General features: G+C 36.6%; 3 protein-coding genes and 1 non-coding gene across 8 annotated transcripts; 2 read left to right on the forward strand and 2 right to left on the reverse strand.

Annotated features, from left to right (window-relative positions):
- Positions 1–26,934: 26,934 nt before the first annotated feature.
- Positions 26,935–27,204, reverse strand: LOC124108407 (non-histone chromosomal protein HMG-17-like). Its single transcript, XM_046466884.1, has one exon. It carries the CDS (start codon positions 27,202–27,204, stop codon positions 26,935–26,937), a length of 270 nt encoding a protein of 89 aa, XP_046322840.1.
- A 6,415-nt stretch (positions 27,205–33,619) lies between these two features.
- On the forward strand, positions 33,620–33,726 carry LOC124108426 (U6 spliceosomal RNA). The gene has a single exon (XR_006856682.1). It is a non-coding gene; the product is annotated as a U6 spliceosomal RNA (small nuclear RNA).
- A 2,398-nt stretch (positions 33,727–36,124) lies between these two features.
- Positions 36,125–105,257, forward strand: Fxr1 (FMR1 autosomal homolog 1). 5 transcript variants are annotated; one of them, XM_046466829.2, is made up of 18 exons: positions 36,126–36,224; positions 60,253–60,305; positions 62,108–62,201; positions 76,028–76,099; positions 76,658–76,806; positions 77,029–77,122; positions 77,572–77,688; positions 79,203–79,373; positions 81,958–82,036; positions 85,793–85,902; positions 90,283–90,369; positions 91,430–91,487; positions 91,575–91,637; positions 96,470–96,673; positions 98,791–98,991; positions 99,852–99,932; positions 103,339–103,430; positions 104,212–105,257. In XM_046466829.2, exons 1-18 carry the CDS (start codon positions 36,174–36,176, stop codon positions 104,380–104,382), a joined length of 1,947 nt encoding a protein of 648 aa, XP_046322785.1. In that variant the 5' UTR covers positions 36,126–36,173; the 3' UTR covers positions 104,383–105,257. The 5 variants fall into 5 exon arrangements, with proteins under 5 accessions (XP_046322782.1, XP_046322785.1, XP_046322783.1 ...); XM_046466826.2 differs by having other exon boundaries at positions 36,125–36,224; positions 91,430–91,637; XM_046466830.2 differs by lacking the exon at positions 99,852–99,932 and having other exon boundaries at positions 36,127–36,224.
- Positions 105,258–113,026: 7,769 nt separating this feature from the next.
- Positions 113,027–117,156, reverse strand: Dnajc19 (DnaJ heat shock protein family (Hsp40) member C19). Its single transcript, XM_046466832.2, has 6 exons — positions 117,000–117,156; positions 115,975–116,026; positions 115,822–115,895; positions 114,833–114,912; positions 114,304–114,374; positions 113,027–113,186 (listed from the first exon to the last, which is right to left on the reverse strand). The coding sequence occupies exons 1-6, from the start codon at positions 117,000–117,002 to the stop codon at positions 113,116–113,118; spliced, it is 351 nt and encodes a 116-aa protein (XP_046322788.1). The 5' UTR covers positions 117,003–117,156; the 3' UTR covers positions 113,027–113,115.
- Positions 117,157–144,179: the final 27,023 nt, after the last annotated feature.

The raw sequence follows: 144,179 nt of genomic DNA on the forward strand, positions 1-144,179 counted from the left end.
AGCTCATTTTAACAACTGTATAACATTCAGTAGTAAAGTGCATAAAATGTATTAGATCCTATCTATTAATGGACATTTAGATTCCTTCCAGTTTTTAGCTTTTAATAAAAATACTGGATGAATAATAAACATTCCTTTAGTCACATCTTTCTATAAAATTTTTAAAAGTAAGTCAAAAGAGTATATGCTTAGCACAACAAAAGTTTTCTCAGCTAGTCTCTGTATATGATTGCTTACTTTAATTACATATAGAGAATTGTCTAACAATTCCCCAATAATAAGATACCAATTGAACAGATAGATCACTGCCTACATAGATATTATCTTAAAAATGCCCTTCATAAATGTCTCATGTCTCAAAATGGAACTGCAAAAGACAAATATACAGGATGACCAATCTAATTGAGAATGCAAGATGGTTTCAGGTGAAGTTTATTTTTCCTTCCCGCCTTTTTAAAAATTTGTTTCTCTATCCACATTTTTTTGGATCCATTATAATTATCTGCAATGATGGAATCTGTGATTCCACACTCGTACATGCATACAATATAACAATATAATTTGGTCAATATCCACTCCCCAGCATCCCCCACTTCCTTCTCTTCTTCTACCCCCCTGGTCCCTTCCTTCTACTGCTCTCCCTTTGATTTTCATGAGATTTCCTTCTCCCTACCTTTCTTTTCCTTTTTCCTCTCTACCTTCCACATATGAGAAAAAAACATATGACCCTTGACCTTCTGAGTTTAACTTATTTCACTTAACATAATGATCTCAAGTTCCATCCATTTTCCTGCAGATGCCATAATTTCAATTTTTCCTTATGGCTCTTCCTTTCTTTTTTCCTTGATTCCTTTTTCTCTCTGTCTCTCTCCCTCTCTTTCCTTTATGCCCTCCCTTCCTCCCTCCTTCCATCCTTCCTTTCTTCCATCTGCTCACACATGTGGCTATCAGTAACCATTTATTCAATGTTAGAATCCACCTTTCCAGTCTTGTGCTTCCATTACTCAGGGAAACACATCTGTGTGATAATTGTGAGGAATAACAACCACTAAGGTGTTGCTCATTTTCCCAACCCAGTAGAAGACTAAAAGATCTGTTTTCATAAGTGATCCTGTTTTAAACAGTTACAGAATCACTTGTCAAGCCATTTGTTTTTCTTTACAAGGGAAGGCTTGCATTACATTTTTATTGCCTGAAAGAAAACTCTGCCATGCCTTTCATGTTATGTAGTCTATAAATAGGTTTTCTCATTCAGCAGAAAGGAAGCAGAAATATGATAAGTTTTACATAAGATATTAAATATTCCTTGTGGTTCATGGGTCAACAAACGGAACGACGACACCAAATCTCCCTCACACATTAGTCTGCATTAGCAATAATTCTTAATTTGGCAACCTAAGAAGAATATTGTAATAGAATCAAGGTCCAAAGGCATCAGAGAGTATTTTTAGACTTCTATGGAGTCCTGATCTGCTCTTTTTAGGTGTGGATTTCATGCATTAAAGTTCAGTTACTAGTTTTCCAAACTTCATAAAGTTCTTAGGTCAACAAACATCATGAAAACCCACTCTAGGTGGGTTTAAATGCAAAGGATGCATTTAAATTTTAATTCCAAATTGTTTTCAAGTAATTTGTCAATGTGTTTGCTGTTGTGCCCTTGCTCTTCCTAGGCAGCTAGTTGTAAATGGCCTCCGTGCTTTGGCAGCGCAAGAGCCTGCAAAGGAATGGACACTGTTATTTGTTGCCAATTAGCACAATGCCAGGCTAGATATCAGTCAAGTGCAGCAATAAATAACATTCAGTGTACGTGTCTAAGGAACTTTTGTTAAACAATATTTCCTACCAGGTTGAGTTTAATTGAACCACACTAACAAAAAGAAAACAGAAAAAACCTTCAGGGACTTTGTAAACAGTAAATACATTTCTTTCTTTTTTTTTTATTTCATAAATAGATTTCTTAGAAGGTCATAAACTTGGCTTGAGTATCTCAGTGTCTTTTTGAAACCTTAAATAAATTATACTCTTTCAGCATTTTTATACTAATATACAACACAACCTCTTCATACTTTGCAGATTATTTTGAAATGTAATAAGGGTTTAGGGGTGTAGCTCAGTGGTAGAGGACACACAGCATGCACAAGGCCTTGGGTTCAATCCCTAGTGCCAAAACAAATAAATGACTTTTTTTCTTAATGTAATGAGTTTGATTTAAGTTTGAATTTATACTTGCAAAAGCATTTGCAAAATTAGGGAGTTTTTTTGTTTTGTTTTGTTTTTTGCTTTGATTTCAAAACTGGGGAGTGAATCCAGTGGCAATTGAACTACATCCCCAGTCCTTTTTATTTTGAGACAGGGTTTCCGCTAAATTGCTGAGGTCTTGCTAAATTGCTGATGTTGTCCTTGAACTTTTGATCCACCTGCTTCCACCTCTTGAGACTGGAATTAGAAATACTGCTACTGTGCCCAGTAAATTTAGGGGGAAAATTTTATTTATTTGTTTATTTATTGGTACTGAGGATTGAACCCATGGGTATTTTACCACTTGACCTACATCCCCAGCACTTTATATTTTTTATTTTGAAACAGAGGGTCTCATTAAATTGCTAAGATTGGTCTTAAACTTGTGATCCTCCTGCCTCAGCCTCCCAAATCACTGAGATTACTTCCATGTGTCATGGGGCCAGATAGGAAACACTTCTAAAATGCATTAGTAGACTGGATATGGTTTAAAAAACCTGTAATCCCAGGGATTTGCGAGGCCAAAACAAAAGTTCAAGCAGGCTGAGGTTGTGGCTCAATGGTAGAGCATTTGCTGAGCATATATTATGCACTGGGTTCAATTTTCAGCACTGTGTGTAAAGAAATAAAAAATAAAGGTCCATTGACAACTAAAAAATATTTTTAAAAAATAAAGTTTAAGGACAGCCTCAGCAATTTAGTAAAGCCTAAACAATTTAGCCAGACCCTGTCTCAAAATAAAAAGGGGTAAGGATGTGACTCAGTGGTTAAGTGCCCCTGAGTTCAGTCCCCAGAATCAAAAAAAGAAAGAAAGAAAGAATGAATGAATGAAATGCATTAGCAAATCTAGAAGAGATTTTCACACTAATCTGATTCATTCTAACCAATGTAGGTAGGTCTAGGGACGTGACTCAGTGGTAGAGCATTGGCTTGGCATGTGTGAGGCCCTGGGTTTGATTCTGACACTAAAAAATAAAAGAATCTTATTGGTGCCAAAGAACGGAAGTGTATAATGTACATTTGTTACAGCTAAAAAGTATTACATTGAAAAAATGCTTTCAGAACTGCGTAGCTGAGGCCCTGGGTTCCATTGCCTGCACCTTAAAAAAAAAAAAAAAAGATGCTTATTGAACTTTCACAGTGTGCCAGCAATATACTTGGAAGATATCAGTGAATAAAACAAAAATTCCCATTGCCATGAAACTTACATTTAGCTTCTGTTATCACAGGTTTCAAAAAATTGCTGAAACATCCTTAATTCAAGTTTAAATCAAACAACTGTAGCAGAAAAAATTAGCAAAGGAAACTTCTTTCTCAATTGAGGAAAGTGACAATGAGATGTTTTTGTTTGCTCAAAACAAAAACAGAATCTGATTCAAATGTATAATATGTCAAGATCATTGTTCTGTCATGTGTAACTAATTAAAACAAATTTTAAAAAAACAGAATTAGTGATAGATAACACCAGAATAAACAGACTACTATGCACATTTTATGATACCACAAAATTTTCTGAAGAATAAATCACAAAACTTAAACCAGAAATATGGATTTGGCAGAAAATGGTTTCTGTTACACATTTGAGAGAGCTTTTATCTTTTGTAATGTGGCTATCAGATAACAGAAGAAGAAACCTGTGAAGGAAATTCGAATATAACAAATTACAAACTGAATTGAGTCTTTGGATGTTAGCCCAACTGGCTTAGCTAATTTGCTGAACAAAGTACTGAAAATATTCCAAAGCAGGGGCATTTACTGCATTGAAACTGAATAAACCAAGGGGTCAAATGATTGCTTCAAAATCTCTCTTTAATTAAAAAATTGTTTCCCTTTTTACAAGAGTGGCTCACTTTAATGATTTGATATTTTTCATCATCAAAAAGGCAGCTTATATGGTTCACAATTAGAAGACAGATTTTTTAAATTTATGAGTACAAACAGTATTTTTGAAATGTCTTTAAGAAATGTATATGAATACCATTCCATTCACGGAGAAGATTCATCACGTTTAATTGTTCCTAAATTTATACTGGAAGATTTTCTCTACTACGTGATGCACTGTATATTTGATTTGATTTGATTTGATTTTAAATGCTACAACAAAGTTTTCAAAATGCTGTATATGCTGCCAGATATAGTGAACATGCCTGTGTACAGCAACTCAGGAGGCTGAGGCAGGAGGATCACAAATTCAAGGTCAGCCTCAGCAACTTAAGGAGGCCTTATGCAACTTAGTGAGACCCTGTCTCAAAGTGGGAGAAAAAAAAAAGGTTGGGGATGTGGTTCAGTGGTTAAGCACCCCTGGGTTCAATCCCTGGTAGAGAGAGAGAAAGAGAGAGAAGGAAGAAGGGAAAGAGAGGGAGGGGGAGGAAGGAAAATTAAAAAAGGAAGGAAGGAAGAGAGGGAGGGAGGGAAGAAGGGAGGAATGAAAGAAAGAAAAGGAAAATGCTGTATATATCTTGCACATAAGCAGTCATACTGAAGGAAGTACTCACACATAACATAATGGAATAACATAAATGATGTAATAGAGAGCTATTGCACATATGAAGATAAATTCTGTATCATGCCTTCATTCACCTGTCACTCTGTAAATGCTGGATTCTGAAATATATATATTTACATATAAGCTTATATGTATCTTTGTATATTGTATACAGATGCAAAGATCCTTGACTCATGATGCGGTTACATTTTGATGAACTCCTTACAAACTGAAAATATTTAAGTTGACGGAGGGATGTACTTCAGCTGTAGAGCATGTGCCTAGCACATGTGAGTCCCTGGATTTTATCTCCAGCAACACACACACACACACACACACACACACAATTGTAAGTTGAACATGCATTTAATATACCTTACCTACTGACCTATCCTCGCTTAGCAACATGACCTACCCTTGCTTAGCAACATTGCGCACCACAGAGTATCAGTTTTTTACCTTCATTATCTCATGGCTTTCTGGGAGCTGCGCTCATTGTTACTGCTCAGCATCAGAAAACTGTATCATACTGCTATATTGCTAGGCTGGGAAAAGAGCCAAATTTAAAATTTGAAATATAGTTTCTACTAATGTGTACTGCTTTCACATCATCAAGGAGTTGAAAAAGCATGAGTCAAAACATCATAAACATATACCCTCTGCATATGTTGTTTTCTTCTTTTCCTTTTTTTTTTTTTTTTTTTTGCACTGGAGATTGAAGCCAGGAGTGCTTTATCATTGAACTACATCCCTGGCCCTTTTCTTTGTTTTTTTGTCTAATTTTGAGACAGGGTCTACCTACTAAATTTCTTAAGGCCTTGCTAAACTGCCGAGGCTGGCCTTGAATTTGTGATGCTCTGCTTTAGCCTCCAGAATTTCTTAGATAATAGGTATATAGCACCACACCTGGATGGTTTTTCTTTATTTATTCAACTAATGAATGAAGAAACAAACCAAAATAACATTACTGAAGAAAAATGTCTTTCTTTCTTTCTTTCTTTTTCTTTTTTTTTTTTTTTTTGGTACCAGTAATTGAACCCAGGGGTGCTATACCACTGAGCAACATCCCCAGCCCTTTTTATGTTTATTTTGAGACAGGGCCCAGCTAAGTTGCTGAGGCTGGCCTAGAATCTGTGATTCTCCTGCCTCAGCCTCCTGAGTTACTGGGATTACAGATGTGAGTCCATCTAGGAGGTTTTCACATTCATTCAAATTCTAAATTAACCTAATGTCAATGAAAATACAGAAACAAAATTTACATTATTTTAGTAATCTCAATAACTCTGGGAGAAAGGAAAATAAATAAATAAATAGCAATTACAAAAGACCTAAATTTGTCAAGAATGGATGCAATTTTTTTTTTCATGAATCCTTACAACCCTATTTTGACATAGGAAGTATTATTTACAACAGTTTTTAGACAAAAGAAGGTGATTTTTTTCAATGTCATACAATAGCCAGTGGCCATGGAGGATCTCAGTTCACCACATGGAGTCCTTAACTGCTGAACTCCACTGTCCACCTTTATGATCTTAATTTCCTTTTGTCTCCTGCTTTGTTTTCAGTTTTTTATCTTCATCTATCTTTCTTTTACCCACCTTTTCCTTCCTTTGTTCCTTTTCCAATACAGAAACATACACACACACAAGAAAACAAAGATTTTTTCAGTACATTAGGGAAAAATACACCATGGATATTCTAGAAAATTTTTCTGATTTATTTGCAAATTCTTTAGGAGAAGCTTAAAAAAACAGCAGAATCACAAAGGATCTTATCATTGAGGATTGGCAGGGAATAGATGACATACTCATATTGGGTAATTTAAGGAGCTACTTTGAAAGGAACAATTTTTAAAGGATTATTAGAAGACAAGAAAAGTTCTCAGAAGACAAGGAAACCATGTGGAGGCGGGCAGAGCACAAAGTAAGGTTTGAAGCTCTATTGCCACTGCTAGGCTTGAAGGCTGGGAAGTCGTAGCTTTCAGAACCTTGAGAAACAGAAAGCTATGTGGACAGTGTCAACCTGCAGACATTCTGATCCTCAGTCAAGGACTCAAACAGGTGCAAGGTAATGGAACCTTTTGCTCTATTGTTTATTTGTAAAATAGAGAATATTCAGAGGGGAAAGGGAAAGTACTGGTGAATGGGATTGACCAAATTATGTTGTCATATGCAAATATGGCAAAATAAATCCCACTATTATGTATAATGATAATGCACAAATAACCTGGGAATTGAACCCACAGGTGTTTAACCCTCAGCTATATTTTAATTATTATTTTGAGACAAATTCTTGATAAATTGCTGAGGCTGACCTTGAACTTGTGATTCTCCTGCCTCAGCCTCCCAAATCACTGGGATTATCGACGTATGCCACCACACTCAACCTCCAAATCTCTATATTAGCTTGATTATTTTATCTTCCTTATTCTGCAATTTTACCAAGTATTTTTGAGTCATTCCAAGTCCACAAGTTTAGGTCAAATTGCTTTCTCCCTGGCTTCTATTCACAGATTCCACATCTCAAATATCCTGAACCAGCCACTTTCCCTCTCTGTTTCCAACTCTGCTCCTGTTTCATTAAATGACACTTTATCCTCCCTGCTCCTAGGGACAATGCTTTCTTTACCACTCTTGTTCCACAATTTGCCTAGTTCATTGGGCCTTGGAATATTGTTTTCTAGATACTCATGGCCTTTTTAACTTTATTTCTATGAATCAGTTTCTGACTCCCACATAATGATTGCTTGTGAATATTTAATTTTTATATTATCTATAAGTTTCATGGACCCAGAAAGTGACAGCATAGTAGGCATGTTATCACAGATAAACAAAAGAATGTTATTAGTAATCTAATAAGATCTATGCTTTCCAAACAACAGGTCATGACCCAGATGGATCAGAAGCTAAGTTTCTTTGGCTGATTCCAGAATTTTAAAAAGTAGACCAAAAAACAGTGAAAGAGGATGGAATAAAAAAAAAATCAAAGTACAGCTGGGTATGGTGGTGCACACCTGTAATTCCAGCAGCTCAGGAGACTGAGGCAGGTGGATCACAAGTTCAAGGCCAGCCTCAGCAAAGCCAGCCTTAATAAGTTCCTAAGCAACTTAGACCCTATCTCTAAATAAAATATAGAAAAGGGCTGGGATGTGACTCAGTGATTACTCTGTCCTGGATTCATTTCCAGGGACAAAGAAAAAGAAAAGAAAAAGTGTATATTGTTTCATGAAACGTTTTTTGTTGTTGTTATTTTTGTATATATGTATGCTTGGTCACTGTGTAAAATGCATTTCTTTTCTGTGAGTTAATATTTTTTAGAAGTTTGAAGGCCACACATATTTACTTACCTGTTGCTTTGAAAATGCTCTTAGTCCTTTCCATTACATTTTCAGTTAGACTATAATGTGCTTGAAGGAAGGGACATATCTCTCTCTCTCTCTCTCTCTCTCTCTCTCTCTCTCTCTCTCTCTCTCTCTCTCTCTCGTTTTTGTTTAGTTTTGATACTGGGGATTGAACCCAGGAGTGCTTCACCACTGAGCCACATCCCCAGGCCTTTTTATTTTTTTTTATTTTGAAACAGGGTCTTGCTAAATTGATAAAGTTGGACTTGAACTCAAAATCCTCCTGGCTCAGCCTCCTGAGCCGCTGGGATTACAGCGTGCGCCACCACACCCTGCTGGTTTAAGGTTTTCAATGTGGTTTACTTTGCCAAAACTCAGAATATGAAGAAGCATAGGAATGTAACATTGACCATTTGTCAACTACTCCGTAATTGTTATTGATTTCCCATGATATGTTCATGTTGAAAAAAGACAAAACATAACCAAATGAAAGTTCCTTAATTTGAAGAGTGCTATGAGGTTAGACAAAATCAATTGCCAGAGAAGTGGACTTTATGAAAACTGTTGTTGAAGTCAGACAGGAGGTCTGGTTACAAAAAGCCTTTCAAAGTCACAGCTCCCACAAGGTAACATAAACCAGCTGCATCCCTAAGAAACACTGCTTAGCCAGCACAGTGGCTCATGTCTGTAATGACAGTTACTCAGAAGGCTGAAGCAGAAGGATCGCACATTTCAGGGCAGCCTTAGCAACTTAGAGAGAGCCCACCACAAAATAAAATAAGAAGTGCTGCGATGTAGCTCCTGGGACTCAGGCCCTCCCGATGTACTTGACCCCCACAAGGAGTTCTGGTCCAACAAGTCTTTGGACAAGTCTGGCCCCAAGAGGATACCAAACTAGCAAGGCATGGTAGAACATGCCTGTAATTTGGGAGGATGAGGCAGGAGGATTACAAATTCAATATCAGCCTCAGCAACCTAATTAGAGAGACCTGTCTCAAAACTAAAGAAGGGCTGTGGGTGGCGCTCAGTCGGAGAGCACTCCTGGGTTGAAGCCCGAGTACCACAAACAAAATACTGCTTCTGTGCCTTCCCACATTATCTCAGTTAATTCTGAAATATGTAAATTTGGGTCAGAATGTCTGAGAATATTAGTGTCAAGTAATTGTAATTTACTTTAGCAGTTTTCCAAAATTTTGTACAAAACCAACAGCTTCCTCTGCATCAATCTCATAATGAAGTCTAAAATGTAGAAGAGAGAAATGTAGAATTGATCATGGAGCCAAGCTAATAACAGCAAACCACCCCCCCTTCCCCATTTAACAATGCACAATTGTTATATAATTGGAAATAATTTAATAGGGCTGATATGCCTTGATTACTGTATTATTTACTAGGTACTGGGAGCAGAAAGAGAAATAAAATATGGTGCCAACCCTCAGAAAGCAAGAGAAAGTTAGATAGGGAGATAAACTTAAATAACTTTTAAGTTTACAAAAGACATTTTATATTTTGTTTTTCACAATAATCTTTTGTGGTATAAAGCTGTGGCCATGATGTTAGTTAACTTGGCCAAAACTGTGGAGTACCAATATATTTTTATTTAAATTTATTTATTTATTTAGCATTACTGGTGATTAAACTCAGGAGCCCTCTACCATTGAGTTATATCCCTAGCTTCACCCCCCTTCACCCTTTTTGGTACTGGATATTGAAACCAGGGGCACTTTACCACTGAGCTGCATCCTCAGATCTTTTTATTTTTATTTTGAGACAGTATTTCACTAAGTTACTTAGGCCCTCTCTAAGTTGCTGTTGCTGAGGATCACTTATGATCCTCCTGCCTCAACCTCTAGAGTTGCTGAGATTACAGGCCTGAACTACCATGTCTGGCTTCAATTTCTTTTTCTTAAATTAGTTTTCACCTCAGGGATCCTTATCCAAGTGGCTTTATAGATAAACTCTTAAAGTTGAATCAAGAAATTATTTTGAAATATTAAATTTATGGACAATACCCCCAAACCCTTACCTTTTGTCTTGGAATAACAATGTATTTGATGGATGAAATGAGCCTACCTGTTTTCTGTTTTGTTTTGTTTTGTTTGTTTTTTGGTACTAGAGATTGAAATCAGGGCATTCGGCTACTGAGCCACACACCCAGCCTTATTTTTTATTTTATTTAGAAACAGGGTCTCACTGAGTTGCTTAGCAAGCCTTGCCATTACCAAGGCTGGCACTGAACTCCCCATCCTTCTGCCTCAGCTTCTGGGGCTACTGGGAATGCCATTAGGCCCGGCAAGCCTACATGTTTTCAATGCCTTATTCAGTATACGTTGAGATTTCCTAACTAATTAAGTATTATACAACTTTGTTTCTTTCTCTTTTTAAATTTTTTTTTTAGTTGTAGATGGGCACAATATTTTTATTTATTTATTTTTAGAGGATAGAACCCAGTGCCTCACAAGTGCTAGACAAGCATGCTTTTTAAATTAACTTGTGAGGCTGTTCAGTGGCTCATGCCTGTAATCCCAGTAATATGGGAGGCTGAGGCAGAAGGATCACAGGTTTGAGGCTAGCCTGGGAAATTTAGCAAGACCTTGCCTCAAAAGATAAAATGAGCCAGGTATGATGAGGCATGCCTGAATTCCAGCAGCTCAGAAGGCTGAGGCAGGAGGATTATGAGTTCAAAGCCAGCCTCAGCAATTTAAACAGGCCCTAAGCAACTCAGCAAGAGCCTGTCTCTAAATGAAATACAAAAAAAGGGCTGGGGATGTGACTCAGTGGTTAAGTGTCCCTGAGTTCAATCCTGGTAATGTCCCCCCAACCCCCACCCCCCAAAAAAAAAAAAAAAAAAAAAAAAAAAAAAGGTAAGATGAAAAGGGTTGGGGATGTAGCTCAGTGGTAGAGTTCTCCTGGGTTTAATCCTCAGTACTACAAAACCAAAAGTAAACATACATGCAGGGAAGATTAAACTTTATATATTTATACTTTTTTGAAATAAGTCTAAACTCCATATACATTGACTCAAGGGGTTAGAATTCCAGTTATGCCTTCTCATCTCTAAACATGTTTGTTCTTCTTTAAAGTGGAGATAATGATGCAGACTTGATGATCATGTTAATACATCAGTTTATTAATATAATTACCTGATAAATGTCAAGTTTATAAAATGTATGTAATTATTATCATTATAATTCCTGTCTTATTATTATTATTATAGATGCATAGTGTGATTTCTTTTTTTTTTCTCATAGTATGATTTTTTATTGTAAGATCTCAGTTTAAAATACTCCCTCCTGGGAATGGTGCATTGCTCAGTAACTTATGATACCCTCCTCTGTCACAGATCCCAGTTCTTTCTCCATCTGGACCCTATCTTACTTTATTGTAATTGCTTGTTACCTTTGTTTGTTTGTTTCTTTCTTTCTTTGAAAGCAAGTTTATACTCTTGAATCATAGAAATAATTTATATTTCAATAAGGACAAAGCAGCATGGATGACAATAAGTAACTAGTCAGTCACTTTTCTTGCCTGATAAACTGAAAGCGCTTAGAGAACAGAGACTCTAGCCATTATTAACACCATTATATGCCACAAGTACTTGGCACAGTCTATCACACAACAGAAGTCTAATAAATTCTTATGTGGTGAATAAAGAGTCAAAATTAGAGTTCTTTCTCCTTTTCAAAACATTTTATTTTCAGTATTGAAGATTATTACTTTAAAAAAAAATAGACGCTAAACACAGTAGCACGAGTGTACTGCCCCAACTTGTGAGGAGACTGAGGCAGCAGGATGGCAAGTTTGAGACCAGCCTCTGCAACATAGTGAGACCCTGTCTCAAAATAAAAGATAAAAAGGTCTGTGAATGTGGCTCAATGGTTAAGCTCCCCTGGGTTTAATCGCTGGTACCAATAAATAAGTAAATAGAATTTAAAAGAAGAGCTGAGGATATGCCTCACAGATAGAACTCTCATGGGTTTGATCCCCAGTACCACAAAAAATAAACAAGCCAGGCAAGGTGGCACTAGCCTGTAATCCCAGCAACTTGGGAGGCTGAGGCAGGATGATTTCGAGTTCAAAGCCAGCCTCAGCAATAGTGAGGCACTAAGCAACTCAATGAGACCCTGTCTCTAAATAAAATACAAAAAAGATGTGACCCAGTGGTCGAGTGCTCCTGAGTTCAATCCCTAGTACAAAAAATTTAAATAAATAAATAAACAAATATTCTATCTATCCATGTCTTTTTGCTCCTTATATACTTTGCACTTATTAAATACTTAATATGTTGCATGAATTACAGAAATGAATTAATTGATGAGTGAATGAAAAACTGGCTTAATAAGAATTATTCTTAAATTTAGAATATCACAACTAAAATTTTCAAAAAAATCTAAAAACAAGAGTTGAAAAGCTTTTCAATCTTAGTCTGTATACAAATATGAATTTTGGTAACATTTCTTATGTCAAATGATGTATTTAATAATGTTTGGCAGAGCGGGGTACTCAGGCACACACCTGTAATCCCAGCATCTTAGGAGGTTGAGACAGGAGGATTGCAAGTTCAAAGTCAGCCTTGACAACTTAGTGAGGCCCTAAGCAACTTAGCAAAACCCTGACTCAAAATAAATATTGAAAAGGGTTGGGGATGTGGCTCTGTGGTTAAGCACCCCTGGAGTCAATCTCTGGTATAATAATGATGATGATGATTGGCAAAGAAGCTTATTTGTGCATAAGAGTCAAATTTTATTCAGTGGACTAAATTTGATATTTCTCTCCCTTTCCCTGCTCTTGTTGTTTCTGGATAGCAATGTGTCATTATGATTACTGCAATTTTAAAAATTCATTTGCTGATTTACACAGAATAGAATAAAAAACTCACCAAAAAAAAAAAATGAAGGGGCTAGGGATGTAGCTCAGTCGGTAGAGTGCTTCCTCACATGCATTAGGCCCTAGGTTCAATCCCTAGCACCACTAAAAAGAAGGAGAAGAAGAAGAAGAAGGAGAAGAAACAAAACAGGTAAACCAGGTCATATGTTACGTGAAATCTAAAAAAAAAAAAAAAAGGAAAGAAAGAAAGAAAAATACGTATTCTCAGTTGGAACAAACGTCTTCTTTCCATTATTGACCAAATGCGTCTACCCGATCTAATGTTCTTTATATAGAAGTAGTCTCCTCTCACACATCACAAAGTATATATTTAAAGCAAAACATTTTAATCAAATTCACATGCAGATTCCATGGGCTCTTGCCAGTTCCTCTTATGATAATCCACCAGAACTGTGGTACTGCTATGCTTTGATGCACATTTCATATCATAATGAAATGACTTGGCCTGATTACAAATGTGTTTTATAAAACCAATTCCCTCTCCTGCTTTATTAACTCTTGAAAGTATTGGACAGTAAAAATTTTGAAAGTTATTTATTTTCTGCCAGATATAGTGGTTTATACCTGTAATCCCAGTAACTAGGGAAGCTGAGACAGGAAGATGGTAATTTCAAGGCCAGTCTCAACAACTTAGTGAGACTCTGTCTCAAAATAAAAAAAGGGTTAAGGATGTAGCTCAGTGGTGAAGTGCCCATGGGTTCAATCCCCAGTACCAAAAATCAAAAAAGAAAGTTATTTATTGTTTATCTTTTTGGTTTTGACTTTTTTTATGTTGGGAATTGGGAGGAAACACTGTTAAATTTCACCTGTTTTTTAAAGCACTTTTACTTCTTTAATATTTATTTTTTAGTTGTAGTTGAACATAAAACCTTTTATTTTATTTTTTTGTAGTGCTGAGGATTGAACCCAACGCCTTAGCATGTGCTAGTCGAGCCCTCTACCACTGAGCCACAACCCCAGCCCTGACTTTTACTTCTTATTCCAAATATATTCAGCAAGTACTAAGAAATTTTTATCATATGTAGTTACGTTTCAAAATGGAGCAATCAAAATTAGTAAAGGCAATAAATGTCCAAAAACATAAGAAATTCTATTTAGAAAATTAGAAGCCTTTTTCTAATTTGCAAATCAACTTTAAAATTTTTAATTGTATAAGTGCACATCTAGTTTTTATAAGTGTATCATATGTTTACAAAGGTTTATAATCAGGTAGTATGGAAAACAAAAGGAATAAAATGTAATAAAATGAACCTAATAACCCATTAGCTCAAAATTTAAAACCTCAGTAGTATCAACTGGTGATGACAAGAGAATTACAAGTTTGAAGTCAGCCTGGGCAATTTAGTGAGGCCCTGAATCAAAATAAAAAATAGAAAGGGCTGAGGCTGAGTGCCTGGGCACATACCTGTAATCCCAGCAATTTGAGAAGCTAAGGCAGGGGAGTCACAAGTTCAAGGCCAGCCTTGGCTATTTAGTGAGGCCCACAGCAACTTAAAAATAAAAAGGGCTGGATATGTGGCTTATGGCAGAGTACTCAGAGTTCAATCCCCAGTCAGTACTGAAATAAAATAAAGCCTTACTAATATCTGAGAAGCCTTTTTTATGCTCTTCCCAGATTAAAAATCCCAAGAAGTAACAGCTATTTTTTAATGTTAATTATTCTCTTGGTTTTATATATATATATATACACAATACCTTTATTTTACTTATTTATTTTTATGTGGTGCTGAGGATGGAACCCAGGGCCTCGAATGTGCTAGGCGAGCGCTCTACTTTTGAGCCAACAACCCCAGCCCTTGATTTTCTTTATTGAGTGCTAGTGAGTGTCTCACCCATCTCTAAAAGTTTATTTTTTAGTTGAATTTTATTTATTTTTATTTTATTTATTTATTTATTTGCAGTATTGAGGATTGAACCACTGAATTATATCCCCAGCACTTTTTATTTTATTTTTGAAACAGGTTCTTGTTCAATTGCTACAACTGGCCTGGAATTTACAATCCTCCTGCCTAAGCCTTTTAAGATTACAGGCGTGCATCACCATGCCTGGCTTTATTGTTCAGTTTCCATAAATGAGTAGCAAACCTAAACTTAGATGTACACAGAAAAGACTATATATTGCTACTGCTATATTCATAAGGAGAACACTAACTAAACAGAGTTCATATGTCACAATCTTGCTCCCCCAACAGTTTAAAAGAGCCTTTTTAAGAGAAGTCAGTGAAACCAGGCATGGTGATGTATGCCTATAATCCCAGAGGCTAGGGAGACTGAGACAGGAGGATAGCAAATTCAAGGCCAGCCTCAGCAATTTAGCAAGGCCCTCAGCAACTTAGTGAGACTCTGTCTCAAAATAAAAAGAGCTGGGGATGTGGCTCAGTGGTTAAGCCTCCCTGGGTTCAATCCTTGATATTAATTAATTAATTAAATAAAGTCAGTGAGCAAGGTCATGAATGAAAACACAAAACATCAGTTTAGACAGTAATGTGGATTAACTTAGACGACAGAAAAATAATGCAAGGAGTACAGATTTACAAGAGATCACCACTCAATAATATTGTTAAATATAACAGAATATATACATTTTCACATATATATGTAAAATTCTATGAAATTTATTGGCTAACGGGCATATATTGTATATTTCAGTATTTTAGAAATCAGAAAGTTTCTAGAAATCTGTAATATGCAATATGCTATAAATGGAAAGACTAAATAGAGAAGTTGAAAGATAAAGTTAGGGAAATCTTTAAAAAATAGAGCAAATATATTTAAAAATGTACACTTACCAAATAAAAGAAAATTAGAATATTGGTCTAATAGACAAAATATTCAGATAGTGGATTATAAAAAGGTAACAAATTAGTAGGAGGAGAAATCATCAGTGAAATAGTTCAAGAACATGTCCCAGAAAAGAAAGACAGGTGGAGTCAATCAACCACCTCCTACACCACTACCGCCATTGCTTCTGCCTCTGATTCCGCTGCTGCCAGCCTGAGATCTTTGGAGGTCTTCTTTCTGGGTGCTTCTGCCACAGAAGAAACCGCTGCCCTGGATGCAACTTAAGCTGACTCTGCTGCTACTGACTCCCAGAGATGGCCTGGTGACGCTGCCCTGACAGCTGCAATTGCAACTGCTGACCCGCTGCCTGCTGCTAACAACTACCACCACTACCGCTGCTATCACAGCCTAGAGGACTGCTTGGGGGTGACTCCAGGTTTGGTTGCACATGGCTGCACCCATTTTGAGACACCAGCCAGGGCCTGGAGCCTGGGTGCCAGCAGGTTTACCATCACAAGAGCCTCTGTCTGGGAACTCCAGCTGGGACCTGCAGGTCCAGTGTGAGGGTGCCTTCAGGTTTGGAGGAGCCTGGGGTCTTCCTGCTGAGAGTGCTGGTGGCCCTTGTCTAGCTGCTGCATCTCGGGATTGCTCTTTTGCATGAGTGTATCGCTGGTGGTCTCTCTGCAAGTAGGAGCAGAATTGAGATCTTGGGACTGCAGCGTGGCCAATCCTGAGGTATCTGAAGCCCAGATGGGTGGGATAGAGACTGGGTTTGTGAGATCTGATCTGGGTTTGGTGATCCAAGCTGATCTGGGTTTGGTGAGAGACATCAGAGACAGGGCTGAGAAACTGTTGAACACTGACAGAGACAATTCAACTTTCCAGCAAGATTTGTTTTATTTTATTTTTTGATTCACTGAACTCTGTACCATATTTGGAACAGGATGCTTTTTATGCATCAGTATGTGGAGGTTGATGATGTATGAATGGTGTTTTGCATTTTTGTTGTATTCCTATGTCTTTAATTTTTTCTCTTTTTGTTCGTATTTTTCCTCTCTCTTGTCTAGTTTCTTGGATTTTCTTTACAACTTTTCTCCAACCAACAGCCAATCTCTGTCGGCTCCTCTTCCACTCTTCCTGTGAATTTTTACTTCTAGCTTCTCTCTTCCTCCCTAGTCAATATTTCATACTACACTACCTCTGTTCTCTCATCTACCATTCGAAATTATAAACTGTTTTAACAAATATTCTGTTTGTACTATAGATAGTTATTAAACTTATCATTTTGGTTTAATGTGAGAAAGCAGTAGACACCTTAATGGGAGCTATTAGGTTTAAAGATATATATTGTGTACATAGAGTGCTATTGATATTGTTCTCACCGGTAAAGGTGAAGTGCTGGAAAACTTCAGGGACACTATAAGTCTACAGGTAGAATTTATCCTGCCTTAGATCCATATTTTTAGATGGGAAAACACACTAACAACATGAAAAAACAAGGGAATAAAGCACCCCAACAAACCAAGATGCTTCAACAACAGAAGCCACTGATAACACAGTAGAAGAAATATTCAAAAAGGAGTTCAGATTGTATATAGTTAAATTGATATATAAAATAAAGGATAGTATAAGGTGTGAAATCAAAGAAAAAAATACAGGAAGTGAAAGACCACTTCAATAAAGAGTTAGAGATGATGAAAAAAAAAAGCAGAAATCCTCAAAGTGAAGTAATCAGTAAACCAAATTGAATAAATTCAATAGAAAGCATCACCAACAGACTAGACCACTTGGAAGACAGAACCTCAGACAATGAAGGCAAAATATATAATCATAAAAGTAGAGTTGAACATGCAGAGAAGATGATAAGAAACCATGAATTATGGAATAATGAAAAGACCAAATTTAAGAGTTATCAGAATAGATGAAGGAGCAGAGATACAAACCAAAAAATGCACAATCTTTTCAATGTATAATAGCAGAAAATTTCCCAAACCTAAAGAGTGGAATGGAATACCAAATATATGAGGTTTACAGGACCCCAAAGGTACAAAATTACAGCAGACCCCCACCAAGACACATTATAATGAGAATGACTAATACATAGAATAAAGATAAAATCTTAAAGACTGTGAGAGAAAAAAAATCAAATTATATACAGGGGGAAACCAATTCGGATCTCAACTGATTTCTCAGCCCAGACCCTCAAGGTTAGGAGGTCCTGGAATAATATATTTCAATCTCTGAAAGAAAATGGATGCCAGCCAAGAATTTTATATCCAGCAAAATTAAGTTTCAGATTTGAGGATGAAATTAAAACATTCCATGATAAATAAAAATCGAAAGCACTCACAACTAGAAGAAAGCCTACACTACAGAGCATTCTCAACAAAATATTTCATGAAAATGAAGTGAAAAAAAAAAGTAAAAACCAGCAAAGGGAGGATCTACACTAAAGGAACATTCAACCCAAAGGAGAAACTTAGACAAATCAAAAACCAGAAATAAATCAAAATAACAGGGAATACGAATCATATCTCAATAATAACCTTGAATGTTCATGGCCTCAACTCAGCAATCAAAAGACATAGATTGGCAGATTGGATTAAAAAGCAAGACCCAACAATATGCTATCTTCAAGAGACTCCCCTCATGGGCAAAGACATCCACAGGTCAAAAGTGAAAGGATGGGAAAAAAACTTATCACTCATAAGGATTGCGTAAACAAGCAGGGGTTTCCATTCTTGTTTCAGATAAAGTAGATTTCAAACCAAAATTAATTGAAGAAACAAAGATGGACATTTCATACTTCTTAAGGGAAGTATATATAAGCAGGACATAACAATTATAAATATTATGCCCCAAACAATGGAGCATCTATGTACATCAAACAAACCCTTCTCAATTTCAAGAGTCAAACTGACCACAACACAATAATACCGGGTGACTTTAACACATCTCTCTCACTACTGAACAGATCTAATAAATGAATTCAGCAAAGTAGCAGGACATAAAATCAACACCCACAAATCAAACGCATTCCTATACATCAGCGATAAATCCACTGAACGAGAAATTAGGAAAACTACTCCATTCACAATAGCCTCAAAAAAAAAAAAAATACCTGGGAATTAATCTAACAAAAGAGGTGAAAACCTCTATAATAAAAACTACAGAACACTAAAGAAAAATTGAAGAAAACCTTAGAATATGGAAAGATCTCCCATGCTCCTGGATAGGCAGAATTAATACTGTCAAAATGGCCATATCACCAAAAGCATTATATAGATTTAATGCAATTTCTATTAAAATCCCAATGAAGACTGACTTCATAGAAATAGAAAAGGCATTCATGAAATTTATTTGGAAAAATAAAAGACCAAGAATATTGGTCTTTTAATTGCTTTGGCTAAAGCAATCCTTAGCAAGAAAAGTGAAGCAGGAGGCATCACAATACCAGACCTTAAACTGTACTACAGAGCTGTAGTAACAAAAATGGCATGGTATTGGCACCAAAATAGACTTGCAGACCAAAGGTACAGAATAGAGGACACAGAGACAAACTCATATAAATACGGTTATCTTATACTAGGCAAGGGTGCCAAAAACATTCACTGGAGACAAGAAAGCATATTCAACAAATGGTGCTGGCAAAACTGGAAAATTGACAAAACTAAGCAAAATGAAATTAAACCTCTATCTCTTACCCTGTACAAAAATCAACTCAATGTGGATCAAAGACTTAGGCACTAGCACAGAGACCCTGCGCCTAATAGAAGAAAAATTGGGCCAAAATATGCACCATGTCGGCCTAGGATCTGACTTCCTTAACAAGACTCCTAAAGCACAAGAAGTAAAATCAAGAATCAATAAATGGGATGAGTTCAAATTAAAAAGCTTCTTCTCAGCAAAGGAAACAATAACAAGAGACAACCTACAGATTGGAAGAAAATCTTTACCACATGCACTTCCAATAAAGCATTAATCTCTAGGATATATAAAGAACTTAACAAACTTAACACCAAAAATAAATAAATAAATAGCCCAATCAATAAATGGGCTAAGGAACTAAACAGACACTTCAAAGAAGAAGAAACACATTGATCAACAAATATATGAAAAAGTGTTCAACATCTCTAGCAATTAGAAAAATGCAAATCAAACCTACTCTAAGATTTTGTCTCCTACCAGAATGGCAATCATCAAGAATACAGGAAACAATAAATGTTGGCAAGGATGTGGTGAAAAATGTACACTCATACATTACTGGTGGGACTGCAAATTGGTGCAACCACTATGGAAATCAGTATGGAGATGTCCTCAGAAAATTGGGAATGGAACCAGCATTTGACCCAGCTATCCCACTCCTTAGTTTATACCAAAAGGACTTAAAATCAGCATACTATAGTGATGCAGCCACATCAATGTTTATAGCATATCAATTCACAATAGCTAAGCTATGGAACCAACCTAGGTGCACTTCAATAGATGAATTATGAATGGATAAAGAAAATATGGTATATATATATGCAATGGAATATTGATCAGCTTTAAAGAAGAGCAAAATGATGGCATTTGCCAGTAAATGGTCACAGTTAGAGAATATAATGCTAAGCAAAATAAGCCAATCCCACAAAACCAAAAACCAAATGTTTTCTCTAATATGCAGATGCTAATTCACAATAAGGCGGGGGGCACTAGGAAAGAATAGTGTTACCTTAGATTAGGTAGAGGGAAGTGATGGGAGGAGAAGGGAGGGGATGTGGGTACAGGAAAGATAGTAGAATGAAACAGACATTATTACTGTATGTATATATGTGAGTACATGACCAATATGAGTCTGCACACTCAGAAAAATGAGAAATTATATCCCATCTATGTATGATATATCAAAGTGCACCAATGCGTTCTACTGTCATGTATAACTAATTAAAACAAATAAAAAATTTTAAAATAAAAAAATAATAATTGCTGGTGAGGATGTGGGGAAAAGATATGCTTATACATCATTGATGGGACTGCAAATTAATACAACCACTTTGGAATGCATATGGAGATTTCTTAAAAGACTGATGGGAATGACCATCTTACCCAGCTATCACACTCCTTGGTATTAATCTAAAATAATTAAAATCAGTATACTATAATGACATATGCATACAAGTGCTTAGAGCAGCACAATTCATAACAGCCAAGTTATGAAACCAGTCTAGGTGCCTACCAACAGATAAATGGTTAAAGAAAACATGATATATATATATATATATATATATATATATATATATATATATATATATATATATACACATACTATGGAGTTCTACTCAACCATAAAGAAGAACAAAATGTCATTTGTTGGTAAATGGATGGTACTGGAGAACATCATACTTCATGAAATAAGCCAGACTCAGAAAGTCTAGGGACAAAACATGTATGTTTTCATTCATATGTGGAAGCTAGAGAAAGAAAAATGAAATTAAAAATGGGGAATCTCATGAAAATAAAAGGGAGATCAGTAGAATGTAAGCAAGGGTCAAAGGGAAGGGAAAGGAAAGGGAAAGCAGAAGAACTGGGGAATGAAGTTGACCAAATCATGCCATGTGCAAGCATAAGTACTACACAATACATTCCAATTTTATATATTACTATAATGTACCAATTAAAAATAAATATATAAATAAATAAAAGGAAAACCAATAGAGTAGAAGAAGAAGATCAGGAAAGGAAGGGTGGATGGAAAAAGAAAGTACTGGGGATTGAAATGAAAGAACCTAGGTTATACACATTTATTTTAATTTTTTATTTATTTTTAAAAATATTTTTAGTTGTAGATGGACACCATACCCTTATCTTGTTTATTTAGTTTTATGTGGTGCTGGGGAGCGAATCCAGTGCCTTGCATGTGCTAGGCACATGTTCTACCACTGCGCCACAAATTTAGCCCTGTTATATGCATTTATGAATATTTAAAATTAACTCCACTATTATGCACTAAAAATAAAACAAATGTTAAAAAAAAAAAGAAGCAGGACATGTGGTACTAGATTGATAGATATCATTTAATGCCGAAAAAATAGATACATCAGATACACACCAAAGGACATCATCAGGAAATTCCAGGACACTGGCTGGGTGTGGTAGTGCATGCAGGCCTGTAATCTCAGCATTTCGGGAGTCTGAGGCAGAAGAATCACAAGTTTGAGGTCAGCCTCAGAAATTTAGTGAGACCCTCAGCAACTTAGATAGACCGTGCCTCAAAAAAAAGTAAAAAGAGCTGGATATGTAGCTCAGTGGTAAAGCAACACTTCATTCATTCCTCAGTACCAGAAAAATAGTAACAACAACAACAACAACAAAAAGTGCATAGGGGGATAAACAAATGTTTCTAACAGAGGAGAAATGAAGTCAGTAAGTTCCTGAGATGTTGGTTAAGGGAGATATCAGAATGATAGTTGAATTAGGTGTAATAAGACCAGTTTAGAGAAGGTAAAAAGTCTCTGGGAGAGTTAGGCATGGTGGCTCACACACATAATTCCAGTGACTTGGGAGGCTAAGACAGGAGGATCACAAGTTTAAGGTCAGCCTTGGCAATTTGGAGAGCCCCTGAGCAATTAAAGTGAAAGGGTTTAGGAATGTAGTTCAGTAGTAAAGCACCCCTGGGCTCAATCCCAGTAATAATAATACTAAATAACAACAATAATCTCTGGGATAGATTTTTTCTTCAATATAAACTCCTGATAGAATGCTTGCTGTGAATTAATTTTCTTCCTTCCTTCCTTCCTTCCTTCCTTCCTTCCTTCCTTCCTTCCTTGGCACTGGGGATTGGCTTAAGCCACATCCCAGCCCTTTTTATTTTATTTTTTTTATTTTGAGGCAGGGTCTCACTAATTTGCTTAGGGCCTCACTAACTTGCAGAAGTTGGCTTTGAACTTGTGACACTGGGATGCTGGGATAACAGACATGTGCCACCATATCCAGCTATGGATGAATTTCTTTAGTGACCCTTTAGACAACTAATAACTTAGGTTTGTATTACTGCTAAGTAGGTAGGACATTAACCAACTTAAAAAAGTCAAGTGAAAACTGTAGGAAAAATACAGATTCATTCTAGAGAAGTAATCCTCATTTATCTTAGGTTTAAATCTGAATTAATGAATATACTAAAATACTAATCTAGCCTAAATCCAATGTGAGTGAAGTGTAGGAAGAGCAATAGCAAGGATGCATATGTAAATAGCAGCAGTAAGGGAAGAAACCGAAGGCCCCTTCTTCTACATTGGGGTGTCAATAGATAATGCCCACATTATTTAGATATTTGGAAGATAGCAAAAATAATAAGCTGAAAATGTAAAAAATTTCCTTTCTTCTCTAGGAAAGGAAAAATGGTTATTTAGAGGAATGAGACCTTGAATTTTTCTAAAAATTTCTTGTAAACTAATTGATTCTTTAATAAGGTACAAAAATTAACACTGAAAAAGAAAGAAGTAACTTTTTCAGAAGAATGAGAATCTACCTGGTTTGCTCTGCAGAGAATCCAGGACTGGGATGCATTGAACATAGAACTGGGAATCCAGGTTCTGGTAGCCCCAGTGGTGATGAAGAGAAGTAGAGAAATGTTCAGGTGAATGGACAAGACATTTCTCAACTTCATATTACTATTCCAGGACCACACAATCAGGTAATTTTTGCACTCTGTGTGTGTGTGTATGTGTGTGCATATGTATGTATGTGTGTTATAGTTAAAGCATCGTCCGGGTTTCATAAACTGACTTTCAGACCACTCACATATAATCAAATCAAGCCTTTATTGAAGCACACAGGTGGCGACTAACCAGAACATAAAGCCTTTCCCCTGATCAGCCCCAAACAACAGCAAGGGCGCTCCTTATAAGCCTGAAAACTGCAAAAGAGAGTTTGGGGGTCTAGCCAATGCAAGCAAGCCAAGTTACAGAAGTGAGAGTGTGCAGTCAAGTGGAGGGAAGCCTAACCAATCACAGTTATCCCAGTCACCCCAGTTACAGAAACAGAGCCCTGTTACCCTAGTTACAGAAACAATGCCCCATTAGAAAGTTCCAAGTTCTTAAAGGTTTCTATAGCAAAAGGAAAAGAACATCTTGCCCTGGTCAGGACCCTTCTACTTGGCATGGTTGTTTTACAAAATGGAGTTACTAAACAAAATAGGGTCTCTTTGGCTTGATATCACATGTGTATGTGTTTTAATAGAAGTGGAACCCAGGGGCACTCTACCAATGAACTATACTCCAACCCTTTTTAATTATTTTTTATTTTATTTACTTATTCATTTATTATTTGGGGTCAGGGTCTCACTAAGTCACTTTGGAGCCTCACTAAATTGCTAAGACTGGTTTTGAGCTTGCAATCCTCCTACTTCAGCTTTCCTAGTTGCTGGGATTATAGGCATGCACTGGAATTATAGGCATGTGCCCCATGCCCGATCAACTTATTTATTTATTTATATTTTTGAGACAGAGTCTCTCTATGTTCCCCAGGCTGGCCTTGATTTGAGGTTATAGGTATGTGCCACAATACCCAGCTTCTCCCCTTTCTTATCACATCTCTAGCTACTTGGCCTCATCTCTTCCATATTTTAAATATCTCCACTTCATCTTATTATCTAGCTCTCATCGTTGTTCTTCAGTATATATTTTTTTCTTGTATGGTGATAGAGATTGAACCCTGGCATGGTTCATGCTAAGCGTGTGCTCCACCACTGAGCCATACCCACACTATTTCTTCAGTTTCTCCTCATTTCTTCTAAGTACAAATATACTTTTAACCGGTTTCTGCTTTTTCTATTGTGATTTTTCAATCTTTATTTTTCTTTACAGATAAGAATTCTCTTTTTTAAACAACAATAACACCAACAACAAAAAAGAATTATTTTGTTAAGGGTGGGGATATAACTCAATGGTAGAGCACTTACCTAGCATGAACAAGGGCCCCTGGTTCAATCCCCAGTACCACAGACACAAAATTCTTGTTAAACTCAACCATAATCACAGAGTCTCCCTATCTCCCCATCTCTAAACATGTGATGGCTTGTTCATTTTCTGACTTTGTGAGAAATAGAAATTCCAGTGATCCAGGGGCTCAGGTTGTGGCTTAGTGGGAGAGTGCTCACTTACCACGTGCAGGGCCCTGGGTTCAATCCTCAGTACCACATAAACATAAAATAAAGGTATTGTATCCATCTACAACTAAATAAACAAAATATTAAAAAAAAAGAAAAGAAATTTCAGTGGTCCGTTTTCAGAATACAGTATTTAGCTTGAAATGTAAAATTACTTGGGATATAAGAAAAGCAACTGGAGTGGAGAGCAAAGTAGGAAGGTATAAGCAGTTAACATTGGAGTGTAACAAATACATAGACCCTTGAAAAACAGAAGGTAAAAGGGAAGGGGCCGGCCTGTCTAAAAAGATAAACTATACATGTTCAAAAATGCACTTACCCCAAGAAGGTCTTCCTGATTCAGGAGAATAGGGGAGGTAGGGACAACTAAAGGTGCATTTCTTTAAATAACCCAAGAGGAGACAGTAAAACCTAGGTGATGTTTGGGAAGATAGTACACCCCATGTAGTCAGCCAATGAGGAATCAAGGGAGGAACCCTGTGCACTATGTGTGCCGGCTCATCCAGACACTCAATCTTGCAAGACCATCATTAAAAGCCTTACTTTCTCTGTACCTTTTGTCTCTCAGTCCATTCTTTGGGTTTGGATAGATGAGCTTGATTCTCACAATCATCATCGCCATATTTAACATTTGTTGAATACCTAATATGTGACACATTACTATAAGCACCTTATAAGTAGTTTTATTTAATCTTTACATCTGCTTATTTGTAAAAAGTATTTATTTTCATCCCAGTTTCACAACTGTGAAAACCAGGGCACTGAGAGTTTAAATAATTTGCTCAAGTTTAGAGCTAGTAAGTGGAAGAGCCAGAGAGTTTGATTCTACAATCCTTGCTTTTTAGCCTTATATTCCAGCTGCCTTTTAGAAATACATTAATTTCAAATTTTTTAGAGTGACTTATTGTAGTCTTCCCAAGTGGATCAAAAAATCTATCCATCCATTCACTAAATACATTTATTCTACCAGAACATCATGTAAGTTTATTTCAGATGTAACAGCAATGTTAAAATAGACAAGCTTAATTCTTTTTTTTTTTTTTCTTTTTGGTACCAGGCATTGAACCCAGGATTGCTTAACCACTGAGTCACATCTCCATGCCTTACTTATATTTGATTTAGAGACAGGCTCTCATGGAGTTGCATAGGGCCTCACTAAGTTGCTGAGGCTGGCTTTGAACTGGAGATTTTCCTGCCTCAGCCTCTCAAGCCACTAGGATTACAGATGTGTGCCACTATGCCTAGCAACAAGCTTAATTCCGGTTTGTTTGTTTGTTTGTTTTCAAGCCAAACTGTATCCAGCTTTCTTAAAGGTATTTTTCATAAACAATCATGGTATTTCAGACAAGACATGGGCAGACAATCGTTAACAGTATATAACAACTTTCAAAATTCCTTCTTGGGTGGGCTACCAAAATCAGAAAGCCACTGAGTAAGCTCTGAGTAATGAAAGTTTAGAGTGAGGGTTGACATTTCACATTTACATGTTGTTTAACAACTTTTCATGAGTGACCTTGACTTTCTGAAAATGGCAGAATTATTAATCTGAAGATCCACAATGTAAAGGAACTGCTGCTCTTCTGAGGGACACTAACCATCTCAGTGATATCATGGAAAGTTCAGATTGCCTGACACACTGGTAAAACCAATTTTGGAGGGTCAGGTCCTTACAGGTCTGAGTTTAGGGGAGTTAACTCTATGCGGATGGCAGAGGGGGAGAGAAGGACATAAAGATGAATTTGAGTTTTGCATATCACAAGGCATTTGTGCCAAGGTTGCTGTGTGTGACTACATCAGGGAATCCCTCCTCCCAGAAGGAGGAAGTCTCTCAAAACTAGCAGGGAAAGGTGTTTTCCCCGTCAGCAATCCAGCTTTGGAGACATTCTACTAGTGACATATGCTCCCCACACGCCCAAATAAGAACAAAGTATTCTGTGTACTAACAATGAAGCTTAAACAAACAAACAAAAAAAAGCAAAATGGAATTCTGCATTTTTATAAAACTTGATAAAAAATAGTACTTCAAACTGTACAGTCACCAGAAAGACACAGTTATCAAAAAGACACACTCCTTTTTACATCTACAGCACCTCCAGCTTTCTGTGCCTGGTCTGTTTTGGCAACTCCATTTTCTGCAGGGTTATTCTCATCCTTGCCAGTGCCAGCTTTCCCCTTTTTTTCTTTGGGTACCTTCTCTCCCTTATTGGCAGGGACCTTTTTAGGCTTGGGCTCTGGCTTTGGAGGAGCAGGTTTAGCAGACAACCTTGGGTCCTTCACCTTAGCTTTATCTCCTGTAGCATCCACTTCAGTCTTTCTCTTGTACATGGCTGGGGGAGGCAGGCGCTAGATGCTGGGACCCAGCAGCCCGTGGCTTTGGTTGGTGTAGGGGTCATTCTTGCCTCTTCTTCACACTGCTCTACAAGCTTAATTCCTCTTTTTTTTTTTTTTAGTTGTAGATGAACACAATACCATTGTTTATTTATTTATTTAAAATTTATTTTTAGTTTTAGATGGACACAATATCTTTATTTTACATTTATGTGGTGCTGAGGATCGAACCTTTTATGTGGTGCTGAGCCTTACATATGCTAGGCAAGTGCTCTACCATTGAACCACAATCCCAGCCCCCAAGCTTAATTCTTAATTGCACAATAAATATTTATGAAATACTAAATACAGTCAATTTTTTTTTAAAGGGAGCTGGGTTGTAGCATACTTGTCTAGCATATGCAAGGCCCTGGGTTCCATCCCAAGCAATGCAAAAACAAACAAACAACTTCCAAGAGAATATGGGTTGCTGAAAAATATTATGAGTAAAAATGTTGTAAACAATTAAGTATATAAATCTGGTGTGGTGGCCCACACCTATAATTCCAGCTACTAAGAAGCCCTAAGTAGGATGATCACAAGTTTGAAGCCAGCCTCAAAACTTGGTGGGACCCTGTCTCCAAATAAAATAAAAAAGACTTGAGTTGTGGCTTTATGGTAGAGTACTACTACTACTGGTTTCAATTAACAACAACAACAATAATAACAACAATTAAGGATGATGTGGTGGTATACACCTGTAATCCCAGTGACTTGTGAGACTGAGACAGGAGGATTACAAGTTCAAAGCCAGCTTCAGCAAAAGCGAGGCACTAAGCAACTCAGTGAGACCCTGTCTCTAAATAAAATACAAAAGGGCTGGGGATGTGGCTCAGTGGTTGAGTGCCTCTGAGTTCAATCCCTGTATCCCCCCTCCCAAAAAAAATGTATACAATATAATGAAATAAAAATATTTCAATATTCTATGTGAAAAGAGTGAAAAGTTTCAACTGAACTAAGTTTTCCTTTTTCATTCTTGCAGTAATTTTAATCTGCAAGATGCCATTAAATTGCCTTGTGTTCTATAGAAGCTCTTCCTTTTTTTAATACCAGGGATTGAACCCATGGGTACCTGATCAATGAGCCCTATACTGAGCCCTTTTTATTTGAGACAGATTCTCTTGCTAAATTGCTTAGGATCTCACTAAACTGGTGAGGCTGCCTTGAACTTGCAATCCCTCTGCCTCAGCCTCTCAAATTGCTGGGATTACAGGTGTGTGCCACAACACCTGGCTCACCTGTTTTCTTTTCTAAAAAGTAAAGCCTGCCTGGCTTAAGTCCATAGGATACAATACCTTCCTTAGCAAACAACTTGTTATCTGCAGGGTAAATGCTGTCCCAAAATACAGATAAGCAGAACACAAGCTACTCTGAAGCAGGACTTTAGTGACATTTACACAGACAGATCAGATCTCAGAACTCAGGAAGATAATGACAATTCCCCTCAACCATAAAATCAATTAAGAACAGCTTCCACTTAGAATTGGTCAGCTTGGGCCAAAGTGAAAGTGATCTAGCTTTGTCATGAACAATGGGGACTTGAAACTCTATTGTCATCCTGCTGTACTCTCTGGAAATGTCCTTGGGACACCCTAATGAAATTGGAGAGCAGAAGAGGCACATTGTCCCTTTCTCTAAGAGGACCCAATCTCACCTTTGAAAGTGTCCCCTTCTCCCCATTTCCTATCCTTTCTAATAAACTCATGCTTGTTATTATTCTGAGTGACTTGTGTGAAATTGTTCGCTCTGCTCAGGAGAATCAGTGTTTGAAGGGGGGCCGCTGAGCTGGCTTGGTTTTGTGGCAGTCCCTAGCCCTGTAACACCACCACTCACAGCTTGATCCTTTTACTTATTTATTACTTATTTGTTTATTTTTTGTGGTACCAGGAATTGATGTGGCTGTGTCCCTGTAGTATTCGGTTTTTAAGTCCTTTGTTTATAGACCGAGGGCCTTGCTCATTTTAGATGAGTGCTTTACCACTGAGCTACACTTCCAGCCCCATTATTAAGTTTGATCTCAGCTGTTTATGTGCTTTGTCCATTTTTCTATGGGATTATTTAGATCATTGGTACAAAACATAGCCTTTTTTCTTTCATATGTGTTCTATTTTGTCTCTAGATTATCTTTTTGTGACTGAAAGCTTGGTCCTTGTCCCTGATGCCAATCTAATAATGAGGACATGGTTTTGAGAAAAAGGAAAAAGGTTTATTGCTTTGCTAGCAAAGGAGAAACACAGGGGACTCCTGTCCCAAAGGCTGTAATTCTATCTGTAGAGGTGATTCAGAGAAATGGGATTAGGGAGGAGAGATCAGGAAGGAGAAGATCAAAGAAAAGAAGATCAGGATGGAGAAGGTTAGAGAAAAGAAGATCAGGGAGAAGTTCAGGGAAAAGAAACACTTAAGTTTCAAAGCCACAAGGCATATAGTCAGAGTAACAAGTGAAGTCTTGTTACATTCTGAGAATCAAACCCAGTGCCTCACACATACTAGGCAAGCACTCTATCACTGAGCTAACACAACAGCACAGAGTTAGGTTACTTTAGCTGGGTGTGGTGGTACCCTTATAATCCCAGCAACTCAGGAGGCTGAGGCTGGAGGATTGAAGTTTTGAGGTCAGCCTCAGTGATTTAGTGAGACCCTGTCTCAGTATAAAAAACTAAAAAAGGGTTGGGGATATAGCTCAGTGGTAAAACACCCCACTGTACACACACACACACACACAAAAAGTCTGAAAACACACACAAAATTAAAAAGTAATTTTCCTTAATATTGTAACCAAAAGCTTGGTTCTTGTCCTGGACACCAATCCAATAATGAAGGCAAGGTCTTAAAAAAAAAAAATAAAAAAAGTTTTATTGCTTTGCTAGAAAAGGAGAAACACAGGGGACTTCTGTCCCAAAGGTTGTGATTTTGCCTATTCACAGGAACAGGGGGGCTTTTACAGAGGTGATTCAGAGAAAATGAGATTAGGGAGGAAAGACTAGGAAGGAGAAATTCAGGGAAAAAAAGAAATTAAGGGAGGAGAAGTTTAGGGAAAAGCAAGATCTCAGAATATCAGGGCAAAGAAGGTCAGGGAGGAGAGGGTTAGGAAAAAGAAGATCAGGGAGGAGTTTAGGGGAAAAGAAAAAAATGTGTATGTTTCAAAGCCATATGTAGTCAAAGTATCAAGTGAATACCTGTTACAGTATTATTATTATTATTTTTTTTTGCAGCATTGGATATGGAACTCAAGGCCTTTGCTGAGGTAAGTCCCCAACCTCAATATTAATTTCTTTTTCTTTTTCTTTTTTTTGGTACCAGGGGAGCTTACCCATGGAGCTGCATCCCCAGCATTTTATTTTTTTATTTTTTTATTTTTTAATTTTGAAACAATGTCTTGCTAAACTACCTAAGTCCTCTTTAGGTCACTGAGGCTGGCTTTGAATTTATGATCCTCTTGTCTCAGCCTTCCGAGTTGTTGGGATTACAGATATGTGCCACTGTGCCAGGCCTTGATACTAATTCTTATATTCCATAGCTAATAATGTGCTATGATTAAAAATATCAAAGATGCCTACTCAGAATCTGAGTCTTTTTTTCAATACTTGGGATTGAACCTAGGAGCCCTCTACCACTGAGTTACATCGCCAAGCCTTTTTATTTTTTATTTTAAGATAGGGTCTTGCTAAATTGCTGAGGCTGGACTCCAACTTGTGATCCTCCTTCCTCAGCCTCCTGAGTTGCTGGAATTACAGACATGTGCCACTGCACCTGGCTTGAAATATTTCAAATTATGTCTCTGGAATCATTCATTCATTAACTATTTAGAAAATCAGGCACAATTTATTCTAGGAACTGCCTTTTTGAAAATTTTAAAGTTATTTTAGAATTCTCAATTCTTGGTTTCTTGAAGGAAAACTCTGGTCTCAATTTAGACAAGTTAAAATTATTTTTCAAGTATACTACTTTGAGAATATTCAAAATAATGTTTTACAGATCAATACACCAAAAACAAAAACAAACACAAAGCTAGAATTACAAAAGCTAGTTTTAAGTTCTTAATTGACATTATTACTGATGTAAGTGAAAGGATTTAAGCAGCAGAAACTTCCACATCTTGATGTAACAGAGGTTACTTTATTTATGCATTGAATATAGTTCTTGCTACTCTGCCACTAAAACTTACTTTTATTTTTTTTATTTTATATTTTATGGTGCTTTTTTATTGGTTGTTCAAAGCATTACAATGCTCTTGACATATCATATTTCATACATTTGATTCAAGTTAAAACTTACTTTTAAAAAGGTCATGTTTCTTTCTCTTCCTCTCTCCCTGCTCCTCCCTAATCTCTCCCCTTCCCTAATTTCAGGGGAAATAGGATTACCTTTCTTCCCTATCCAAGGCAGATTTATCTGTCCTCCAACCACCATAGCAATGCAGTAATCTAGACTTTGAGGATGGTACCAGAATATCTCAGAAATGACTATTTCCCAAATTAGCAAGTGAATTACAACTCCAAGAGAGAACACTTGGAATGTAACCTCTGAGTCACAGCCTCTTGGACTGGAGTCCCCTGAGTTTCTCCATTGATAGCAAAGCAGGAAGCCTTCTTTTTTCTTAAAACTATGTCCTCATTATTGGATTAGCATCAAGGACAAGGACCAAGCTTTTGGTAACTGTGACATTGGTCTGTTTGGGTGTATGACGGTAATATGGGTGGCTCCATTTTGATTTTTAGTCTGGCCTGTTGCAGCAGCTTAGTCCAAAACTATGTCTTCTGTAATTTCTATTTAACAAAGTTTTCACTGTGTGCTTACTTTTATTGTTAAAACATATTTTTCTATTTAATTTATAATTTAAAAATTAACAATACTGGTTTTTATTTTTTATTAACTCTTTTTTTTTCCAAAGGCATAGCAGAAGTTTATTTAGGAAAGTAGATACACATTCAAGGAAGAATGGGGGGGGCTGGGGATGTGGCTCAAGCGGTAGCTCAGGTTCGATCCTCAGCACCACATACAAACAAAGATGTTGTGTCCGCCGAAAACTAAAAATAAATATTAAAATTCTCTCTCACTCTCTCTCTTAAAAAAATAATAATTGTGGTTATATATTAAAAAAAAAAAGTAAAATAAACCAAGAACTTATTTCTGAGTTTTTTTTTTTTTTTTTTTAAAGGAAGAATGGGGGCAATCTCAAAAGGAGACACCTTTGGGGTAAAGCAAAGGATATGCAATCAAGGGAGAATGTGGAGTATCTGCAGAGAGAGACATAGCTACTTTTTCTTTTTGAAATACTGCTTTTTAATACAGAAAACTTGGAAAACATAGAAAAGCTCAAAGAAAAATAATTCATAATCCTGCTGTCCTAAGAGAACCATAGTTAACATCTTGGTAAAGTCTCTGTCTCTTTTTTTTTTTTCCTGAGCCAGGCTGGAAATCAACCAAAGACCTCACACATTAGTCAAGTAGTCTACCACTAAGCTATACATACAGTCAGTCCTGTAAAAGTCTTTATAATACATTTTCTATCTCTCTCTCTGAGATATTCCTTTTATAAATTAATCTCTACTGGCTGTTGATTATTCCATGGTATAGTTTTAAAAAAATGACATTTTAATTTCCAATGATTAAGTGATATGTTCATTACAAAAAATTTAGAAAGTGCAAAGAATTTGAAATTATATTTTTTTGTCAACCATGAATTCACTTTATGGAAATATCCATCATTAATATTAGGAATATTAACTTCCAGACTATCTTTCTATAGACACACACAATTTTAAATGTGATTATGCATTCTGGTTTTTTTTTTTTTTACTTCTTTTCCTTTTAATACTTTTAATAGTGAATATCTTCATAAGATGATTTTAAAAAAAGATCTTCCCTCAGTGTGGTGGTACACATGTGTAATCCCAGTGGCTCAGGAGGTTGAGGCAGGAGGATTACAAGTTCAAAGTCAGCTTCTGAAATTTAGTGTGGCCCTAAGCAACTTAGCAGGATCTGGTTTCAAAAAAAAAATAGGGCTTGGGATATGGTTCAGTAGTTAAGCACTCCTGGGTTTAACCAGTACCAAAAAAATAAAAGGCATATACAAAAAATGTGTACAGGAATCTTCTTATTCCTAATAGCCAAAAAATGGAATTGACCCAAATGCCTGTAAACTGATGAATGAGTAAATAAAATGATGTAAGGAGCTGAGGCTGCAGCTCACCAGAGTTCATGGTTAGCACTTGGGCTTCTCTTGGGCTCCTATCCCCAGTATCAATCTACCTCCTCTCCACAAATCACAATAAAATGATGGGTGCCCATTCAATGGTATACTGTATTTGACAAAAAGGAATGAGTAGCAATATGTGCTTCTACAGGATGAACCTTGAAAACATGCTAAGTGGTGCTCGATTCGGCAGCACATATACTAAAATTGGAACGATACAGAGAAGATTAGCATGGCCCCTGCGCAAGGATGACACGCAAATTCGTGAAGCATTCCATATTTAAAAAAAAAAAAAAAAAAAAAAAGAAAACATGCTAAGTGAAAAGAGGTAGGCATAAAAGACCATATATTACACATTTCTATTTATGTGAAATAGCTAGATAGGTAATCTGTAGAGATAAAAAAAAAAAAACAGATTAATGGCTTCCTGGGGGGTTAGGGTGAAATGGGGAGTGAGTACACTTTCATCCCCCCACTCCTTTTTTTTTTTGGAGTAGTGAAAATGTTCTAAAATTGATTGTGAGCCAGGTGCAGTGGCACATACCTGCAATCCCAGCAATTTGGGAGGCTGAGCCAGGAGGATTGCAAATTCTAAGCCAGCCTCAGCTACTTAGTGAGGCCTTAAGCAATTTAGCAAGACCCTGTCTCAAAACATAAGGGTTGGGGATGTGGCTGAATGGTTAAACACTCCTGGGTTCAATCCCTAGTGTATTTCTATTTTTTTTTTTTTCTCTCTCTCTCCATATATATCTGCAATTTAGCAGATCCTGACAAATAAAAAATAAATAGGGCAGGGGATGTAGTTTAGTGATAAAGCAACTACGGGTTCAACTCCCAGTACCCAAACCAACCAACCAACCAACCAACCAAACACAAACAAATACAGCTGGTAGCGGTGGAGCACGCCTATAATTCCAGCGGCTGAGACAGGAGGATCAGTAGTTCAAAGCCAGCCTCCGCAAAAAGCGAGGCGCTAAACAACTCAGTGAGACCCTGTCTCTGAATAAAATACAAAATAGGGTTGGGAATGTGGCTCAGTGGTTGAGTACCCCTGAGTTCAATCCCTGTACCCCCCAAAACAAAACAAAACAAACTACAAAACAAAGAATCAAAAACAGGAGAAGAGCAAACCAGCAAGTGTTTAAGAGGACATTTTTAAAAGAACATTTATAACAACACTGAGTACCTTTTGAGTCCCCATTTCCTTTGTGAACCTTTGGAGATGTTTTAAGGGCTAATCAAATGTGTACTTTAAAAAAAAATATTGGAACTAGGGAGTGAACCCCGAGGCGCTTTACCACTATTACATCACCAGTCCTTTAGCTTTGTTTCTTTGTTTTCCTTTTTGTTTTTTGAGGCAGGGTCTTGCAAAATTGCTGAGGCTGGCTTCGAACTTGCCATCCTCTTGCTTCAACTGCTGGAATCCGTGGGATTACAGGGGTGTGTGCCACCGCCCAGCTCAAATGCCAACATTTTTGAGGGGACTCCAAAAGCTAGGCTAGTGGGCATTCCATTGGGAATACCCAGTACTAGCAAAGCATCATTTAAAAGTTTTTCTGTGAAAATGATAATACTACTGTATCATCACACATATAATAGAGCCCTACTGGTATTATTTCGTTAGGCATTCCTTTGGGAAAAAGTTGTGGTATTAAATTGCTAAAACAACATTCAAAGGATCTGTGTCAGGATGCTTTCAGAGTGGGGGTAGGTTCTGGTAGAATCAGACAAGATGGTTCCACTTTTATCTTACTTGTGAAACTGCATGTGTTAGTAAGGCGAAAAGTGGCCTCCCGTTTTGTGAAGTTCTCTGAGTACTTCCAGTAATGAGTATTGACCCAAACTCTGCTCCAGGTTGTGAACACAGCTAAATTGCCCTGAATATACTTAAGTTAAAGTGGTAACAGGTGGGGAAGAAAGTTGGCTGAACTGTGATGGGGTGTGGAACTGTGGAATTTGCATATAATAAAGTCCTTATTAAAAAGGTGGGGGTTCAAAGAGCTGGGGTGGACCGGGAGATTTGCTTGGGTTATTTAGGGAAACCCTGTCTCAAAACGAAAAATAAAAAGGGTTGGCGTAGTAGCTCAGTGGTGGAGCGCCCTTGGGTTCAATCCCTAGTAAGGGGCGGAGTCGGGGGAGGGGAGGGACCGGAGAGGCGGGAGACCAAAAAAAAAAAAAACAAAAAACCAAAAAAACCCAAAACAAAAAGCTAGGAGCAAAAAACAGGGTGCAAAAATTTGGAGCACAATAGAATGCACGTTTATGCCTCCCCGGACAATTGGGGTCACCAAAGTTACTCTTCTGAAGGTGAGCAAGTCACTCTGGAGCTGCTAGCCCTTGAAGTTTAAGGCAGGAGGCCGATCCCTCGTCTGCGAGTGCACAAGCCGGGGAGCCGACCGACTGAGCCGAGCAGGCAGCGGGCTCAGGGGGCGGGGACTCGGGGGCGGGGACTCAGGGGCGGGTCAGCAAAGGTCGGGCGATTGTGTCGGGAGGCGAACTGGGCGTAGGCGGTGGCGGGCGGAGCCCACCGCGAGTGATGTAAGGAGCGGAGGGATCCCGCTGGGAGAGTCGGGGGCGGTACATTGAGACCCCAGGGGTGCGGGGCGGGGGATCCCAATCTCCTCCCTGTTTTCCCCGCCCCTCCTCCCGCCTCCTTCACGCCCCTCCCCCCTCCTCCCCTCTGGTTGGAAAGTTTCTAGAATCTCTTCCCAGCGGCCTTTGCGGTTCCAACATGGCGGAGCTGACGGTGGAGGTTCGCGGCTCTAACGGGGCTTTCTACAAGGTATTGACCCTTTTGACGCTTTGTAGGGTCTTCTGGGGGCTGGAGCGAGTTTGAGGGAGGATTGGTGATCCCACAGAGTGAAATTTGGGGTCGAAAGGGCGGCCAGGCCAACGCCAGAGGCCGCAGGGTTCCTCGCTTCTCCCCCCTCCACCCGCGGTTTAACGGTCTCGGGGGCCCAGGCTCCGTTATGTTTGGAAACAACACGTCGGACACCTCTTGCTTTTTTCTGTTCATGAGCCTCCTTCTTGGATGCCGGTGAGGCCCTTGGCGGGCCGGCAAGGAGAAGCCCGGGGCTGCGGGGTGGCTGGGAGCTCCCTGGGAACAGGCCCGAGCCCCTGGAGGTGGGGAAGCCGTGAGAGGAGGCGGTGGGATTGTGTGCTTACACCCGTTCCCTCTCCCCTCGACCCGGCGGAGCGGGAGCGCTCTGCCCACCCCCTCGGGGGTGCTTCGCGGAATCTCAGGAATTCACCTTTGTATTGTTAGGGTTTGGGGCTCTGGAGCCTTTAAGAGTCTGAAGGGGAAGCCGGGTAGCGGCTTGGGGGCTGGTATCCCAGAGAGAAAAGTAGAAAACCTTGAATGTGGCGGGTTGAGCTATTTTTTGCGGCCTGGGTAATTGGGCGGCGCCTTACTCTGGCCCCCTCTATTACGGAAGAAAAGAGGAGAGTTGTGAAGATTTAAAACGTGATATGAATTAGGGAGACAAGTGGAGAGGCGACTAGTTTTTTTAATACCAGTTTCTCTAAGGTGGTTATTTGTTTTGTTTTGTTTTCACGAGGTTCTTTTTGTTTCCTTTGAGAGAAAGGAGGTGTATAACCCTAGAATCCAGGCTGGGATACGGAAGAGGGAATCTGGAGTAATTTGTTAGGGGGCTTCCAGTGTGAAGAGGGGTCACGCAGCTGAAAATGAAATCCAGTTTATTTTTGCCTTAATAACGGTTCCTTCCTTCGATTCTCCCTTTCTTCCAAAGCATGCCAGAATGTTACAAGATCAATACAAAATCTGCCCAGCTGTTGTCTGTCAGTCAATCTCACTAAGCCAGCATCTCAAATGTTTGAGAGTCTTGGCTATTTTTATGAAGGGCCTTCTTCTAACGCACGAGTATTATACGTATGCAGAATAATTTCTCTACAGATTTTCATTTCAGTGTATCTTTTATCCCACGAGATTTTATATGGTGGCGGTGATTTATTATTTTCAGCATTTCTTCTTAATCTTTCTTTGCTGATTAGCTCTGTGGACTTAACTGTCACGAAGTGGGGAATCTCAGTTTGCATCTTAAGGACTCTTCAAAACTTTCTAGTTTTAAATGTCCTTCGATGGTCAACATAAAGTAAAAACTGCTTGTTGAAAAGGTGTCTTTATTATGACCTATTGATGTGTAACTAGTTACATTAGCATTTCCTTCTCTGAAAGACAGCTGGGGCTCAAGGAATGGACTTAACCATACTGTTCTAGCATACTGTTCTAGTTAAGGTGCATTATTATTGTGCATCATCATCCCCCACCCCTTGTAAAGTTGCAGTTCTATTTATACTGTTTTTGTGTAACAGATATGCATTTTTCTTTGCATATTGAAAAGCAAAGTGATTAGCAGATTATTTTGCATCATGTAGGAGAACACTTTTTAGCAGCAGTGGATAATCCGTACAATTTATTTTCCCCCCCTCTTTTATGAGTGATAAGTATATTGTTTATAGTCATATTTATGTTTTTTTTTTTTTTCTTCAAGTCACAATCAAATTCCATATTGGAATTTGGAAGGATTTGTTATTGACCTCCCTCAAACTCTAAAAATCTACAGCTTAGATCTATTCAGATTTAATTCCTTACCTATTTTATCTCACCAACTGAGGAGGTAATGGTTTGGCAAGCTTGGGAAGGACACATTTAGCCACATGTGTGTACTGTAAGTTTTCACTGAGACCTGTGGAGTTTTATTCTGTCATAATCCTCTTGTATGGAAACTGGAGTCTTTAAGAAATTCAAAAAGAGGGACAGGGTTGTGGCTCAGTGGTAGAGTGCTTGCCTAGCATGTCTGAGGCACTGGGTTTGATCCTCTGCACCACATAAAAATAAATAACGGTACTGTGTCCATCTACAACTAAAAAAAAATTTAAAGAAAGAATTAATATAAAAAAAAAGAAATCTGAAAGAATGAGAATGATGGAGTGGAGAGAACCCTGGATTTGAAGTAAACAGATGAGAATTCTGCATCTGCCCTTCAGCTTACTGTTAACTAGCTCTGTACCCTGAGCAAATCTCCTAGTCTCTCTGTGTAGAACAGGGATATGAAGTAGTTCACTGGCCCCCAATATTTTCAATGGCAGTGAACTGCTCACTTGGAACAAATTGCCTTAATACACAGCATTTTATTAATTTTAGCCACTTGAAGTTATATTTTTTTAACTACATTTTTTTGTGGTGCTGGGGAAGTATCCCAAGGCCTCACAAAGTTAGACAGGCACTCTACATTGAGCTCCATCTCCAACCCCCCCCCCCTTTTTTTTTTTTTTAAATTTATGAGACAGGGTCTGGATAAATTGCCCAGGCTGGTCTTGAACTTTTTTTTTGTACTGGGGCTTGAATCCAGGGGTATTTTTACCACTGAATTACACCCCCAGAACTTATTTATTTGGATACTGGGGATTGAACTCAGGGGCACTGAGCCACAAGCCCAGCCCTATTTTGTATTTAGAGACAGGGCCTCATTGAGATGCTTAAGTACCTTGCTTTTGCTGAGGCTGGCTTTGAACCTGCAATCCTCCTGCCTCAGCCTCCCCAGCTGCTGGGATTACTGGCATGTGCCACTGCACCCAGCTCTCTTTTTTTTTTTTTAATTTTTATTTTTTGGTGCTGGGGATTAAGTCCAGGTGAACTCTGTTGAGCTACATCCCCAGACTCTTTTTTATTCCTCCTACCAGGAATTGAAACTGGGTGTGTGTGTGTGTGTGGGGGGGGTGTTGCTTAACCACTGAGCCTATCCTCAGCCCTTTTTGTTTTACTTTTGAGACAGGGAGGGTCTGGCTGAGTTGCTGGAGGGGCCTCACTAAGTTGCTGAGGATGGCTTTGAATTTGTGATCCTCCTGCCTCAGCCTCCCAGGTAGCTGGGATTACAGGCATGTGCCACTGCATCTGTGCTCCCTGCCCTTTGAGACAGGGTCTCAATAAGTTTTTGGGCCTCATTACCATGTCCGGCACAAAGCCCTTCAATTTTTGAGACAGGGTCTCTCTAAGCTGCTTAAAGCCTGCCTAAGTTATTGAGGCTAGCTTCCAACTGTGATTTTTCTTTCTCGGCCTCCCAAAGTTTTGAAGTTTTTATTTTTTGAGAGAATGCTGGGGTTTGAACCTAGGTTCACTTTACCACTGAGCTATGTCCCCAGTCTTTTAATTTTAATTTTGACACATTTTGACACAGGGTTTCACTAACCTAATGAGTATCTTAAGCTTCTGAGACTGGCCTTGTGATGTCCTTCCTGCCTCACCTTCCCAAATTGCTGGGATTACAGGCATGCACCACCATGCCCAGCTGAAGTTTATTTACATACAGTACAACAACCTTCTTTCTATAGTATTTATTAGTGTGTGGTGGATACTGAATTTCCCACCTCCTTACCCTCCCCTTGCCCCCACATACATGGATATAACATATATGCTTGACTGTAAGTATAAATTGTAATTGAAGAGTTTCAAAGAACAGGTCATCATGCCTTGAGGTATGTAGTCAGTGTGTAATGCCTTGTGTCAGTGCACTGCAAGATTCTGATTACATGAATTGAGCTTGGGTCTGAGATTACAGCTTAGTGGTAGAACACTTGCCTAGCATACAGGGTCCTGGGTTCAATCTCAAGCATTACCCCACTCCCCAAATATTTCACAAAATAATTAGAACCAGTGATGAGATGGACCTTGAAGATTTTACACAAAATATGATGGGCTTTCCCTCCCCACAATATTTATACAAATGGTAGCATGCTGTCATTGTCCTGTATGTTGCATTTTTACTTATCAGAGGATCTATAGTTCTAGAAATATTTGTTTGCAGCCCTATAAATTTACTTTTGTACTGGGGATTGAAACTGGAAGCACTTGACCACTGAGCTACATCTCTAGTCCCCCTTTTTTTTTTTTTTTTTGGTGGTGCTGCTTATTGAACCCAGGGCCTTGTCATGCGAGGCAAGCACTCTACCAACTGAGCTATATCCCCAGCACCCCCAGTCCTTTTTATTTTGGGACAGGGTCTTGCTAAATTACTTAAGAATTCATTAAGTTACTGAGGTTGACCTTGAACTTGTGCTCCTGGCTCAGTTTTCAGAGTTACTGGGATTACTTTGTGCCGCAGTCTGGCTAGGTACAAACCATGAGCCACTCAAGCAGGAACAAACTTTATTTCGGAACTCCCCCCAACACCACCCACACGGCCCTTTCAGGAACCCCACACACCAACCAGAACTCCTCCACCGGAACTTCACCAACCAAAGCGACTCCCCAGGAATCCCTGCAAGAACTCCAAAGTAGCGGACGCCCAGGTGGACAGCAGGGGTCTATATACAATTGAATATACAGCCTGTCTCAATCCATGATCATCCAGTCACAGCAATTATACACAGCTTAACTTAATTATCATCATCTTAATGGCTCGCCTCTCAACCATTACTTCTGGCAAAATGCCAGCGGCCATTCTGCTGTGGTTCTCAACAACTTTGTGCTACCACTCCCAGCTAGCCCTATAAATCTATAGGAATGGAAAACAGTGGTGAGATATAATTTTATAGAACATAACTACTTTTGTAACTTTCCTAGCTGAGAGCAGCATGTTAGGGTTTATTATTGAACATTTCAGACATCTTTTTTGAAAGCTTTATTGAGGTAGAATGTATATGCTATACTTGATCTTAGGGAAAAGGTTATGAGACATTGTGAAAATGTATGTTCTATAAAATTCACTTGTATAATCAAATGCTGATTAAGTGTATTTACAGTTGTACAACCATTGCCACAGTCTCATTTTAGAACATTTCATTACCAATAAAAGAAAACCTTGTGTTCATTTCATCTTAACAGTTTTTTAAAAATATATATGTATATTTACAATACCTTTATTTTATTTATTTTTATGTGGTGCTGAGGATTGAACCCAGTGCCTTATGTGCCAGGCAAGTGCTCCATTGATGAGTTATAACCCTAGCCCTTAACATGCTCTTTAGCTGATGCATATGATGTTAAACTCTGTGAGGTAGAGGGAGGAAGGTGTGTGTGTGTGTGTATACACACACATAGAGGGGGGGAGAGATATACAGATAGATAATGGGGTCTCACCATGTTGTCCAGGCTGTTCTGGAATTCTTAGGCTCCAGCAGTCCTTATGCCTCCTGGGTAGCTGGGACTACAAGTGCTACAAGTACATGCTACTATGTCCTGTGATACTAAACTTTGTAATAACATTGTATGGTATAGTCTTAGACTGAATATAATTCACTTTTTTGGGGGTGCTGATGATTGAACCCAGGACTTTGTACATGCCAAGCACATGGTCTATTTCTGAGGTACATCCCCATTCCTGCATATAATTTTAAATAAATATTAAAGTCACACCGGGCTCTGTGACTTGGGAGGCTGAGACTGGAAAATTGCAAGTTCAAAGCCAGCTTCAGCAATTTAGTGAGGCCCTAAGCAATTCAGTGAGACTGTCTCTAAATAAAACACACAAATGATCTCATGATGTGTGGCTTAGTGGTAAAGTGTCTTTGGGTGCAAACCTCAGTACCAACAAAAGTCACTTAGTTTCTGAATCATGTAAAGTTAACATGGTATTCCAAGAAAATGTGTAATCTCCAAGATAAATTAAATTTCTGCACCTCTCTGTAGAAGATAGAATTAATTACTTCAGAGCTCTGGGATTTCTGCTTTAACTATATAATTGACTTACTACAAAACAAATCTCACAAAGTATTATGTGCATAGTTAATTTCCTTATTCTTTTAGTTATATCAATATTGAATGCAATTTGAGAGTAATAGCTGAATTATGCTGGAGGTATATTATCACTACTAATGAAGGTAGTGAGGTATATTATCACTACTAATGAAGGCTAGAAGTATAGTAGAGGAGTTGTGTTTTGAGTATATACTGACTTTTCAGGTAGAACAAAATATTTTTGCCTGGCATGATGGTGTATGCTTGAAATCCTAGTGACTTGGGCATGAGGATTAAAAATTTAAGGCCAGCTTCAGCAACTTAGTGGGGGGGGGGAGTGTGCTAAGCAAATTAGCAAGACCCTCTCTCAAAATAAGAAAAAGGACTGGGAATGTAGCTCAGTGGTAAAGCATTCCTGGGTTAAAGCCCCAGTACCCCTACCCCCCAAAAAAAGGGGGGGCACAAAAATCTTGTTGATTGATTGCTTTGGGGATGTTAGTAATTGAAGAAAAGATAGGGGCCGTCTTTTTTTGGGGGGGGGTACTGGGGATTGAACTCGGGCACTTGATCATTGAGCCACATTCTTAGCTCTAGTTTGTATTTTATTAGAGACAGTCTCACTGAGATGCTTAGCGCCTCAGTAAAGTGCTGAGGTTGGCTTTGAACTCTAGATCCTCCTGCCTTCACCACCCGAACCACTGGGATTACAGGCAGGTGTGGCAATAGGGGCTATCTTAATGTAAGGGTTCTCTGTTAAATAAGAAATGTCAGATATATGAGTGATTTTTAGTCGTACAAATATAAAATGATGATTGAACCCAGGACTTTGCACATGCCAAGCATTTTATAAGTGTTAAGGAACTAAGATTTTCCTAAGTGAAATTAAATGGTCACGTCCATTTTTTATTCATGATTGCAGCAGCATGTTGTTCTTCGTTGGGATAGGGGGATAGAAGCCTGGTATCTTCACCACTTAGCTGGTGTTGACCACAATTTTTAAAAGTTAAATGTTTGAGTTTCTTGTAAAGCTGTTTAAGTTCTATACATAATTATGGAACAGTTTGAAAACAAAAAGTTAAAAGAAAACTTATCCATATCTGTGATGAGATATATCATCAAGGTCTCTCTATAAGACCAGAAAACAGTTTTTTTCATATTTGTATTTAATGCACCTGTGTATTTTCTGTGTCATGTATTTGTGTGCCTTTTATAAATAGTTTTAGGAAAGGACATGTTACTTACACCAGATATTGTATATACATTTCACGTGCATTTCCTGCATATTCAGAACTCCATGAGGTGTACGACTTGATCCTATTTTACACATTTTTATTTTACCTATTTTACTTCCTCAAAAGTGAGGAAGTAACCTATCCAAAATTACACTGTAACTGAAATGGCATTTAACTTTAGGGCTTTCACCTTTTTCTTTTGTACCCGACTTTTTTGAACCCAGGGGCACTTAACCAGTGGGCCACTTTGCCGTCTCCTTTTTTTGTATTTTCTCTAGAGACAGGGTCTTATTGAGTTGCTTAGGGCCTTGCTAAGTTGCTGAGGCTGGCCTTGAATTTGCTATCCTCCTGCCTCAGCCTTCTGAGCCACTGGAATTACAGGTGTGTGCCATTGTGCCTGGTTAAGGTTTTCACTTCTGAAGTTCTTTAAAGGAAATCTTAGGTAGTAAACATAATATTTTAAGAAGACAAGGGCAGACAATTGACTTGATTTTATAATTTGAGTTCTCTATCACAGTGGTAAGAATATAGCAAATTAGCTGGACAGGGTGGTGTAGCATGCCTGTAATCACAACCAGTTAGGAGGCTGAGTGAGGCAGGAGAACTGAAAATTCAAGGCCAGCCTGGGCAACTTAGTTGTCTCAAAAAGTAAAACTAAATAAAGGATGGGGATGTAGCTCAGTGGTGAAACACCCCTGGGTTCAATCCCAATCACTCTACCCACCAAATGTAGCAAATTAGGCTAACAAGCTAACAAAACTTTTGTTCAGTTGGTTTTGCTCAATTCTGAAATTGAACCCAGGATCTTCTTTATGTTATATAAATGCTCTACCACTTAGTTTCACCCCTACTTTCAAGTAATTTTGGCTGGGAGGAGGGTAATGAGGATTTAACCATTGAGCTACATTCTCAGCCCTTTTTTGAGACAAGGTCTTACTTGCTTAGCACCTCTGTAATTGTCCTGCTTCAGCCTTCGGAGTCCCTTGGTTTGTAGGTATGTGCCATGGCACTTGGCCTCAAGTAATTTTTTTAATGATGTGTCATGTCTGTCTCCACCCCCCCCCCCCCCCCCTTGTGCTGGGAATTGAACCCAGGGCCTTATCCATGCCAGGCAAACGCTGTACCACTGAGTCACATACCCAGCCCAGTGAGGTGTCATCTCTTAATAATTTTGCCACTTAGTATTTTTGAATAACAAAAGAATTGAGAAGAGTTTTTCCTTTAAGGTTGGCTAATAAATAGGAAGATGGTACTGATGGCTTCTCTGGGACCAAATTTTGAAAAGAGTAGCTGGAACAAAGCAAAATTAATATGAGCCAGACATTGCTTTGTTAATCTGAACATTAGATGTATACCTACCTATGTAATATGCATAGGTTCATGTATAACATGTGCATCTATAGCAGTCTCATCATATTTGTCCTTAAAGAAGCTTAAAGACATAGTAAAATTAAATCTCAAGATTATTTAACAGCAGATTTCTGTCCCCATTTCTCATTGTTTAAAACAAGAAAACTGGTATCAATTGTTTTAGCTTATCTCATTATCTAGTCTCGGCATTTTTCACTCATCTATTTTGGGAGGATGAATAAAGAAGTCTCCCTGATGAAGTAAGTAGTTATTGTTGGCAAAAAGAATATGTGTACTTGTTCAATATATTTTAAGGATCAGGCTGGGCATGGTGGTGCATGACTGTAATCCCAGCTACTCAGGAAGAGACTGAGGAAGGAGTATTGTAGGTTCATGTCCAGCTTCAGCAACTTAGTGAGATCCTGTCTCAAAAAAAAAAAAAAAAAAAGAACTTAGTGATAAAGCACCCCTTGATTCAATCCTCAGTTCCTGGGAGGGGGTGGGGATGGGGAGATAATTTTAAGGATCATGGGGCATATTACTCAAGTTTCCATCCACCCCCTTTCTTAATCTGGCTGATCATAAATAAATTGTTTTTCCCTTTTTAACTTTTTTATAGTATTTTACATTATTTTAGAGATTTAAGTTTTGTAATAACTTGTGTTCATTTATATATTTGAATGAACAAATGAATTAATCTTAGCTCTGGACACTAGTTGTGTGATCTTAGTAACCTTATGTATGTACAAAACTATATCCTTAACAATTTTGGCTCAAACTGAACTTAAATAGCTTTTTTAGGGGTACTGATCCTGGTCACTTTGAGATGTTTGTTACAGAACTGTATATACACTTGGAGACTAAGTAAATGGAACCTCAACTCTTTGCAACTGTAATGTTGTAATAGCTATGGGTGGCCATTTGGAAACAAAGTTACTCCATTTTAAAGAAGAAATGTTAGAGTAAATATGGTGGTGTACATGTCTGTAATCCCAGTGATGGGGGAGGCTGAGACGGGAGGATCCCAAGTTTGAGGCCAACTCAGTAATTTAGCAAGATGTTCAGTAATTTAGACTCTGTCTTAAAAAAATAAAAAGGTCTGGGATGTAACTCAGTGGTAAACTGGCCTTAGGTTCAGTCTTCAGTACCAAAACAAAAAAGAACTGATAAATCTTATAAGTTTATGTTATTAAGTCAAGAACATTACTAGTATGAAGAAGTAGTAGATATTATGTATTATGCAATCTTCACATTCTTATTGCCCTCTGTTCTTCTATTCAGTATAGTTAAAAACTCAGTGTTAATGAATGCTGAAGGCTTGTTTGCAATAATGTTTTCTATATTAGAACTTAGTCCATGGGGCTGGGGATGTGGCTCAAGTGGTAGCATGCTTGCCTGGGCATGCGTGCGGCCCGGGTTCGATCCTCAGCACCACATAAAAACAAGGATGTTGTGTCCGCCGAAAACTAAAAAATAAATATTAAAAAAATTCTCTCTCTCTCTCTCTCTCTCTAAAAAAAAAAAAAGAACTTAGTCCATAAGGATGCAATAATTTTTGTAATTTTTAATAGTAAATTTGCAGACTTTTTGTAGAACATGTGTTCATCAGAATAAGTGTCTATTGATTTGAAATAATTTTTGTTTTGTAGGTTTAGTTATATAATTGTTGAAAAATATGTTTCTGGTGGGTGTGGTGACCCACACCTGTAATCCCAGGGGTTTGGGAGCCTGAAGCAGGAGAATTGCAAGTTCACAGTCAACCTTAGCAATTTAATGAGGCCCTAAGCAACAGACTCTGTCTCAATATTTATAAATGGGCTGGGGATGTGACTCAGTGGTAAAGCACCCCTGGGCTCAATTCATGGTACGAAAAAAAAATTAAAAATGTCAACCAAAAAAATGTTCTTTATAGTTGAATGGGGGGGGGGCGGTTACCTGGCATTGAACTCAGGGGCCTTCATTTTTTTAATTTTTAAAAATTTTAGTATTGGGGATTGAACCCATGGGCTCTTAACACCTGCACTACGTCCCCAACCCTTTTTATTTTGTATTTTGAGGCAGGGCCTCGTTAAGTTGTCAAGGGTGGCTTTGAACTTTTTATGATCCTCCTGCCTCAACCTCCTGAGTTGTAGGATTAACAGGTATGTGCTACCTTGGCAAGGCCCCTTCCCCCCATGGGACTGCCATATTGCCCAGGCTTGTCTTGAACACTGGGCTCAAATGATTGATTCTCCTGCTTCAGCCTCTCGATCAGCTGGAACTGGAAGCATGCCTTTGCCTGAATGAGAGGTTTTTTTTTTTTTTTTTTTTTTTTTTGTGTGTGTGTGTGTGTGTGTGTGTGTTGCTGGGGATTGAACCCAGAGCCTTGTGCATGTGAGGCAAGCATTTACCAACTGAACTATATCTCCAGCCCTAAGAAATTTTTTCATTGCAGTAATAGTCTGTAATAAATGGTGCTTTTTGTTGGTTTTGAATTGCAGTGAAGATCTTTTAGTAATGGGCATGGTGGTGCACAACTGTAATCCCAGCAACTCGGGAGGCTGTGGCAGGAGGATCCAGAGATCAAACCCAGTCTCAGCAACTCAGTGAGACCCTGTCTTTAATAAAATATAAAAAAAGGGGCTGGGGATGTGGCTTGGTGGTTAAACATTCCTACGTTCAATCTCTGGTACCAAAAAAAAAAAAAAATTCTTGTGAACATGTAAAAGGTTTCTTAATAAAATTGTAGATATGAGATCATTAGAGGTATAAAACTTGTAATCCAGAGTGTCGTGATGTATGTGTATACATATGTGCTATATGGAACAAGTGCTGGTTGACAAAAAGTGTTAAAGATACATCTCCACTCTTTTTTAACTGTATGCATGTTGTCAGGCTCAAGGGCCTACCTCTCATCCTTTTCAAGGGGACTATGGGGACTGTTAACTTCCTCACCTTTAGTGTCTCACAAGGGTTTGAACTTGCTGTCCTCCCACTTCAGCCTCCTGAGCCTCTGGGATTACAGGCACATGCCACCAAGCTCTGCTAACACTCTCAACTCTTTCTTAAAAAAAAAAAATGTTTATGTATTCACAAATACATTGATTTTTTTATAGACATGATAGGTATGATACATAAGCTCGATTTTCCCCTCACCCCACCCACCCCACTATCCGTGGCTTGATCTCTCTCCCTTCAGTTTCAGGTACTCTTTGTTTTATAGCCCAGTACACGTTATTTCAGATTTCTCTCCATGTTCATAGACTCTAATATGTTCAGATACAAATGTATGCCAGGCGTGGTGGCACACATATGATCCCAGTGGCTCAGGAATCTGAAGCAGTAGGATAGCAAGTTCAAAACCAGTTTCAGCAACTTAATGAGGCCCTAAGCTACTTGGGGAGACCTTTTCTCAAATTAAAAAATAAAAAGGGCTGGCGATGTTATCGCTCAGTTGTTAATCGCCCCTGGGTTTAACCCCTAGTACAGCTCCCTAATAAAACTTTTCAGCATGTTCCATAAAAATGGAGTCATTTGCATATTGTGTACGTGTACTGTGATTTATTTGTAGTTGTTACATAATTTTCATAAGAATATCAAATTCAACCATTCCCAAGTTTATAGTAATTTCATTGTCTTTTTTGGTCACTCTGCATATCTGTTTCCATTAGATTTCAAAGAATAGGAAAGCTTGGTGGAGAACTTAAAAAACCACTACTAGTAAATGTTGACAAACTACTTTTGCCTATTTTTCTGTTGAGGTACCCTTTTGTCATTTTTTGAGATCTTTTTGTATATTGGACATTAAGCCTTTGACTTAACCTGTGACTTAATTCAGGTGTCCCCTTTCCTGTCTTCTTGATGGAATTCCTGGACATAGAAAAGTTTTTATTTTTTTTTTTGTTTTTCTCCCTTTAAAGCAATCCTAGTTAAAACAGCTTGTGCACTGGTTATACATAAAATTTCTTAGTTATACATAGAATTTCTTAGGTTATTTTGTAGTGTTTTAATTATTTTTACATTGAAATATTTACTACATCAAGAAATATTTTTGCTAGGTACAGTGTGGTACTTGTGTGTTATCTTAGTGACTCTGGAGGCTGAGGCAGAAGAATTACAAGTTCAAAGCCAGCCTGGGCAACTTTGTAAGACCCTGTCTCAAAAAATAAAAAGATCTGGGGATATATAGCTGGTAGAACACTTGCCTGGCATGCACAAGGCCCTGGGTTCAGTTCCCAGTTCTGAAAGAAAGGGAGGGGAGTGGGGGTGTAGCTCAGTGATAAAACATTCCTGGTCCCTGGGTTCAGTCCTTAGCACTGCAAAGAACAAAAACTGTTTTTGAGTATTCATATAGATAGATGGGCTGTTGTGCTAGCACCAAGTATTAAATAGTAATTCACCTATGAAAAGTTTCTTTTGGGGGCGGGGTGATGCATGTGTAAGAATTGAATTAGGTACTTCCTTCCTTACCCATCTCTCCCTAACTTCTAGGATCAGGATGAGAGGATGACATCTGGCATGCAGGGGGGCTGATTCTATTCTGTATTGATAAACCCTGCTGAGAATTGCTCCAGAGAGTTCTGGGGATGCTCTGAGAAGACTATCATAGAGACCTTAAAGAGGGAACATTGTGATTTGCCTTTTGACAAATAAAGCTAGTTAGGAGTCTTATTTACTTTATTGCTTTGAGTCTTGTTTTATCTACCACATATTAAGTAATGGATATGAGACTTAAATCTTAGCAGTGAAACGGCTATATTTTGATGTCATCATTTGGTGAAGTGTTTTTCCCTTGCTCTTATAAGGACTATTTTTATTTTTTGTATTTAACTGTGCAAACAGTCCAGGAACATAAAATATTTACTTTTTTATGAATTATTTCAATTACTTAAAAGAGTTAAGGGAGATAATCTCTCAAGATATTTTAAGGAAAGGGAGTAGTATTAAGTATTCTTGGCATACCTTTGAGTACATGAGAGTACCACAGCTTAAGCAGCTTCAACTGAAGTTGCCTGGGTAATAATGATTACCCAGATCTTGGAGACAGTAAGACTTTTTCAGTCTTGAGTTTTCTCAGACTGAATTATAAAACACCAGAACAATATTTTCTAAATTCTCTCAACCTTGGCACAGAGGTAGTACAATGCATGAGAGAAATTAACTCATTACACAATAGTGGATGCCTTATTATATTGTGCTGTATTAGAACCCTGGTTATAAAAGATTGCAGCTGGACATGGTGGCACAAGCCTGTAATTGTAGTGACTCAGGAGGTTTGGGCAGAAGGATCACAAGTTCAAGGCCAATCTTAGTAATTTAGACATTGTCTCAGAGTAAAATAAAAAAAAGGGGAGCTGGGGATCTAGCTCAGTGATAGAGCACCCATGTGTTCAAAATAAATATAAATAATAGATTGCAAAAATAATATAGACTTTTGCTGTATTCAGATTTTTTTTTTAATTGGGGTACTGGGGATTGAACCCAGGGGCACTTAATCACTGAACACACATCCCCAACCCTTTTTATATTTTATTTAGAGACAGGGTCTCATTAAGTTGCTTAGGACTTTGCTAAAATGCTGAGACTGGGACCATACGTGTAAGGGTATAAAACTGGGAAAAGGATGTTCTGATGGTGGACACATTGATGTGAGGTGTCAGTAAACCAAAGCTAGAGAAGTTTAAATTGTTGGAAGTTGAGTTAGAATCCAGGTAATAAATTGTTTCTGCATAAATATTTGGAAAATTAATGATAGATCTGTGCAGCTTCTTTGTACCTAAAATGTCATCAGTTATAAGAGGCACTGTTGCTAATTAATGAGTTATGATTTTATATTTTAATTTTTTTTGGTGGGTATAGCTATTGAACCCAGGGGTGCTTTACCACTGAGCCACATCATAGCCCTTTTTATTTTGAGACAGAGTTTAAGAACCTTCTGTCTCAGCCTCCCAAGTTGCTGGATTACAGGCATGCACCACTGAACCCAGGCCTCTCTTAGTATTACTATGTATACTTTAGAGGTCTCCTTTAAACACTTGCATGCATAAAATGGGAAATGGAAGGAAAATAAAATTGGTCAAGCTGGGCACGGTGGAACACGATTGTAATCCCAGTAGCTCTGGAGGCTGAGGCAGGAGGATTGGGAGTTCAAGGCCAGCCTCAGCAATGCAAAGTGCTGAGCAACAGTGAGAACCCTGTCTCTAAATAAAATACAAAATAGGACTAGAGATGTGGCCAGTGGTCATGTCCCTGGGTTCATTTCCTGGTATATCCCCTCAACCAAAGGGAAAAAAATGGTCAAAACATCTTCACATTAAGATGTTTGTTCTCACCATATCTTTTTGAGTGCCATGGAGTGGATTGATGCTGCAAAGCATACTTTAAAAGTGCTCTCTCCTCATTGGGCACAGTGGCGCCTGCCAAAATCCCAGTGACACCGGAAGCTGAGACAGGATCAGCAATTTAGTTTAGACCTTAAGTAACTTATTGATCCTCTCTCAAAAAGGGTTGGGGTATTGCTCAGTGGTTAAGCATCCCCTGGATTTTACTACCTTGTAAACCCCCTCCCCCCAAACAAAACAAAACTCGTGTATCTCCAGGGTTTGTTTTTTTTCCAAGAATTGTCATCTACACTGTAAGGTATCAGAAGGTGTTAACAGACCCACCTTCTTGATAAGAAATGCCAGTCCTTCCTAAAATGATTCTTCATTGGTTTATTGACTGAAGTCAAGGGGTTTTAATCAAGTATTACAGAAAAATTACATGCAAACAAAGTTTGAGCATATCCTGACTGCCATGTGGCTATCAGCTATTCTAAAATTCCCCTCAACTGTAAGAAGCATCCTGATTTCTGAGATTTTAATCATTAGAATTTGAGCTGGGAAGGTAGACTGGGCCAGAGAATGAACCAGTAAGTAAAATGATAATTAATCAGGGGATAGCAAGTGATAATTGTTGTTGACAGTTGTTAAAAAACAGAAACCTAAGGTGGTAAATTTCGTGTTAAACATGCCAGTAACTTCCTTTTTCCTAGGCTATATCTTTTTAATGAGATTTATTCTCAACAGTAATCTTCAACTTATGTGTTGGGGGAGAACGAATAGAAGAAAGGCTCTATATCTATAGCATCTAACAAACTGAGCCCAGTGTCTCTAGTAGAGCAGAATTTAATAAGAGTTTATTTTCAGAAATACAGTGCTTTATCACAAGTTTGCTTCAGGAACTAAACTGTCAACTGCTACTTATTTTTGGTTGTTTGTGATGGGATGTTAATATGAATTGAATCCAAGATCTTGCCCAGGTGAATATGTGCTTTTCTACTGAGCTGCACCCCAGCCATTTATTTATTTGTTTGTTTATATATATTTTTGAAACAGGGTCTTGCTAAAGAGTCAAGGTTGGCCTCAGATTTTGGATCCTCTTGCCTCAGCCTATTGAGTTGTTGGGATTTCAGGCAATACTAAGCAACATTTTTAACACTTTGGAGAAAGAATAAAAAGTGTGAAATTATTTTTGACTGTGGTGTCAAGTCTTAGAGAAACATGTTTCTTTAATTCCAGTAATCCATGGCAAAAAACAAAAGAAAAATTTTGATACAACTATTAAAACTAGTATTGAATTATACCGTAAGAATTCTTTGTCAAGTGTGAAGGAAGCAGTATTGTGAATCTGATAGTTTCTTTGCTTGTTCAGGAGAATAAGTGTGAACTGGAGGCTTAGATCCTTGACATCTCTTTTTTTTACTATGAAAAAAATTGTTTTTAAATCATGAAATAAATTCTTTTTAAACCATGAAAATTTTTAATAGTTTTATTTACTCTCTTTTTTTGGTACTAGGTTATTTTATTTATATAGAGACAGGATGGATCTCAGGAAGTTACTTAGAGCCTTGCCAAATTGCAGAGGTTGGCTTTGTACTTGGGATCCTCCTGTCTGAGCCTCCCGAGATGCTGGGAATTTCAGGAATGTGCTACTCCACTCCTCTCGGTTTTACTTTTGTGAGTGGAATTATCAAAAAGTTAATGACTACGCTGAGGAATGGTTCTGACCTCTATTTAGAAAGATGCTAGTGTTTCTCCTAGCTTTTCTTTTGCTGTTTGTAGTTTGTTTTGCAATCTGTGTTTCTGACAATTTTGAAATTTAAGCACACTGGGTGCTAGAGTGCATGGGGGCCTGGTTTTGACTCCCAGGTCTGTTTTGGGGAGAAAAAATGAAATATAGCATTTGACACTTCGGACTACAAATCTTGGATTTTTGGTTCTGGACTTCACGCTTCTCACTCTAAGTTTAACTGTGTGGATTCAAGCTCTTGAGTTCTTGATTACAGTTTATGGTCGTTTGCGGAGTATTCAGGTTTTTAAGTTTGTTTTCCTTTTATAAGGAGTTTAGTGTTGTAAATTGTGTAATAGGAATGCATTGGTGGTTTTTATTTTTTTCCCCTTTTTCTTTTGCAGTGATGGTTAATATTCAAAGGAATTTTTCTGAGTGCAGATGATGTTTGTAATGGGTTTAGTAGAATGGTCTCCAAAGGATTTATGGATCTCTACTTAAGATTTCTTAAGCCATTACTCAAGGCCTCTGATGTTGTTGTGTTTTTTAAGCAATAATTTTCTTTTAAACTAAAGCCCATGTCTTGGACATAACTGATTTTCCAGTTGGGAACTAGATTTTGACGTTTTGTTCTGGAACTATAAAAGGTACCAATTTTCTCCTGATGAATATTGCTTCCAGAGTAAATCTTTTTTTTTTTTTTTTTCCTTTTTCTGCGAATACCAGGGATTGAACCCAGAGATGAGCAACTGTGCATCCCTTTTTAATATTATATTGAGATTGGATCTCCCTAGGTTGCCCACGCTAGCCTTGAATTTGGAATCCACTTTCCTTAGTCTCCCCAAGCTGGAATCAGAAGTATGTGTCACTACTACCTCCACTGCTGGATTTAAATCTTGTCATCTGGTTCATAATGATGGAAAGAGCTGCAGAAAGATGAGATTTTTGAACTGGTATTTATAAACTGGGGTATGAAATATAGGGGTTGTGTAGATACCTATTGTTATAATTTTCCTTTTCTTGAAAATAAGGGGCTTGGAAGGTTCATAAGTAAAAATTTGTCTATCATAATAATATAGTGTCATTAGGTAACTTTCAGCCAGGTCCATAATTTATTTTTTTCTGATTTTGGCTACATTTAAAATACCAATCTTTCAATTTTTTTTTTTTTTTAATGGGGGATATTGGCAGTTTATTCCATGGAGTGCTTTTACCACTGAGCTCCATCTCAGTCCTTGTTAGTTTTTGAGACAGTCTTGATAAGTTGATGAACGTCTCCTAAGTTGCTGAAGCTGATCTCCAGATCCTCCTGCCTTTAGCTTCTCCAGTTGCTGGGATTACAGTTGTGCACCACTGAGCTTGGGCCAGTGCAGTCTTTCAGCACTTTTTTTCCCCTTCCCGGCCTGGACTGGAGATTGAACCCAGGGGCACTCTACCACCAACCTACATTCTTAGCCCTTTTTATTTTATTTTATTTTGAAAAAGGTCTCATGAAATTGCTAAGGCTAGCCTTGAATTTATGATACTCTTCTCTCAGTCTTCTGAGTAGCTGGGATTACAGGTGCATGCCACTGTAAGGCTCTCATCTTCCTACTCTCAACCACATCGCCAGCCAGTCCTTTTTAAATTTTGAGACGGGGTCTTGCTAAATTGCTTAGGGCCTCACCAAGTTAGTTGCTGAGGCTGGCTTTGAATTTGCTTGCAATGCTTGTGCCTCAGCCTCCTGAATAGCTGGGATTAAAGGTGAGTGTCACAAAACCTGGTAATTATTGTAGTATTAAAGTAAGCATTAGTGCTTGATATGTACCTGCCTTTCGTTTCCAATTTCAGTGCCTTTAAAATAACAAGGTAGATTTTACTTTATTTTTCTCTAGAATACATACACTCCCCTAACAGTACATATGCTCCCTTAACATTTTAGTGGGATTCCATGGAAATTATAGGTTAATTTTAGGTGCATATGGAAACTTACATTATCAAAACTTATATAAGAAGATGGTGCTTTGTTTTTCTAAATTTTCATTTATAATCACAAGTGTTTCAAAGATTTCTGCACATAGGTCCTGTACTTCCCTTAACATGATGATATCCCATTTCAGTTTTTATTGAGGGCCTTAGTAAGATTTAGTTTTTCAGTGAGTAAATTTTTAGTGTGAATAGAATACCTTTTTTCTTTTATTTTTTCAGCTTACTGTTTAAAACTTTTTTTTTTACATCTGTAAGTGTATTGATTTTTGATTAATTTTCTGCCTCACTGTATCATTAAGGAATGTTTTCCTTTAATTTTATTTTAGGGTAGATTGCATTTGAAAAGCTTCACTTAGAGTTCAGTCCACTGCTCAGAGATTCCTGCTACTTTGTCCAACTGCCCTCCTCAGTGTACATTTCAATTCATGGTATTCCTTTGTGTGAAGTCCTGTTTGCTTTTGTTTGTTTGTTCAATCAGACATGGAGATAAAATTTTTAAGATTTTGATCACCCTTCAGATGTGTTATATTGTCTTATTAATTAAGTTATAGTTAAGAGTATCCATTCTAACCAGATATTGGGCTAAATAAAGTAACTAAAGTGAACATTTCATAATGATGCTTTGGAACCTTTCCCGTTTGTATATGTATGGGAAGAAGAAAAAAACTTGAAAAGTTTTGAGAAACACAGTAGTCTTACTATCATGATGTATGATCAGAGTTCCCCATTGGATACCTGAAACTGGTTAGTATTATTATTTTTTTTATATAGATACCTTTTCAAGAAAGTGAATTCAAAATTTATTGCTTATTTCTGGAATTTTCCATTTAAGAGTTTTGGATTATAATTGACAGTTGGGTAAGTAAAATTGTAGAAAGTGAAATTGATGATAAGGAGGGTCTTTCGAGTTCTGGGCCAGATGAAAGGCCTAAAGCCTTTCTGTGCCATGTGCAGACAAATGTGGCTATTGTTAACGGTGCATTTTGACAGTGATTTTTGCTAAAGACCCAACCCTGACTTTTTTGGGTGTATTGTACAGATGACAACCTAGCATTGTTCTGGTGGCTTCGAGAACACCAAAGCACCTTTAAAAATAGTACTTGTGTGTGTGTGTGGGGGGGGCTGGGGTTTTGTCTTAATGGTGGAGTGCTCCCTTAGCATGCACAAGGCACGGGGTTCTATCCTCAGTACCACATAAATGTAAAATAAAGATATTATGTCCACCTAAAAACCTAAAAAATAGATAGTGCCTGTATTATGTTAAATGCACTAAGTGTTAGAGATCTGGTCATTAGAAGTACTTGGGTCTGGGACTGTGTGTGTAGCACAGTCATAGAGCAATTGCCTAGATTGTAGGGGACCTTAGGATTCAATCCCCCAGCTCTGTGGGCAGTGGGGACATAGTAAATACCTATGCCTATGAAATAGGATTTGACAAGTAGAACATAAGGACTTTTTCATTATATTATAAATGTTTTTTTTCCCCTCCCAGTACAGGGGATTGAGCCCATGGGTGCTGTATCATTGAGCTACATTCCCAGCCCCTTTTTATTTTTTAAGACCGATCTCCTTGAGTTGCTGAGGCTGGTCTTGAACTTTGAATCCTCCTGCTTCAGCCTCCAAAGTTGTTGCCTACTAGTACAAATGTCTTAAGATACTTAAATACTAGGTATTAGGTCTTTTATTTGGGTGAGGGGACATATTCCAAGCAATTTTAAGTTATAATTAGTACATATTAATTATACTAATTAATGAGTTTCATTATGGTATTTCCACTCTCCCTACGGCTTACCCCTCCTTTGACAATTCCCCTGCTTCCTTCCCTAACCATTACCCCTTCTTTCCCTTGGTCCCCTTTCTCTCCCCCTTCTACTTTTATGTCACTATTTACTCAAAGCATTTTTTTTCTAGATTTCACATGAGAGCAAACTTGCAATACTGCTTTGTGTCTGCCTATTTCACTTTACATGATGATTTCCACTTTCATCTGTTTTCTTGCAAAAGACATTGTTTCATTCATCATTATGGTTGGATAATACTATATTGTATATAAACCACATTCGTCTGTAGCATTTAAACTGATTCCATAACTTGGCTATTGTGAATAGGGCTCTGTAAATATGGTATGTAGGCCTTTTTTGTATGCTGGCTTTGATACCTTTGGAGATATATATACATACATACATACATACATACACACACATATACATACATACACACGTAGGAGTGGTATAGTTGGATAATACAGTAGGTCATTTTCGTTTTTCTTTTTTAAAGGAATCTTCATGCTTTTTCATAGTGGATGTGTAGTAATTTATATTCCCATCGACAGTGTATATGTTAAGATCCTCCTGCTCTTGTCTGTGCATCCTTACTAGCATTGCTATTTTTACCAGTATTTAAAAAATTCCTGATAATAGTCATTCTGACTGAACTGAGATGGAATCTCAGCGTAGCTTATTTTTTTGAGGGTATAGGAGATTTATCCCAGGAGGATTTTACCACTGAGTTACATCTCCAGCCCTTTTTTATTTTTTGAGACAGGATCTCACTAAGCTGCTGAGGCTGGCTGTGAATTTGTGATCTTCCTACCTGATCCTCAGCTTCCCAAGATGCCTGGATTACAGGTGTGCACCATCCTGCCTGGCCTCAGTGTAGTTTTGATTTGCATTTCCCTGATGGCTAAAGATGTTGAGCATTTTTCATTTATTTATTGGTTGTTTACATTTTTATTTTGAGAATGGTCTGTTTACCTTAATCTATTGTTTCTTATTGTGGAAAGAAATTACCAATAAGGATGGATTTCTAAAGGTTTGTTTATAGTTTGTATAAATGTGCGAAATTGACACATTCAGGGGTGTAAAATATTTGTGGGGGAGTGATTAAGCATGGTCTTCCTTCCCTCTGTCCTTCCCTCCCCCCTCCCTCCCCCCTTCCCTCTGTCCCCCTCCCCCCGTGTCCCCATACACAAACACACCTACACACCTATACACCTACACACACACACACACACCAGGGTTTGAACCCAGAGGTGCTTAACCACTGAGCCAAGTCCTTAGCCTTTTTCATTTTTTTTTTTTTTTTTTTTGAGAAAGGGGTCTCCCTAACTTGCTGAGGCTGACTTTGAACTTGAAATCTTCCTACCTCATCCTTAGAGATTGTAGGCCTGCCCCACCACGATGGGCTAAGCATGGATTTTTAGATTGATTAAAAAAAAATTTTTATTATGATTAGCAGAATTTTCTGTTGGTTTGGATGGAATTCTGATTTGTATTCTATTATACAGAAACTAGAAAGTTTCACTGTCCAAACTCAAGTTTCTTTTTGAAGGATTGGAAGTGTTAGTGAGAGTTGAAAATATGACTAGAATCTGATGGTAAGAGATGATTTACTAATTAATATTTATGAACTTGGAAAATTTCAGTTCCTAAAATATTTCTTAAAAATTGAGAATCCCAGTTACATGGGAGGATGAGGCAGGAGAAGTGCACAATTGAGGCTAGCCTGAGCAATTTAGCAAAAAAACTGTCTGAAAATCAGAACTGGAGCCATGATCTCACTGAGTTGCTTAAGGGCCTTGCTGAATTGCTGAGGCTGGCTTTGAACTCATGGCCATCCTGTCTCAGCCTCCCATGTAGCTGGCATTCCAGGCCTGTGCCACCACCTGGTGGTTATTAGCACTCTTGAAACAGGAGGTAATCCTCTGAGTTTTAGGACTCCTGAAGCTATTTGCATGGAAATATGCTGTAGCACAAAGCAGATGAGATAAAAGGAATTTGGGACTGTAGAGGAGAAAAGTGACAAATTACAAAGATAATTCAGTTGAGTAGCAAATATGACAGGACAGAACTAGAGGATTACCTACATTTCTGCCCTTGGTCATATTAAGTTATTAAAATAGTGATAATCGCAGCTGTTACTTATGTTCTCTTAGACTTCCTTCAGTTTCAAAGATTTTCTGGGATTGATCTGCTTTTGGGTTTTTAATCATTGACAGATTGTTTCATGTACATATATACATATATACATACATTTGTGTGTGTAAATATATTTGTATATTTTTTTCTTTTTGTACTAGAAAAGACCTTTTTTTTTTTTTTTTTAGAGAAGAGAGAGAGAATTTTTCAATATTTATTTTTCAGTTTTTGGCAGACACATCTTTTTATTTTATCTTATGTGGTGCTGAGGATCGAACCCACCGCCCCGCGCATGCCAGGCGAGCACGTTACCACTTGAGCCATATCCCCAGCCCCAGACTAATCTTTTTGTGCTTTTTGAACCCAGGGGCGCTTTACCACTGAGCCAAATTCCCAGTTTCGTTTCGTTTCTTTTCTTTTTCTTTTTCTTTCTTTCTTTCTTTCTTTCTTTTTTTCTTTCTTTCTTTCTTCTTTTTTTTTTTTTTTTTTAAAATCTGATCTTGGTAAGTTGCTTAAGGCCTCACTGAATTGCTGAGGCTATATTTGTACTTGGGGTCCTCATGCCTCAGCCTCCAGAAATTCTAGGATTACAGACGTGTCATCATGCCTGGCATTGTTTTGTAATTTAATTTGCTCAGAATAGTGTCTGAAATATAATAGATATTTAAATATTAGTTAAATATTTAAATTGTTTTTCATTATTTTTTTCTTTTGGTTCTGGAGATTAAATCCAGGGACTCTTGACCATTGAGCTGTGTCCCCAGTCCTTTTGTTTTAAAATTTGAGACAGGGTCTCACTAAGTTGCTGGCTGGCCTTGAACTTGAAGTCCTTGCTGTAGCTTCCCTAGTCGCTGTGATTACAGGTGTAAGCTATCATGCTGGGCTTTAACAGTTTTTTTTTTTTTTTTTAAAGGAAAGGGAAAAGAGTAAAAATGGGAGTTCATAACCCACTTGAATCAAAGTGTGAAATATGATATATCAAGAACTATGTAATGTTTTGAACAACCAACAATAAAAATTAAAAAAAAATAAAAAAAAGGAAAGGGAAAAGAGAAGTAGATAGAAAGATACTGTTAAAGCTACTATTCAGAATGCCTTTATACTTTAGATGGCTACAATTTAATATTTGTGACATAATTTAATTGAGTTCTTACTCTGTCACTTGTGCTGGATATTTATTTAATTTATAGTTTTATGAGGTAAGATACCTAATTAACTATTAAACTGTGCTCAAGAATATGCAAGTGTTAGAACTGAGGTAAATTCTGGCACCAGATTACAGACCTTGACGCTTAGACACAGTTCAAAACACTGTACTCTAGTCGCAGCACTAAAATTCTGACTTACTGAGCCAGAACATATAATCCAAGGATGAACATTTATTTTTTGCTGAATTCAAGATAGGTGGTACTATATTAAAAGTGTGGTTCAGAGAATTTAAGTACTTAAACATCATACATTTCACAAAAGGAGATGAAACTGAAACCCATACCTGCCTAAATTCAAAACCCTATGTTCTTTTTAAGTATTTCACATTGTCTTCATATCTAATTGTAGCTTTATAGGATTATGTAATGTTTAACAATAATGATGAGATTTTAATGTTTTGTTTCTCTGCAGGGATTTATCAAAGATGTTCATGAAGATTCCCTAACAGTTGTTTTTGAAAATAAGTAAGTTATTTTTTCAACAAAGATTAATTTTATAGAGTGGAAGTACTAATCTGTGTTTGCATGTTCCTACTGCCAGTAAGCCAAATGATTTTGTTTTTAAGTGGAAATGCATTGGGTGGTTGATCACCTTATGAGTTCAAATAAGCCCAATTTTGGTAACCTTTCACTCCTTTTTCTGCTCCTAGTTTTTTTTTTTCTTTTTTTCCCCCCAAGTCCTTTGTCTTTGCAAAACATGATTTGATTTGATTCAGTAAGTTGTTTTTGTAGAAAATAAAGTGATATTGTAATATGCTTAAATTGTAATCCCAGAATTTTGAAATGATACTGTAAAAGGCTTTCCAAATGACTAATATTAGAGAAAATAAAATATCAGACCACTTTAACTGCTTGGTTTTAATCAATATGAACTAATTCTACAAATATTATAAGGGCTAGGCAGTCTAAAGTGAGCAAGACAGTAAGTGAGGCTTGGTTGAGAAGGCTTATAAAAGAGCACAATTTAATTGACAGTGAAAGAACTGTTCAAATTCCACTTTTAAGCTGCTTCTGTTATTGCCTGAAAAGTCTTTGCTTGGAGCTGGGGGATTTTGCACAGTGGTAGAGTGCTTGTTACAGGAGGTCCTGGGTTCAATTCCCCAGCACTATGCACACAATATAATAATAATAAAAGATGTTTGTCTACCAACTGCTTCATATAGAAAGCAGTATTGAGATGATGTCTCTCTTTGAGCATCTACCATTTTGACAATAATGGTGGAAAGGAAGTATACTCCAGTTTTGTATTTGGCAACTGTTGCTTTACCCAGCTTTGGCAGATAAAGGCCTTAGAACATTTTTATATGCTGGTATACGTTCCAGGCATATAACCTGTGAGAATTTAAGAGTAGGGAAAAATGTTTATAGCTTTATCAGTTCATCTTAAAATACAACAGAACCTATCAAGTAGGCAATAGCTAAATGAGTAATTTAGTATATTCGTATTTATTATAAAGAAAGACCAAGTTTTTCCTAGGTCCTAATTATATATATCCATTGTAGAAAAGATAAATTTTTTTTTAAAATAATTTTTTAGTTTTCGGCAGACACAACGTCTTTATTTGTATGTGGTGCCGAGGATCGAACCCGGGCTGCACGCATGCCAGGCGAGCGCGCTACCGCTTGAGCCACATCCCCAGCCCAGAAAAGATAAATTGAAAAGGACAATATGAAATGTTTTGTAATTCAACTATTCAAAAAATTGCCTTTAAAAAAGTTTGTTTTTTTGAATGCTGTGTATCAAGCCCAGGGTTGTGTGCTTATAGGCACACACTTTATTCCTGAGCTATATGTCCCACCTAAATTGCTTTTTTTTTTTTTGGTACTTTTGAGCATGTGCATGTAGTTTTTATTTTGTAAATCTGTGAAACTTTATAATTTTTGACAAGTCACATAGTTGTGTTTGAAATAAATTAATCCCACCATTTTTTGGTATTATTTCAAACCTTAGTTAGGTTACTCTAAACTTAGTCTCTTATTTGCAGAATAAAGCCGTAAACCATTCTTAACAATGAGTAATTTGGAAAGTCATACACTATTATCAATGTTGATTATTTATAAATTTCATCGAGTCATGTAAAATCTGTTCTACTTCAATGAAATTATTTAGGAAATTAATAGTATTAATATGTTTTTTTCCTCTTTAGGGAAAATTAAATGAAAAGCTAACCTGAAAATATATGGCATTAAACATAGACTATATAGCTTCCATATTAGATGCTGTTAGAATATGTATTTTAAAATTCATTCCTTTTCTCATCCTTCAGTTGGCAACCAGAACGCCAGGTTCCATTTAATGAAGTTAGATTACCACCACCACCTGATATAAAAAAAGAAATTAGTGAAGGAGATGAAGTAGAGGTATGTGTATTTAAATTTCTTTTCTTGTGGTGCCAACTTTTTGTTTTTAAAAAAATATTTTCTTAGGAAAATGTTTTTAGCTGATAGAGAACAAATCTAATTCCTTTCTCTTGGAAATGTAGTGATACTTGAGACTTGGAGTTAGAATTGGATTCATATCTTGGCTCTGGTGTTTTTAGCTGTGTGAGCTTGATTAGGTTTCTTTTATCACTAAAATGAAAATAATTTGAACATTAAGGATTATAGTGCATTTGAATTGATTTTAATACAGTCTGGCATAGAACTATATGGTGTTATTATAGTTTTTGTTTTTCTGTCTTTTTTCTTTTTTTGGTACCATGGATTGAACCCAGGGGTGCTTAACCTCTGAGCCACATCCACAACCCATTTTATTTTATTTTTTTGGGGACAGATTCTTACTAAATTACTTGGAACCTTGCTACGTTAATGGGGCTCTTGCCCCAGACTCCTGACTTGTTGGTATTATAGGCATGTACCACCATGCCTGGCTGTTTTGCTTCTTTTGATTGTTGCTTCAGTATCTTAAAATTTTCATAGTTATCCTTTATTAATTATGATTGTTAATATAGTTTATATGTAATCTGAAATGTAATTATTTGAACTGCCTTGTGGAGTATTTTCTTTTTTTTTTTTTTTTTAAAGAGAGAGTGAGAGAGATAGAGGTAGAGAGAGAGAGAATTTTTTTTTTAATATTTATTTTTTAGTATTTGGCGGACACAACATCTTTGTTTGTATGTGGTGCTGAGGATCGAACCCGGGCCGCACGCATGCCAGGCGAGCACGCTACCGCTTGAGCCACATCCCCAGCCCCAAGTATTTTCAATGTCTGGAAAAAATTTTGAAAGTTCAGAAAAAGAAAATCACATCTAATAGAAAAAATACTGTCCATGTTTTACATTTTCTTCCCCTCCCAAATAGGTTTCTTTTGTACATTTCTTTTTTTTTGTATTAGGAATTGAACACAGGTACACTTAACTATTGAGCCACATCCTTAGCCATTTTTATTTTTTATTTTTATTTTGAGACAGGGTTTTGTTAAGTTGCTGAGGCAGACCTTGAATTTATGATTACAGGTGTGGGCTTATATTGTCCCCTTTGCTCCTTTCTTCCTTTTTTTTTTTTTAACATTGTTAGAAATAATGAGGTACTGTAAGAAATCAGTCACATGCTTGAAAGTGGGTGAGCAAGGCAAACTTTTACTTCTTAACAGAAAGGCTTACTACAGAACCTGGCTAGCAAGCTTACCTGGTGGGATGTTCCCCGGTTAATATACCTAACATAGTGATGCCTTTCGCCTTGATTGGAGGACTCAGATATAGTCTATGCAGTTGGCTAATTTTAAAATTGAGGCAGTCAAAGGGAAGGGCTGTAATTAAAATGGCTACATTTGGATCCAGTTAAGGCTGAATACTATATTTTGAAAATGGCCCACCAGACCTGCTATATCTCACAGCACTTAATGGATTTTGAATAGCTTTCTCTCTGATGCTCACTCCTTGGGTTTGTTTGTTTGTTTGTTTGTTTTTTGGGTGCTGGCGATTGATCCCAGCAGTACTTAACCATTGAGCAACATTTCATTCCTTTTAAAGTTTTTGAGAATGGGGGGTCTTGGCCTTGAACTTGTGATCCTCCCTCCTCAGCTTCCAGCTTTATTGGTTATATGCATGTACTTTGGTGTTGAGCCACAGCCAAAGGGGCCCCAGCAAACTTCCAGCTGCCGGCTGATGATTGGCTCACAGCGGCCCCAGCAACATCTAGCTGATTGGCTCCTCTGCGGTGATGCTCATTGGGCTGTTTCCCTGCCCTTTCAGACCACGGAGCTGCTCATTGGGGGACTTTTTTGGCTCCGCCCACGTGACCCAGCCAATGCCAATCGGCCTCAAGAGCAGGAGGATTGTGGGAGGTGGAGAGAAGCTTGTGTGGGAGAGAGAGGCTTGTGGAAAGCCGGTGGTGGCAGTTGAGGCTCTGAGGGTTTTTCCTGAGAGGCTGTTTTGTTTGGCGTGTGTGGTTCTAAAAATAAAGTTAGTTTTTTTTGACAAGTGGCTCCTGATTGTGCCCAGCCAGACTGCGGCACTTTGGCACCTGGCTCAGTGTTCAGTGATCTTGATAAGTATGCCATATCTGCTGTAACCTAATAAAGAAAGTTGAAAACAACTATCAAATAAGTGCAAACTCTGGACATGGTGTCCCATGCCTGTAATCTCAGTTACTAGGAAGCCTGAGGCAGAAGGATCACAAATTTGAGGCCAGACTGGGCAACTTAGGGAGACCCTGTCTCAAAAAAGGCTGGGAATATAGCTCTGTGGTATAATGCTTTGTTTATAATCCCCAGTACTACCCTTCGCTCTCTTGTCCCCCAAGGGACAAAAAAGTGCAACGATGAGTGTAATGGATATTGAAGATTCAGTTTTTTGGTTTAATTTGTGATATTCCTCATAGATACTTAAATTTGCTAGGTTTTTTCCCCAAGAAGTTAGCTTGATAGTATTGAAGTCATTCTGAAGTTTCCTCTGTGCTTAGTTGATGTAGAATTGAGAAGGTGAACTGGTAGGGAAAGAATTCTTTTAACTTATGAAATGTTTGTTAGGTGAGCTGGTAGGGTAAGAATTCTTTTAACTAATTAAATGTTTCTGGTAATGAGAGCTAAACCCAGGGCCTTTGTGTATGCTAGTAGGCAAGCACTCTACTAGTGAGCTGCATTCCCCGCCCTTTCTCAATTTGTGTGTGTGTGTGGGGGTGGGTGGGTGTGGGGTATACTAGGGATTGAACTAAGGGGTGCTTAAACACTGAGCTACATCCCAAAGCCCTTTGTATTTTTTGAGACAGGGTTTTGCTAAGTTGTAGAGGCTGGCTTTCAACTTCCATCCTCCTATATCACCCACTTGCTAGGATTGTAGTGTGTGCCGCCATGCTTGGCCTGTCTCAGTGGCTCTATAAACACAATACTTTCTCAGCTGCATAATTCTAAGCACTGTTTTTTTTTTTTTTTTTTTAACCCAGATATTGGGGATTGAACCCAGGGACACTTTACCACTAAGTTATATCCCTAGCCATTTTTCAAATTTTGAGATAGTCTTGCTAAGGTGTTTTTTTTTTTTGGAGGTGGTAGTACTAGGGATTGAACCAAGGGCCTAGTGCATGCTAGGCAAGCATTCTACCAGCTGAGCTATATCCCCAGCCCAACTCTTGCTAAGTTGCTGAGGCTGGCCTCCAGTTTGTGATCCTCTGGAGTCCCTCCCTGGTTTTTATTTCAGGGTATGCCAGTGAGCCTGGCTCTAAGTACTTTTATCTGCCATTATCATTCTTCTTTTTTTTTTTTTTTAGTGATAAATTTCCTTTGAGCCTCTCATAAATCTAGTTATTATACCAGGAAACCAAAATTATAGTGATTAAACCCCTGACAACCTAAAACCTAAATTCCTGGCCATTTTAAAATTCAGCCTTGATTTTAATTATTCTAAGTTCAATGTGTGTTTTTTTAGCTTTTGCTAATTCAAAAGTATTTATGTTTTAATTGTGTCAGGGTACTAAGAACTTTGTTTCGTAAGTAGACCTGTAAATGTAGTCTGGATGTATTAGTGTTCTTGAGGGAAATGTCACTGTGCTGTGGAGAGACACAAGGAAATAGTGGTGAAGTAACTGCTGCAAATGAAGGAACCTGAGGTAGGTACTTGATGGGCACTAAGGATTATGGCAGTGGTGTAGCAGATTATTATACCCTGTTCATTTGGAGTTTGACTGTAATGAAAAAATTTTCTCTATTGTATCTTTCTGTGAGCATGGAAGAGCCTTGAATTCTTTATTCTTCAAACATTTTTATGAAATTTTTTTCCTGGAATTACAGAATAAAAAATGAGAGATCAAGTGAGGAATGTCTTAGTTATTTTGGAAGTTTCTAGAATTAGAAATGTGTGGAGGTAAGTTTTGAGATAGTGTTTTTTATACTTTTTGGTTGTTGTCCAGACACTTATTAGTAGGGAAGGTCTTAAATAATAAAGCTAGTCTTAATGAGGTACTGAGGATATCAGTACCTCTCCCTAGTTCAAATCCATGGAAGCCTGTTCTTGTTCCTATTATCTTATGTGACCTTCCTCCCCAAACTGTGAGCAAAAAACAGAGGTATTGGAGACTGAATGATTTAGAAATGAAGGATCCTAGATTCTTTCTTTTTACTTTGGTTTTTTATTTTTTAAAATTTTAAAAATAATTTGGCTCTGGTAAAATTTGCTACTTTTGTGAATCATGACCAAAAATTTTAAGATTTTTTTCTTCACTTAGGAAAATATAAGGAAAAAAAAATTTAAGCCACATGTTAGTTATCATCCATGTTTACTTGTTTTTTTCCCACCATTTGTTAGGAATCTATTTAATGTCCTGGGCCATTTAGAAATTCTGGTTGTTAGTGCTTTCTTTTTTGAACAAGGTAGCTTTTTGAAAACTTACTACCCCTCCCTTTAAATTCAGAGTAGTAAAGTTTAATATATAAAACATGAAATGACAATTATATAAAGCAGAATTTGAATCTATCCAATTTGTGTAGGTGTGCTTGTCACCTGAGTTTAAATCTCATTTTTTAGCTTTTATTGCATTCTCAGTTTTTCCTTTGCATGTGCAGAGTGTATAATTTTTTCAGTTGTGAAAAAATTAGACAGTTAGACATTGGAACTACTATTTTTTTATTTCAGTACCAACAAAATAGTTAATAATATTATGGAATTTTTAGTATTTGTCCTTACAAGTTCAGTCGCTGGATCAAAAGCCATGCATATTGAAGTTTTGGGTCGATAGTCTTCTCATTTTTTTTGGTGTTGGGAATCAAACCAGGGCCACGTGCTTGCAGGGCATGAGCCTCAGCTCTTTATTTTTCAAGGTTGAGGAATTGGGTCCTGCTGTGTTGTTACTCAGGCTGGCCCCATCCTCCTTTAGTCAGGCAATCCCCCTGTGAGCATCTGAAGAAGGTACGATTTATGGTGTATCCCACTGCATTTGTCCATGAAGTTTTTGTTGTTATTTTTTAATTTAAAGGAAGAGAGCAGGAATTTTATTAAAAGGGAAAGAAAAGGACTTGGACTCCTGGCTCCTGGCACTGGGAGAGGGGCAAGAATGCTCCTATGGGTTTTTTTTTTTTTTTTCTTAAATAGTGCTAGGGAGTAAACTGGGGTGTGGGGGTACTTGACCACTGAGCCACATCTCCGGCCCTAGAGCACCTCGCCATTGCTGAGGCTGGTCTTGAACTCCTGATTCTCCTCTCCTAGCCTCCTGAGCCACTGGGATTAAAGGTGTGTGCTCACCATGTAGTTTTCTTTTCTTTCTTTCTTTCTTTTTTTTTTTTTTTTGAGAGAGAGAGAGAACTTTTTTAATATTTATTTTTTAGTTTTCGGCGGACACAGCATCTTTGTATGTGGTGCTGAGGATCGAACTCTGGCCGCACGCATGCCAGGCGAGCGTGCTACCGCTTGAGCCACATCCCCAGCCCCCCATGTAGTTTTCTATATAGGAAATCTTTTTGAAAATTTTCCCTCTGTGGTACTGAGGATTGAATGGGGGTGGAGTGGGAGCCTGCCACTGACCTACATTTCCAGCCCTTTTTGTTTGTTTGTTTACTTTTGGTACCTTGACTTAAACCAAGGGATACTTCTGCTACATTCACAGCTCTCTATTTTTTATTGTGAGTCAGGGTCTCACAATGTTGCTTGGGGCCTCACTACGTTACTGAGGCTGTCCTCGAACTTGTAGTCCAGTCCTCCTGTCTCAGCCTCCTGGGTTGCTTGGATTACAAGTGTTTGCCACTGTGACTGGTTTATTTTTGTTTTGAGAAAATGCTTGGTAAGTTGCCAGGTTCTTGAACTTGTGATCTTCTTGCTGAACCTCCCAAGTTGCTGTGGTATAGGCACGCACCACTGAGCCCAGCTCCCTTTCTCTTGTATATATCTTAGAATTTTACTACTATTATACCAGTTTACCACTTTTTCTTTTTTTTTTGTCCACTTCCCTCATCAGTCCAGGATAACATTGAAAGCACTAGAAGACAAGAATAGATTTATGTAGGTAACACAAATTTCTATTTGAGAGTCTTGGTTATGAAATATTTTTCCTATATACACAGTAGTTTTTTCAATCCTTCTGGAATTTTGTTCAATAGCAGAGGTAAGCTGATATGTAGAAGAGATACATAAGGCTGGGTGGTGGGGAGGCACCCAGCAAGCAGAGTTTTCATGCTTTTCTCTGAGTGTATATCAGTACATCAGTGTGTACTAACCTGGAAGCTCCACCAATGTGGTGGTTCTTTTTTTTTTGTAGAAGGATTGAACCCAGAGGTGCTTAACCACTGAGCCACACCCTCAGCCCTTTTTATTTTTCATTTTGAGAAAGGGTCTTGGTTAGTTGCTCAGGGCCTTGCTTAGTTGCTTAGGCTGGCTTTTAATTTGTGATTCTCCTGTCTCAGCCTCCCAAGTAGCTGGGATTACAGGCCTGTGCCACCTTGCCTGGCTCCACTAACCTGCTTTTTAAGCAGATTATTTCTGGCTAACATAATAGTCTGTATTCTCTTCTAAATTCTGAATATGTCACTGGTTGTAGTATTTCCTGTGAACCCCCTAATCTGGGCATGCTTCAAGTCTCAATCAAAATATCAAAAGTTGTTGCATGTACCTGAACAGCATTTTGTATATTTTAAATCACTTCTAGTATGGCAGAAGTGTAAATATTTGTTATACTGTATTTAGTGGATGATAAAGAATGACTTTTATTTTTCTGAACACTTCTGCAACTTTTGGTAGCTTGAATCCTCAGATATCAAGTATTGACTATATTAGCTAATGTTATATACATTGAAGGTATGGAAGTTGAAACCCAATTTAAGTTTCAAATATTATTTTCTAATATTTGCTACGTTCTTTGGCCAGTTTCATGATGAGCTCACAGCTTGTTCTTTTGCAGCTCTAGAAATCTGTCTTCTCCACGAAGGGATAAATGCCTTTGATTTGGCTGTTAGTAATAAATTCTAGGACAAAAATGATCCAGGAGAACTCTTTCTTTTCCCTGCCTCCCCTCTTTGTTTTCTTTCCTTTTGGTGGTGGGGATTGAACCCAGGGACTCTTTACCCCACTAAGTTATATTCCCATCCCTTTTTAATTTTACTTTTTATTTTTGGTATGGGAGATGGAACTCTCAGGGGTGCTTAGCTACAGAGCCAGCCACCACCTCCCACCCCCGCTTTTTTAAAGTATTGGAGATTAAACTCAGGGGCACTTAATGACTGAGCTATATCCCAGCTGAAGCTTGCCTGGAACTTGTGTCCTCCTGCGTCAGCTTCATTGGGATTATAGGGGTGTGTGCCATTGAACCTTGCTGGAGAGCTTTCTTTTGAGTTCTCCAGGAGTTGCTTGAGTTGTCTGTTCCTGAATATTGATCATTTCATATGATTTACTCCAAAGTACTTAAAAAAATAGGTTGGCTGCTTGAATACTAGGTTTTGTCTCTCTGTGGCCCTTTATGAAACTTATATGAAGTTAGAGCATGTTAAATCAGTGTCATGGTCTGCTAGTGACATAAATAAGGTTCACTCTGTTTCATTGTAGAAAGTTGATTTTCCTGGAGCCAGATTGACCAAACTGTATTTTTCTATTGAGTACTGCTAGGAACATGTAACAATGAATGACTTATGTCTTAAATTATGATGTACCAATTAAAAATTGATTTCCTAAAGGTCTAAAATGCAAATGTTTCTTTTAAAATCTAATTAATAGCTTTTTATTTGACTTCAAAATGGGGGCATGTTTTTTAAAAAAAATCTTTATTATAAACATTTAATGTCTTATTAAATTTTTAACTATTGGTTCAGTGATTGTTTTTAAATTTTTTTTTGGTACCAGGGATTGAACCCAGGGGTGCTTAACCCCTGGGCCACCTCCCCAGCCCTTTTATTTTTTAGTTTTAGACACGGTCTCAACTAAGTTGCTGAAGCTGACTTTGAACTTATGATCCTCATGCCTCAGCCTCCCAAGTTCCTGGGAATATAGTTCCTCCCCAGCCCTTTTATTTTTTAGTTTTAGACACGGTCTCAACTAAGTTGCTGAAGCTGACTTTGAACTTGTGATCCTCATGCCTCAGCCTCCCAAGTTCCTGGGAATATAGTAGTGCACCACTGTGCCTGACTTAGTGATTGATTTTTGTTGACCAATGATAGTTGAGAAAATATGTGCAGTTTATAAAATTGAAGTACTGGGAAAATAAAGAGTTCTTTTGATTCTCATATATATATATATATATATATATATATAGTTATTGGAAGGATGGTCAAATCCCTCCTCTTCACATGACTTCACATGTGACATGTTTTGCTTTTTATTGTAGATACTTGCCTTGTTCAGCAAATAACACACAACAGATAATGTTACGTACTAAAACTTATATCTCAAGCTGTATAACATTTTATAAGGTTTTCTATTTTGGGTTTAGCATATTTTAAAGTAAAAATAATTTGGTTTTAAATTTTAAGGTTTTCTGATTTACTATAATAATGGGCTTGTTATTATGTATGACATGCCTTTCTACTTTCAGCTGTGGTAGATTGTGAGGCATTAAGGTCTAGACATATTTTCATTAAAAAGTATCTTGAGACATTAAGATAATCTTGAGAAATTAGAAAAAAACAGGAATGAAAATCATTTAATATGGGTGTGGTGGTGTATGTTTGTAATCCTTGTGGCTGGGGAGGCTGAGGCAGGATATTGCAAGTTCAAAGCCAGCTTCAGCAACTTAGAACCCTAAGCAACTTGGTAAGACTTTGTTTCAATTAAAAAAAAAAATCTTAAAATAGGACATAGCTGTATCATAACTTTTTAATGTTTTATTTATATAAAAATAAAATGTGCATGTATGGTATACCATCAAAAGATAGGGAGTTTGATTTTTGTAGCCAACATGAAGTTTTTAGCTGTTTTAGTTTAGTCTTTTCATAATACCAAGGCCATTGTTAGCCTTACTGCTTGGCAGATGCTCACACATGGAGGAAGAGCATATATATTCTTGATTATTTTTCTGTTTTGACATACTGCCAGTTTCTGGGGGCATAATATTGTCAAGAAAGTTGGTATGAAACTTACTTTTTAAAAACGTATCAGCCGTAATGTCAATGAGTTACTGTCATGTAGGTAGATAAATTGATAATAGTATATTCTGAATATTATTAAGCTTGCTTTTCTTTTTTTTTCTTTTCCCCTGCTACTGGGGTTTGAAGCCAGGGCTTATAATATGGTAGGTAAGTGCTCTATCACGGAGCTATATCCCCAGCCCTTTTTATTTTATTTTGAGACAGGGTCTCGCTAAGTTGCCCAGGCTGGCCTTGAACTTGTGATCCTCCTGCCTCAGCCTCCTGAGTCGCTGGGATTACAGGCGAGTTGCTGGATTACAGGCATGTACCACCTTGCCTGGCCTAAGCTTGCTTTTCTTATGTGCATTTTCTAGTTCTTTGTGGATTGTAATGATTTAAAATGGCAGATACGTAGGAACAGTACTCATGTTTCATATGTTGGAAAATGGGTCTTTGTGATGAAGCATTCAGTTTTATAGTTTATTATTATTTGTAAAATTAGGAAGTCTGTTTTAGAGTAAAGTGTATATAAAGTTAGGGTATGGAAAAATGTTAAAAATTATGGTGTTCTATCTTTATTTGGTATTTCAAAAGGCATAGTCAAACTTGAATGAAAAATTAACTTTAGGGATTCAGATAAGCTTACCAAAATCAATAATGGTTGCATGCTTGAATTTAGAGATTATTTTATAACAAAGTTGGAAGAACTAGGGCTCATTTAGTGAAAAGATCCTAAAACTAGTGTTTTGAGATTTCATCCTTCCCATTTCTGTCTTTCAATAATGAAACATGGTAGTCTTTACTGAGTTCTATTTGGTTTTAGGTTTCTTACAGTCACTCCTTTATTTCTGTTCCATTTTAAACACTTTCGGTTTGAAGAGACTTTAGGATGTTAGAAATGATAGGAATTGCTTTCAAGGGTTAGTTTGAGTTAAGTGAAATATGAGAATGGGAATTTCTATTCTTGTTCACAAATCCATTCAGTAATCAATATTAGTGACATAGTACAGTAGGCTACAATTATAATATTTGGTTATTAAAGAGATTTTTCTTTTTGGGGGAGGAGTACTGAGGAATGAATTCAGGAGCACTCAATTACACTTGATTTATATCTCCAGTGATTTGACTCCATAATACTAAATTGGAGCCAAATCAATAGTGGTGTTACTTAGGTTCAGGGATTTAGATTTTGTTGCCTCTATCTTTCAGAACTAAAGTTATTAATGATGCTTACAGACATGCATAAATTAGGTAGAAAACTGAATCCAGGTCCCCTTCCCCCTTTTAAATTTTAGGGTGGTGCTGGGATTGATTCCAGGGATTTCATGCCCATTAGGCAAGGGCATGTCCATGGAGCTGCACCCCTAGCTTGGTGAATACATCATTTTAATATTTAGTGAGAATTAAAGCCACCAGCCACTTGAAAATAGTCTTTCTTCTGTAAACACGCTACATATGAATTAAGTTTCTATAAGGTAAGCTTTGATGGAAATAGAATAAAAGAGGTTTAAGTAATTTAATATTATCATTTTAGCAAATCTAGCTTGAGGTGCCCAACCACTGAAGTGTATTGAAGTTCATATTAATAAAATATAAAATGTAATTCTGTTTTTGATTCCATATTCCTTGTTTTGATGATACGTAAACCTAAAATGGATAAAATTCTCTCAGTATAGCTAATTACTCATCAGCTGTTATTTGTGATTCTAAAACTCAGTACGTCTTGTAAATATTGATATCACATTTTAAATATTTTTCTGAAAAGATCTGTTGTGGTTGGGCACTGTCTATATGCCTGTAATTCTAGTGACTATAGGAAGGCTGAGGCAGTAGTGTCTCAAGGTGAAGGCCATCCTCATCAACTTGGGACCTGTGAGACCCTCTCAGATTTCAAAAGGGTGGGAGTATGTGGCTCAGTGGTAGAGTGCTCCTGAGTTTAAGCCTCAGTAGTACAAGGGAAAGTACTATAATAAAGATCTATTGTTGTTACTTCTCATTTTCTAGTTCATTTTACATTCTGATTATCAGAATGCAATACTTGAAAAATAGTTTGAAACAGTGTGGGTTCCAGTTTTATCAAAGATTACGGCCATTTTTTTGTGTGCTTATAATTATGGCATATTTTTGTATTTAGCCAATTGGATTGACTAAGCCTTTAAAAATTTTATATTCAGCATCTGTCATTCTAGTCAACTTAAAGACTGCCTTTGGCATTTTTCTACTTAAGTAATTTTTGGTGCACAAGAATACTATCCTGTATTCTGGAAAAGAGCATGTTCCAACTCCTTATCAGATAAGTATTTCATGTGATTAAGTTCCAGTTGAGTGTTTAAATGAATGAGAATATTACCTTTCTTTTTTTGTTCCTAGAAATAAGCTGTTTGAGGACATTTATCTAGGATGCTGTCATGTGAAGACTTCATAGTCTGCGACATTATGCTTTATAATTTCACATTCATCAATAGAATCTAGAGTGCTGCTGTTTTTTTGCCTTCTGGTTCCTATAGTAATTGTGAAGGGTCTTCCTGTGTAAATTTTCTTTTTAACTATGGATAGAAAATAATAAATTCCAAATTCTCTACTGTTCACAAATAATAGAAAGCAGCAAAAAAAGATGGTATAGTCAGTGTTTTGGTGCTTTCTTAAAAGAGATGGGATACTTGAGGCTATGCAATAAGGAAAACTGATAGATGGCGGTAATAATTTCAGTGTGATATCCTTTTAGGTGTTGCCATCATTCTTAAGAAATCTTTAAAATAAACTGGGGTCAACTTGGTAGTGTACTAGCTTAGCAGGCCCAAGCACCAATAAATAATAAAAGCTGAGACTAATCAATGATGATGAAAAAATAAAATATTTCAAGATAGAGGGAAACTAAGATTGTTAGATTTATTCATTTTGGGGGGAGGGGCACCAGTGATTGAACCCAGGAGTGCTTAACCACTGAGTCACATCCCCAAACTATTTTTTTTTTTTTTTTTGAGATAGCGTCAGCAACTTAGCAAGGCCCTATCTTTGAACTTGTGATCCTCCTGACTCAGTCTTCTGATCTGCTGGGTTTACAGTTGTGCATCACCATACCTGGCTCTACTTAGATTTATTGTAAAAGGGTCCAGTATATAACATCAAATTAGAAGGTGGAATGAGTTTTATTCAGTTAAAATTTGTGGAAGATCTCTAAGAAACAGTAAAAGTGATGAAATATACATTAATTAGATCTTCTCAAGATAAGTTAATATGCTAAAATTGAGTTTACAGATCCTGATTGTAATATTGGTCTTCCTGTTTTTTTCACCCCATAGTTGCCTCGCCACCCTCTCCCATCATGTGATACTATAAAAGTTGATCTTTAATAGTCTGTCTTTACTAGGAATTGAACCTGGGGTGGCCTACTCCTCAGCCACTATATTTTGAGACAGAATCCTTCTAAGTTACTGAGGCTAGCCTTGATCTTGATCCTCCTTCCTGAGCCTTCTCAATTACTGGAATTACAGACTAGAGCCACCAGTTCCCAACTGATTGTTATTAGATTTTGTTTTATTCATTTTCTATTCTAGTATTCCCACTACTTCAAGGTGTCTTTTTTTAACTGAGGCTATAACCCAGGGCCACTTTATCATTGAACTACAAACCTCAAATTTGCAATCCTCCTGCTTTGGCTTCCTGAGTTATGTGGATTACATGTTGTGCGCCACCACACCCAACTGATCATGATTAGGTTTTGTCTTAATTCATTTACTGTGCCATTATTCCCACTACTTAAACTATTTTTAAAATGATGTTGATAGGATTTCAGGCTTTCCATAAGGTTTATTTGCATGTTTGGGTATTGATACCATTTGTAGACTTCCCCTAACGACTTCTGCATAGGCAGTCCTAGGTCCTGTAATCAAGATATTTGTGGCACACTGCTTTGTTGTTTCTTTCCAGCCAACCACTTGTGTATATTGAAAATACATCATGCAAGGTTCTGTATCATAAGGAGAATGATAAGCTACTGATTGGCAGAAGAGATATTTCTATTGTATGTTGTTTATAAGAATAACAGGCAATGTTGCTGGGTGGGACTGCTTTCAATCCTATTACTGTTAAAAAACCAAAACAATAAACAGAAAATGTCTGTGCACACGAAGATGCGGCGTGTGCGCACGTGCGCACACACACACACACGCACACACAACCAAAAATAACCAAAAAAACCCCACAATACCAAAACTGCTGATGTTAACATTTAACATTTATAAAGAATATAATATCTGTATAGTTGGCTAAGTGGACTAAAAGAGTAATTTTTTGTATTTCAGCTCAATCATTTTAATATGTTTGGCTTGGGTTCAAAGGATCTAAATGTCACGTGTAAATATATTTAAAATGGGGTTTATCATTTTTGAAAACAGCTTTTCGTTTTGATGAATAATGGTGACACAGACTGTAGGACCTGTAATTTTCTTTCTACCTTGTAAGAAGCATTTCTTTAAAGTAATGTTTATATTTAGTAAGTCCAAGAAACCAGATTACCCAAAAAAGTATTCAGGCTTATTTTTGAAGCAAAATTTAAGTGTACTTAATACTTTTTTAAAGTTCATTTAGTATACCAATTTCGATGACATTTTCTTTGTTTTAGTATTTGCAATATATAACAAGCCATTTTATAATGTTGAAATCTTTTGGGATGAATGGATAAACACATTTCCCCCACTATACTTCTCAGGTATATTCAAGAGCAAATGACCAAGAACCATGTGGATGGTGGTTGGCTAAAGTTCGGATGATGAAAGGAGAAGTAAGTGATGTTGACACTTGTTTCTTGATTGTTTTCAAGAAAAAAATCTCAGCTCTTGATTTCTATAAATTTTATTCTAGCATTCAATTTTTTTAATATTAATTTTTTTGGTTGTAGGTGCATACAGTACCTTTATTTTATTTATTTTTATGTGGTGCTGAGGATTAAACCCAGGGCCTCACACGTGCTAGGCAATTGCTCTACCACTGAGCCACAACCCCAGCCCTCCAGCATTCAGTTTTATGCCTAAAAGCCTACCTTAAAAATAGTTCATCTGACATTTCAAAAATTCATTAGACAGTTAATTTTTTGTTTGTGTTCTGTGTTGGGAAACACCAAAGCTGCTTTCCAGAGGCACACCTCAAGCCTGTAAAGAACACCAAAGTTCTTATTTGTAAAAATTTATAATCTAGTTAAGGCAAATTAGATTGATACAACTAAAATGGGCTTAGTATTTATGCTAGAAGGAGGTTAAGCTGAGCAAGGTAATTATAATTTCATTTAAAGTTCATTATTTTTGTTCAGAAGGGATTTTTAAAGTATTTTGATGTCTTTTAGTTTTATGTCATTGAATATGCTGCTTGTGATGCCACTTACAATGAAATAGTGACATTTGAACGTCTTCGGCCTGTCAATCAGAATAAAACTGTCAAAAAAAATACGTTCTTCAAGTGCACAGTTGATGTTCCTGAGGATTTGAGAGAGGCGTGAGTAATTTTACTATTGGACTGCTTTGTGAGGGTTTTTTTTTTTTTTTCTGCAGAACAGTATTTTTTTTTTCCTCAGTCAAAACCTTCTGATGGGAAGCCTTTTTAATAAACAAGATTTTAATGGGAGATGTCAAAATGAAATATTAAGTTTGCATTATAACCCTTCCCTAAATTTAATCTATTATTGAAATCATAATATCTGAATTAATTTCTCTCTAGGTGTGCTAACGAAAATGCACATAAAGATTTTAAAAAAGCAGTAGGAGCATGCAGAATTTTTTACCATCCAGAAACCACGCAGCTAATGATACTGGTAAGATAATAACATATTTTAAGGTAGCTAATTAATGACTTGCATAGATCTTATTAATTAGATATTTTGAAAATAAAAGCTTAAGGTAAACATGTATAGTGAATTTATTAAAACAGTGTAAGAATTTTGGCAGCTGTAAAGTGTTAATTCCTTTTGATCTTTTCTGGTGTCAGGGAAACAAAAAAATTGATAATATGACATTTTTAAAATTGTAAAATTTTTAATGTGTGTTATATTCTGGATTTCCCTCCTACCCAAACTTACTCTGATAGCAGATAATTTAGAAAGGAAAGTAAGATTATTTAAGAAAAGGGGGGTGTTACCTAACTTAGGGGAGGAAGGAGTGTCAAAAGTGTAATAGATGAAATTAAAGAAGATAGTATGTATAGATTTGTGTTTGTGTTATCTTGAAAAACAATTAAACTTTTGAGTGATTAATTTGTTTATAGTCCGCCAGTGAAGCAACTGTGAAGAGAGTAAATATTTTAAGTGACATGCATCTGCGAAGTATTCGTACAAAGTTGATGCTAATGTCCAGAAATGAAGAGGCCACTAAGCATTTAGAAGTAAGTGAGTTTCTGATTCATAGTGGAGGAGGGAGGGGGAGCATGGGAGGAATGGAGGAACTCTAGATAGGCAGAGGGGATAGGATGGGAAGGGAGGGGGGCTTGTGGGGTTAGTAATGATGGCGGAATGTGATGGATATTATTATCCAAAGCATATGTATAAAGACATGAATTGGTGTGAATATACTTTGTATACAACCTGAGATAGGAAAAATTGTGCTTTATTTGTGTAATAATTGTAATGCATTCTGCTATCACATAAATAAAAAAATTAATAAAAAAGAAAATAAATTTTTCACTATTGTTTATAAAGTAGAAGTATGTTTATTTTTGTGTACCTTTATTTTTATAAGTATGCTTTTCACCTTCTGTGGCCTGTTTTATGGCTAATATCTGGAGGTCATAGAAGAAGGACTCTTCTATTTTATCAAACTTTCTTTTGCTAAATGCCTCTTGATTATTTTGTTGTGGCTGAGATACTAGTTGTCAAAAGAGCTTAGAGACTAAACTAGGGTTGCTGAATTACTGTATTGCTAGTTCTCTGCTCTGTCTTTACCCCTACTACTTTTTTTTTTCTTTTAAACTACCCTTTCCCTGTCAGTCATGACACACTTGTTGAGTAACTTAGATCAGTTTCATAACTCATGTAGGATATGAGGATTAGGTGAGGGAAATTACATTACATGCAGTATCCTCCTTCCCCATAGGCATGTAATTTATTAATATTAAGCCTGTTGTGTCTGCGCTATCTCAAGATTCTTTCTTTTCTCATTTTTTTCACTACTATTCTTGCTCTTCCCCTTTCCCTCACCCTTCCCACCTCTGAACACTTGTACACACAAACATTACAACCCCCCCCCCCCCCCACACACACACACACTCGGGATTGAACCCAGTAATAAAGTTGGAGGCTAATCTCAACAACTTAGTGGGACCCTGACTCAAATTGAGTAATAGAAGGTGTTGGGGATGTAGCTCAGTGGTAAAGTGCACCTGGCTTGAGTTTCTGGTACTATAAATAAATAAATAGTGTACAAATAGTCTAGTCAAAACATGTTTTTGCTTCCATTTTTTGTGACACCAAATGAGTTTCTTTTAAGCAATTGAAATTTGGCCTTAATTTTCTCTCTAGGCTCTTATAACCAACCAAACCATCTTCTTCCCTCCTTCCTTTCAGTCTATTTATTTTTTGTTTAGTGGTTTTTTTTTTTTAAATACAGATCTCACTAAGTAACTTAACGGCTTGGCTAATTTGCTGAGGCTGTCCTTGAACTTGACTTATTTCACTTATCAAAGTAATGTTAAAGTTCATCCTTGTGTATGTCGGAATTTCATTTCTTTTAAGGTTAAAAGGTACTGTATTTTATGTACATTTTATGTACATTTTGTTTATCCATTTTTTGGTTGTTTTCCACCCTCCTGATTATTTTGAATAATGCTGTGAGCCTGAGTGTATAAAAACTGTTTTGTGTTTGATTTCTTGTAAGAAATTCTAATTTTTTTGTTTTTACTAGTGCACGAAACAACTTGCAGCAGCATTTCATGAAGAATTTGTTGTGAGAGAAGATTTAATGGGACTGGCAATAGGTACACATGGTAGTAATATACAACAAGCTAGGAAGGTTCCTGGAGTTACCGCCATTGAACTAGATGAAGATACTGGAACATTTAGAATCTATGGAGAAGTAAGTTATCTCTTCCTGCCTGAGCTTTTACTTTACAGCATATTAACAAACCTATTGTTTATATAAATAAGTTGTTGATGGGCCTTTTATTATTTATTTATTTGTATGTGGTGCTGAGAATCAAACCCAGTGTCTCACATATGCCAGGCAAGTGCTCTACCACTGAGCCACAACTTTAGCCCTGTTTAATTATATTTTATCTGTACTTTTCATTTGTCAAAGCACTTTTTAAGGTTAAATTTATGCATTTAGAAGCAATTACTATAGTAATCATTATTTAAGAAGGTGAATTGAGGGGGCTTGCCAAGAATTGTGAGGCATAGGGTTTGATCCCCAGCACCACATAAAAGGAAGTTATTCTGTTTATCTACAACTAAAAATATTTTTTAAAAAATAGAAGTTGATTTTATAAGATTTATTGGATAATAAATGAGTAGCATTTTCAGGTTTTCCTTAACTGCTTTTCAGTTTCTTTTTTATGCTCATTACAAATAATTTATCAAAAAATAAAAAAATTTCTTTTGGGGAGGTGCTTGGAATCAAGCCCAGGGCCTTGTGTGTCTTAGGCAAGCACATTACCATTGAGTTGTTTCCCTAGCTCAGACATTCAAATACTGTTTTCAGCGCTTTCTGTATGTCAGGCACTGGTAATAGTAAATAGCATATGATACAAATATCATTATATAACTTGAATTTGGATAGTAATTTGTCACTTGTTAACTGTGACATTTAAAAGGATAGAAATTAGTAGATATTTAAAAATATGTACCTAATAGAATCAAAACCAGTATCTCACAGTGAGATTATCTTTAAAATTTGAGTAAATGGATTTTATTAATTGATGAAATTTCAAGCCTTTCATTTCAGCTCATTTTGTATAATTCTGACAAGATGCTTCATTTTTATTTCTGAAATCTTTGAAAATGAATAGTGTGACATAGTCATTAAGAAGATAGGCTTTAGAGCCATACTCTGTGGGTTCGAATCCTGTCTTTACCATTTAGAATGGGCTTAAGACAAGTCACTTAAGTTCCTCGAATAAGTGTCTCTCTATAAAATGATGATGATGATGATATATAATGCTATTTACCTTTGTAATTTATTTTGGTGCTGCTGGGAATTGAGCCCAGGACCTTCAGTGCTAGTTAAGCACTCTACCACTGTGCTACATTCCTGTTTTTTTTTTAAAGAATTAAGTGTGTGTGGGGTTTTTTTTTTTGTTTTTTTTTTTTAATGTTTAATTTTGTTTTGGTACTAGGAATTGAACCCAGTGGCACTTAACCACAGAACTACGTCCTAGCCCTTTTTATTTTGAAATAGGGTTTGGGTAAACTGCTGAGGCTGGTCTTGAACTTGGAATCCTGCCTCAGTTTCCTGAGTCACCTGGATTACCCAGTGTGTCCCACTATGCCTGGCTTCATATGGTTTATTTTATTTTATTATTGTGTTTGGTATCAGGGATTGAATCCAAGTGGCTTAACCCCTAAGCCACATTTTGAGTCAGTTTTATTTTTAATTTTGTGTCAGGGTCTCTTGTAAATGGGATTGTAGATGTGCACCACTATGTCTCACTGCATATAGTTGATGGTGGAGTGAGCACACAATACATTTGAGCTGTGGTCATTAAAAAACAAATATTAAAAGAGGAAGTAACTACAAAAAATAGAGGTGCATACCTGTAATTCTAGGGATTTAGGAGGGTGAGGCAGGATTACAAGTTTGAGGCCAGTTTTAGTAACTTAGAATCTCATTAAGTTGTTTATAACCTTGCTATCTCAAAAAAATGAAGAGGCTTTGCATGTAGTCCAGTGGTAAAGCTCCTGGATTCAATTCCTAGTATTCCCAGACAAGGAGGAAGTAACTTTTATTGAAATGTGTGAAATCTCTTAAAGACATCTTCCCTTCCAGTTTATTAAAATTACACCATTAAAAACTTAGATGGTTTTGTAATCTTATTATTGGGTACTTCTAAAAATGTGTCTCTCCAAAAACTTTTAAAATCACATACCCTCCCTGTTCCTGGTACTAGGGATTGAACCCAGTGGTGCTCTGTGCCACTGAGTTACATCTCTTTAAATATTGAGGCGCAGGGTCTGAATAAGTTGACTAGTCTGGCCTTGACCTTGTCATTCTGCTGCCTCCAGCCTTCCCAGTCACAAGGATTACAGGTGTGCATCATACCTGCATTAAGATTATTTCTAATGTTGAGCCTAAACCAAAAATAGAGAGTCTTAGAAAAATTAAAACATTATTATTTTAAACACACACCTGGAGAAATGCATCATGTGAGTATGTTTAGGATTGGGTTAAAATTTGGCTGCTTAGTAGCTGCACAATAGAAGTATTGTTAATATTGTCAGCATGTAAAATGGGACCTTAGAAATGCCTGGCCTTTTTAGGTTTTAGTAGTATATCGGGTTTTTTTTTTTTTTTAAGTACTTTGTGTAAATTACTTACACACTTCACTGGCCTCACCAGAATCTCTTAGTACAGCAAAATTCAGAATTTTCTTTTTGTCTTATTTTTGTTTAGGATTATGTGCTGCTTCAAGACCCTAACAAAACTTTATTTTTCCCACATTTAGAGTGCTGATGCTGTTAAAAAGGCTAGAGGTTTCTTGGAATTTGTGGAGGATTTTATTCAGGTTCCTAGGAATCTTGTTGGTAGGTACTTCTAATAAATGTTAAAAAGTTAAATATTACTTATAGTGAATTAATTGAAATCATTCTTGTAGTCTGATTACATTATTCTACTTATAGCAATGTGGAATAACTAGATAGCAAAATTTATTTAATTATTGATTGATTGTTTCTTGTCATTGTCAAATGTTAAAAAGTAAAAATGTCTTTTTTCTCTACAGTGTGACCTGATAATAGTTCCCACAATTTTTGTTAACAGTTTGTCATTAATAGTTTTTCTGTTCATCCTTGGGGCTCTTTCCTATTCTTGATTTTATGTGTTTTTATCATTCATATGTGCACCAGAATGGTTACATTACTTTTTGAGAATTGGTTGCGACTGATTTTTTTGTTTAGTACAGAAGAAAAAAGTAACTGTGGAATAAGAATAGAGTAATAAACTTATTCACAGTAGGTCCTGAATTTAAAAATAAGTTATGTTAAAGGCATATGTTGAGTCATGGACAGGAGAGAAAGAAGGTGATGATAATATGAAGGGAGGTTTCACTGTTAAGGACTTATCACCTTTAATGAAAATCATTTTACCCATGGTTTATAAGTTAAGGTGACAAAATATTTGGGTTTAAAGTTATGGATAAATTAGCAGTGTAGTTCAGGGGGAAGTTAGTTAATGGCTGTGATTAATAATGTCATTTGTCTTCGCTATGTCTTTTTAAGTGCCATTTTATGGCAAATGGGATGGATTTGGTTATGTGTTAAGTACTTAGGGATTTTCCTAAATAATGTAAAATGAAGCACCAACATAATGTGGAATAATTTAGTGGTAAGGAAATGTTTTATTTCTTCATTGTCTCTATACTTTTGAGCATAACTAATTAGTTTTAGCCTTTTGTGCTCTGTTTACATGACTCCAGTCATTAGGAATTTCTTAGCTCTAGTTGTTTTGTTAATTTCTGTAGTACAATCAAAAATAGTAAGAATATTAAAACACTTTCATTCTTAAATGTTATTTTTGTCCATTATACTTACTCAAGAACCAATATACTGCAGAAAAATAGTTTATAACATAGAATTTGTTTTTTGTTTCAACAATTAGTTATGTAAGAAGATTCTTAATTCTGCTTAATGTCAAACATTTGAAATAGGTATGTCATAATGCCACTTGATAAGCTCTGCTTAAGCAATTCTTGGAGTATCAGTGGTTAATAAAGACTGAAAAGCTGGAGAGATGAGATACTAAAATTGAATAAAAGCTTGAAGAACTTTGTATAATTTTAATAAATATTGATACAAAATGTTATCAAATGATAATTGTTGAATGAAATCACCCTTGCAAACTGCTTTTGAAAAACTTAAGTACTTTTTTAGTCATTTAAATCACACTAAATCATGAAATTATTGGTATTTTTTGGGTGCTAACATTATGATAGCTTCTTTGTAAGACATGATGATTTAACTATAGTAAGGTTTTCTCATTTGTAAAAACAAATTAATGGTAGGGGTTGGGAAAGGGAATCAGTTTTTTTCCCCCCAGTTCAATTCTGAGATAGTCTTGGTCCAATAAAGTTTGTGGTATTGGTAATTATGAATATAAATTCCTAGTATTTCAAAAATAAGGAAATGGGATATATTTGTGATGCTCTAATTCTTTTCTTTATTCATATATCAGTGAAGTTACGTTAGTTTATTATGTCTCTGTTTTCTTCCCCTATCCTGTCTTGGTTAGCTCCATTTATGTATGGATTGTGTTCTCTTAAGGACATACATATTAATTACAACTTCCTTCACAGGAAGTGCAAATGGGGATTTGCATTTGTTTCCGTTGGTGAAACACTGAAGAATAGTTTAAAAATTTCTGTTGGTTGTCATGTATAATACTACTATCGTTCCCTCAAGTATTTCATGGGTGAAACAGTCTTGAAAAAACAGTGCATTCTTTGAAAAAAAAAATAGTGCATTCTTTGTCCAAGTAAATAGAAAAAGAGGACTGATTGATAAACGAGATTGAGGACCACTTGGTGGATAAGTTCCAGAGAGGATTCCTTTACCCATTTAGGTTCTCAGAATTCTAGAATTTGACTCCCCCTACCCCCAGTTCCTAAATCAAAACAAAATACTGTGTCCATATTGGACCGAAAGCCCTTTACTTCTTAGAAGCCTTCCTTTAATCACTTTACTCTATCCCTTTGAACATTTATATTCAATGCTCAATTTATACTACAGGTCTGCTTCAGTTTGTCAATTTGCTCTGGAATTATATTATGGAAATGATCATTTAAAATATTGTCAGTCTCTGGTGGGACTATATAAAACTTGCAGGTAGGTCCCTGCCAAGGACCCCAGAAGAATGATGGATGTTTACTCACCACTGGTATAATTCATAAGAAGGAAGAACAAAGACTGTGATTCTGGGGGGAGGGATAATGTTCTTTTAACCTGTTTTTTTTTTTTTTTTTTTTTTTTTCGAATAGATAATTGGCTTATTTTTAGCAGGGTCAAGGATGAAGTTGCTGCTTGAGCCTCACTGTGTTAACATGAAGGTTGCTTTTATGTGCTGCTGCTAGGGCTTCTCTGAAGACTTATATCATGTGAATTCCCTATCCTATTCCCTCTCTCTCTCTCTCTCTCACTTTTTTTTATTCTGTTGCTGCTGCTTTTAATTTTAGGGTTACAGGGAAGAAAGTTAAGAGTAGGGAAAAGAGCGAGAAAATCCATTATAGTTAAGCTTTTCCTGTGTTGACCAGTTTGTTTTCATTGTTCCTCATTGGTTCTTCAGTGGAAATTGTTCTTTCAAGGATGCAGTGGGAAAACTTAACATTTTAACTTCTTTCTACCAAAATGCAGCTAAGATTTTTTGTGAAAATAAATTGTTAAAAAATATAAATGGGGATGTGCACTTGATTAAAAAATATGGGGTTGCTCTTAACTTTATATGGGATATACATCTGTTCCATATAGTGAAGGTTACCAAAATATTTACTTTTTACTAGGTAGTACTACCTGGTGTTGCTTTGTTATTATTATTATTATTTTTTTGTGTTAATCTTTATAACTAGATAGTAAGTTCTTGGGGAAGGAGTCTTCACATCCCCCTTTGTGTTTCTCATGTCATTATTGTATGTTCAATAATTGCTGGTTGACAGACTGATAATGATAAGTCAACTATGGAAAAGGTAAATAATTTGAATTTTATGTCATTTTACTATATTTCATACCTAGCAAGGTAGCAGGAATATTGTATACATGTTATGTATTTTTATATAAAAACTATGAAGTACTCGATTTAAAATGTAGTACTTGTTAAATGTGAATATTTTATGGAAGAGAATGTTCATTTTAAAGCGATATTCGAGGCAGCTATGTTGTGGACAAACAGAACCTTAAAAATAAAGGCAAAATTTCATAATTTGATAGTTTTGAACAAACTAATATGCTTAATGCCAAATTAAAATAGTTTTCTCTTTGCTTTTATGTAAGTTTTGAAATGGGTTAGAGTTGATTGATATTTTTGAGAGTGAAAAATGATATTATTTTAAAAAGTCTGAAAATTGCTTACGCATGACCAGCATTGTCAATCTCAGTTAAAATGCATTGGCATACTGAAGAGAAAGAAATTTCAGAGCGAGGATAAAATTTGTTGGTAGTCTGTAGGTGAGTTAGTTGAAGGTAGAAAGATGGATCTTGTTGGTGAAAATTTGATAGCAAGTTAGATGTTACTTGGGCTGATGTTAAATGGATATCAAATGTTTTTTAACTTGTATTTGTTTTGTCTTACTAAAGGAAAGGTAATTGGAAAAAATGGCAAAGTTATTCAAGAAATAGTGGACAAATCTGGTGTGGTTCGGGTGAGAATTGAAGGAGATAATGAAAATAAACTACCTAGAGAAGATGTAAGTACAGTTGTATTCATGTTCTTTTCTTGGATGACTTAGCATGTTATATTTTGAAAATCATTATGGAAACAAGTTACATCTGTTGAGCTACTTAACTCTAGTTACATCACTGATTATATGAGCCTTGGGTTTGTCAATACTATTTTTTTTTTAAATTTTTTTTTAGTTTTTGATGGACCTTTATTTCATTAATTTATATGTGGTGCTGAGAATCAAACCTAGTGCCTCACACATGCTAGGCAAGTGCTTTATCCCTGAGCCACAACCCCAGCCCAATACTTTTTTTTTTAAGCCATTTATTAATACAAACATTTTAGTTGGATCATATTAAGTTTTATGTTTTTTATTGTTTTGTTCGTTTTTTTGTTGGTGCTAGGGATTGAACCTGGAGTCTTTACATAAGGGAGGCAAGCAGTCTACCACTAAGCCACATCCTCAGCCCTCTTTTTTATTCTTAGGGTGCAAAGTTATAGAATTTGATTCTCAACAAAACAGTCTGTTGTAAAGGAATTTTTGGTCACATTCTCCTTGTTCTTTTTGTAGAACCTGAAAGTGTTCATCATTTTTAATTGAATTTTTCATGCTTTTATGTTGTTATTAATTCTGATACCATCTTTCTGAAATTTCTTTTTCCATCTGTCTTCTCACATGGTGATTTTTTCCCACAATTGTTGTTGACTCTTTTGTACATTACTTCATATTTGTAGATTCAATGGCCAAACTTATACACTTGACTTAAGCCTTGGTATCCCTGAATATAAACTAAGGATTTTCTCCAAAATTATTTCCCAGAAAGAATACGCTTATAGCTTCTTAGTTTTACACAATAGAGTACTATTTGGGGTGGTTGTTAACTGTTGGATAGAATCTGTCCAATTAGTACTGGGGATTGAATCCAGGGGACCTTTACCATTGAGCTACATCCCCAGTCCTTTTTATTTTTTTATCTTTGAGACAGGGTCTCACTAAGTTGCTGGCCTTGAACTTGGGATATTCCTGCCTCATTCTCCCGTGTTGCTGGGATTACAGTTAATCATTGTACATGATTAAACAGTTGGGATGTATAAAATAGGTATGGATGAGGAAATGCCTTTTTGTATTAGAAGCTTATGGTGCTAAGATCCAGCCTGGTTATGGTGTTGGAATGCATGATTTGTAACTTCTGATGTTTTTATATATTCTTTAAAAATTTTTGCAATCCTGGGAATTGAACCCTGGGCTTTCTAGGTGTTAGGCAAGTCCTTTATCACTGAACTACATACCTAGTTAACAATATGGCTTTTTAAAAAAATTGTGGGAATTTCAGAGAATTTATGCATGCCAGGCAAGCATGCTGCCAATGAGTTACTATCTGTCTAGCACTCTAGCCTTCTGATATTTTTAGGAGAAGGAGGAAATATATGATATACAACATTGTTATTTTTAAAATGAAATTTGAATGTTGTTATGGGGATAACCATTTTATAAGTTAACGTTTTTAAACTGGAGACTCAGTTTATAACTAGTTTACTGTGAAGCCCTACTTGTCCCCTGCTTATATACCATAGTAATAATGCTTATTGGTATAATTGGGCATTTAATATATTTTTTATTTCTTTTTGGTAATAGGGATTGAACTCAGGGGTGCTTTAGAAATAAGCTATATACCTAGCTCTCCCCCGCTTTAATTTTTGAGACAGTCTCACCAGGATTTTTTGTCCAAATTGCTGAGGGATTACCAGGATTTGGGATTACCATGCCCAGTTAAGTGCATTTTTTTTTTTTTAAGAAGAAAGTTTTTAATCCCCAAATTTATTTCTCTTCTCTGTTATTTTAAAAAATCTTTCTGTTCTGAAATTCAGCCTCATAAACAAAAGCCTGGGTTAGTCCTTGGGTTCAGTTTAATATCTGGGATTAAGTATCTTTTTTTTCCCCTCTTACCAGGGATTAGACTCAGGGACACTGAGTCTAATCTGCCAATAAGCCAAATTCCCAGTCCCTTTTTGTATTTTATTTAGGGACAGGGTCTCATGGAGTTGCGTAGCGCCTCACTGTTGCAGAGACTGGCTGTGAACTTTGAATTCTCCTGTCTTAGCCTCCTGAGCTACTAGAATTACAGGCATGTGTGTCTGTCAGACTCTTTCTTGTTGTGTTTTTTGGTATCAGGTATTGAACCCAGTGTCCATCAACCACTGAGCCACATCCTCAGCCCTTTTTTGTATTATTTAGAAGCACAGGGTCTTGCTGAATTGCTTAGAGCCTTCCAGGTTGCTGAGGCTCACTTTAAACTCAATGATCCTCCTGCCTCATTGAGCCACGGGGATTATAGGCATGCACCACCATCATGCCCAGCTGCTATTTATTTATTTATTTAAAGTGAAAAAGATTTTTTATTCCAATTTTGACATCCTGGAAAGTGCAAAATAGAAAGGAATTAATTCAGTGGTTGATAAAAGAACCTGTTTTTAATAGTAATTTCTTTGTTTATACATTGTGTAAGTATTTACACTCTGTAGGTAATATATTCTTTTTTTTCCTAAATAATTTTTTTAATTGTACATGGACACAATATCTTTATTTATTTTTATGTGGTGCTGAGGATCTAACTCAGTGCCTCATGCATGCAAAGCAAGAACTGAGCTACCACCCCAGCCCTAAGTTATACATTCTTAATGTCAGGAATCCCTTCCTGTAATATGCTGATACCTGAAGAGCTTATCTGAGCACATGCTATTAGGGACAAGTTGGTCAAATTTTTAAACTCATTTTCATACTGTACATCATGTAAGGTTCAGCATCACTCCCACAAATATCTTTCAATGATAGGGACAGAGGCATATCCCTATAATATTCCCAGTGCCTTGGTGGTGGAGCATCTTTTGGATGGGAGTATTCTCTGAGTTCAATCCCAGCAGCAATTAAAAACAACAACAACAAAAAAACCCCACCTTATTGTTATCCTACCCACCCAAATAGCATCCTATACAGTTTAGTGAGATATTGTCAAGAAATAAAAGTTTAAAAAAAAAAAAAAAGACTGAGAATGTAGCTCACTGGTAAAATAGCCCTGAGATCAATTTTGCATTAATGAACAAATACAAAACTCTACTTAGTTTTGTCTGTCTCCTTTTTCTTTCTTTCTTTTTTTTTTAATCTGGTATTTATTCCAGGAGTGTTTAACTACTTAGCCACATCCTTATCACTTTTATATCTGTTTGTTTATTTTTTGATATAGGGTCTTGCTAAATTGCTTCGGATCCCACAGAGAAAGTCTGCCTTTGAATTTTGGATCCCCTTTCCTTAACGTCCCAATAGTTTTATCTACTATAGTGCTTGTTTGCCTCTGATTCTGACTATCAGTGGATTTTAAAAGTCATATGAGTAATCATTATAACACTTTTACAATTTTCAACCAGTGTGTTTTATTTGTTTTTTGTATTGGAGATTAAACCCAGGGGCCTATGTTGCACGTTTATAATCCCAGCTTCTCTGGAGGTGGACATAGGAGGATCTTGAGTTCAAAGCCAGCCTCAGCAAAAGTGAGGCACTAAGCAACTCAGTGAGACCCTGTCTTTAAATAAAACACAAAATAGGGCTGGGAGTGGGACTCAGTGGTTGAGTGTCTGTAACTAAGTTCAGTCCCCCATTAACCCAGCCACCAAAAAGAGAAAGAAATAGGGAGAGAGATTGAGATTGAACCCAAGGACTTCTACCCTTGAGTTACATCTTCAGTCCTTTTTTAGAGATGTGGTCTTGCCGAGTTGCTTATTTACTGAAGCTGGGTTTGTATTTGAGATTCTCTTGCCTCCGCCTTCCGCCTCCCGAGCTGCTGGGATTACAGGCTGGGACCACTGAGCCCAGATACCCTCAGTCCTTTTTATGTTTTATTTTGAAATGGTCTCATAAATTTGCTCAGACTGGCCATGAATTTGGTATCCTGTTTTTTTCAGTTTCCAAGTAGCTGGGATTACATGAATATGCCACCCCATCCAGCTACTTTATAAACATTTTATGCTTACATTCATTCTCTGTCTGGTGTGAAAGTTCATGGTCAGATTGATGTCAGATATTTAGCTTAATATAAAAGGGATAGTTAGAAAATCAGATTAAATTAGAACTCAGAACCTGACATGATTTTTTAAAAAGTGATTTCTTAAATTCTTAGCACATACATGCTGAATTATAACAAAATAACAAGGTGTTGAAAATCTTGAATATTTCAAATTATGATTTTTTTTTTTGCCATGGTACCCACAAATGTTGACATTTAGTAGATGGATGTAAATTGCTGTGTGTTTTTGAAAAGTTGAAGAAATTGTTTTTCTTTGAAAAATTCAGATTTTCTTTAAATATTACATACTGAGGATATTTTTTTTCCTTTTTATTTTTTTTTAACAGGGTATGGTTCCATTTGTATTTGTTGGCACTAAAGAAAGCATTGGAAATGTACAAGTCCTTTTAGAATATCATATTGCTTATCTCAAGGTTTGTATATTTGCTCATATTATATTTTTATATATATCCTTGCTGCATTTAGTATGCAAATGTGTCTTTACTGTAAACAAATATAACATCTGCACATTAAACGTTTTCTATTTCTTTATACTGTTTCAAGTCTTTAGATGTTTTTAATTCACCATTAGTGTTGCTCAGTTTTTGTTACATGAGAATTTAAGAATAAAAATACCTTCTCCATAATAAAATGGCTTTATGTGCATTGCTTTCCCTCTTCTGAGCTTTTAAATTTCTTTGCTTGCTTATTTATTTATTTATTTATTTATTTTATTGGTTGTTCAAAACATTAGTCTTTGCTTATTTTTTTAAGAAATGGTCACTTCTAATGTTTATAAGAACTTGTCACTTTATGCATCTGCATGCTTTATATTGGATCATTTTGTTTTTAATTTTATATATGCAAATAGAGTATAGAATCAGAAATGAAGGTAGGCTTCCTTGGTAACTTTGAAATCAGCTATACTATCCTCATAGACATCATTAGAGAGAAAGAGACAGCGTGTGGGCGCCTGTGCGCTCTTCTGCAAGAACTTTATCTTGCTAGATATTTTGCGTTTACATTCTGCAGTAACTTCAGTTTCTGAATGATCAAGTCTTGCTAGTCCACCCTAGGTCCTGACTCGTGTGTTACTACTTTGATAGGAAAGTAACTTTGTAAATAATAATTCCATTCATTTAGTAATATTTTAAGTACACAAGCACAATATCTGGTAATATTGTCTAATAGCTATTTATTATATAAGCAAGTTTAACACTTGTCAATATCCATCTTCCCACCGGAGGGGAAAGAGTTTCATATCTTCCTTTAGAATAGCAGTGTGGTTGGTCTTAGTATAGACAGTCAGTAAATGTTTGAAGGAAATTAGCAGATGACCTTGTTAATTGTGTTTACTATGAACATAATACTGATTTATCAAATAATTGGTTAAGGTCACAGATTCTTTGGTAGAGGACACAGTTCTAGCTCTAGGCTTTAAGAAGACAAAACTATATATATATAAGAAGACTTGTCCCTTTGTTTTGATTATAGGAAGTAGAGCAGCTAAGAATGGAACGCCTACAGATTGATGAACAGCTTCGACAGATTGGTATGGGTTTCAGACCTTCTTCCACCAGAGGGCCTGAAAAAGAGAAAGGATATGCCACTGATGAAAGTACCGTCTCTTCTGTACAAGGTTCTAGGTCTTATAGTGGAAGAGGCAGAGGTCGTCGGGGCCCTAATTACACCTCCGGTTATGGTAAAAAGCATTTTTTATTTTTGTATTTCTATTCTAATTTAGGTGCTCCAACACATTTTGTTTATAATTAGTTAGTTCATCACTCTTAACTTGGTTTTTGAGGATGAAATGTAGTTCTGAGGTATATGTCTTAATAGTTACAGTATACTTTATATTAATGATAGCAAAAGGTATGTAGTTCCAAGCAGTTATGTAATAAAATGAAGCATATTTTTAAGGTGGTAGTTTATAATCCTGATTTTTATTTTATTTTTCCTGATTTTTAAATACTTAGATGAATACATATCAAACTGTTTCCTAATATTTCCCTAGTACGGTTTAATTTCCCACCAAAAACTTAGTGCTAGGAATCCTCTTTTGCCAACCAATCCTCCAAGTAAAAATGAAAATATTCTAATTACTAGACCAAGATGGCATATAATAAATCTAATAGCTTTTAGAATATAATTCAGTGTCAGGTGTGGTGATGAACACCTGCAATCTCAATAACTCTAGAGTCTGAGACTGGAGGATCTCAATTTCGAGGCCAACCAGGGCAGTTGTCTCCACCAAACAAAAAACTTGGGTGTGGCTTAGTGGTAGAATACTTGCCTAGCATGTTTGAGACCCTGGTCAATCCCACTATATCTCCCACCCCCAGAGACGGACAAATATGCATGTGTTTGTGTGTGCACACGGTCGATCTGTGTGTCTTTCTGTCTTTCTCCCCACCTTCCTCCCCCCTCCCTCCATTGATTTTATTTGGCAGATTTGAATATAAATATTTTGCATGTGGAAATAGTTTTATAACATTTTATTAAAATGAAGTCTTTGTTTAAATGAGCATAATTAATATTTTTATAAAATGTATTTCATTTTGAGGATGGGGCCTAATCTAAGCAGAAAGGGGCCAGTGGAGTGGTAATAGTTAACAATTCTCTAATCCTAAATTTTCATTTATTCTTCTTCAGCTTTGGAGTTGTTCCATTTTTCTTCATTTGGACTTGGATCTTAGCAGTTACCTGATTCTCCTCTCTCCTCCTCCCCAACCCAGTTTTCTTTCTTTTCTCTCTTCTCCATTCTCTGTGCTCTTCTTGTTGTGAGAAATATTTTATAAACGTTTTTCAAAATACCAGGAATTTATGGAAAATATCAATAAGTACAAATTTTCATTGTGCACATTGCAAATTTAAATTTCATGTTTAAAGAATATAATGATGCTAGGGTCATATTGAACTTACACTGTTTCATTTGTGTAGAATCGGAAAGTTAAAAAGTTTTATTTGTTCACTTTAGCATCATATCCTTATATGTCTGTGCTTTGATTTCCTGATGTATTTTATTTTGGTAAAGCCTCATTGAAAACTTAAAAAACAAAATTTCAGTAAAGTGTGGAATTGTTTTAACATGCAAACAACTGGGCATTGGAAATGATTACTGTATACCTGAAAGCATGCTTAATATGAAAAATAATATAAATAATTACATAGAATTGCATATATTCTGATTGATTTTTGAAATATAAATTACTAACATGGATATATATCATTTTAGCTTTTTGGATCATGAGTATGATGACTTCATTGAAGAAATTTATTAGTCTCTGTGAGAGGTTTATTGATGAGCATTCCCTCATTAGTAAAATGTTCTTTTGGAAAGTAGATTATTTATGAATTGGAGAAAGCTATGCAAATTCTACAGCAGATGGCAGTCTTCTGAATCTTTACAAAACTCGTAACATTGTATTTCTTGAAATAGCTATTGAAATTGAGTTAGCTTGAGGAGTAAAAGCCAGATATTCTTGAATATTTATTGATTTTTAATTCATAATATTTGTTGAGTCTATAAGAAAAATTGTTAGTGTGGCATCACTGAAGTTATTAGGTGCCTTACCTTGAATGACATCGAAATTGATCACTTTCTGTTTTAGTGGCACAAAATATATCTTTTAATAGATGACATCTTGGATTTGATGAAATGTAGTGTTTTTAGTTTAGCACTTAAAACCATGAAGTGATGGATGCGGAGCACTTTGATAAGGTGTTTTTTTGTTGTTTGTTAAAGGAGTTTTAGAAGGGGGAAGTCTGACTTCAAATGTGGTTAGAGGCAAGAAGTTGTGTTTATTTGTTGAAATCACTAGAAATTGGAGCGGTGTCAAAAACCTTTTTTTAAAAAAATCATGATTTATAATTTTATAAAACAGAGAGGTTGGAATGATTGTAGTGATTCTAACAGTGTTATTTATTTCCTGTTGCTACTGCAGTAATTTATTGTATACTTAGTGGTTTTAACAATACAAGTTTATTATCTTAAAATACACTTTCAGAAATCTGACCTAGTTCTTCTGGGCTAACATTAAAATTTTTAAGTGACAGCTGGGTTATATTCCTTTTTGGAGGCTCTAGGAAGGAATCTGTTCCTTTAACATTTCCAACTTCTAGAGACCACCCCTATTTCTTAATTTTTGGCCATTCTTCCTGCATGTAAAAAAAACATTAACCAGTAAAATCTCAAGTTCAAAGCCAGCCAGCCTTATAATCGCAAGTTTGACACAGTCTCAGCAACTTAGCAGAAACGTAAGCAACTTGTTATATCTTTTCTCAAAATAATAAATAAAAAGATCTGGGGATGTAGTGCAGGGGTAAGGTACCCCTTAGTTCATTTCCTCATCATTGCAGCCCCCACACTCACACATCATAATAATTATGGAGAATTCTAAAGCTACCATTTTTCTTTCAAGCTAGAAAGGTTCTTTATTTTTAAAGCTTTTTCCCCAATCCTAGACAGCCTTCTCTCTTGTGGTCCTTACTTTGTCATATTTGCAAAGTCCAATCATAGCTTTTGAGTGTTTAAATATGAATAAAGCTGAGCACTAGCCATGTAGCCTTTTTGACCTCAGTTTGTACCTACTGAAATTAATACTTAGATTTTAGGTTAAATTTAAGGAAAAAAACTCCTTGCTTGTGACCCTGGGCTTCATAAATAAGAATGTTATTTTTTCCCTTCAAATTTAGGTAATATTTTCAGACAATATATAGATTTATAAATAAATTTGAGGTTTATATACTTTAGGCTTTTTTCACTATTCCTGAAATGGTAACTTGACTTCATTTCCAACATTGATGACATCCTTAAATGTTTTTTTCCTTCCATCTGGTTCTCCACCTATTTTCTATAAGTGTTAAGGGAGATTCATTTTCTTTCATGAGATTCTCATTACAGAGAAAGACTTGAGAGCAAATAATAGAAACTTGATGTATTTTTTTTCCTAAAGTGTAATTTCAGCTAATAACTTTTAACCCAGTCTTCTATAATTGACCAGTTATACCCATATTTTAATAGTACATGAAGAGAAAAGGGAAGCATTGCTGAGTTATCTTTAAAGCAGAAAGAAAGTGGTAGACTTATTATTAAACTTTATTTTTCATTCACTGTCCCTTGTTACTTTTTGTGTCTAAAGTGCTCTCGTGTTTTGCTTTTATTATCAAATGACTAGAAATTTCAAGCAGCATTAAGGTACTTTGTGAAATCTTACTTGCGAGTTGAGCAAATGAACTTCAGAGGCATGAAAAAATTTACTTAAGCTTTTTGGGCCATTTAGAAATAAAAGATGGAGTTCTACCTTTTATGTAGACTAGCTTTAAAGTAATTTTGGGGTGAAGGCAAAGGAAAGTAGAGAACTACTCTTGACACAATGCATGATTAATACACAGTGTTTCTATGGAAATAAGAGTAAGGAAGAGAGTGTTTTCAGTTAAATTGGTCTGAAGCTAGAAATTGACCTAGTCTCTGAAGGAGACAGATTTGGATATATGCGAAGAAGAATGTGGCATGTCAGAACTACAAAAGAATGGAAATGGGTGGGCATGGTGTTGCATGCCTGTAATCCCAGTAACTCAGGAGGTCCAGGTAGGAGCCTGGCAAGTTGGGTAGCTTCATCAACTTAGGCCCTAAGCAACTTCACAAGACCATAAAAATTAATAAAAAGGATTGATGATATAGCTCAGTGATAAAGCATCCCTTGTTCAATTCCCAACAAATTGTGCGCGCACACCCACAGAGAAAATTGTGAATGAGTATTGTAGCAGTAGAGTCTATATCTGATTATTTAATTTCAGTATGATGATAATGATAGTGTAGAAATTTTTGCAGTTTGAAGGTCACCATTAAATAAACTGTTGGTAAACTTTTAAAATCATGAATTTCCATCTCACTGTTCGTGTCTTTGGTTACATTGGTTGTTGAGAGCTATCTTTTCATAAACCTTAAAATTTATTTAGTGATTTTTTTTTTAAAAAGATACCTCATTCTAATTTGAGATGGTACTAAAACATGGTATTACTTATGTACAGTCACTGAAAAATATATTTCCAGCAATTTAGGTTAGTAAAACCTCAATGGGCAGAAACTTTAACACTGTTCATATATATATGTATATATATTTAAAAATATTTTGTTGTAAATGGACATAGTATCTTAATTTATTTACATGGTGCTGAGGATTGAACCCAGTGTCTCATACATGCTAGGCAAGTGTTCTACCACTGAGCCACAACCCCAGTCCTTAAGTATATTTTAATAATGTGTTTTTTCTAAATTGTTCTATTAGCTGTTTTTATACATCAAAACAATTCATTTTATAATTTGTCTTGACTAGTCCATATTATGCTATTAGTAAAGTATAAATGTCATTAATTAATAAACATCACATGCAGTTGGCTTTCTTTGAATCAGACAATTACTGTGCTTATTTAAATGATACTTTGTAGGGAACAGTTTTGAAAAAAATTGAATCTTTTTTCTCCCTTCAAATAAAGAATTCTCAAATGGTTTGTGTACTTTTCTTTCCCAAGGTACAAATTCTGAGCTGTCTAACCCCTCTGAAACAGAATCCGAGCGTAAAGATGAGCTGAGCGATTGGTCATTGGCAGGAGAGGATGATCGGGAGAGCAGACATCAGCGTGACAGCAGGAGACGCCCAGGAGGAAGAGGCAGAAGTGTTTCAGGGGGTCGAGGTCGTGGTGGACCACGTGGTGGCAAATCCTCCATCAGTTCTGGTAGTCTTTTATATACTATGTCAGATATACTTTGTCCACATCCATTCTTTGTAAACTATATAATCCTACAAAAGCCAATTTATTTCCCAGGGCCACACATTCTTGGAAATTTGTTTCTACTCACTGTCTTATGGAAAATAGTAGACCATATAGCAGAAAGGTCCTGTAGAGTATTTTTCAGTGAAGGTTTACTTAAAGTACTCAGGTCATAACTTTTCAGTTGGACTGACTTTCCTTTTTTGGGGTTAGATGTTTATTGCTAGCTGGGTGGCAGAGTGTGTAATTGGAATGTTTTTCTTGTTTTCTGTAGGTGTTTTGAGTTATTTAATTGTTTGCCAGATCCAGAAAATTCTGATGGACAGAATTATAAATACTTCTGTATATTTTAATATTGAAAACTAACTGAAAAGCATTCTCTGGTATAATATGTACTGTTTTGGAAACAGCAAAATTGTGACATCAGTTCTATTTTGAGAAACTGAGTTGTGACGAGGAGTGCATAGATGACTAAAGATTGAGGTGTATAAAACAACTTTTTACTCAAAAAAAATTTAATGCTTTTAAAAGTTTTATGGAGTAGAGGTGTTGCCAATAATGTTCTTTATGAGCAGATTGGGTTGGAGAAAAGATTTGCCAGGGATATGTGGACTAGGTTATTTCAAGGATAATTAGTATATTTGTATAGCCGTTTAAGTAAATATTTTTTAAATGTTGTATCTATTAAGCTTATGTAGTATTTTATTATGGAAGAAATGTGTATATACATTCAGTATATGTTAAGTATGCTTACAAATTATAAAAACTAGAACAAATTAGTAACAAAATTATGGCAGCTGTTCCAGGTTCTTTCTGATTCCACTGTAATCTTCATTGAACCCTAACTTTAGTTTTATAGGCTTTCAGGAAGATAGTTTTTATATTTTAATACATTGTGCACTGTTACCAGGTGCTTTAAAATTATTGTAAGCCAAATTGTAAAATAAATGCACTTTACCTAGTGTTTATAGTTAGTAGATAAGCTTTAGTGTCTTTTGCAAGGATGCTCCTTAGCTGTTATGAAAGGAAGCTTAGGAAAAATCATGACTTAGGTGAATTTCTTCTATAATTTGCTTGTTGGAGGCAGTAAATGCTCATAGGTAAGATGGGTAATTTTCTTTTGAATTATATCTTCAAAGTTTTAACTTTTCCACTCTCACACCACCTTCTTGTTTCATTCCTAGAGTTAGAATATAAGTCAACATTTGTTTCCATAACTTGTTAGAATTTCAACCTTAATTTGATGTTTTGTGTGGACTTGTTTTGATTAGTTTGTATTTAATAGATTCTTGTTACATCATGAAGTACAGGTGCTGAATGTTATTTATATATATGCATTAACATGACATCAAAGGAAGTCCATAAATGGTATAAGAGCTCTCAGAAGTAATGTATATTAGCTGAATTTGTATTTTATTTCATTTTTATTTCTCAAGGGGTAGGATTACCTTAGAATGTCAATGTCAGAATTGGCAGAATAACACTATATCTCAATATAGTCATCTCTAAGTACTGTGAGGGATAGATTTTTTGGATCTCTCCTACAAATAAAAATCTGGATGATCAGGCCCATTGTATAATACAACATGGGAAAGTGCATATAACCAAAGCACATCTTCCCACATAATTAAGTGATCTTTAGGTAATCTGTAATATCTGATACAATGTAAATGATATTTGAATAGTTATTTTGCTGTATTTAGGGAATAGTGATGGAAAAAGAGTCTATACATTATATACTGGTGTATAGACAAAAGTGTTTTCCACTTATTTTTGATCTCGGGTTGGTTGAATCTTGTTTCTATATATACATGTGCAATTTTTAAAAAGTCAGAGGAAATATTAGGAAGCTGTCTGCTCACTTCTGCTTTATAATTTTCATCTTCATTTAAATCTTTTCTTATTTAATCATCCTTGTTATCTTCCAGGTAAAACAGTGATACTGAAAACATTTTATTTGAAGACAGTATGTTTTTTATTGGGGGATATTGAAGTTTATTTACCTTTAGTTGTTGTAGATCAAAACATTCATAACTGCAGCCCTCTTAAACAAATATTTCTTGCCTCTGACATGAATATAGTGCTCAAAGATCCAGACAGCAATCCATACAGCTTACTTGATAATACAGAATCAGATCAAACTGCAGACACTGATGCCAGCGAATCTCATCACAGTACTAACCGTCGTAGGCGGTCTCGTAGACGAAGGACTGATGAAGATGCTGTTCTGATGGATGGAATGACTGAATCTGATACAGCTTCAGTTAATGAAAATGGGCTAGGTATGTAAGCATTTAGGGAAAAGATATAAATATATAAATATGTATATATACATACATATATAAAATTGTAAAATAATTGTTAACACATTTTTTTGAAAAATATGCAATTCTTAAATGACTTTTTCTAGAGTTTCAAACAAGCTATATAGCTTTTAGTCTGTTTTGTGTATCTAGTTCTCAGATTTGTCATAGGTATTTGAAACTGGGAGCTTTATTATTAAAGTGCCCTTTGATGCCATTAAGTCAATACAAGTATTCCAACTGCTCCTACGGTTTCCAAACCAAAATCAAAGTCAAACTTTCAGCTTGTCTTCTTTTTTTTTTTTTTTTTTTTTTTTTAAAAAATATTTATTTATTTTTTTAGTTCTCGGCGGACACAACATCTTTGTTTGTATGTGGTGCTGAGGATCGAACCCGGGCCGCACGCATGACAGGCGAGCGCGCTACCGCTTGAGCCACATCCCCAGCCCTCAGCTTGTCTTCTTAAAATTATTATAAATGGCACTAGTAAGGGTTTATATATCAAGAATCATAATTAATTTTTTAAGGGCTAAAATGTGATTAATATTGGTAAATACTAAACCCCCTGTTGCAGTGGAGAACTTTAAATGATGGTAATTTAAGTTCAAGGGTTAATTTTATTAGGTGTCAAAACTTTTTTTTTAATTTCCAGGGGATAATCCCGTCTTCAGTCTCCTTGGGTTGCTTTGAACTGTATAATGTTTATCCTGTCAATATTGTTCTATCTTTGATGTTTAATTAAAATTTTCTCTTCCCCTTCTTTAAATAAGGAAAGAAATACTTTTTTTGTTTGCTTTTTTTTTTGTCAGAATAGTTCATGGTAAATTTTGCAATTGCAGATGATAGTGAAAAAAAACCCCAGCGACGCAATCGTAGCCGCAGGCGTCGTTTCAGGGGTCAGGCAGAAGATAGACAGCCAGGTAACATGAGTGGACCTGTTGACGTCAGGTCATAAGCATGAAAAAAAATGTCCTGTGTCTGCATTCTAAACATATTTACATGTGTACACGTGTGCATATAGAAAATTTGCACTGCATAAATTGTATTCAACTAATGAGACTACTAGTCTTTAAGAAAGTACATTTTTACCTCTCAATGTAAATGTTTAGTAACCAGTCTAATTGAACTAATGTTGTATCTTAATCTTTTTACACAGAAATACTGTTGAGAAAACCATTAGTTTGTTAACTTGATGTGTTCTTCATACTTGAGATGGGTCTTACCATCCCAGGCACTATTTTGTAGGTTGTAATTAAGATTGATAGGCAAAACTGGGCAGATTTTGCATGGTGCCTGCTTACTATACTGGATTCAGAACCTCATTTTTGTGGGAAATTTAATACCCACAGTTAAAAAAAAATACAAAAGAGAAAAATACCTGTGTCCTATTCCTCATTGAGGAATGCATGTTATATTTTTGGTTTTATTGTAGTGTGCTGCCTTTTCCTTTACACCTACTAACTAGTGAAATTAATAGTATTTACTTAGTTTTACAGTGTTGATTTATTTTCTGTAGTCATAATTTTTAGTAGCCACAAATTGTTTGTTTCAAACATAATTCCATTTCTCCTGTATAGAGAATCACATGTGTATTCACCATGAAGAAATTGTGTGCATCACAAATAAACCCCTTTCAAACCAGTTTTTGCATTCTTTCCAAAAACAAATTCTTTCATGTGTTTTTCCAAATAATGTAAATTCTAACATTTTAAGTTAGTGGTTGTAGAAACTCTTTGGAAAACCGCTTAAGATTGTTAGTTCCCATTCTGGATAGTTGGAATTTTAAAAGGGATTAAACACTATCAGTAAAGACAAAACTGTACAGAAAATGTTTATTTCTTTGTACACTTGCCTTTCCTCACTTAGTGAAATACATAGTCTTAGAAATAAGACTTTTTAAAGGTTTCAACAGCATTTCCTATCCCTATTTTATAACTATGAAAATTTAACCTTATTATGTTGTTAATATAGAATGAATTACAGCATAATTTACTAATGAGGTGACTGGTCTAGAAGATTAAAGTAGTAGAATTTGTTGAAAATTAGAATTTTCTGAATGGTATGAATATAAATTTTCAATATTTTGGACATTTATTTGTCTTGCATTCCGCACCTGTTCCTATTTTACTCTGTTCTTTGGGATTACTGTGTTTCTTTTGAAATGCCTTACATTCTCTTGTTTGCTTCTTCCTTCAGAAAAGATAGGGACACAGAGTGGGTGAAACAAGCACCAATTGTTTTCTTTGTTCCTGGCAGCAGTTTTAAGGGGAGGCAGCTTCCATTTAAAGTTAATTGACATTCTTTTAAAAACATCTTCACTGAATTTATTCTCGATTGCTCAAAATTTCTTATTACACCTGGTATAAAGTAAGCACTGAACATTTTTTTTTTTAATGTAGTTAGAATATGACAGTCCTATGATTGTCCATCAGTTTCTGGACTCCCTTAAAGGAAACTCGAATCCAAATGATACTACATAAATTGTGAAAAGATATTAGTATGTATTGAATACTTAAGGACCCTTCTGTTAGAAGGATTGGCTTCGAACAGGTTTTCCTTAGAAAAAAATAAGGTTTCTTTTGGCTTACTTTGATTTAGGGGGATAAGGGAGGGAGCACTTCAGCTTAAGTGCCTCTTCATAACTTTTTAAAGTATATTGTTTTATCTGTATATGTAGTGGATGAGAGGACTTAATGAATTATTTCAAGATGTATATAAATTTAACAGTATTCCTTTGTGTTTAGTAGAATCTTAAGTTGAGTTTTCATGATGAGTTTTCTAGGTTTTACTAAAGCCAGAACTGTTGGAACAGAAAATGTTCATTGTGCTGCTCCACAGACTATGGCTAGAATAAGTCTGAAAATCATTTTGTTACCATATATATAGAAGTAATGAAATATAGACTAATAAAAAAATCCCTGTCACCAAAATTGTAAATTATTACAAAATATGTTTATAAATTCATCAGCAATGAATTTAAGTGTAAAACTATTTTGAAATATTTAAAATATGCATAGTGAGTTTCTTGTAATTTGGAAGGAAAGAGAGAGTTTTAGACTTCACTTCTAGTGGTTTTCTAATAAATGATATATGCTTGGATCTAAGTTGTTTTTTTCATGCTTTTTAAATGATTCTTTTATTTCCTATAAAGTTCTTGGATTTTAATCTTAGTACAGTGAATAATTCATAATTAAGAAAAAGATATCGTAATTGCTATCCAGCTTCTATCAAAATGATTTAGTTAGCGCCATATAATTGATGTATTAGTACTCTACATATTTAGGGACTCTAAGCAATTTTAAAATTCACTTATTTTCATTCTTTACATACTTAACTTGCTCTCATAATTTGAAATACACACTTTAATATATCTGGGATTTCCTGAAACATTTTGTGATAGAAAATAATTATTTCAAAGAGCCCTGTTTTTTTTTTTATTTCTTTTTTTTTCTTTTTGACATTTCTTCAAATCAGTGATTTCTCAGTTTGAAGTTCTTGTTGAGAAAAAATTGAGATACAAAATGAGTCTAGTTCACCAAATCTATAGAACAGAAGTCATTTATTGCATGCCAGTCAGTATTAGGGTTATTGGGTTAGTTCTTTACTAATCCACTAATTCTGCTTCTTCGCCACACACACACATTTCAATTGCTCCCTAGCAAGACTGACAAAGCGGGGAGGGGGAGGTGGTGACTGATTTCACTTTGGCTCCTTTATTAATCCTGAGCAATGTTCACGTCTTGAGAGTGGTGGTTTGTCATCTTTAGCTTGCTTGTACTTTTTTTTAAACCAGGAAATCAGATTGTTAAATCAGAATAGTTTCTGTTTTGAAACATTAAGATGGGATCACAAAATATCACACTTGGATACCATAGTTACACAGAGTAAATCTTTTGAAATTTGCAAAGTTAAGTATACAACCACAGGATTTGCACCAAATTTACCCATTTTCTTCCTACTAATAACTGCAAACACCCGTTTGAGCGTAGAACACCACACTGCATGAGAATTTACTAATTCTTGGTTGTGGGTTTATATACCAAAGATGCCCCACAGCCTTAGATTAAATCCAGAAGGAAAGAGTTGGATTCTCGGGAAAGAGGACTTCAGATTTCCTCAATTTCCAGCTTGAAATTCTTTTGTCAGCACTAAAATCATAGGCACATTTTTCAAGCTTCGTTTTTAGTTTAAGGTGGTACCCAGCTTAACATTTTGAAATTGGGTTAACCACCATTAGTTTATTTTAATAGTGAATTACTCTTTATCCATAAATAAATTTTAGAAGTATTTTTTCAACACCTGTAATTTTTTTCTCATCTTTAACAGTCACAGTTGCAGATTATATTTCTAGAGCTGAGTCTCAGAGCAGACAAAGAAACCTCCCAAGGGAATCTTTGGCTAAAAACAAGAAAGAAATGGTAAGGAGACTTTAACCTGTAGGGTTTAAAAAAATATTTATTTATTTATTTATTTTGTTGGTTTGTTTTTTTGGTTTTTTTCTCTTTGTTTTTTTTTTCCCTTTCTATGGTCTAGCTTTATTATTTATTTATTCTTTTTATTGTATGATCACTTGTTCCCCCAATTAGATAAATATTCTTTTAGGTAAAGAACTCTTTTGAATTTTTTTCTTGGCCCCAGGTAACTAAAGATATGTATGCTTGAGCTAGAACTGTTTTTCAGCTAGAACTTTTTAGCATTTATAAATTTCAGTCTGCCCAAAATGTGGGTATAGCGATTTGCTTCATTTGATGAGCAAAAAGTTGTATCACTCTTTTCAGTAATTGATATAAACTTTTAAAGTTTGAATTCTTTTAAGTGCTGTCAGAAATTTGATTTGACTTTCACAAAAAGGTGAGTGATGATTTTCTTAGGATTTTTTTTTTGTTTCTATTCATTTACATGGTGAATTTTCCAGTGATTTAAAATAAAATTAGGTATAATTTTCATTAAGTAGTATGCATACTGTTGTGGTTTGGGCACTCATAGGTACTAGAGATTCTGAGTTGACAGACCCAGAGAGTGGAATATACTGGTATTTGTTTTAAATTTTAAGAACTTTTTAATTCTTTGATCTACTATGGCATACAAAATTTAAGTTTTTATTTCATCAGCTAATTAATGTATATGTAGATATTTTCTTCCTCCTCAGCTATAGATTTCATTTATGAAGAAGTTGAAAAAGTTGTCTCCCTTTGGCAGGCAAAAGATGTGATTGAAGAGCATGGTCCTTCAGAAAAGGCAATAAATGGCCCAACTAGTGCTTCTGGCGATGAAATTACTAAGCTGCAGCGTACTCCAGGAGAAGAAAAGATTAATACCTTAAAAGAAGAGAACACTCAAGAATCAGCAGTCCTGAATGGTGTTTCATAAACTGAAGAAGTTCCTAGTTTACAGTTCTTTTACATTACATTTACAATAGTGCTTGTACAAGCTTGCCAAAGATAGAATATGGATCGCCAGTCTTTACATCGCACTTTCAGTTCCTCCATTTGGAATTCAGAAAGGGGAGGGATCCTGAAGAAATCATATGTTAAACATACTTTGACACCTACTGTGTTATAAAATATATCATCAGATGTGCCTTGAGAATAGTATATGTAACATTAAAAAAAGTTGCTGGCTATAGGAAATGTTATTTTGTTTTCAAAATATGGCAGAGATGGGGGAGGTGGGTGGGGTGGGTGCCCTAACGTAATATTCTTTATGAAAGCATTAGCTGCTTTTGTTACATTTTTAATAATATGCAACCACTTCTTCACCTGAGGAAACCTAGAATGAAATGCAGTCTAAAATATTTTGCACTGAATTGTAATTTCTTCATTAGTTTAGTCTGGAAACTGGTCTGTTTTAATGTGTTTTTTAAAATGCTTTATGTTGAAGAAAATCTGCAGACCACTGGAAGACATTTGTTAACGCTCATCTGCAGGGACACTGGGTGAAATTGGCAGTGACTGTTCCTACATTGAGGCTTTGTTTGATTTATTTATTAAAGTGTACAGTATTTAAAAATCAAACATAGCTTTAGTTAAAACACTAAGCTGAATTAGTCATGTCCATCAGACATAACCTGAACTACTGAAAAGATCAATTTCCAGAAGGTTTGTTCTGTATAAACTACATGTTAGTCTTCAGTAGAGTATCTTTCCCCTTTTCCTTTTTAAAAAAATTTTTTTTTTTTTTGATTTTGGTTGTTTGATGTGCAATATGTTTTTGTATGCAGGTAGTAAATAAACTTTGATCTTCCATTTGCTGATTTTTAACTTTCTAATTTTTATGCCAATTGTTGTAAAGTAGTTGGAACTACTTATAGGCCTAGAATAGTATTCTTTGATTGCTTTTAAAAAGCATCTACCCTTGCTCATACATAGAATTAAAATGTCAGTTGGCTATGTAATCATTTTGTTATGAATCTTCAGAAATCTTAACATTCAAAGTTTAGTCTGTTAAATGGTTTAGGTAGTTAACAATACATTTGATATTAGGGGGAAATCTTTGTATCAAATTCTGATCAAAGGAATATTAAGAGTGGGGTGGTAGAAGTCAGATTTTTACTTTTGCCTTTAATTCTCTATTGAAAATTATTTTTAAAAATTATGGTAAGCAATTTTTAAATAAGGAATAGGTCAGCAGTTTGCCTTTTGAATTACAAGGATATAATTTTGAATGATTCATTGAAAACGAGTATTTTAGCTAGAAGGCTCAATTTCATGAACAGACTTATGTGAAATTTAATATAGAGTAATAATTTATATAACTAGTTGTGAGGTCAAGTGAAATGTGCATTTGTGGGAGGGTTTTTCCTCTATGATGTCACAGGGACCACTGAATGAGAAGGGATAGTCACTCAGTTTTGTCATTTGGCAGCTAAAATGATTTTTATGTGCATAGTTTGTTATGTGCATAAAAATGTGATTTTGATTTATATGACCTAAAGGATAATTCAGGGTATAGTTAAAAATGTACAGTTTGCCCTGCCCATGTGTGTGTAACCCTGACCCTCAAATACATTCTCACTGAGGTTAAAATGTGCTGGTTATTTGTGTTTTTCCCCTGAAAACTTAGTGGTTCCTGATAAGTGATAATTTTTAAGTAATGTATGAGTAGTGAAATTCCTTCAGTTTTTCTATTCATATTCTGATTTTTAAAAACTACTCAAACCTTTTAAGTATACATAATCTGTTAAAGTTAAAAACAAATTGTTGGCCTTTTGTTAGTTCTTTTCCATAAGTGGGTTATCAATTAACTATAAAGGGCCTTCCACAATTAGTTTTATTTTCAAAAATTTTATGGTGCTGGGGATTGAATCCAGGGCCTCTGAGCTATGTCCCCAGTTTGTGAAGAATTCTAATTAATCCCTAAATTGGTAAATGTGGTATGAAGAAAAAATGTTTTTTCATTTTCTTCCATGCAGAACAGTCAGATTCGCTAAAGTCTTTTTTTCATAAAGATTGTTCCATTGGAAAGGAAGAAACTACCTTAAAAAGTGAGTATAGTTGAATCCCTTTATGAGAGTAGCAGTATTTAGTTAATCATACTTTTAAGAAATAACTTGAGATTTCATTTAGTTTAGAAATGACTACACTCAGTGATTTGTTCTTAAAAAATGTACTGAAGCAAATTTGGGGTGTGCATACCTTAGATTGTTTTAAACAAAAAACACTCAGATTCAGATGTATTAGTGAAAAGTCCTCTTCCTAGAAGTAGTTGGATTCAGATTGCCTTTTAAACTTTGAGAGGCGTCTATTCTTGGCTGCTATCCTAGTTAGATATAATGGGGAGTACTTGTCATATACACTGAATACAAAAGGAAAACAAAGTAGAAATGGAAGATCTTGTGCATCTCAGTGTTTTCAGCATATATGTGAAGTCATTTAGAACCTGAACTATTATGCTGGAGCTGAAGATTAGGCGCGGGGATGGTGTGATCATTCTAATAACCTTGGGTAGGCTAAGGATTCTTCTTTTAGGTATGTTTTTAAAGCCTTAAAAAAAGAAAAACTGTTCTGGGAGGTGTTGCCTCTGACTAGATATCATTTGTCTTAAGTACAAGGATATGTGATCTTACATTTGCATGTATTTTAATGTGAAATTTACACCTTAACTACTGCTTTTGGTGAAAGCTGAGGGTGGTTGCTTAGATGAATGTTTTTCTTTTGGTACTGAGGATTGAACCCCCAGGGATGTTACATCCCTAGCCCCTTCTAATTTTTGAGACAGGATATCACCAAGTTGCTTTGTACCACACTCAGTTTCATAGTGCTAAATTTGAGGCTGGCCTCAAATTTCTGCTCATCCAGCCTTAGCCTCCCAAATCTCTTGATTTCAGGTGTGCACCACTGCGCCCTGCTTAAAGAAATGTATTTTAAAAAGTAGTACAGGTGAAGCTTAGGAAAGCAAAAGAACTGAAGAATAATGAAACATAAGCTGTGGTTAAGTCAAAAGCAGCTGATGTTTTTAATTTTTGTATTCTGGATCTTCATAGATAATAGTCTTTCTAGGCAGGTTCCAACACTTAATTAAGCAGATGTTGACAGATGATTTTTGTTTCTTATTTGACCAGGGTTTTAGAACAGAAGAGTGTCTATCAAGTTGCTAGATTAATTAAAATTTACACTTGGTTTTGGAAATTGTGCCATTTTTGTCACATGCAGGCATAGTCAGGCCTTTTTGGAGGTAATTCTCTGAACTACGTTTATAATTATACTAAGGATAAATAAATGGAAAACTGGATACATTGCATCAAGCCCAGTGCCAGTCAGATGGTTAATGTTATTGGAAATTACAGTAAATGAAGATTACTTTGTTTTGGTACCAGGGATTAAACTCAGGGATTAAATTTAGGCACTGAGGCACAACTCAAGCCTCCCCCAGCCCCCTATTTTTGTTTTTAGATTTTAAGATAGGTGCTAAATTGCTGAGGCTGATTTTGAACTTGCAACCCTCCTGCCAGCGTGTACCACTTCTTCCTGGCTGGAAAATTACTTGAATTTTCTATGTCTTTTCTATTAAGTCTTCTTGAAACTTAGAAATGGGTAGGATATTTGTTAGTAAGTCTCACTCTGGATTCTTAAAATGTTTTTTTTTTTTTTAATATTGACATAGTGAATGTACTACTTCTTTAAGAATTTTAGTTCCTTATTAGGTTGTGTGTTTGAATGGACTGTAGTTTCCTCAGAACCCATTATTAACCTATGGTAATATTTTGGGTTGTATTTTAGGTACTGCTGTAATAAAGCAGTGAGTGTGATATGCTGTAGTCAGATTTTTGGCAAGTGGTGTTAACTTGAAACTGCCCTCTGCTGGTCCATGTATTGAACAAGAGAAAATTGCCACGTAATAGTTAGAATTTAAAATCTATGAATAATTTCCTGTGGTTCAACCTAATTGCATATTTTAAGTATGAAATTCAGTAGAGCCCAGGCATCCAGAAAACTTCTGATTACTGGATGATGGAGGTACATATAATCTGTAGGAAAACCTTTGTTTTTTAAAAAGAGTCAGGTTCTTCTGTTCCTAAAATAGGGGCTTGAAAAGTCCACTGGGAATAACTAATGCAATTTTATAATTTATCATATTCCATTTGTCTTTTTTCCTCCTCAGATTCAAATAGATGTTATAAGTTAATAGTACACAGTTGGGAACTACTATTTTAGTTTTGCCTAATTTTTTTCTCTGCCTCCAAGGAGGGCTAGACTGACTAGTTGGTGTTTCCAGGGCCATTTCAATATTAAGTTTAGTCTAATCATGTGTCACAGAGTGTAACATTAACCATATGTCTTGTATTCTCATAAAGAGTATGCTGAATTAAAATGATGTGTTTTACATGTATCCATTCCCAGGCATTTCCAATTAGGTAAGACTGCTACCTAAAGATGGCCAAAATACGTTTTCTATCTTCCTAGCTCTTAAATGCCCCACTATTAAATGCACTAAATAGCTTGAATTTCTATTTCAGTGTTTTTTTGTTTTTGTTAACCTCGGGTAAAATATTTTCTGTACTTTACCTTTTTTTAAAATTTTTACACTTAATGAATTATGAAATGCAGCTACTACTTTTTTAGATCAGGGACCATTTTCATAAAAATATTTTCAGTAGTTTTTCTAAACAAACCAATTTATACTTGTTGCCTGGGGCTTATACTAAAAATCATATGAGCTTTATCTTTCAAATGACTTGCTATTTTCTAGGGGAAAAAAAGTGTTAACATGTACCAGGTTATACCATAATACTGGACTGTTACCTTATTGTGCTCAGATATAATAGTTAACAGGATAGAAGCACTACTTCTATTCTGTTTCTAAGGCAACAGTAGGCCCTGAGCATAAAAACAGCACTGTGCATAACTGCAACAACTAAAAGCAGAGCTTAGCTCATTTATGTTTCTTGGTACTCAAGGTTACTCAGTTCATAGTTTACACAATCTAGCATTTTAAATAGTTTTTTTTTAAACTTATACCTCAGATTTCTTCCTATAGTTCACTTTTTTGAGCCCACTTCTGACTTCTCCACAGAAATAATATGTTGGGAGGCTTGTTTGTGCTTGATGCATGCTATATTTTATATACATACAAAAAGCCTTCCATAGGCTTTTGCAGAATGCTTTTGGTAAGTCAGCTCTCAGAGTTGAAGTAGAAGTGTTCTATCCTATAATGCTTAACCATGAATGAAAGAAGCATGGTGCTGCAGTGCATTTTATTTTTAAATATTTCTAATGTAAGGTTTTTAGGGTAGAGCATACATTTTCAGTGCTGAACACAGTATAGCACTTCAGTATGTCAGTTAACATATTTATGCTTTTGCCTTATGTTAGGGTAGCTACTAAATTTTTTGTAATTGTCAGTGATTTTGCTTCTAGTTTTCTTTTTTTTTTTTTTAAGAGAAAGAGAGAGAGAGAATTTTAATATTTATTTTTTAGTTATTGGCGGACACAACATCTTTGTATGTGGTGCTGAGGATCGAACCCGGCTGCACGCATGCCAGGCGAGCACGCTACCGCTTGAGCCACATCCCCAGCCCTGCTTCATAGTTTTCTATATCCTCCTCTTTTAATAAGAAATTAAGAATGACAGAAAACCACTTAAAAAATATGATCAGCTGAATGTACAGGTATGGTGCTTATATGCGACCTGTTTTTCATAAAAGTGTTCTCAAATATTTGTGGAATGATGTGTCCTCTGGAATAGTGGTCTGCATGACTTTTTATTCAAGTACTTCCATAAGTCCTATCAGTTGCAAAATACTTACAGGCAAGATAATTTTGTTAAACAGGGAGAAAAGAGGTTCTAAGGCCATTCATAGCCCACTTTCATTACCAGAAAAGCTTAGTACTTACCTCCTAATGATGTCAACCCTGAAAAAAGTGAAAGTGTAAAGGACACACAATCCTTCCATGTGTCAGGTCTGTTAAGGTTGTGGATAGTAATTTCCCCAAAATATTTATTAAGAGTAACTAGAGTACCAAGTTATAAATGAATATAGTGAATTGGATCAGACACCCAGAGGTTAATTCTACTTGCACTAGCTGTGTAATCTCAAAAAAATTATCTCTTGGGTTTTTGTTTCCCTAGCCATAAAATGAGGAATCCTCAACCGTTTTCAAGTTGGCCATTTATCCTTCATTTTACAGATGAGAAAGTATGAGCCCTCAGTAGAGAACTTGCTGAAAGACATAGCAATGATTACAAATATCTGATTTGAATTCTGCATCTTGTTTTCTTTAAGGGTGTCTTATCATACTTTTTTGGGAAGACAAGGATAGGTGGTTTCAGAGTGAAACAAGGGCCTTCCTGCCAGTGAGCTATACGCCAGTCCCTTCCTCTCAAAATCTATAAACATCAATTGGCAAGGAAAAAGGTCTCAAAATAGGTTTTTAAGGACAAGTACTAGACTCATATTGGTATAACCAAGGTAAATATGTTTGGGTTATCGGAATTGTGAATGGTACCATGGTACTGAGTATAAGTGCGTGGAACTCTTGATCTGAGAAAGATTTGCCTTTGGCATTTATCTAAAAACCATACAGTGACAATGCTTTAGCACAATGCTAGCAGATTTTAAAGATTCTAGTATTTTATATGAAAATACCAATTAGAAAAACTTTGTTTCAGTCACATTTGAATCAAATTACCCACTATGGTCTACAGCCCTCACATATGTTATTTAAAACATTTTTTGCTTATAGCTTTCAATTAAGTATGGGTTCTTCTACTTGAAAATGGTAAGCCTAGAGAAAATAAATGTGTGAAAGAAAATTGAGGTCTGTTCCTTAGTATTAACGTAGTTTCTTAATACCTGTGGTAAAACAGGTATGCTATTTGTATTAAACACTTGAAAGTATTTGTATCTATTAAGTCTGTCTTTTTTTATAGTTAATGCTTGATTGCCTGTGGGCATATTATCACACTATTTGTGGAAAATGGACTGATACTGTCTCCTCTTTAAGCTCTTCTTCATGGAAAGTTTATTAGTCCAAAGAACTGAAATAAAAGGTTAGTAAGCCATAACACAGCCAGTCTTCTTTATTAGTGGATTCCTTATTTGTGAATTCACATATTCACTGAAATTTATAACTTCTAAATCAATACCTGTGACTTTGTCATTTTTGAACATTTGCAGAGTGGCAAAAAACTGAATCACATCATGCATTGAAACAAGGCAGTCTTGTGCATACTTGTTTCAGCTCTCATCCTTTGTGGGTGTTTTTTTTTTTTTGTTATTGTTTTTGGTGATTTCTCTGTTTAAGATGGCTCACAACCATAGCAGTGAAGCATTATCTAGTTTTCCTAAAAGCAAAAAAAGGCTATCATATGCCAAGTGTGAGTTATATAGTGCTGTTGAGTGAGTTCAATATTAATAAAGCAAAAATATAAAATAGGGTGTCTTGAAATAGAAACATAAATAAAACAAGTTTAAGTATTGATCGGTTTGTGTAATATGACCAGAGACTTTAAAAGGAGCCTGTATTTCCCCTAATAACAAGTGGTTTAGAGTTTAGTAATTCAGTGTTCACAATGACTTAAAAGAATGCAAGTGCTGTGAATACAACAGGACTGAATGTATCTTTATCCCCGCCCCCACCCTTTGATATTACACAAAGCCTTAGAAGCCAGTGCCTCCTTATAACCTACAGATTTCATCAGATAAGGATACAGGGAGGAAAGTAAACCAAAGAGCTATTTCAGCACTAAATTTGGTTACTGTCCCTATTGTCACCCTCAAAACCTTTTTCTTCTACATTAAAGAACTTTACAATGACTTAGGTAAGTTTAGATAGAAATTGAGGATCACTGGCTAGTTTACCATAGATGTTTTATACAGGTTGTTTAAGACCCTTTCATATTTTGTCAGACTATTAAATTGTCTGCCTTGAAATGTCATTGAAATTAGTGTATAAATTCTAAATAGTCCAAGACATACAATATTTTGACATTGAGCAAATTTCAGTTTCACTAATGATGTTTAAACTTCATTATAACTACAAAAAATCTGCATTATGTAAAAAAGAAAAGGGATAATTGATCAATGGTCAGTATGTCTTTAAGAAACTAGCTGTATACTATATAAATATTTCTGATTAAAAACAGACCTGTACTGAGAAATCTTTCATATTTTCATAGTTTTACATACCTAGGACATTTCTTAGGTCAGAGCTGTGACTAAATTTACTTAAGAATTCAAGTAGGCCAGTAGTATCTTGAGTAGTTTTTCCTCAAAGGTAGTAAGAATTACCTGCTTCAACAGTTTGTGTGCAACTCCATAATATTTTAGTCCCCTATTAGACTGGCTGCTTTAGAGCAAGAACTGTGCCTTAAGAGCACATATGGGGGCACCATATGTGCAAATAATAAATGAGTAATGAATAATAATGAATAATGTTTCTCCTAACATCACGTGTATCTTTCTGTAATTATTGAATATTAATCTGTAAACACTATTGTCTGATTTTAAAAATCCTCAAATTTGAAATTATACCAAGGCTTTTATTTTAGCTTGTGGTTAATCATTTTTTAAAAATTGGAGCTCTGAGGAGTTTTATTAAAAAAAAAAAAAATCAGTACTCATATACATAAATTAATGGGCGTAAAATCCATCATACATTTACTTCATTTTTTAGCTTGACCTTCTAATAAATCTTTAGCTTCATTGATTTTGGCTGCTATGTAAGGAGATCCTCCTACAGGAAGAAAGAAAAAAGGAATAGTTATAAAATGGGCTTTAACCTTCTATTCAGTAAAGTTATACTGTGACTGCAACTTGATCATCAAATATATAATATAGATGACCAGTGGTCAATGAAATAATTCCCCTGAGAGATTTCCACAGAAATATGCTTAAAAACTGATTGGGTTTTTAGCAATGCCACATGTGCTTTTATTTTGGTACCAGGGATTGAACCCAGGGACACTTTACCACTAGCCACATCCCCAGCCCTTTTTTGGCTCATAACTTGCAGTCCTGCCTCAGGAGCCACTGGGATTACAAGTGTGTAATACCATGCCTGGCTGTGTGTTTGCTTTTGAAATCCTATAAACCTACTTATATTCTCAAAAGTTCTGTGTTGGAAGGACCCCAGTGTACTTCACATCCTTCCTTCTGTCCTTTATGGTTTTTCTAACAACTGACCTTTCAAGATCTCTATAGCTGCTGTACTGCTATTCTGTTCGGGCTGTATGGATTGAAGATCACCAAACACTGTTAATAGGAATCTTTGTAGAAAAAGATGTTTATGGGTTATACCTCAGATCCAGAATCCTCAAAACTCATAAGTGAAAGGATTATGCACTGGATTTTTGTACTCTTGTCATTCAGAGGAATTATTTGATTTCAACAGAACCAGTAATACATACCTTAGATTTCTACCTAGCAACCTGCAGTTCAAAGTGTCCAAAGGGGAGGTGTGTGTGAATCAGTTTCATTAACTGAAATTAACATTAATTGTGAATGTAGGCCACCCCACGTCCCCAAACCTAGTCGGATCTGTGACCATCATTAGTAGCAGTCTGATTTCATCACAGTTATAGATATCAAAACATTGTTCATGAGCAAATTCAGGCATTTCAACAGCCAAGAATTATAAAATTTGTCAGCCCTTTGTGGTACATGCCTGTAATCCTAGCTATTTGGGAATTTGAGGGATTTGTAAGCTCTAGGCCAGTTGGAGCAACTTAGATCATGTCCCAAAATAAAAATGGGTGGGTTTTCAATTTAGTGGTAAAATTACCCTAGGTTCAACCCTCAATCAGGGAGAGAGGGGAGGTTGGGTCACTCCAACACATGAAGTGATTACTTACCTTTATCTGGGTGATTTAAAAGCATAATTCGTCGATGAGCATCTCTTATTTTTGCTTTATTGGCTGTAGGGCTGATTAAAAGAGGAAAGGGTATCATTTCAGTCAACTTTTGGATGATATAAAAAAATGTATATGAGGGCTAACTAAATGAAACTATAGTAAATCAACAAAACAGTATGAAATGAAAAGTTGCTTTGGATCCTCAACACAAAAACTGCACTTTCACAAATGCATTTCACTCACACACACACACTTTTTACAACAACCCTTTTATTGAGGAAAGGAAATGAAGACAGGTTTTCACCACTAAAACATCTTAAGTTACAGAGAGCAATATTATGCAAATCTGTAAGGTTTCTTTCAGTAAATGAAAATGTGCTGCTTTCCCAGGGTGCTTTTCTCATTTGGCAGGAGCGTCCAGACATTAAAAACACATGGATTAAGCAGCAAGGTTCTACTGACACAAATCAATTCTCCAGGGATAAAATTCTCTAGAGTTGTAAAAAAAGCAAACGTGAGGAATGTTTACCTTACACCTAGTATTAATGCTGCTTCCCGTTTTGTCATTTTGGTTTCAAACCCACCTCTGTAATAGCCACCACTGAAGGCCTGAAAGAGGAAATGCATTCATAAGGAAAGATTATTTAATAAACTTTCTTAAAAAAGCAAAAAGTCTAAAGAGTCTGTCCACAGAGTTAGATGAAAACTCGACATTTCAGAGAATAATTTCCAGTTATTTCAGAGTAATTAGTAGCAAAAAACATTTAAGTGACTATTAAAACTTTATTTTTCCATCCGACACAAAGTATCTTGGGAATATGTTAAAGGCACAGTATTAATGCTAGTTGTTTGAGAAGTAAAGGGAGGACCATTCCCAGAAAGCCATATTCTAGATAAAAATTTTGATCAATAGGATTTGGATGGAGGACGGGGGGCGGGGCATACTGGAGTTTGAACCCAGGGATGTTATAAGGTACAATTACCAGTCCTCCTTTTAAAAATTTCATTTTAGATAGGATCTTATTAAGCTGCCCAGGCTGGGCTTCAACTTGCAATGTTCCTCCATTAGTGTCCCAAGTATCTGGGATTAGAGCTGTGTGCCACCACACACAGCTGGTTGGAGATCTTTTGAGATTAAGGAGTCCTAATAGATTAAATAGATAGATATGCCATGTTAGAGCCAAGGTCACACACTTAAGAATGGATCACTTTCAGTCCCTCTGTGCTTGTGATGCAGAGATGAAGGCAAAAATGTGATGATGTAAAAAAGCAAAGTGGTAATTAACTTTCATAATAATAGAATTACACATGCCCCAACAGACAACATTTGATTTCTTAGTGTAGCACAATTACAAAGTTTGCAACTACTACACCCTTTATAGGAAGCAAGAGAAGGGTTCCAAAGTCATATTCTGACTTCGTGGGTGTTTGGAAATTCTCCCTTCAAACTATGGTTCTACACTTCAAACACAGGTAGCAAAGTTAGCAAAATCACAAAAAATGTTTAGTAAGTCTTACAGATTTTGGTAGACTTTGAAAAACTTGTTTTACTTGAGGCTCCATGTGCTTCATGGCTTGTAAAACGTAACGGCCTAAAACCAAAAGTAACAGGATAAGTAAGTAAATCCCCAGTCTCCCTACTTCACTTTCATCCCCAAACCAAAAACAAACCTGCAAATCCTGCAGCAGCAATGGTCAGTCCAACTGCTACCACTGTACTGGCCTGGTAAGGGGGAAGAAAATGTAATGTAAGCATTTACTTTTCCAATTCCTACCCTTATCATACCCATTTCCCCATCCTAACTCGGTACAAGTTTCATTTCAATGGGAGAAGCAATCTTTTAAGGTGAATATATTCTATCCAATAGTCCTGTAATACTATAACTTATTAATAGATGCATTACAAAGGTATCATTTTCACTATGTAAATATCAGAGTTGAAAGTTGATCTATTATTTACCTCTACAACAGTATTATTTACAACAGTGAAAAGAATGATTCCCTTCCTTTGAAAGCTTATTTCAATGAAGTTTTAAAGTTCAATCATGAAAGTGAAATAAGACTGATAGAGGGGCTGGGGTGGTGGCTCAGTTTGTGCAAGGCCCTGTGTTCGATCCTCAGCACCATATAAAAGTAAAGGTTAAAAAAAAAGTATGATAGAAAAAGTAAAACTATTTATAAAGGGAGTTTTCAATGCTAAAAAAAAATGTTGGTTTAAATAGCAAAGAGATTTTCAGAGTGCCTTTGACACTGTCCCGCCTCGTAAGAATAGACAAGCCCAAATGTTTTCGGGAAGCAGGGAAAATGAATTTTTGTCAGTAGGACCCAGAAAGGAAGGGCAGAGCAAAGTGAAGCAAATAGCGGGAGGATGTATTCGATAATATTAAATGCATTTCTACTAATCTCCAAATTGACGGTAGTATCTGACTTGAGAATTCAAGAAACGCCTTCGTGCCCAGAGCTCAGGGACCACGGACCAAGGCTGGCGTCCCCTACCCAAAGACAGTATAAGAACACAAAATCCACGAGGGGTGCGCCAACGATTTTGTGTCCTGGAGGCTGTGACACTCCGGGGACCTAAACCTCCCGCCAACAGACGCACTAGGGAGCACAACTTTGCTCCACTCCTCCGAGGCCAGGAGCTGAGGCTCAGGCCTGGGCAGGAGATTAACCGGGAGACCAAAGGTTGAACCTACCATGGCTTAGCTCGGCTTCCCTGCTTCCACCAGGAGCGCGGTTCATCCCAGTCCAGAAGACAAGGTCACCACCATATGCCTTTACCCTAAAGCGACGCAATCACCGAAGCAACCTCAAGTTCTCAAGTCCAGAAGCCCTGTGAAATACGGCAGTAGCGGCCGCCAACTAGGTCGGAAAACTGTCGTAAAAGTAAACGCGAAGCAGGATGTAACGTCCCTCAAGCAGTGGGCGGGCGGAAACCAAGACTTCGGGTTAGTGGAAGGGTGGACAAATAACCTGGGCTAAGGGTTAAATAACCTGGACTTAAGGGTGTCGTTTGTCCTTTGCTCCAAGACTGTTGGGATTTGGAAATTCTTGTCAGGAGGGCATGGGTTCTGGAAGAGTGAATAAATAGTGGGAAACCTTACTCAAAAAGAGTTTCTTTTCCTACCTATTACATTGCGTTAAAAACCAAAAACCTGTCAAAGGTTGTGACTACACCTAAACATGCTGTGATAGATTCCACCACGAATCTAAATAAATATGTAACAACCTTGTGTAGCAAACCACATGTCCCAGAACACTAAACTAATTTTACTGTTTCAAGTGTTGCTGGGTGGAGTTCTTTTATTTAAAAGAACTTAAGATGTGACTTGACAGCACTTTCTGTGAATGGACTTTTATTTGTGGAATGTGATTACTACTTCATAGACAGTTAATAGCTGGTGCAGGATCTCAAATTCCTACACCTGAAAAGTTTTATTTAAAATTCCTCTCCCTGTCCCCCAAATAGAATGTAGGGTTGATTTTTGTCCTTTTAGGGCATCAGTTTCGTATATCCCTAATTAAAAGGAGAAAAATAATAAAGGCAATAATGGAAGTTTACAATGCAATATTTGGATGACTAATATAAATTTGTAGTTGCTTACCACTTAGAACTTATAGAGTATTAAAGCTGGGTTGTAACTCAGTGGTTACAACCCTGCATGCACGCCTAAGGCCCGGGTTTAATCCTCAGCACCGCAGAAAAATAAATAAATAAAGATATTGTGTCCATCTACAACTAAAAAAAATTTTAAAAAGAACTTAACAGAGTGTTAAAATATTCATAGTGCAATTCTGTTTTGATAAGTTGGTTGATTTATTAGGCAAATATGCAAGTAAGTTGGCTTTCTTTTCTTCATCTATAGAAACAGTTTGCATTTGGATCTCTAAGAACTCTTCTGACCCTAAGATTTTCTCATTTATTGTCAATACATGATTTCAGGTGATATCTAGCACTGAGACACTAGTTTGAAGTGTACATCTTTTTCCCTGCTCTTTTATGTAATTTTTTTGGGGAGGGTGCTGGGGATTGAACTCATGGGCACTCAATCATTGGTCCACATCTTCAGCCCTATTTTGTATTTTATTTAGAGACAGGGTCTCACTGAGTTGTTTAGAACCTTGTCTTTGCTAAGGCTGGCTTTGAACTTGCGATCCTCCTACCTCATTTTCCTGACTCACTGGGATTTTTTAATGTAATTTTTAACCCAACAGTTGCAAAAGAATTAATCAATGGAGGCTTAAGACTTTGGTACCAAATTGGCTGAAACAAACTAGAATGCTATCTGGAAATTTGTATTATGCATATTTTCAAGTGTACAAACTATGGCATGTGGTTTGTGTGAGAAACAGCTTTCCACACGCTAGCATCTAAAAATGAGATAGATAATACAGCACCACACATCGTTGAGGTGATCAGATCCTGATTCTGTCCTTACTTCTTTGAATTGCACAAGTTATTTCTGACTGAGTTTTTCATGTGTAAAGCAAGGGCAGTGATGATTACTTTGCCATTTTTTTGTGAGGTTGGAGATTATGTACATGATGTGCCTTGCACATAGTCATCACTTAGCCTGGTATCTTATTATTATGAGACAAGCCACAGTATAAATTGGTATGCAAGGCTTTCCTAATTCTCATGACACCTCACTTAAGGATCCAAATTGGTAAATATCTTTCCTACCTGCTAAAATCATAGAAATAGGCTTTAAAAACAATCTTCAAATATATCCCTTAACTGATGAAAAATCATACCTTGCTATTTCTAACTAGTGACTGCCAGCATTTCTTGATTTGTTTATGAGTCATTTCCATGTGGTAGGCTAACTTTTGAAATTTCACTCTAATCTGTCTTCATCTCATCCTGCTTGGTGTGTAAAATCTCTTTCTACTGCTCTCTTAAAGGATACATGTTGAGGTACGTATAATCCAGAATCATCTCTCCTTCTAAGGACTCTTAATCATAGCATCAAAGAAAATGTTCACATATTTCAGGTATTAGGACCTGATATCTTTGAAGGCCATTGTTTACTACAGAGAAGAAGAGGGAAAAAAGAAATAAAGAAAGAGGGATAGCAGGAAAAAGAGATGAAAACTGTAATCTCAGGGGATTGGGAGGAGGATGCAGGAAAATAACAAGTTCAAGGCCAACCCTAGCAATTTATAATAAGTAATTTAGAAACTTGCCTTAGAACTCTGTCTCAAAATAAAAAGTAAAAGGGATGGGGATGTGACTCAGTGGTTGAGAGTCCCTGGGTTCAATATCCAGTAACCTCCCCCACCCCTCAAAAAAAAAAAAAAAGAAGAGGAAAGAACTTGAGCATGTGTACTCAATTTTTCTGATTTGTTAGGCAAGTAACTTCTTGAGGAATGAGAGGGATTAGCTGAGAGTTTTCTTCTTGGATTATGGCTTTCAAACATGTTTTGATTATGTAAGAAGTACGTTTTACATTATGACCCCGAGAACAAGTACATACTGGTGTGAGGATGTACATGTGTACGCACACACAGATAAATTCCCATAATTGAAATTTGTGTCTTATGAGACAATACCCTAATTTCACGAGATACGTGCTGGTCTTCTCTTATTTTTTTTATTAGAGCTTTATGTTTATACATAGTAGTTGGGGTCATCCTGACAAACTCATACATGCATAGAAACCAGTTTCACTTTTTGTCCTTTCCCCTCCTGTCCCCTTCTCCTTTTTCTGTTCTACTAGATTTCCTTTCATTCAACTAATAATTTGTATTTGATTGGATCTTTATTTTTTCCTTTTCTTACCCTTTCCTTCATTTTACTCTAGCTTCCGCATATGAGAGAAAAATTGGAGCTTTGAGGTTCTGAATTTAGCTAATTTCAGTTATCATGATATTCTCCATTTCCATCCATTTACTGGCAAATGCCATAATTTCATTGTTTTTTTTTTTATGGCTGAGTAGAACTCCATTCTGTGTGTGTTATGGGTATATGTATTATAATCCATTTATCTATTGATGGACAATTGAGTTGCTTCCATAATTTAGCTATTGTGAATTGTGCTGCTAAAAACATTGATGTAGCATGTCCCTGTAGCATGACGATTTTAGATCTTTGGGGAATATACCCAGGGATACCTGAATCACATGGTGGTTCCATCCCTAGTTTTTTGAGGAATCTCCAAATTGCTTTCCAGAGTGGTTGTCCCACCAACAATGTAAAGTATTCCTTTCTCTCCATACCTTGCCAGTATTTATTCTTGATCATTGCCACTATGACTGAAGTAAGATGAAATGTTAGTGTAGTTTTGATTCATATTTTCTTGATTGATTGCTAGAGATGTTTTTTGAGTTCTTTGTATATTCTGCATTTAATCCCTTGTTGGCGGAATAGCTGACCAAGAGTTTCTCCCATTCTCTTGGCTCTCTCTTAATCATTTCCTTAGCTGTGCAGAAGATTTTTAATTAATGGCATCCCATTTATTGATTGTTGGTTTTATTTCTTATACTTTGGTTGTCTTATTAAGGAAGTCTGTGACAGCACCTATGTGATGGAGTTGTTTACCTTGTGTTTTCTTTTAGCAGTTGTAAGATTTCTGATCTAATTTCCTACATCTGATCCATTTTTGATTTGACTTTTATGCAGGGTGAAAGATAGGGGTCTAATTTCATTTTTCTACATATAGCTATCCAGTTTTCCCAGCACCATTTGTTAAAAGGCTAGCTTTTCTCCAAGATATATTTTTGGTCTTCTGTATTTTATAAAAACAAAATACTAGGAAACCTGTTAAGTTCATAGCCAACTTGAAATTTGACTTGAAATTTGGAAGGCACTACTGTACAAATATCCACAAATGGGAAACGTAATGCCAGGCAAATATTTTCCCTCCTTAAAAACTATATGCCAGGGCTGGGGATGTGGCTCAAGCAGTAGCGCGCTCGCCTGGCATGCGTGCGGCCTGGGTTCGATCCTTAGCACCACATACAAACAAAGATGTTGTGTCTGCCGAGAACTAAAAAATAAATATTAAAATTCTCTCTCTCTCTCTAAAAAAAATGTAAAAAAAAACTATATGCCAGACATCACCTTACACAATTTCATTTCATCATGTGGAAATAACATTCATTTATGTTTTTCACATGAGGATATTTTACTGACATTTTGTTTTTCCCTTTTTATCTCCTCTGTTTCTATCCTGCTCTGTGCCCTAGAAGAGCACAAATACTTAGGAAATGACTTCAATGGACTGAATCAATGATCATTTTTGTCTTCTGGCTTGGGGTTCAGTTAGGTCTATGATTAGAAGTTCAGAAGATAGGAAGAAAGTGAGTTCATGATCTTTATTTCTCCATCTCCCTTCCTAGAAGTTGCCTTAGGCTGAGTGAATTTGTCCATTGAAGACTACAGCTCCTTCTGTGTGTAGGTTCTGGTAATTACTCCAAGCCCTTGCTCCTTCAGGTTCCTCTGGCTTGTGTTATTAGGCACAGGACATTTCATCATTGTTTGCCAGTGAAAACAGTCCAGGCCTTTGAAAACAGTCCCTTTATTCAATTCTCCGTTTAGCTATGGTCTGAATGTTTGTTTCTCCAAAATTCATTCATTGAAACCTAATTACTACAGTGATGGTATTAGGAAATGGTGTCATGGGGAGGTGTTTAGATCATGAGAGCAAAACCATCATGAATAGCACTTATGTCCTTAAAAAAGAGGTCCACAGAGAGACCCTCACTCCTTCCACCATGTGAAGACCCAATGAGAAGATGTCATATATGAGTAAGAAAACTAACCCTTACCAAACATGGAATCTACTTTAATTTGTACTGAGATTGAGAAGATGGCTATCTATGCAGAAACAGGCTGTCACCAGACACTGAATCTCCCAGCACCTTGATCTTGAACTTCTTAATCTCCACAACTTTTGTAAATACATATCTGTTGTTTACAAGCTACACAGTCAGTGGCATTTTGTTATCGAAGCTCAAACAGACAGTGCACCATTTGTTTGAAGCAAGGATAGTGAGTTTTATAAGAGGCTATTGCAATAATTGAAGTGGGAGATGATGGTAGCAATGAAGGTAATGAAGTGTCTGGATTCCTTCTTTTATTTTGAAGATATAGTTGATAGTTTGCTGATGGATGCAATATACTGTGTGAGAGAAAACAAAGGAATCTGCAGTGGCTACAAAGCTATTAGCGTCAGTAGCTAGAAGTATAAAGTTGTCACTTAAAAGTGTTAGAAAAACTTCAGAAAGAGTAATCAGGGAATGGGCTTTTTTGCATTTTGCATGATAATAGTTTATCATGATAAGTTTGAAATGACAACTAGATATCCAAAGAGTTTTGTCAAGTAGGAAGTTGGATATACAACTTTGTTAAAAAAGATCTGGAAATCATCAGCCTCTATATAGTCACCAAGGCCATGGAACTGCTGAAACATGTATTGTATGAGTGGAGAGAGAAGAGGAATAAACGTTTTGGGTTATGTCCATGTATGGAATTTGAGAACATAAGGAAACCCCAGAAAATTAGATTGAAAAGGGGTGGGCAGAAACCAGGTGAGTATGGTTTCCTGGAAGCCAAGTGAAGAAAGTATTAAATGGAGGAAAGATTGATTAACTATGCCAGTGCTGCCAATAATCAAATAAAAAAGACCAAAAATTGACTACTGGAGATCAATGTGATGTTTATGAGAAGTTCTCTGATATGATGGGAACAAAAGTCTTATTGTAGTAGTTTTAGGAAGCCATGATAAGAGATAGTGGAATACAGATTATAAGAATTCAAAGAATCTTTGCTGAAAAGGAAACTAGAGAAATGGACAGTACCGAGAGGAGGAGGAGGGTAGTAGAAGAGAGTTGGCTTTTTTGCATTTGACACATTTTGCAAGGTGCCACTGAACTACATCCCCAGTCCTTTCAATTTTTTTAAAAAAATTATTTACATATATATTTTTGGTTAGTGATGGAATTTTATTTTATTCATTTATTTATATGTATTGCTGAGAATCAAACACAGTGCCTCACATATGCTAGGCAAGTGCTCTACCACTTGAGCCACAACCCCATCCCTTTTCATTTTTTTTTTAAAGACAGGTTCTTGCTAAGTTATTGAGGCTCTCCTCTAATTTGTAATCCTGCCTCAGCCTTCCAGTTGCTGGGATTACAGGAATGTACCACCATGTCCCACTGAGGTTTTTTTTTTTTAAGATGTAAGAAATAATAGCATGTTTATTGGTCATAGGAATAGATTGTAGGGGAAAAATTGACAAAATTCATCAAGTTACATAACTTAAGAATAAAATGTAGAGGCCATTTTTCTCAAGAGCTTTATTTTAGAAATGAGGAAAATGAGCCATAGAATGTTTGACTGACTTCTAAAGTCCTTAGGGTCAGTAATAGCTTGCCGTTTTTCATTTTTTCAGATATGTATAATGTTGGGTCATAAAATATACCTTTTCTTACCACTATTTTAGGGATTATCTAAGATCATTATTAATGGCATTCAAGTTCCTAACTAGCAATCATTAAGCCCAGTGAATCTTTTGTAGGCAGCTATTCACATAATGCTGTATGTAAAGGCTCTTTGCCTAAAACTCAGTGGTACTTAATAAATTCTCTCTTCCCTTGTCTTCCTGTTTTCTTCCTTCCACCCTTCTTTGTCTCTTCTTTCCCTCTTTTGCTCCAATGATTTTGTCATCTCCTAACTGCATATTATTGGGAATTCATCCTATTACTCCCTGCTCAAAATGAATATTCTTGGTAAATAATCATTTTGAGCTATGATCAACAGATTCTTCTATTGTGTTAAGAGATTATTTTGATGTTGTAAGTAGCAAAAGGAAGAGTTTAATTGGAGTAAAAAAGAAGGAAGAAAGAAGAAGAGATTTAGAATTCAAAGAGATTGAAGACAGATCCAGATAGGAGTCAGATAATAACGTTGGCATTGGGAAGAGGAGAGAATGCTGCGAAGCCAGAATGAAAAGCCTACAGTCTAACCACTTTTTTCCCATTGCCCCATATGCACCCAAGTCAGGTAATGCCACCCTGCTCTGTGGCTATTATAAAATAATTTATGATGATTTCTCCTGTGATTTTTGTCTCTCCTTTCTTTATTTCATTTTTTCTCACTGCATCTGTTTTAGTCTGACTTACTGCTTTCATTTCTAATTGCAATAACTGTTGTCCTTGCTTAGCCTGGAGCATATGAGTGGTGAGTCAGAGACCAGGCTGACAGTGTATTTGTCCAGAATGATAGTGTTCAGGTGACAAATTTCTGGATGAAGGCTCTGTTCTTTCCTCAGGCTGTAAGGGAAGACAATTGAGATACCTGGAATTTCAGAGGAAATGGGAAATTGAAGTAGCTTACATGCCTTTTCACAAATGGAGATTTCCCACCTGACCCTCCATTTTATTCCATCTTAGCTTGAATTTTCCTGTTGTCTTTTTCAGGCCTTTTCCCCCTCCCTGAGAGAAGGTTCCAATTGCATGCAAAGCTTTATACATTTAATAAATTGAGCCCTCCCTGCTGAGCTTCCAGCAAATGGAACTGACCAACAGAATAATCTGTGTAAGTGCATCTTGTGCCTGGACTAGACAGACAAGTACAATTATTTGATTGCTATGATTGCCACTAAATGAGGGTGAACTACTGGGTCTGAGATTTGTTGGTGAATATAATTAATAATATAGTGTCATGCATTAATAACATAGTGCCATGTGAAACAAAGCTACAATGGAAGGTCTGTGTGAAGTTCTACTTTAAATCACATTTTCAGAGAGCTAGATGATTTAGGAGATGAGCAATAATAAAGCAAGATGTCTTTAAGCACTAGCTTATGAGTTTTGTTTGATTTAGGGGGAAGTTAAGAGAATATACATTGCTGTTAGAAGTTACTTGGTGGTCACAATGAAGTATGGGATTCATCCCTAGCTAATTGTCATAAAAATTACATTACTGTATTGCTCTACTGTGGAAATTTATCTTCACTGTCATTATTAGAAGAAAGGCCAATGCAAAAAATCAGACATATTTTTTTTTGGAACTGTAATGTCCTCAGTAATTACATAGTTCACTTCCTTAGCTCAGAACCACTCAGCTCTTCCAGGCTTCCCTTCCACTTCTTCCCTTGGTAAATCTTATAGTCCTTTCAAACGGAATTTGTCACCACTATTCTCCAAATGTACTCTAAAGTCCACTGCTCCATGGGCTTTTAGTCAAGTCATTCTCTTTTCTAAGTGCCATTCCCCCGTCCCATCTTTGTCCTTCAGTTAAATGTTCGAATCAGATGTACCCTCTACCATGTTTTCTTTGTTCATTAAAGTCTTGAACAGGTGTTCATGACTTGTTTTTAATATTTATTTTTTAATTTTAGGTGGACACATATCTTTATTTTATTTTTATGTGGTGCTGAGAATCAACCCAGTGCCTCATGCATGCTAGGCGAGCACGCTACCACTTGCGCCACATCCTCAGCCCTGTTCATGACTTTTTAATATAAAGGAACAGATAGTAAATATTTTAGGCTTTTGGGGCCACATGTAGTTTTTATATTACTTGCTTTCATTAAAATTTAAAAACCATCCTTGCTCGTGGTCATTCAAAAATAGATTACAGAGCCAGATGTGGTGTACTTCTGTAATCCCAGCTATTGGGAGGCTGAGGCAGGAAAATTATAAGTTCAAGACCAGTCAAAGTAACTTAGTGAGGTCCTAAGCGATGTAAGTGAACCCCATCTCAAAATAAAAAAATACAAAGGGTTGAGGAGATAGCTCAGTGGTAAAGTGCCCTGAGTTCAATCCCTGGTTATACTCTCCCACAAAACAACAAACTATGGGATAAATTAGGCTCATGGGTCAAAGTTTGTAACTCATAGTCTAGAGTGATCTTTTCTTTCTCTGATCTTCTGTACAATTTTTTGATGCTACTCTACTAATTTTTGTATGATGGATAGAAGCTATTAATATATAAGTTTTTTCTGCATTTGACTAGAGGTCCTTGAGTGAAGAAATCATGTCTCAAATACTTCTTTTTATTTATTACATGTATTAGAGTATCTAAACAGAAAGTACTTGAAGAATATTTGAAAATAAGTAACTTATTGATAATATTTTCCATCAAGATATTTTCAACCCTTCTTAGCCCTTCCTTATAAAGAGGTGTGTCTTCCACCTCCATCCTGTCCATGGACCCTTTAGTAAGGTCATGTACCCTATAACTGCAGTGGGTAATTAGAGAATATTGTTTTTATTTGTTAAACATTGCATTCATTGAGCAGTTATTATGTGCAAGGCACCATTCTAGGCTCTGAGAAAACATCGATGGAAACAGACTAAAATCTCAGCCCCTGTATAACTTTGCAGTGTAGGCTGGGAAACATCATGTTATTAGGAGCTCTCCTCCTAATATGTCTCATCTTCACTTTCCTGTTTTCTCAGGTCGTTGACTTAATAATAGTATTTGCCACTTGGTTTATCAGGGTGCAAGAAATAATAAAAAATTGTAATAAAAGAAGCTGACATTTATTATATACTTAAGACAATTATAGATGTTATCTTTTATTGTACAGTCACTTAAGGAATTTATAAAGCAATTAACTGCATTTAGTTATTTTGTTGTCAATCTGGATAAACTGGTGATCATAACTGTCACTTAACCTGGATTACTGAAGTCAAACTAGTCTACTAGAGACAATATTTTGATCAAACGATAAATTTAGCAACATTATGTAAAATAGGCATATAGAGCTTAACAATTGGTGGTAGTGTAAAAGAATAACTTAGCTAGTAGGTGAAGTAGTAAAGATTGGACTTAAGGTTTATTTGAATCCCAGGTCTATGATCTTCCCAATGTAACCAAAGTAATAATGATAATTTGAGTTTTATTCTGGGCACAGAATTGCATTGAAATTAACAAAAGTGAAGCAAAAATAAATATAAGCAAGAATCAAAAGCAAACTACACATACAATTATTTGAAAGAAATTAAGATATTTTGTGGCAGTCTCCAAGAGGGAGTATGTTTGCATGTGTGTGAGTGTGGTACTGGAGATTGAAACCAGGGGCAGTCTATCACTGAGCTACATACATCCCAGCCATTTTTTATTTTTATTTTGAGAGAGAATGTTGTTAAGTTGTAGAAGCTGGCCTGGAACTTGTGATCATCCTGCCTCAGCCTCCCAAATCACTGGGATTTCAGGCATGGGCCACCACACCCAGCTAGTAAGTTCTTACTATTCAGAATTTCCTTACAGTCTTCTTCCCTTATTGCATCTTACCTTTCTTTCTTCTTCTTTTTTTGTGGTGCTGGGGATTGAACATAGGTGGCTTTGCATAGTGCTTTACCACTGAGCTACACCCACTGACCTATTGCATCTCTCTTAATGTCTGCCTCATACAAAATTAATTGCCAGAAATAAACCTCTTCAGTTATCTTTCAGTGCTGTTTGTCCAGCTCTTTTTCTTCCTGAGGTTTCAGGAACCACTCCTCAAGCTATTTTATTCCTTTATTCCAGTTACTCTGTCCATTCAAGTGTCCTTCCATTCCTTTTTTTTTGTTTGTTTCTCCCTCAAATGTGTACTCTGGTAGGTCAAATTCTAGGAGGACTCCAAATATTCCCATGTAATGGTATATACCCTTTATATGATTCCATCACCTTGATGGTGAGCTGGAACTTTAGAAATGGTGGATGGTCACCTTTGCTTAGATTACATTATATGGTAAATGTGTTAAGATGTTCACTCCTATGGTTACATTACTTTGTGTAAAACAGTGTTGTAGCAGACTAGATTGATAGTCTTCTGCTTGCTTTGAAGAAGTATCGTGTAAGTTGTGAGAGGTTCATGTGGCTAGGACATGAGGATGAGCTCAAGGAGCTCACAGCCTGTAAGAAAATGGGGTCTTTATTTCTACAATTGCAAGGCACTGAATTCTGCCAACTTGAATGAGGTTGGAAGAGGCCCCAAGTCTCGGATGACATCATACCTTGATTTGAGCCTTGTGAGATTCTGAGCAGAGAATCCAGCCACACCTTGCTTGGACCTCTGACCTAAATGAATTATGAGATATAAATATTATTACACAGCACTAGAAAATGAATACATGCACATTAACTCAGTTTATGTAATAAGGTCCAAAAACATTTGGGGAAAGAGTGGTTGTGATTTCCCTGCCGCACCATCAAAATACATAAAAATTACACCTGAGGAATGTGTAATTCTTCTATTACAGTAGTGAGTCCCTATACCTATGATTCTCCAAGGGTGACGTGAAGGTTTGTGTAGTTTGTCTAAGTGACTGGGACATGTTTGGATTGAAAACTACATAGTAATACTTTAGGGACTGCTTGAAATTGAGAAGAAAGTGAATTTAGCTCTTGTTGGATGAAATATTTTATTGATGTTTGTTAAGTCCTTTTGATTTGCCACCTTTTTTAGGTCTGAAGAGTCTTTACCAAGTTTATGTCTTGATGACCTATCTATTGGTGAAAGAGTTGTGTTGAAATCACCTAATGTTATTGTGCCCCAGTCTGAGTCTTTGAGTTGTGTCTGTTTTATGTACTTAAGTATATCAACATTTGGGGCATAAAGCATATACCCCAAATATCAACCATCAAATGTTCTTTTTTTAAGAAAAATTTTTGTTTAGTTGTTGATGGACCTTTATTTTATTCATTTATTTATATATGGTGCTGAAAATCAAACCCAGTGCCTCATACATGTGAGGCAAGTGTTCTACCACTGAGCCACAACCCCAGCCCAGCTATCATATATTCTTGTTGGATTGTTCCCTTTTCCACTATGAAGTAAACTTCTTTGTCATTTTTGATTATTTTTGGCTTGTAGTCTAGTTTGACAGATAGGAGAGTAATGACCAGGAATGGGAGGGGAACTTGTTGTTTTGGAGTGTGTCTGAGCCCTATGCAGAGAGGAACTCCAGGCAGAAGCAAAAGGTTTTGCTTGAGTTGAGGGCATTAGCAGTATTGTTCTGATTCTCAACACCAACTGAGACCTTAAGAAGGCCACAAAAGGATCTGATACAGAAGACTTTGTGGGAATCAAATTCCATTTCAGTAATTTGGTGCTATAAGACTGAGACCGCAATGGCAACTCAATAGGCAACTAGAATTATGATCCAGAGTGTGTGGTAGAAGTTAGTACAGAAAAAAAAAGAATTTAGTACATAAAATTCAAATTTGGCAGTCATCAGCCTAGAATTAAGATTGATACCCTCAGAAACAGAGATACTAAGTTTTTAAAAATAAGGACTATAAATTGCAAAAAGTTACATTGTTTTGCTGGGCATGGTGGTACACACACACACACACACATACACACACACAGAGAGAGAGGGAGAGAGAGAGAGAGAAAAGTTATATTGCTTTATTTATTTATTTATTTATTTATTTTTTGTGTGTGTGGTGCTGGAGATTGAATCCAGGGCCTTATGCATGCAAGACAAGCACTCTACCAATTGAGTTATTTCTCCTGTCCAGTTACATTGTTTTAAATACATAAATCAAGAATTTCTTTATTCTTGAACATATTCCTGAGTTGGTGTGACCCAGATCATGTCAAAATTGAAGTATTCTGTTAGGCAGGGCATAAAGAGCAGTGAAACCGTGACTTGAACCCTACTGAAAGTAATCTGTCAGGTAGTGGAGTAAGTAATAGATTTATTGAGGGTTAAGGAAATAATAACAAAAAATGAAATTTAGAATTTAATTAGTCCAAATAATCAGGAATATCATTTACAATAAAGTAGTCACAATAGCTGGTGAAGACATATGAGCTCAGTCTCAAATACAAGAGAAAACTCTTCAGAGATAATCAGGGGTAAATTTGAAGCTAAAAGATTTCTGCAAACTTTTCTTCCTTACTCACTTTAGGTCACCTGTCTGTCAGTGAGGAGTTTACTTCCTGGGCACTGGGAAGTCAACTGTCTGCCTGTCTTCCTTCCTTCCTTCCTTCCTTCCTTCCTTCCTTCCTTCCTTCCTTCCTTCCTTCTTTTTCTTTCTTTCTTCAAGAAAACAATTTATTACAAATAATGTTCAGCTGGATGGTGGTGCATGACTGTAATGCCAACTAGTTGGCTGAGGCTGGAAGACAGCAAGTGCAGAGAGCCTGGACAACCTGGAAAAGACCCTACCTCAAAAATGGAAAGGGCTGAGTGTATAGCCCAGAGAGCACTTGACGAGCATGTATGAGGCCCTGGATTCAATCTCCAGCACTTGCCACCACAGAGTGGCACGCAGGGCGGGGGGTGGTGGTGGTGGTGGTGGTTTGATGAAGACCTAGGGACATAACAGAGTGGTAAAGTGCCCCTTGGTTCAATTCTGCACAAAATGTTCAGAATGGGGGTGTGACATGCCAGAGGCTTTGCCTGGCACACATGAAGCGCTGGGTTTCCTTTCTAGCACCACAGAAGTTCATCTAGTGAGATATGGCTGGGCTGGGGATATACTCCTGTAATCACATGGACTTAGGAAGTTGAGGCAGGAGGATCCCAAATTTAAGGCAAATCTCAGTAACTAGAGAGATCTGGTCACAAAATAAAAAGGGCTGTGGATGTAACTTAGTGATAGGAGCACCCCTGTGTTCAATTTCCAATACCGAAAAAAAAAAAAATAGACAACAGGGGTTGGGGACTGGCTTAGAGACAGATCTCTGGTATGACAGTGCTCAAGGTTGTACGTTCAATTCCAACAGGATAAAAATCTTGACTACAGCTGGAGGGAGGTGAAATTGACTTGCATGTTTACACCTGGCAACTGTACAACTTCTAGCAGCCCTTCTTACTCTGAAGACCTCTGTCCTCAGGCACTGAGAAATTTTCAGTTGCAGATCTTGGCAATGGCTATGCCTCCTCAGGTCCCCCCATTCCTACTCTCTTTTGGGGATTGAAGGCACACGGGAACCCAGAGAACATCTGAAGTTTGTAAAAAACTAGAATTCCCTTTGTAGCTTAAGGGCAAAGACTGGAAATTTTCCAAGTTGAAACATTAATGTCAAAAACATTGGCTATTAGAAAAAATTGGAGATAATAGTGTTAGGAGTTAAGTGTCATAGCAGGGTACTCAGTATATGCCCTCTAGGGAAAACCTGATTCCTTTCCACCCCAGTGGCCTCTGTCCTGTTTAGTGGTGGGCATCACAGAGGGGGGTCCATGAGACCAGAACTTTCCTCTATCCCTACTCCCATCCTTTTTTGTTCAATGTATTGATCTTATTTTGAATTTAAGAATTAGCTTACTGTGGGGGAAAGAGGCCTGGCATTTTTGTAGGACTGGACAGCAGTGTGGAAGTCAAGGAAATCCAGAAATGTTTATCATGCAGGTCAAAGGCAAACAGGCTCCCAGAGTACCTTCCTCAATCAGTGTCTCTTGCTTCTTTCTATTCTGCTCATCACCCCCCATTAGCTTCGGACTTCATTCCACTGCAGTTACATTTATCATCCTCACTGGATCTGTTTGTTCTGTTGATATTCTTTGCTACAAACCTCTCATGAGGTGATGTTGGTGTATCCTCAGTTGCCTCCATTCCACCTGTTGTGAACATGGGGCAGGATGAAAGAGATAAAGATTAAAGATGGAAGAGAACCCTGCCATGTCTTTCTGGTAAAGATGATGTGCAACAAAGGAAGGGGACAGAAATACCAGTGTATCTCATACGCAAATGATGAAAATGTAAGCATTTTATTTTATTTTATTTATTTTTTTTTTTTAATTTTTATTGTTTAATTTTCGGCGGACACAACATCTTTGTGTGTATGTGGTGCTGAGGATCGAACCCAGGCCGCACGCATACCAGGCGATCGCGCTACCATAAATGTAAGCATTTTAAATGGAGATAAAGTATTAGAAAGTGTTTTTAAGTGTTTCCAATGCTTTTTAAAGATGATCAACATCAGGTGAAGCCACCAAAGAGAGGATATAAAGTTGAGTCAAACTAAAGAGGTGGTCACTGGGAGAAAAATGGCAACATGGTATTCTTTTCTTTTTTCCCCCCATAGCTTTATTGAGGTAAAATTAAAGAGCAATAAAATACACATACTTGAAGTATGCAATTTGATCAGTTTTTGACATATTGTAATTAATACAATCAATATAAAAAGCATTTTCATTTCTTTTTAAAATTTGAAATCATGTGTGTTTCCTGCATGATTTATTACATTGGAAATCAATCACCTTAAGACACATAGAACCCCAGCCCCACATGTCAACTATTTCAAAATTAAATGGCACACTTATAAATGTTTCAGAGGTCAAGGAAGAAAGCACAAGAAAAGTAAATAAAAAGTGCTTTGAACTAAGTGATAATAAGAGCTTAAAATATCAGGATCTCTGGAATAAAATGGTACTCAGATGAACATTTATAATTTAAAGTACTTGTATCAGTGCCGCAGTCTGGCTGGGCACAATCAGGAGCCACTTGTCAAAAGAAACTAACTTTATTTTTAGAACCACACACGACAAACAAAATAGTCTCTCAGGAAAAACCCTCAGAGCCTCAACTGCCACCACCGGCTTTCCCCAAGCCTCTCTCTCCCACACCAGCTTCTCTCCACCTCCCACAATCCTCCTGCTCTTGAGGCCGATTGGCTGGGTCACATGGGCGGAGCCAAAAAAGTCCCCCAATGAGCAGCTCCGTGGTCTGAAAGGGCAGGGAAACAGTCCAATGAGCATCACTGCAGAGGAGCCAATCAGCTAGATGTTGCTGGGGCCGAGGAGCCAATCAGCTAGATGTTGCTGGGGCTGCTGTGAGCCAATCATCAGCCGGCAGCTGGAAGTTTGCTGGCAGCTGGAAGTTTGCTGGGGCCCCTCAGGCTGTGGCTCTCAACATCTCCCCCTCTCTGTTTAAACAACAAGCATGTGGCTTAGGGACCGTGCCTGTTAGGCAGTCCAATTCAACATATGGTCCTTACCCGTCATCGGATGAACTGACCTCTAGGCGTCAGCCTCCTGTCTTAGGTTGGTACCACTGCAATTGGATCATACCCGTCACTGACTACCGGTCCAGCATACAGCCATACTTGTGGATAGGCCTTTGCACCTGTGGGGGGGTGAGGTTCTTTGCCTCACCTCTGTTGGCCCCCAAATTTTAGACCATCACTAGTAGAGGAGGATGCATGACATTAAGCCAATTGAGGGCTCCTTTGAAAAATTGTACCACCGGTGACATCATCAGCAAAAATACCCCAACACTACCATAAGTCGCTGCACCAACAGATAGTTCACAATGCATACAGGTGAGCTCACAATGTGTCCAGGCAAGTTCTGCAAGCAGTTCAGTGATGGCTATTGTAGAAGCTGTAGATTGGTTTTATCTTTGACTTCACCAGCACTGGGATGAAGATAGGAATTCTGGCAATAATGGCTAAAGAAAAAATTATGTAACATTACAGAAGGCACTAAAAGAAAACAATTTTCTTAACAATTTACATTATCTTTAAGAGAATTATTAAATATAATGAAAAGGAAAGGTGAAAGTAAACAAACAGATCTGTTAACCTTCTTTTTTGTTTACATATTAAAACAATCCTCAACAGTTGTTTACCCAATTTAAATTAAACCATATAAATCACGTGAAAAAAAAATATTTGGATCCATTTTATCATGAGCGCTCATCATATATGATATATGGACATACGTACATTCAAACATATAACACAAAACACAAGTGTGCACACATAATATAATACATACAACACATAACATTATAGTAAAGGCCTTATAACTTTTTACAGGTGAAATCTCCATTGCAATGCTTAAAAACTCTATAGTCAAAAAATAGAACTGATCAGCAAAACATTAACCTAGGTCTGTATGAGCTCAAAAAACAAAATAGAACTTCATGATATGGCAAAGGGCAATAATAAAATAGATATTGAAAAAAGCATCCTGGTTCTGTTGCAGATGTAAGAATAGCCAAACTGGAGTTTTGGATATCAGTTGTTATGGATTTGAGCCAAATCATCTTCTTTTTGGTCTGTAGAAATCGCTTTAGTTAATCTTTCTGGAATCCAAATCGGCTGCTGTTCTCCCTGTGGAAACACATAAACAGACCCCCGACTCCAGACAATCACTGGGTCAGGACCTTGGTTAATCTCTCTGGAATCCAAATCGGCTGCTGTTCTCCCTGTGGAAACACACAAACAGACCCTCGACTCCAGACAGTTACTGGGTCAGGACCTTTCCATTGTCCTGTTAGAATATCCTTCCAAAGTACCTTGGGCTTATGTACATTTTTTGGACACATATGCCTTTCCGCAGCACTAAGTCCTGATGAATCCAAATTTAAAAAGTTTAGAGTAAAAAGGGTTATTTTAAGTTTATCTTTGGGGAATATATACCCCTTCCCAATTCCTTCTTTTTGCTTTAATAAGTACATTTTAATAGTTTGATGAGCTCTTTCAACTATGCCTTGTCCCTGTGGATTGTATGGGATTCCTGTTATATGAGTAATGCCAAATGTTGAGCAAAATTGTTTAAAAGAGGTAGAAGTATAACCAGGGGCATTATCTGTTTTTAACTGTTTTGGAACACCCACAGTGGCAAAATTTTGTAAGCAATGAGCTATAACATCTTTAGTTTTTTCTCCAGCATGAAGGGAGCCCATCAAAAATCCAGAAGAAGTATCAACTGTAACATGCAAATATTTTAATTTTCCAAATTCTGGCAAGTGTGTGACATCCATCTGCCAAATATGGTTAGGTATCAATCCTCTAGGATTGACTCCAAGATTAACTTGTGGTAAAAAGGTCACACAATTTTGACATTGTTTTATTATTTGTCTAGCTTGTTCCTTAGTTATTTTAAAACGCTTTTGTAAAGTATTAGCATTGACATGGAACTTTTTATGAAAATTTATAGCTTCTTCTAGTGTAGAGAAAATATGTATGTCATGTGTAGTTTTATCTGCTAAATCATTGCCCAAACTAAGGGCTCCAGGCAATCCTGTATGTGCCCTGATATGTCCTATAAAGAATGGATCTTTTCTGTCCCAGATTAGACTTTGTATAGTGGAAAGCAAAGAGAAAACAGTAGAAGAAGGGGAAATCCTACCAGCATCTTCAAGAGATACTATAGCATTAACTACATACTGACTATCAGAAAATAAATTAAATACAGAATCTTTAAACATCACAAAAGCTTGTAAAACTGCATTAAGCTCTACCTTTTGAGCTGATTGTTTGGGTACTAAAAATGTAAAAGTTTGATCAGGGGTAACTACTGCTGCTGTACCATTATTTGACCCATCAGTGAATATATTTGGAGCATTCATGATAGGTGTTTTTCTTGTCATTTTTGGAAAAATTACAGGATGCAATGACCAAAAAGACAATAAAGGATTAGATGGTAAGTGGTTATCAAATGAAACATTAGATTTGCACATGATTATTGCCCAAGTATTTAACTCATTAGCTAACTCATCAATTTGATTCATAGTATATGGAGTAATAATTTTATTGGGAGAAATTCCAAACACTCCCTTTGCTGCTTTTATTCCTTTGAGTATTAATTGTCCTACAGCCTCGGGATACCTAGTAAGAATAGTGTTAGGAGAATAAGATAAGTGTATCCATAATAATGGACCTTCTTGCCAAAATACTCCTGTAGGAATATTTTTTGTTGGTAGTACAATAAATAATAAAGGCAAACTTATATCAATTCTATCCAAATGCATATTTTCCATATATGTTTCAATGATTTTTAATGCCTTTCTTGCTTTAGGCGTTAACATTCGGGGTGAATTTGGATCTTATGGACCTTTTAGGATATCAAATAAAGGTCCCAACTCTCCTGTTGGTATACCTAAATAAGGCCTTATCCAATTTATGTCTCCTAATAACTTTTGAAAGTCATTAAGTGATTTGAGTTGATCTACTCGTATTTGAATTTTTGGTGGACGGACCATGGTTGAGGATAATAGAACTCCTAAATAATTAATTGGAAAATTTAATTGTACTTTATCTATTGCTATCTCTAGATTATAATTTTTTAATAAGTTTGTAAGTGTGGCATAACATTCTAGCAATGTGTTTTTATCTTTGTGTGCTAATAATACATCATCCATATAGTGAAATATTTGTAGTTCAGGATTTTGATTTCTAAGAGGCTGGATTACTTTGTTAACATAAATTTGACACATAGTTGGGCTGTTAGCCATCCCTTGAGGGAGTACTTTCCATTCATATCTCTGATCAGTACCTTCATGATTCAGTGCAGGGATAGTAAATGCAAAACGTGGACTATCCTCAGGATGAATTGGAATTGAAAAAAAAAACAATCTTTAATATCTATAACTAAAACATACCAGGTTTTTGGCAAAGCAGACAACTGAGGAATCCCTGATTGAGCAGGTCCCATAATAACCATCTCATTATTAATGGCTCTTAAATCTTGCAATAATCTCCATTTACCAGATTTCTTTTTGATGACAAAAATGGGAGTATTATGGGGAGATACAGAAGGTTGTATATGTCCTTCTGCTAATTGTTGTTTGACCAGGTCATGGGCTGCTTGTATCTTTTCTTTAGTCAGGGGCCACTGAGGAACCCATACTGGTCTTTCTGATTTCCAAGTAATTTTTATTGTCTCAGTGGCCCTTTCTGAAAATCCAACCCATGTCTGTCTGTTCCTTGATCTATTTGTATTGGTGCTGCTATACCTTGTTCTTGTTTTTCTAATCTTTTTCCTTTCCTAAAACCTTGTCTAGTCATAATAGTGGGTGCATTTTGGTTGATGTTATTTGTTAATGTCAAACCTAATTGATCTAGGACATCTCGTCCCCATAAATTTATGGGAAGATGATCCAATACATATGGCTGTAGAGTTCCTTCACATCCTTCAGGATCCTTCCAATCTAATACCATTGCACTTCTATGGGGATTAGTCGCCACTCCTAGGCCTCGAAGCGTTTGAGTGGCTTGTTGTAATGGCCAATGTTTTGGCCATTCTTGACGAGAGATGATGCTAAGGTCTGCACCTGTATCCAGTAGCCCATTAAATTCATGTCCTTGAATATTTAGTTTTAGCATGGGGCGAGAATCTAAATTTAAAGAAAGCATAGCCCAATCTACACCTGTGAAGCCTAATCCCTTGGAACCTCTTTCTACAGTACGACTGGAAAATTTATCATGTAGGCTGGGTATTATTAGTAACTGTGCTATTCTATCTCCTGGTGAAATTACTGATATACCCTTTGGAGAACTGGCTATAATTTTTATTTCACCTTCATAATCGGGATCAATTACCCCAGGACTTATCATAAGTCCTTTTAGAGTAGAAGAGCTGCATCCCAATAATAAGCCTACTGTTCCTTTGGGAAGAGGTCCTTTCACCCCTGTGGGAATGATTTGAACTCCCATCTCTGGAGTTAGTACTGCTCTGGCGGAGGCGCAGATGTCCAACCCTGCGCTCCCTCTGGTTTGTCTGATGAGGGATCTGATGGACAATGTGTCCTGGGCACTACCCTGATGGGGTTGCTGGGTTCCTCCAGTGCTCCGTATATTTGTGGTTTTGGGCCCCGGAGCATTGGGCCCCCCTGTCCGTTTTTTGGCAATGGAGCCCGATGCCTTTCTCCACGATATCGTGGATAAACACCTGGTCCTTGTTCATTTTTTGATAATGGAGTACCCTCTATGGTGGTTTGAGAACGGCATTCATTAGCCCAATGTCTCCCTCTACGGCATCGTGGGCAAATACCTGGTATTCTACTCCTTTGATACCTAGTTTTGTTAAACCCTCCTCCAATGGGGCAATTCCTTTTAAAATGTCCTGTTTGTTCACAATTGTAGCATGTTCTTGGCCTGGCATCTAAAGCCTGTTTTACTGCAGCTGCCACGACTTGCTCTTGTTCATTAATGTCTCTACATAATTTAATATATGTGTTTAAATCTTCATGTTTCCATGGTCTAATGATATCTCTGCACCAACGATTTGCTTGCTCATAAGCCAGGTGTTTTAGTAATGGCATTGCTTGTTCTGTATTCCCAAAAACTCTGGTAGCTGTTTGAATAAGCCTATCTACAAATTCAGCATAAGGTTCATTAGCTCCTTGTATTACCTTAGATAATTGACCTTGTAAACCTCCATGTCCTTGTAAAGTCTTCCATGCCTTAATTGCATCTGCAGCAATTTGTGCGTATACGCCAGGATCATATGCAATTTGTTGCTGCTGATCCTCATAAGGTCCCTTTCCTAACAACATATCTAGATTTCTCTGAGGATAGCCAGCTGCTGCATTTCGCCTAGCCGTCTCCTTGCAAAATTCCTCATTGGCAACCTTCCATAACAGGTATTGTCCTCCATTTAGCACAGCTTTACACATATTAGCCCAATCTGCTGGCGTCATGTTCAAGTTGTTAATGGATTCGACCAAGCTTACAGTGAAGGGTGCTTGAGGACCATAGGTTGTTACAGCCTCTTTTAGCTGCTTCACTGTTTTGAAATTTAAAACTTGGTAAAATCGCTGCCCTCCTGCCTCAAATACAGGGCATGTTAATATTTGAGACCTTGTCTCAGGATCCCAACTATCAACTGCGGGGGTTGGGGGCCTCCCAGCATATGGAGGTGGCGCTGTTGGTTGGACACTTACGCCCTCTGGTGATAGAAAGGTGTTAGTAGCAGTCTCCTGTAGAGGTGGTGCTGTTGGTTGGACACTTACACCCTCTGGTGATAGAAAGGTGTTAGTAGCAGTCTCCTGTTGTAACTTTCCCCCTGATGGCTTTTTCTGTTTTACACTTTCTTTCTCTGTCTGACTAGCTTGAGAGGCCTTCTCTTTTACTTGAATCTTTTCCTCTGTCTGACTAACTTGACAGACCTTCTCTTTTACTTGAATCATTATGTCTTCTCCTTCCTCTACCATTGTCTGAACTGAAGGCTTTGGACTAAGCAAACAAGATACGAATGTCCACAATGGCAATGTGCCAACTGGCAGAGTCCCTGGGCTTTTCTTTTCTATTCTTTTTAAATCTTCACCATGATGGTTCCATTGTGATATATTTAACAACTCCTCCTTAAAAAGCCATGGGCTACATTTTTGTATTGTATCAACGTATGCCCTGATTGTTCTTGATTTTACTGAGATGCCTCCTTCCTCTAACAATTTACTTAACACTCTTTCAGTTTGTTTTTTACTAATTTCTGATCCCGTATTTCTACTATAATACAACCCAACAAGATAACGCCTAACAAAACTGAAACTGAGTGAAACAAAATTGGAACAACACAAAATCATTATAATAGCCTCCTGAAATGTCCATCCGTCCTTTCTCCCTATCTGTTCCTCAGATGTGAGCGGTTTTTCTTCCATCTTACACATCTCCAGGGACAGGCAACTTAAAACAAAAGTGAAACAAAATAACAAAAGAAGAATCTTAAAATGGCTACCCATCCTCTCGCCCTGCCCTCAGGGGCGAGCAGTTCACTTACCCTCAGTCGCTCCCCGTGCGAGCCACCAAATGCCGCAGTCTGGCTGGGCACAATCAGGAGCCACTTGTCAAAAGAAACTAACTTTATTTTTAGAACCACACACGACAAACAAAATAGTCTCTCAGGAAAAACCCTCAGAGCCTCAACTGCCACCACCGGCTTTCCCCAAGCCTCTCTCTCCCACACCAGCTTCTCTCCACCTCCCACAATCCTCCTGCTCTTGAGGCCGATTGGCTGGGTCACGTGGGCGGAGCCAAAAAAGTCCCCCAATGAGCAGCTCCGTGGTCTGAAAGGGCAGGGAAACAGTCCAATGAGCATCACCGCAGAGGAGCCAATCAGCTAGATGTTGCTGGGGCCGGGGAGCCAATCAGCTAGATGTTGCTGGGGCTGCTGTGAGCCAATCATCAGCCGGCAGCTGGAAGTTTGCTGGCAGCTGGAAGTTTTCTGGGGCCCCTCAGGCTGTGGCTCTCAACATATCAGAAAGAAGCTAGAAAAATAATCAAATTATTTTCATATTATGTAGGAAGAAGGAAAATATAAGAGCAGGAACAGAAATATATGAAATAGAGAAGAAATAATACAGCTAAAATTTGATAAAAAAAAAGTCAGATCAAGAAAAAGCCAAGAACACAAAAATTCATATCAATGGAAAGGGAGCTATCAAAATAACCCTACAGGTACTAAAATATATTAAGGTAAATATTACAATTTTATGTCAACATGTGTGATAGCTTGCATAGCATGGTCTAAATTAGAGCAGGATCTGTGTGCAGTTGAGAAGAAAGTATATTCAGTCATTGATGGATGAAATATTCTATATATATCTGTTAAGTCTAAATTATCAATTGTATTTTTTACTTCTATAGCTTCTTTATTTAGTTTTTGTTTGGAGGATCCAAACAGTGGTGACAGAGGCAGGTTAAAATTACTCAGTATTATTGTGTTGTGCTCTATTTGATTCTTGAAGTTGAGCAGGCTTTGTTTGATATATGTAGATGCTCCATTGTTTGGGGCATAAATATTTATGATTGCTTTGTCTTATTGACGTATAATTTCCTTAAGCAGTATGAAATGGCCTTCTTTGTCCCTTCTGACTAACTTTGGCCTAAAGTCCACTTTATCTGATATGAGGATAGAAACCTCTGCTTGTTAATGCAGTCCACGTGAGTGATATGTTTTTTTCCCCATTCTTTTACCTTCAGTCTGTGGATGTCTTTGCCTATGAGGTAAATCTCTTGGAGATAGCATATTGTTGGGTCTTTTTTTTTTTTTTAAATAAATCTGCCAGTCTGTGTTTTTTGATTGATGAGTTTAGGCCATTAATATTCAGGGTTACTATTGAGATATGATTTATATTCCTAGTCATTTGAGTTTATTTCTAGCTTTTAATTTGACTTAGTTTCTCTTTTGATTGACTGTTCCTTTAGTGTAATTCCTCCCTTTGCTGGTTTTCAGTTTTTTCTTTTTCATTTCATCTTCATGGAATATTTTATTGAGAATGTTCTGTAAATGCAGACTTTCTAGTTGCAAATCCTTTTAACTTTTGTTTATCATAAAAGGTTTTATTTCATCTTGAAATCTGAAGCTTACTTTTGCTGGATATAGGATTCTTGGTTGGTGTCCATTTTCTATCAGAGCTTAGTATTTTTTATATCAGGACCTCATAGTTTTGCGAGTCTGGGTTGAGAAATCAGTTGAGATCGTAATTATTTTTCCTCTATATATAATCTGAAATTTTCCTCTTGCAACATTTAAAATTTTATTCTTATTCTGTGCGTTAGGCATTTTCATTACAATGTGCTTTGGTGTTGGTTTGTTGTAATTTTATATATTTGGGGTACTGTAAGCCTCTTGTATCTGATTTTCAATTTCATTCTTTAGGTTGGGGATTTTTTCTGATATTATTTTATTGAAAAGATTGTGCATTCCTTTGGTTTGTATCTCTGCACCTTCATCTATCCCAATAAATCTTAAATTTGGTCTTTTCATGTTATCCCATAGTTCTTGGAAGTTCTGTTCATGGTTTCTTAACATCTTCTCTCTGTCTCTGTGGTCAACTCTATTTTCAAGATTATATATTTTGTCTTCATTGCCTGAGGTTCTGTCTTCCAAGTGGTCTAGTCTGTTGGTGATGCTTTCTATTGAATTTTTAATTTGGTTTATTATTTCCTTCATTTTGAGGATTTCTGCTTGTTTTTTCCCCCAGAATCTATGCTTTTTTTTTATTGAAGCAATCTTTTACTTCCTGTATTTTCTCTCTGATTTCACTCTTTAAACCATTTTTTACTTTGCAAATCAGTTTAACTATGCACATTCTAAACTCCTTCTCTGACATTTCTTCCACTGTGGTGTCAGTGGATTCTGTCATTGTAGTATCTTGGTTTGTTTGAGGCCATTTTTTTCCCTTGCTTTTTCATGTTGTTTGTGTGTTTACCCTTCTAACAGTATGGATCTGAAGCAGTAGAGTTTCTACCCTGTGGATTTATAGTGTCCCTGAAGGTTTGCAGTACCTCACTGTTTAGGGAGAGACAACTAATAACAAAAACCAATGCAAATGATATACAGCATTAAACCAAATATTTCCTATTATGACATCTCCAATGTTAATTATCACAGAAAACAGAAATGATATAATCAGTTATTGCTTACCATAGAAACAGCGAGTTTGCAAAGGGTTTATCATTTCAAATGGTGCTATTAGCAGAAGAAAAGAGAATCAAGGGAAACAGGAGAAAAAATATATATAAAGCAAAAATTAAATAAAAATAAAAGAATAAGAAACAAAACTAAAATATACTACTTAAACATCCTACTTCACACACACACACAAAAAACTAATCCATGAAAAATAACTGGCTTCAAAAATGCTAGAAATGGGGAAAGAAAATTGAATGTATGTAAGTGTTCAAGTGCCATTAAGGTCACATTTAAATAGAGAAAAAGAAAAAAATATCTTGATGAAAAGTTAAGGAACTATTTCCATTAGAGTTCAATAGATTCTCAGTTTCTCTTCTTAGCAGTTTTAGGTGGGGGGTCTTCTGGAGTGTGATGCTGCACCCTCTGGACTGCTGGAGTGAGAGAGGTAATCCCATAGGTGGAATTCCTGGAGGCAGGGTTTATGCTTAAGCAGTCTCCAGGCTCTTTGCTGAATGCCAGTTGGTCTGGAGATAATCAGCGCACCCCCAGTGCCTAGTGCTTGCTGGTCCATGCTGGAAGACTCTCCCCCAGGGAACTCCCCTGGTTTCCACTTTTTTGTGTGGTGGGGAACCCAGTTCTTACTCCCCTATGTCACCTTCTGACCCCACATTTCTTGGTGTCAGGTTCAGTCTCCAATCTCTTCCACCCCTGCCCTTCTGAGTTCCAGCCACAGGTGTCTCTCCTAGCAGGTGCGGTAAGTAATTGAATTGGAGGTGACGGGTAGAGCTGCGTGGATTTCCACAACCAGTTGTTCCCTGTGTAAATCTCTCCATGTTTGATTTTCTTTTAATCACTTAAGCACACTCTATGTCATGCAGTATGTGTTTACTGGGCCTGTATTTTGGGCCAAACTCAGATTTGTCAGGAATTGGCCCCCTCCGGAATCCCAGTGCTGCAGCTGCAAAATGGTATATTCCTTTGTCTTCCTCACGCTACCTGGAGAGATGGCGGCTTCTTTCCCTGCGCAGGGATATTGTGCAGCTGTCCTTCAAGTTTGTTGGGAAATTTCTTTGATCTCTAAATGCTCTGTACCCAGACACACCTAAGTCCTTCCAAAATGTGGGTTCCTTTAATTCCCTTATCCCTCTACTATGCTCACAGAAGGACCACTCTGCCTGGAGCTTCTGGCCCTGCAGTGGCAGTGGCTGTGCTGCTGGGGATTTCTTCCTTGTTTTATTAGATCCAGCTTCCTGAGTTCCTGATCTACTTTGAATGTCCAGTTTTAAATTCCAGTAAAATCCCCCTATTGTTTTTGTTCACCCACCTTGCTGAGAAGCTGCTTGCTTTTTTTTGCAACATGGAGGAAAGTAGCTCAGGACATGGCACCAGGAAGTAGAGAGAGAGAGAGAGACACTGAGACACTCTCCTCACCATGGATAAAATATGGTATTTAAAGTGAACAGTGAACAATGTAATGTAATGAAGAATATAATGAAAAGTGAGAAAAGAATTGCTCTTAGTTTGTTGGAGAATATTAGAAGAAAAAAGGCAAAACTTCAGAAGTTTATAGCACCTTGGCCCTTTAACCTTTCAATTGTTCCCATCCTGTATTAGCTTTTTCACTGCGGAGACCAAAAGATCTGACAAGAACACTTTTAAAGGAGGAAAAGTTTATTTGGCCTTTCTCCCTTCTTGGGTCCTCAAAGATATATTGACTTAAAAAGGGTTCAACAAGACAATTGTCACAATGAACCAAGAGCCTCAGTATCTTATTCTCTGTCCTACCCTAAAATTGTATAGGGAAATGAATTCACCTTTGAAAATTACACACTTAA

Source organism: Marmota monax, unplaced genomic scaffold (genome assembly GCF_021218885.2).
Source record: "Marmota monax isolate L192 unplaced genomic scaffold, Marmota_monax_Labrador192_F-V1.1 WCK01_AAM20220418_F8-fsc00074, whole genome shotgun sequence".
Classification (NCBI taxonomy): Eukaryota; Metazoa; Chordata; class Mammalia; order Rodentia; family Sciuridae; genus Marmota; species Marmota monax.

Bases quoted from the DNA above. Each gene is read 5' to 3' on its own strand.
- Dnajc19 (XM_046466832.2), bottom strand. The intron at 115,896-115,974 runs GTTTGTTTTTGG...TTTTGGTTTTAG, and splicing joins TGCTGCTGCAGGATTTGCAG to GCCGTTACGTTTTACAAGCC. The intron at 114,913-115,821 runs GTAAGACTTACT...TTCCTCTTTCAG, and splicing joins TTCAAAGTCTACCAAAATCT to GCCTTCAGTGGTGGCTATTA.
- LOC124108407 (XM_046466884.1), bottom strand. From the start codon at position 27,204: ATGTACAAGAGAAAGACTGAAGTGGATGCTACAGGAGATAAAGCTAAG.
- Fxr1 (XM_046466826.2), top strand. From the start codon at position 36,174: ATGGCGGAGCTGACGGTGGAGGTTCGCGGCTCTAACGGGGCTTTCTAC. The intron at 62,202-76,027 runs GTATGTGTATTT...TATACTTCTCAG, and splicing joins GTGAAGGAGATGAAGTAGAG to GTATATTCAAGAGCAAATGA. The intron at 85,903-90,282 runs GTAAGTACAGTT...TTTTTTTAACAG, and splicing joins ATAAACTACCTAGAGAAGAT to GGTATGGTTCCATTTGTATT.